The sequence below is a fragment of the Perna viridis genome, chromosome 1 (genome assembly GCF_037379345.1).
Source record: "Perna viridis isolate PV_CMFRI_1.1 ecotype Kerala chromosome 1, ASM3737934v1, whole genome shotgun sequence".
Taxonomy (NCBI): Eukaryota; Metazoa; Mollusca; class Bivalvia; order Mytilida; family Mytilidae; genus Perna; species Perna viridis.
Genome location: NC_142445.1, coordinates 66,108,346 through 66,252,524, shown reverse-complemented (window position 1 = coordinate 66,252,524; position 144,179 = coordinate 66,108,346). Strand labels below are relative to the sequence as shown.

General features: G+C 32.6%; 7 protein-coding genes and 1 pseudogene across 10 annotated transcripts in view; 5 read left to right on the top strand and 3 right to left on the bottom strand.

Moving 5' to 3' along the window:
* LOC148629921 (high-affinity choline transporter 1-like) overlaps positions 1–11,255 on the top strand; it is a 23,990-nt gene extending 12,735 nt beyond the window's left edge. The window contains exons 5-9 of the mRNA XM_088559775.1: positions 1,503–1,651; positions 6,825–6,971; positions 7,957–8,086; positions 9,997–10,217; positions 10,630–11,255. Of these exons, the coding sequence (XP_088415901.1) occupies positions 1,503–1,651; positions 6,825–6,971; positions 7,957–8,086; positions 9,997–10,217; positions 10,630–11,127 (1,145 nt within the window). The 3' untranslated portion in view covers positions 11,128–11,255. The remainder of the gene's footprint in view (positions 1–1,502; positions 1,652–6,824; positions 6,972–7,956; positions 8,087–9,996; positions 10,218–10,629) is intronic.
* A 2,594-nt stretch (positions 11,256–13,849) lies between these two features.
* LOC148629920 (uncharacterized) lies at positions 13,850–45,109 on the bottom strand. Its single transcript, XM_088578468.1, has 21 exons — positions 44,998–45,109; positions 40,361–40,543; positions 39,570–39,645; positions 38,723–38,883; positions 36,309–36,497; positions 35,743–35,861; positions 34,489–34,660; positions 32,818–32,954; positions 31,507–31,678; positions 30,805–30,938; positions 30,305–30,473; positions 29,848–29,984; positions 29,057–29,225; positions 28,447–28,605; positions 27,499–27,636; positions 27,164–27,286; positions 24,146–24,328; positions 23,673–23,860; positions 21,959–22,325; positions 21,277–21,693; positions 13,850–14,271 (listed from the first exon to the last, which is right to left on the bottom strand). Exons 1-21 carry the CDS (start codon positions 45,107–45,109, stop codon positions 13,850–13,852), a joined length of 3,927 nt encoding a protein of 1,308 aa, XP_088434594.1.
* A 12,648-nt stretch (positions 45,110–57,757) lies between these two features.
* On the top strand, positions 57,758–66,392 carry LOC148629919 (uncharacterized). The gene is made up of 5 exons (XM_088559764.1): positions 57,758–57,983; positions 58,703–59,041; positions 60,526–60,578; positions 60,949–61,901; positions 63,148–66,392. The coding sequence occupies exons 1-5, from the start codon at positions 57,941–57,943 to the stop codon at positions 63,164–63,166; spliced, it is 1,407 nt and encodes a 468-aa protein (XP_088415890.1). The 5' UTR covers positions 57,758–57,940; the 3' UTR covers positions 63,167–66,392.
* A 4,810-nt stretch (positions 66,393–71,202) lies between these two features.
* Positions 71,203–73,819, top strand: LOC148629918 (uncharacterized; annotated as a pseudogene).
* Positions 73,820–81,946: 8,127 nt separating this feature from the next.
* LOC148629917 (solute carrier family 35 member E3-like) lies at positions 81,947–103,301 on the top strand. Its single transcript, XM_088578205.1, has 3 exons — positions 81,947–82,616; positions 89,696–89,809; positions 103,137–103,301. Exons 1-3 carry the CDS (start codon positions 82,218–82,220, stop codon positions 103,284–103,286), a joined length of 663 nt encoding a protein of 220 aa, XP_088434331.1. The 5' UTR covers positions 81,947–82,217; the 3' UTR covers positions 103,287–103,301.
* A 44-nt stretch (positions 103,302–103,345) lies between these two features.
* Positions 103,346–122,276, top strand: LOC148629916 (solute carrier family 35 member E3-like). Of its 3 annotated transcripts, XM_088559719.1 has the most exons (7): positions 103,346–104,019; positions 104,285–104,446; positions 109,930–110,040; positions 110,593–110,754; positions 112,189–112,271; positions 117,134–117,246; positions 120,527–122,276. In XM_088559719.1, the coding sequence occupies exons 1-7, from the start codon at positions 103,630–103,632 to the stop codon at positions 120,607–120,609; spliced, it is 1,104 nt and encodes a 367-aa protein (XP_088415845.1). In that variant the 5' UTR covers positions 103,346–103,629; the 3' UTR covers positions 120,610–122,276. The 3 variants fall into 3 exon arrangements, with proteins under 3 accessions (XP_088415845.1, XP_088415853.1, XP_088415861.1); XM_088559727.1 differs by lacking the exon at positions 104,285–104,446 and having other exon boundaries at positions 103,348–104,019; XM_088559735.1 differs by lacking the exons at positions 103,346–104,019; positions 104,285–104,446 and adding an exon at positions 106,835–107,162.
* Positions 122,277–126,534: 4,258 nt separating this feature from the next.
* On the bottom strand, positions 126,535–134,436 carry LOC148629915 (uncharacterized). The gene is made up of 2 exons (XM_088559749.1): positions 134,122–134,436; positions 126,535–128,974 (listed from the first exon to the last, which is right to left on the bottom strand). Exons 1-2 carry the CDS (start codon positions 134,302–134,304, stop codon positions 128,585–128,587), a joined length of 573 nt encoding a protein of 190 aa, XP_088415875.1. The 5' UTR covers positions 134,305–134,436; the 3' UTR covers positions 126,535–128,584.
* Positions 134,437–140,398: 5,962 nt separating this feature from the next.
* LOC148629914 (S-methylmethionine--homocysteine S-methyltransferase BHMT2-like) overlaps positions 140,399–144,179 on the bottom strand; it is a 12,717-nt gene continuing 8,936 nt past the window's right edge. For both annotated transcript variants that reach the window (XM_088559709.1, XM_088559710.1), the window contains 4 exons: positions 143,729–143,840; positions 141,792–141,967; positions 141,486–141,567; positions 140,399–140,762 (listed from right to left, as the gene is read on the bottom strand). In XM_088559709.1, the coding sequence (XP_088415835.1) occupies positions 140,488–140,762; positions 141,486–141,567; positions 141,792–141,967; positions 143,729–143,840 (645 nt within the window). In that variant the 3' untranslated portion in view covers positions 140,399–140,487. The remainder of the gene's footprint in view (positions 140,763–141,485; positions 141,568–141,791; positions 141,968–143,728; positions 143,841–144,179) is intronic.

Sequence of the window (144,179 nt, the reverse complement as noted above, 5' to 3'; positions counted from 1 at the left end):
AAGAGAAAATAAATCATGGTTGTAGATGAAAACTTTAGATGGTTTACACTATGTATCACATTCATCAGGAAATATATCATATTTTTCCAAATTTAAAAATATTGAGAACTTCTTGTATTCAATCAATATTTTGATTATGATCTCCCTACATATCTGATTTTAATGCTGGGGATGAGCGGTTACGCCTTTGAACACATGTACAGCATATCGAAATTTACAATATATGAAACTGGTATTTTTGTATTTAGACATACAGTGACAATATTTTTATTTAAAAAAGAAAAAAAAGAAAAAAAGAAAGAAAAACCTACCTACCTACCCTTTTTCAGACTTGAAACAGGAAACACACATATTTTATTTGCCTAAGGTACTCCATGAACACCACCACAGATTTCATATGCCTGTTCACAGTTATTAAGTTGTCCGTGTCGATATATAGCTTTTAATTTGACTTTAAAGAACTGCCACCGTTCTGTTACCGTGTAATTTAATACTTCTTTTTCCTGGGCCTTTCAGGGATCACTTTAAGGTGTGTTTACAGTTGTTGAAGACCTTTTGGTTATCTCTTAAATTATTTACTATTTTTGGTTCAGGTTATACGATGGTACTATCTTTGCGTGAAACCATATCTATTTTATGTAGTCATGTTTCCACAAGGACTTTGCAAACATTATACTTGTTCTTAACAAGCTGTGGTTTTACACCCCAAATCATTGTCACATATCTAGACGGTTTTGTTTTTAAAACATTATGACTTTAGAACTGACAAGTTGTGTTTGGTCTTCAATGGATTCTAAAGTTTGACAAAAGGTTAATTTTACATTGTAGTTAAATAAACCTGCCCGTCTGGCGATCAGTTGACCGCATGTTTATATAACACATTTTGTTTGAATTATGCGTATGCAACATTCAGGGTTTATTATCGACACATAAATCCATAGTACACTCTTACAACTTAACATGAAACAACTCTTCTGACTAATGAATGGATGCTCCACACCGACATTTCACAATTACACATACATTAAAGGACATATATTCTCTGCTGCTAGCTTCTTATTTGCTTTTTCCCCCTATATAATCCTTTCAAACACCACAAAAACTACTTTTTACCACGAAAAAAATTAAAATGTCTACTTCTATACCTCCTCTTGTTAAGTAAGTCAAATAAAATTTCAAACTTTTTTTTTGTATCATATTTATTTAAGTTTTCATGGTTCTTTCAAACATGTACTTAAACTGTAGCACATAATTAGACTTATCTCAACATATATAGTTCTTGTACTATCCTTTGCATTTTATTTCTACCTTTTTTGCTTAGTTCTGAGTTATAATAATAATCAAATTAATTAGATATTATATTTGACTTTTTATTCTCAGAAGTAAGAGGTACTGTATAAAGTCTCAGTTTGAGAATTACATTGTATAGTATGTGTGTATTTAAATAAAATACTTATATTTATAACCGATGGTATACTTGAATGAAATCCCTTTTATTTCAGGTAGCACTTTGTCCATCATCCTAGGTTTGGATATGTCTATATCGATTATAGTGTCTGCATGTATAGCAGTTAGTTACACATTTTTTGGTGGATTATATTCTGTGGCTTATACTGATATAGTCCAGCTCTCATTTATTGTCTTCGGTTTAGTAAGTACTCAGTGCAAGGAAATTTGCAAGTATTCTTTTGAAGTTATTTTGTTTTCCCATTTCATTTTTTATTGTGTCTTTGATGATTTTCTAGAGTTTCTATTCATAACAGTTGCCACAGGAGGTTGTTTGCTATCAAAATCCTTCATAAAAATCGAAGCACGCTTGCTGGTATATTATTATCATATGACTTTAAATAACCATATTTTTGATTGGTTTAATCGGTGCTTTAAGGTCCTTTGCAAATTGGTATATCACTGCAAAAATATCACGCGAGGTATTCGTCACTAGCGAAAGCTTCAGCGTGAACCAAAATATAGCGTCATGTAAAATCCCGTAATTATTTTAGTCGTTATTTATGAATGGTTGATATGTTAAGACATATTTTTTTCGGCCAATCGCCGCTCTATTTATAATCTTTTACGTCCATACAGCAATGAGAGGTGAGTCAGCCTGTCTGAGTGACAGCGAGAGGTAAAAATCTTTTACGTCCATACAGCAATGAGAGGTGAGTCAGCCTGTCTGAGTGACAGCGAGAGGTAAAAATCTTTTACGTCCATACAGCAATGAGAGGTGAGTCAGCCTGTCTGAGTGACAGCGAGAGGTAAACAAAAAAAAAAGGTTTCCACCTTAAACGATGATGATATTAAAAATATCTTGTCTAAAAAGTACCAGATAGGATACTGATTCCCTGTGCAGACTTTAATCGACGATTTAAGTAATCTTCATTTTCTTAATGGACGGAAAGACTGGAGGGAAAATACCTCAACACTCATGATGAAAGGAAAGACTGGAGGGAAAATACCTCAACACTCATGACGAAAACAAATTACACGATTTATGTCACAAATACATTTTGACCTCCGAACTGAATTTCACCTTTGTGCATGTTAGTTTCATTTACAAAGCTTGGGTGGAATTTATTTTAATTGACGTGTTGGACCATATTATTGAAATGATAAAACAATTGATGATTTTGCTTTGTATTATTTGTATTATTTTATGTTCTTTGTTGTGTGTGTCTGTGTTCCCTGTTTGATCTTTGTGCCTTGATTTCCGCTAGAGTCTGGGTTCCCTTGATTATTCAATAGCATGATTTATCAACCGTTGAGATCTTTTATTTGATCTGGCGACAAAAATAACCTGTTGGCGATTTTCTTGGCGCTTAGGTTTTGTATATTAAAACTGAAAGAAAGTTTGGCACAACGGATATTCTCTCCAATTAAACAATTGTGTTGACACGTGGTCAGAGTTGAATGCCCATAACCAATTTACGACTGAAGCCTATCAAATGTAATTAGACTAGGTGCTGCTCGTGACTCACAATATCATCATGGGAGATGTCAATCAGATGAAAATATATTTTGAGCCAATAAAAACTCTCATCTGGTCAACGGTTAACACAATTATGGCCATGTGCACGTTGCCACAAACAGGCTTCACAGCCCTTTTAAACCATATGATATATTCAGAAGCAGATTTATCTTATAACAGAATAAATTAAATCCAATTGGCATTGATTATCCCATCAGGAAGTTCTAAAACACTTCGAAATGCAAGAATTGATAAAAGAAAATTGATGACATTTATTTTCGCTTTTTTGGCGGGAAATTTTGTAAACAAATATAATAGGAAATTCCAAAATCTAATTAAGGAATTACTGACCGCAGTAAGTAATAATGATTCAGAAATCAAGTAGGAGTGCAAGAGATCATTTAAAAGGGATATAATTAATGGTCCATGGTAGTTTGCTAGCCATTTTATCACTTGAAAAAAGAATCCAGTTTGTTGAAAATTTATAGATAAAAAATTATAATTTAAGATAAATTTAATTAGACCACAAAGGATAAGGGTCAACATGTCTATATGTGCATAGTAATACAAAGTCCTTGAAAGAAATAAACCGCCTTTTTCTGGAGTAGTACTTTATTATTTTGCATATAAAAAGTGACTAATGGTTTTAGATCCTGACTAAGGTAGAGCTAAAAACCTGCTTTATACATGCATCAAGAGTGAATCTTGGGTACATGCATATCATGAATGAAGGGGTTATTTTGTTGAATTGACAAAGATAACTCATCAGTGGACTACTGTCATATCTTACAAAAATACAATAAATATTTGTGGTACCTATTTTGGCTCAAATTTTTGAAAATTGACATAAATTGGTAGCTGGCGAATTTTCTGGCGATAGAATTTTGGAGGCCAGAGCAGCCCCTATGATATCGCCCAACATGACGGGGTACATGTTGCAGGCCGCATCCAATCTACAAGTTACAAGTCTACTGGCATTAAAATTCTTTAAATGTAATCACATGGATAAGAGAAAATAAATCATGGTTGTAGATGAAAACTTTAGATGGTTTACACTATGTATCACATTCATCAGGAAATATATCATATTTTTCCAAATTTAAAAATATTGAGAACTTCTTGTATTCAATCAATATTTTGATTATGATCTCCCTACATATCTGATTTTAATGCTGGGGATGAGCGGTTACGCCTTTGAACACATGTACAGCATATCGAAATTTACAATATATGAAACTGGTATTTTTGTATTTAGACATACAGTGACAATATTTTTATTTAAAAAAGAAAAAAAAGAAAAAAAGAAAGAAAAACCTACCTACCTACCCTTTTTCAGACTTGAAACAGGAAACACACATATTTTATTTGCCTAAGGTACTCCATGAACACCACCACAGATTTCATATGCCTGTTCACAGTTATTAAGTTGTCCGTGTCGATATATAGCTTTTAATTTGACTTTAAAGAACTGCCACCGTTCTGTTACCGTGTAATTTAATACTTCTTTTTCCTGGGCCTTTCAGGGATCACTTTAAGGTGTGTTTACAGTTGTTGAAGACCTTTTGGTTATCTCTTAAATTATTTACTATTTTTGGTTCAGGTTATACGATGGTACTATCTTTGCGTGAAACCATATCTATTTTATGTAGTCATGTTTCCACAAGGACTTTGCAAACATTATACTTGTTCTTAACAAGCTGTGGTTTTACACCCCAAATCATTGTCACATATCTAGACGGTTTTGTTTTTAAAACATTATGACTTTAGAACTGACAAGTTGTGTTTGGTCTTCAATGGATTCTAAAGTTTGACAAAAGGTTAATTTTACATTGTAGTTAAATAAACCTGCCCGTCTGGCGATCAGTTGACCGCATGTTTATATAACACATTTTGTTTGAATTATGCGTATGCAACATTCAGGGTTTATTATCGACACATAAATCCATAGTACACTCTTACAACTTAACATGAAACAACTCTTCTGACTAATGAATGGATGCTCCACACCGACATTTCACAATTACACATACATTAAAGGACATATATTCTCTGCTGCTAGCTTCTTATTTGCTTTTTCCCCCTATATAATCCTTTCAAACACCACAAAAACTACTTTTTACCACGAAAAAAATTAAAATGTCTACTTCTATACCTCCTCTTGTTAAGTAAGTCAAATAAAATTTCAAACTTTTTTTTGTATCATATTTATTTAAGTTTTCATGGTTCTTTCAAACATGTACTTAAACTGTAGCACATAATTAGACTTATCTCAACATATATAGTTCTTGTACTATCCTTTGCATTTTATTTCTACCTTTTTTGCTTAGTTCTGAGTTATAATAATAATCAAATTAATTAGATATTATATTTGACTTTTTATTCTCAGAAGTAAGAGGTACTGTATAAAGTCTCAGTTTGAGAATTACATTGTATAGTATGTGTGTATTTAAATAAAATACTTATATTTATAACCGATGGTATACTTGAATGAAATCCCTTTTATTTCAGGTAGCACTTTGTCCATCATCCTAGGTTTGGATATGTCTATATCGATTATAGTGTCTGCATGTATAGCAGTTAGTTACACATTTTTTGGTGGATTATATTCTGTGGCTTATACTGATATAGTCCAGCTCTCATTTATTGTCTTCGGTTTAGTAAGTACTCAGTGCAAGGAAATTTGCAAGTATTCTTTTGAAGTTATTTTGTTTTCCCATTTCATTTTTTATTGTGTCTTTGATGATTTTCTAGAGTTTCTATTCATAACAGTTGCCACAGGAGGTTGTTTGCTATCAAAATCCTTCATAAAAATCGAAGCACGCTTGCTGGTATATTATTATCATATGACTTTAAATAACCATATTTTTGATTGGTTTAATCGGTGCTTTAAGGTCCTTTGCAAATTGGTATATCACTGCAAAAATATCACGCGAGGTATTCGTCACTAGCGAAAGCTTCAGCGTGAACCAAAATATAGCGTCATGTAAAATCCCGTAATTATTTTAGTCGTTATTTATGAATGGTTGATATGTTAAGACATATTTTTTTCGGCCAATCGCCGCTCTATTTATAATCTTTTACGTCCATACAGCAATGAGAGGTGAGTCAGCCTGTCTGAGTGACAGCGAGAGGTAAAAATCTTTTACGTCCATACAGCAATGAGAGGTGAGTCAGCCTGTCTGAGTGACAGCGAGAGGTAAAAATCTTTTACGTCCATACAGCAATGAGAGGTGAGTCAGCCTGTCTGAGTGACAGCGAGAGGTAAACAAAAAAAAAAGGTTTCCACCTTAAACGATGATGATATTAAAAATATCTTGTCTAAAAAGTACCAGATAGGATACTGATTCCCTGTGCAGACTTTAATCGACGATTTAAGTAATCTTCATTTTCTTAATGGACGGAAAGACTGGAGGGAAAATACCTCAACACTCATGATGAAAGGAAAGACTGGAGGGAAAATACCTCAACACTCATGACGAAAACAAATTACACGATTTATGTCACAAATACATTTTGACCTCCGAACTGAATTTCACCTTTGTGCATGTTAGTTTCATTTACAAAGCTTGGGTGGAATTTATTTTAATTGACGTGTTGGACCATATTATTGAAATGATAAAACAATTGATGATTTTGCTTTGTATTATTTGTATTATTTTATGTTCTTTGTTGTGTGTGTCTGTGTTCCCTGTTTGATCTTTGTGCCTTGATTTCCGCTAGAGTCTGGGTTCCCTTGATTATTCAATAGCATGATTTATCAACCGTTGAGATCTTTTATTTGATCTCTCTTGCTGATAAATCTTGATATTAACCTCATCCAAAGTTATTATTTGTATTATATCAGAATATTTTGTTATAGATAATTGTAATACCATTTGCATGGTCGAGTCCTGCTGTTGATATTAGCACCATACAAGATACATGGAAAGGAGAGTTGGATAGCAGAAAAACTGGGTTATACATAGACACTTGGCTACTCACACTATGTGGAACTCTCACGTGGCAGGTTTGTTTTCTCTTTCGATTGAAATTGCTAAAACTTGAAATGCTTGTCAGTTATTGAAAATTATCGAAGTAAAGAAGGAAAATGCGATGAATGTAATATAAGTCATAATCACATCTAACATAGGGTAGAGACTTAACTCAATTGTTCACCAAAATATTTCACCGAGTAATACAAGCATGAAATTTGGCACAATTACTCCCTAGGTAGTACTGAATCGAAGACAGTTATTGGCCATCCTGATTTCCGCCTTTTTTTTTTTAATGCCGCCATATTTTTAACAAGTGCACATTTGGCAAGCTGCAGTTTTTAAAAATGGTCATTTAAATTTCATGTAAACCAATATCAGCCCTTACATTTTACACTTGAATGGTAAGTACTTAGTAGTTGGTTAGTAATGTATCTATATGATTCTTCTTTTATTTTAATCACTTTTTAATCCAAAACACTCGGATTTTTTACCTCTGGGATCCTTTTTGATCATTGTAGGAATTTTCTATGATTTTCCTTGTAATTTTTCTGTTCTGTCGTCTGTATTGTTTTGTCTTTTGCCCTATGGAAATTAATAGTCAAGATGTGTAATTTTCTATAGATTATCATGTTTTATTTCTATGAATGCATTTGGGTTGATCTAAATTTAGTAAAGAGTCTTTCCTTGCAGCTTCCAATGTGGCTGAAACAAATAAGGCCCACCAAATAACTGCCTGCGGTGTGTTTAACTTGCACAGAAACAAATATAAACTCTGTGAAGCCCATCAATTCACTTTATGTAGAAGTATGTGAGATGTTTAGTTGGTGTGCAAAGCAAGAAAAAAGATTCCACCGTTCAAATGTTGGACTTTTATTTTTAACCTAGAACTCCTTGTTCTCTCTTTTGTTCGAATGTATCGAAATTCAGATTTCAGGCTTTAAAAAAAACTTTAAGAAAAACAAAATCACTTCAAGCAATACTCTTTAATGAGATATAATATATATGAGTTTGTTTCAGGCTTTCTATCAAAGAATACTAGCTTGCAAGTCAGTAGATTTAGCCCGAAATGCAGCAATTTTCGGAGGAATAATATCGCTTTTACTGGCAATCCCACCTGCTATGATAGGAATCATCGGTTCAGCTACCGGTAAAGTATTTGTATGAGTTGTGCTTAAAAGAAACAATTACGTAATATTGCTGACGCAAAATTTAGACAAACGCAAAAGTCAGTCTTATTATAGTATTATTTGACAAAAAATTATTTCTTTCTACTTTAATGTTGCCAAATAACTGTTATTGGGCGGTTTGTCTGTTCAAGAAGGATGTATTTTGTCTAGTATGGGAAATGTCTATTTACAACCGTGTTGACCTTTGAATAATCCGTGTGTAATCGGTTCGAGGATAAAAACCCAATGACATAGTTGTCATAATTCAAATTATGATCAAAAATGGTTTAAGTATCCACATGTTTATTAAATTATCATTTGGCTCGACACAATTGGTAACATTTCTGACTTTGCTTTAAAGTTGATTATGTAGGACAAACGGAAAGGTAATTAAAGTATGAATGTTCTACATCATTTATGTTAGCTGTTAGATTAAGTGCATTTTGTAATTTAAATGCGGGTACAATAACAAATGCAACGATTTAATTAGGGGAATCCATATATAAAATCATCTGATTTTCTTATAATTCAAATAGGTTTGTTAACAATCTAACTATGGACATCAGAACTAGCCATTGTATATTAAATGGACTGATTTCACAGTCCCTTTAAAGAGTACCTGTTTAAGAAATAATTCGTGGAGGGGGTAGATTTTTACTCATTTTAACATGGGTATAGCATTTATATTCGACAATTTATTGTCGCTCGGTGTTAAATGAGAATTTAAATACCCCCGGAAGGAATTTTTTTTCTAATATGACAAATACGGTAACATTTTTTTTGTGACAAAAATTATTAACGGCTGTTCCGTTTAATCTCCTCCGTATAGAAGTTGGATTAAATTTGTATATTTATGTCATCGTTTGTGTTAAATGTGTGTATTTATATAATTGATTTCAATGAGATTTAGATAACCTCTCAGCCGTTAAATCATCGGGTAAACGTTTTTAAATGAGTGTTTTGTCTCGAAGCGACAGCGAAAGAAAAGAGACAGCGCGCAGGTGCTAAATGTGGGGTTGTACCGACATATACTGTTTGACAATATGAAGACGTCATATTACAATAATACATAAATGAAGGAAATTCTTTTAACAACGTTAAACCATGTTACTTAGTTAAAATGAATAATTTCGCCCTAGTGTGAATAGTGTCTGACCCGTGTCTGCGGATCTGCATTATTACAGCCGGAGTATACTCGATTGCAGTATGGCGCGTGCCGCTTGCAGAGCAGGACAAGCTAGCACTTCTAGGGCATCTGATGGCACTCTCCTTTTTTTATTATATAAGTTGTGCGCATGGTATGAGAGGGAAAAATTCCTCAATCAAAAATATAATAAGTACAATTATCAAAAGTGAAAGCTGAAAATCTTCATTTTGTCGTGTTAAAAAAAAACAAAATAAAGTGATATATATTCATGCGTAACTATATTTTCTTTTAAATTCAATCGAAGAAACATATAGTTCTTCTTATATTTGTTAAATAAAATGATACTGGTTAAACGTTGAAAAATTAAAGGTAAAATTTCTAAAAGAATAACAAAAACATTTTTGTAATCTCTGGTTTCTTTGTGGTGTTTATATTGCTGGCACTTTAGTTTTGAGTGGCGCCTTGTTTCCTCATTCTTTAGGTTTTTCGTGTCATCTGTTATATTTGGTTCGCTACATTGTATATGATGATCATGTCTGTTTCATGTGTTCATGTTGAGGCCATGTTATTTTTTTACATATTTTTACGTATTTTTACCATCCACCTGCTGACGCTTCGGTATTTGTATTTCCGTGATTCCATAAACTACGGCTCGGTATTCAGTGTCATCAAGTCTTAAACATTAAATCAAACTTAATATTATGGAGCAAACTGGTGATGTGGTAATGACTTGTTATATTTTAGACTGGAATCAGACAACTTACCTCAGGAATTCGAATCTAACATATGAAGATTGGGGTTATATATCACCAATGGTTATGGAATATCTTTGTCCTAAAGCAATATCTGTTCTTGGTCTTGGAGCAATAAGTGCAGCTGTTATGTCATCAGCAGATTCAATCGTTTTGGCAGCTGGGTCTGTGGTTACTATCAACATTTATAAGAATTGCTTCAGACAAAAGAAGGTACTACTAGTTCAATGATAGAATTTCATGTTTATTACTGCGGTTGTTAAAAAAATAGTTTTAATAGTTACGCCATTTGCTTTCTATTAAACCAATCTGGTGTAAAACATTAAATTATGTTTTTTTTAGATTTGAAAAAAAGGTTCTTCTACACGTCATTGTTTTTTTTTAATTCCTGTGTAAATCTAATATCGAAATTATATTACGTAACTACCTCAGGTTCTGGTGTAATTTCAGTTTGTTTGTCAAGTTTGTATTGATCATTGATCACGGATTCATTGAGTACCGTCTTTTCAAGGATAAATATTACACTAACAGCAAAATAAGGCGTGTATTTTAAACTTTGGAAATAAAAGTAATGTTTTAACACTAATAAAGCGTTATATTTAAAAAAAAAAGAATTTCTTTTTAGGCTTCCGATACAGAATTAAAATGGGTCCTACGGGTTAGCATCCTTGGTACAGGTGCACTTGGAACTATAATTGCAATTGCGGCTAACAGCGTGTATGGATTATATATTTTATGTGCGGACGCAATGTACGTTGTACAAGTTCCTGCTTTGACGTGTGCTTTATGGGTACCGTTTGCTAACGCCTATGGCGCTGTGTCTGGGTTTATTATAGGTTCGATGCTGCGAATACTTGGTGGGGAACCAGTCTTATCATTTAAACCAGTAATTGAATATCCAGGATACCACAACGAGCTTGGACAACTGTTTCCTTTTAAAACGTTTGCAATGCTTAGTTGTACATTTTCAATTATTGTAGTTTCTTATATAACAAATATTATGTTTTCGAAAAAAATCATACCGATAAAATACGACTTGTTAAAGTGTTTCGTTAAGGAAGAATGTGAACTAGAACTTAAGTCAAAGAGTTCTGTTTTACATGAAGAGAAAAACAAAACATAAAGATTTCTTAGAAAAAAATAATAGTTCTAAAGTAAATCAAAGTCTTTTCATTGAAGAAAAATATGTTTTAATTTATTGAATAGATACTTTGATAAATATTAAGAATAATTATAAAAACGCGAGAGTTAAGAATCTTCTTTTGTCATAAAAGTACAAAAAAAATTATATATATGCTTAAGTTTTTTTTATTCTCAAAATTTAATTTAGAAAAAAAAATATATAGTTCTTATTCATATTTGGCATGGATTTAACCAAAGATGATATCGGATAAACGTTGAAGAGTATTCAAGGGAACCAAGGTTATAGTGTTAATCCATCAGCACCATGAAAACTGATTTATTCAACGGGTCATAGTTTTCCTTTCCTCGTTTGTCTACCCAGGACTTGACTTTTTATGAGCAACTCGGCGGGTGTTTCTAGAAAAGCAGAGGACGCTTACCCTACCCGGTGCACCAGGTCCATGCTCCCAGTTTTTAGTGGAGCGCGAGTTGCTCATTTACTTTTGTTACTTTGTATGTATGGTTTTAGTTACTTTATGTTCTTTGTTGTGTATGTCTATTTTCCATGTCTGGTCTCTGTCCCTGGATTACATTCTTTTGATTACCGCTATAACCTTGGTTCCCTTGATTACTCTATCAAAAGAATGTAATCCAGGGACAAAGATCAGACATGGAAAACAGACACACATAACAAAGAACATAGAGTAATTAAAATCTTACATACAAAGTAACAAAAGCAAATGAGCAACTCGGACACCACTAAAAACCTGGAGCATGGACCAGGTGCACCGGGTAAGAGTCATTAGTTTTTTAGAAACACCACTAAGTATAACATTTTTTAATTTTGTTTTTATCTTTGTTTTTTAGTGGGAATGATTAATGCTAGTGTTTTGTGTGATGAGTTGTCCTTACCCTTAGTTTTTTTATATGTAATTGTATTTTGTCCTGTACGCGATTTCTTGTTTTCACGTTAAGTACATATACTTGGTTTGATGTATTTTAATGGTACTATTATTGTTGCATTTTTTTAATCATTTAAAGATGCGTTTATTGTCTGAAATTATGTGAGGCAATGGTGAAATTTGAGACAGTTTCTGTTAGATCATCAATTGTTATAGTTTGAACTGTACACTGACTCGCATCAGGCTGTCCTTAAGCAGATGTCGTCACTTTTGTCCTACATGTGTCAGTTTATTAGTTACATGATACCTTATATTGGATACCATGTACATTGATGGTGTGAAGTATTCATTCGTAAAATGTGTAAGTCGGTCATAGATTTATTTTTACATTTGTAATTATGTAAGATAAACGTAACCTCGTCTGTTGATTAAATCTATTGTTATGACTTTGTACTGGTACACAAGTCAGTAAGTTTCCCCTTGTATTGCCCAGTTTTCCTTACTATAGTTTCATTCTTTTTTAATTTTTCATATGTGTTTTTATTTTGTAACATTCAAATTCAATGTCCTTGAAATTTTTTGGCAGGAACAATCACCGTTTTTCTATCAATTTTATTTAATAGCTTTAAACTATAAACATATTTATGATGTTTTATATGTATCTATATCTAAAAAATATATATCCATTAGACAGTAAAACTTAACAGAAGTTACTTGGCATGGGCTTTATGACATGGAACGATTATACACGTAATTTTTAGCGAAGGCCATGCGAGCGATTGCCATCACTTGGCATCAGTCGTCGTCGTCCGTCGTTAACAATTTTTTAAAACTCTTCTCCTCTGACACTTCTTGACCGATTGGAACCAAACTTGGTGGGAATGTTCCTTGGGTATCCTGCATAGAACTGACGAGGGAATCTATGATCTGTGGAAAAACATATCCACCGATTTCAATATTAGAACATAGGGGTCAGACAGTAGTTTTTCGCATATTACATCTCCAAAACTGCTAAGTTTATCAAAATTCTATCAATTGCTGAAATGATCCTTATCATAAGGCCTATATAAGTCTCCATGATTAAAAGTTGTAAGACGACTCCTTCTAAGAGTTATTGTCCTTGAATTGTGAAAAGTGGTTTTTTTTTACAGTTTTCAGCCAGTATTATATTAACTATTAGAAGTAGAAAGAAACTTACATTGCTGAAATGATCCTTATGATAAGTCCTATGAAAGTCTTCTTGAATCAAAACTGATGGAAAACATCTTGTTAAATTTATTGCCTTTGAAAAACAGGCTTCTGGAAGCCTTTTGTTTACTGACGGATTTCTGAAAGCATTTTTTTAGTAATCAAGAAGACTTTGATAGGACTTATCATAATATTTATTCAACGGGTCATAGTTTGCCTTCCCTCGTTTGTCTACCCCGGACTTGTCTTTTTATGAGCAACTCGGCGGATATTTCTAGAAAAGCAGAGGACCTTACCCTACCGGTGCACCTGGTTCATGCTCCCAGTTTTTAGTTGAGTCCGAGTTGCTCATTTACTTTTGTTACTTTATGTATGATTTTAGTTACTTATGTTCTTTGTTGTGTATGTCTGTTTTCCATGTCTTGTCTTTGTCCCTGGATTACATTCTTTTGATTACCGCTATAACCTTGGTTCCCTTGATTACTCTTCCTATGAAGATTTTGAAATTGAACATTTTTTTCTTTGTAAAAATTTCATCCTTGTGTACAATTACTAAAGAGTTATGATACATTTTGTATACAATCATAACATTGTAGAAAAAACTAGAAACTCGACTATTGCACACGTTGGTAATCAACATTGATTTTTCCTTGGCTCAAATATTTTACGTCGACCTGCCTTACTCTTTGGCATGGCTTTTTCGAACTTGAGTTTCACACAAAGACGTCTTGGTGGCATCAGGTCGAGTAAAACAATAAAAGTTAGAACCGACACTAAAATCACTACTCCAAATGAACCTATCACAGTGGATGAGGCTCGGGGATCAGACGCACTGATTTTTTTTCTCATTTCGGAGGAAAGTTCCTCTGGTGACACTTTAAGATCCTCTATAAAATCCAAATCAACACTTGTTGGATTAACAACCGAAGATGTGTTAACAAATTTGCATATGCAATTGCACATAACATCAGAGGCTGTATCCTGTGTAAAGTCACGTGTTGTTTCGAAATTTGATGGTAGCGTCGTCGCTAGTTCTGCTAATGACAAATGGAATCCTAAAATGAAAAGATATAAAACAAATGATTAAAACATGAAATCAACTGCAAGAAATACTTTTTTTAAATGAATCAAAATCTAGCAACCTAACCAACGAAAGAGAGCACGTTTTCCAATCAAAACATTATTCTAACAGAGTCAAGAAAAAAAACCCATTTATTTAGAAAAAAGGACAACACCTCTCAAGAAAATAATTATGGATAGTAAAGATAAGAAACACTTAGAAAATCCAAAAAGTGGGGTCGACAAAGTGTAAATACTGAAGTGTCTGATCAGACAAGTATCACAGTTTCATTTAATTGCATAGATGACCAATATTTATAAAAAGAAATTTTCAATAAAGGAATAGAAAACGGCGGCCTACCTTGACAGAGAAAGAAGAGTAAAGAAAATAACCACAACATATCAGTAAACCACAGACCAACCAATCTGCTCGGTATCCGCAGAATATATGCATTTCACCGAAAAGTATAAAACAAGCCTTTCACGTAAAAAGACAGCATTTTGCATGATCCTAACCATTAAAATGTTTAATGAGTTCTTTGAGGCTCATATAAAATATGCATCTTCGCTTAATGGTCGTCAACTGTCTTGTGTAATTACAATGCTTCTTCCTTATGATCAAACCTACAGAATGTGGTTAATATGACATAAAAGGTGAATAGTTTTATATTAGAAGTATACACGCTCATCTTAGTAAGAAATACATTTCCATTAGTTCAGATATCCATCAAATTAAAGACATGTACTTAAGGTACTGAAGAACTTAAACCAAGGAAAGAAACAAAAATCAATTTTCAAATGTACATTTATTCATGACGTAGATATATAAATGATCGAAAGGGTTGAAACAAATTTCGGCGAAGTTTTACTTTAACTATGGTTCATACGCGGGTATAAATAACGAATGTAGGATAGAAATGCACAGTACAAGAAATCACGAACAAATAGTCACAATCAACCAAATATTTATTAAATGCAGAAATAAAAGAAAATGCTATGCCTAGAAAAATGTTTATCTAAATTTAAGAAATTACATCGTTTAATGAATCGATAATTATAAACAATAGATCTTCCTTTGATCATGTTTATCTTTTTATGAACTAAATTTTTCAAAGAAAAGTTTACTTTAAAATTGTTATTTCAACTGGTTCTTAAAATGTTATTACAATAGAAATAAGGAAAAACTTCATCGATAACTTGAGGTTATTGTATTTTTTGTGTTTTCCAGGTCCGGTTATTGTACTTGGAGTATTATATATTGTTTTGATTTACGTTCGAACCCTGGTTCCCTTAATTCCCTTGTACACTATACGTAGATCTGCAAAAAAGGATATTATTTTTTGTCTAAGGATTCCGATAAAAAAGATAATATAACCTCAAGACCATTAAGTTTCGACAAATTTTGGCAGGGAAAAAAGTGTTAAGAAAGATAATATTTATCCAAGACAAATATTATTACAATTTCGTTGAACTACAGGTAGTGTTCGATAATTTCTGTCCGGGATAAAAGTGTTTAACATGATGTAATCTAACCAAAGATGCATTTGTGTGAACATGTTGGTATACATGTTTTGCTCTCTTTATGTTTTTTTTCTATTTAGGTGTTTTAACTTTATGATCAACTACTCCAAAACCACAAGTGCCAATAATTTGAAACTTGATAATGACTTCAATGACCTCTACAAACATTCTTTTCTGCGTGGCTCGATGGGTAACAAGGATTATATAATTATAGAGATTTTTTTAAATCATAAACGGTTCAAATGGATCATACTATACGACTACATAATATTAAATAATCTGGATGAGTGATCCAGGCTCTTTAGAGCCGCCTCTATATCTTTTCACTTCAAAAATTGAGACCAACGAAAGTATATAAAACCACAGTGAAACGTCAATGTTGCCATTCCAAATCTTGTCGTTGATAAAGCGGTTTACATATGAAAAAACAAGTACATTTGATAACACTAATGTAAGAATTTAAGAAAACAGACACACACATAACAATTATCTTAGTAATTTAATCGGTTCTATCTACGAGTAAGAATCTCTCGGTTCTCCTGTAACGATGTCATTATTGCTGATCACTTCTCTGATCATTTACAAGATGATTAAATGGTTGAATGAAATCAAAATGTTGCAGATACAATTACATGAATTATAGTTTTTTGTTGTTTTCTCTACATTTTCCAAGTTTAGATCCAACCAATTCGGTACTCACTCAGTTGTATCAGAAAAAATGGTAGCAATGCTCATCAAATTAATACTACAACGCACATACATGTACATAATAACATATAAACTTTATCCAATGGACTTGAAAATATATTGTTATCAAGTTCTTGACTACTTATATATATCAAACCTGATCAAAACCTTTTAAAGGGTTGTTTCTAGAGTATCCAAAAAGCATATACCATATAGCTGTTTAACAATATCAATTTCTCACTACAAGAGTAATCAAGGGAAATTGATGATACCTATATTTATGAATGCTGAAAAATAAAACATAAAACACCCAGGACAAAATCTAAAATAGAAAGCGCACATCTTTATTATTTGATAACTATTGAATGGAATTAATTCCATTTGATGTCTCTATCGTGGTGGATGAATTGTAGTTATACAAAAGCACCCTTTATCCATCATAAGTAAAGTCCAGTTGTTACTAATGATTCCTCTCCCAAAAACAAAATCGGACTAGAAAACTGTAAAAAAAAAAGGGGGGGTGCACATCTACAAAATCAGTTAATCTGTGAATATTACATTAAATTCCATTCAATGGCATGGGGGTAGTTTTGGATTAAAGATGGGTACCAGTCATTCATCATTAAAGGCAAAGTCGATGTTGTGCTGTGCACCCCCACCCTAATAAAAAACGCATAGCTCAAAATCTGAAATAAAAGGCGCATATCTTCAATATTCTATAATTTATGAAATGTTCATAACATTCCAATCAGTGGTGTAGGAGGAGTAGCAGATAAGAGAAGTGAAAGGTACTACTTTGTGTAACGTAAGTGCGAAAAGTCAATGTTATGGTATGGACAAAGCTCAACTCGCCCCCAAAAACAATCAAATCAAAATATGAAATTGGAGATGCAAATCTGTCTAATCGTCTGTTAAAGTTCCATTGATTTCCATTTAGTGGTATATGAAAGTAGTGAAAGCGCGGACGGAAGGACGGACACCATTATCACTATATAATAGATGTAATAAATAATTTATCATCATATAATTTATCATCATATCAAAATATTGCCTAGAAAGGTAAGCGTAATCTTAAATGGTGAGGGTACATAAGGCACTGTTGCGACTACTAGGAGAAAAGAAATTATCCCCCTTTAATAAACTCAAAATTGTTCCATTTGTTTTAATTAAAACTATTTATTTCATTTCGTTTTTAACAAAATCAAAATAGAAAATGTATTTTGTATATAAAAGAAATAAATAAAGTTGTATGCATAAAAAGAATTAAACAAAGTTGTATGCATATTCAATTAGCGTATGTTGAATAAAGTAAAAAAACAATTAAACCTTAGTGCTATGTCTTACGCAATCTGTTAGGAATTAATAGTAACCAGATGTAGAAGAAAACCTGGTTATAGAGGCATACGAATACTTCTCTTCCAGTTTTGCTTTGTTGTATGTGTTTTTATCAATTAAATACAATATGTTTTTTTTTTATTTGACTGCGCTAGAATTTATCTTTGAAGCTTCAAATTAAGAAGGCATATTATTAATTTATCTTCAGTGCCCGATGTAACAATTCGTTGGGTAGTTTCGAATTGGTGCAGTCGCACACTTAGCCCTGTAATTTCTACGTTTTATAAAGCTTTAGGCTATTAATCATTTCTGTCTCCCTTTCCGTAAAATATCGTTGTACTTGAATCAAACTTGTATAAAATAAATAAAAAAAAATAAAATCATCGAGTCTCAGAGTATGTTCCGCTGACAATGGAATCAACAGAGATGGGGCAAATATACAAATCATGTATTATCGTTTCTTCCTCAACTACATGATAACACTGCATGAGTGGCTATATATAGCTTCATAACCAGTTATAAGTCATTAAAATTTATGATTACGAAAAATAGTAAATTAATATGGGAAAGATTGAAATAAATGCATCTATATAGGTATTAAACCTCCCGCTGTCGGCCGTTTTGGCTGGAGCCTCCCAATATTTCATCATACATTCCGTAATCTTCAACGATATCAGTCTCCCGGTGGGAGCTTAAATCCTGCCGCTTTCGAAATTTTCGCTATGCATCATTCAAAATACTGGGGATGAAACTGGGAAGTTAAGAAGCCAATGAGTGACACACTTCAATTTGGATAAGAATAACAGGGGGTCTTCCTATTGTAGGGTTTCCGAAGATTAACATCAATGCAAACCGTATCTCCGCTAAAATGCATGAAATCTGGGTATATCTTGAATTAAGGTTCAAAAACTAATTTCAATAAATGTCACGTAGATATTCATACCACTAAATCTAAGATGGTTCACGGTCAGACCATGCTTATTTAACCTGACAACCTACATGTATAAGACATTGTCGCACCCCTCAAATCCACCACCCGTGAAGCGCCTGTTCTTGATTTTTTTCCTAATATTTGTAAGAGGCGGATAACAACATTTTGGAGACATGGATTAAATACAAACATAACACAGGGTGCAGCTGATTAAAATAAAAGACAACTTCTTTCACATAAAAGATAGAAGCTACAATTTGCATTTAATATTCGAAAAACCGCCAAAAAACTGAACTGCAGACAACAATTAGCACGACAGGACTGCTTAGCACACATATTATATAAGACCTGATATAACAAATACTAAAACTACATGTAGGCTATTAAGCACAGATATTTACACATGGAAGTGAAGAATTTACATGTACATCCATGCTCTAGTGAGCAGAGCATCAAAGTACTTCCTTAGGTAACAGCTTTGATATAAAAAGGGGTATTATTAAGTGTCTACATGTTTTTTGGCGTATGTGTCTGTGTACACTAAATACGAAAGAAATGTTGGAATATTTACTTTATATACAAGAAACTTAAGCAACATAATTTTATACACACAAAGTTGCGTAAAATTGACCAGCATTTTGCGTATATTAAATTTGCAATATCGAATACATATAAGGACATGTTTAATATGTGCACATTTTAAATGTAAATGTATTGAAGATTTTCCCCGAATAAAGAAAGCAGTGTTGAAAGAACTTTGTTATATAGAACTGTGCTGAATCATTGCAATAGATAAATACCCAGAGCTGGATTTTAAATTTTCTACTTTCAAAATAAAAACAGATGCGAGTAAAAAACTTGATTCGCGCTTGATATTATAATAGTTTCCAACTTTGCCCGGTCGCATATGGAAATAAATTGCGTTGCAGCAGACAGCATGCGATTCAAAGTATATAAGTGCATTCACGTACATGCATGAATGTTTATAGCAGTGGGTGTATCAAAATCGACGTCTGATCAAAGATTACTTCAGACTTTTTTTCATTCTTTGGCATAAAGGTGTGATAAAAGCTCTTTAATTAATATATCTACACCACTTCCTACATTGTAATTAGGATTTCAGTGTATATTACACGGGTGGCCAGGTGCTTAATCATGTGACATTTAGCTAGGTCACATGATACATGTACAGGTAAAGTACGACAGTCATTTTTGAAGGGATTTTAAGCGTGATTTTTGAATGTTTTTTGTTAAATGCACAGAGATTCAGCGTTAACCAAAAATCTTTTTTCCTGTAGAAAGATTTTATAAATGCACACTTTCAGTTTCAATCTTTTTTTTTTTTGGTTAACGCCGGATCTCACTATAAAATAAGTGGCAGAAGAGTGAAAAAGTGCTATTTTATTACCAAAATAGCCTTCCAGGCGGTTTTGTGCATCTGTTTCTGTATTGTTACTCTTTAAATCACAAACTGAATGCATAAAATTGAAAATTTACAATATGTATTACATTATTATTTAGTTTTTTTTTCCGAATTGATGATAATTTTTTACTAATTATTTCTGTAGGTAGAACAAGGCCTTATGGACTCTCATCCTTTCACGGCAGATTTTTACAGCATTCTGATGCAGCTTAAGTTTATGTTTATTAAGACATTAATCACCATTTACACATAAAATATTCACAAAAGCATGCTTTTTACGAATAATATCATTCATAGTCTTAAAATATAATTTAAATAACAAATTGCATTTCTTGTAAACAGGAAAAAAATGAGTAACAGTTAAAAAAGAACGCATTCGGTGAGATACTGTATCTAATATCTCCGTCTCACTCTCCTTGGTCGTGTTGGTAATCTAATAAAAGAAAAAAAACTGTATGTAAAGTATTGTACATATTGTTTATTTGAAGTTAAAAGCACAAGTTTATTATGTGGTATGAAAGTCGTTGGAAGACTGGTTTCAAATTGAGAATGTAATGACATCAAACTTCAAAGCAATAAAAATGCACTGTACAGAAACTGCATAAATATCACGCAGCAAATAATCGTTTAAGACACAATTAGCGGTTTAATTTATATGGACCAAGTGCTTCTTTTCATTGTTTGGACTCATGACGAGCTCCCTTGACTGTATTATATACTTGACGGAATAAACATGTTCTGTTCTCAATGTTGGTTTTGACACGCAATATCAGGCAAAGCGTTAAAAAATGGATCCATTTGGCCACATGTTTAGTAACAGTAGCGTTGCACATGGTCCGTGATCCTGACATTAAGTGGAGTCCGGTTTGTTTTTGTTTCTATGTAAGTGTTATCTTGACATTTTTACAATCTTTGTAGTATGTGTATTTTTTTTATTACTTTATTTTATTGTTTTTGGTCACCCTTTGAATCGTGGTTCTGTTGATTTTCCTTGGTTTTGTTTAAAATAGCCCATTCAGCAATGATGCATGTACTGTAATTTTACATTCAGTCAGCAAGAACATTTAGACTTATTTAACCCTATATGTACATATATTACGGTACCAATCCTACATACAAATATGTTGAAATCAATCAAAATGCTATTGTATATTTTTATAAAATACCTTTTCGTGTTGCATTTACAATATCCTTTATAAATGGTATGGATCAAAACTCCAAATGTTCCCACTATAACAAACATTAAAGGAACAAACCATGCCATGTTCCTTGCATACGAAAAGAATGTGAAATATTGAATATTATCAGGTTCCATTTTAGGAACTGTCTTCGCAAGGATTACAAAGTAGACCAGGGTAGAGTCTTGAAGTCCGCCGACGTCAACAGCATACACTGTTAAGTTAACGACTGACCCTTCGCCAAAATCAGAAAGAGATTTCAACAACGTTATTGACCCGTTGTTTCCAATACTAAATAATCCATCGTTGAAATCTTCTTGAACAAGATGATAAAGTACCTCACCTGACAAAATAATACAAAAGTAAAACAAAAGTATATAATGACTTATTACGTCGTGTTGAAACAATTTTTAAATTATTTATTTCCATTCAAAAATGTTCAAAATTGCAGGGAAGGACAGTTTAGCATTTCGTTTCTTCACCGTTTTGTGTTAAAGTTTGTTTTATTTCAAAATATTCAAAACATTATTTGATGAATATAGATGAATAATACCGTATTAAAAGACACTCCAATGAAATTGTTTAAATGACAGCTGATTTTTAATTACCATATGTTCCAATGTCATTGTCAATAGCGACAATTTGTCCAAGATTGGTTCCAATGCCTGTCTCTAAGTCAACGAAAAACGTATACCTGTCATGTTCAAATTTAGGAGTGTAACCATTATTATTAGAAATTGAGATGTTTATATATGCTACGTCAGTGTACTGTCCGTCGCTGATTGTAACCTGACAATTTAGTTGATCAGGCAGACCACTATTGTCTAAAACATAGTCAATGCTGTAAGCCAACAATCCAGTTGAAGAGTCAATGTTCAATAGACCAGTGTTTGTGTCACAGTCTAATGTAAATAGAATGGTATCTCCATCCTGATCTTCGTATTGGTAAAAGGGGTCCTGTAATTGTGTTCCCGCCTAAAATATACGTACAACAGTCAATTAAAACGTGAATAGTTGTATATTTTATAGTCTTTTATCCAAGAATATTCATATATTATACGATTAAGGGAACCATGATTCGAGCTGAAATCGAAATTAGTAATCCAAGGAAAAAGAAAAGGAAAACAGACACACACAACAATGAACCTGAAAACGGAAATGAGCTACTCGGACTCCATCAAGAATTGGGAGCATATACAAGGTGTACCAGAATTGTAAGCGTCTTCTGCTTTTCAAGGAATATCCGCCGCTATACTCATAAAGTGTCAAGTCAGGCGTAGGCGCAAGAGGAAATGAAAGGAAAACTATGATACACTGAACAAATCGATTTTCATGGAGCATAAAGCTATACCATGACAACCTACGAGTTCACGTTGACGACCATAAAACTTCTGTTGTGATGACTTCAACCATGAAGCAACATGATCCCGTTCAAGAAGCTTAATTGTAAGAAGACGAGCACGATAAAAAAAAAAAAACACTCCGCGTAGTGACGGTAAGCTATTGTATGAATTGTGAAATGAAAATTCGATCCGCAGGAGCAGAATGAAACGAAAGTTGACATTATGGCATGAAGAATCGTCTGTTGTATACTGAGAAGGTACTTTCATTCGTGGGTAGCAATTTCGTGGTTTTGGATTCTTGAATTCGTGGATTTGACAATTCTATCATCAAACAAACGAATGGAAAGTTCACTTTCCGTTTGGAACCAAATTTCGTGCTTAAATTTAGTGTCTGTAGTCTTCATCTCAAGTTCTTTGGGGTTTAAAATCCTCGAAACAAGGGTTGTTGAAAGAAAATACGGCATATATATATGTGACAAAACAAAACATTCCAGCATTTTCGATTATCTTTGGAAGATAATTTAGAATCGTCTATTTTACAATGCATTGTACATGATTGGTATTTTGTATTAGAAAACAAAGTAAAAGGAATCTCTTCCATGTACTAAGTATCTGTATCTAGCTGTACCGTTTTTTCTTGAGTAACAACGATGTATAATGTTCAGAGGCGGAATTTTAACTGAATAAGTGGAGGGTAGTATACAGGATTGAAAAATCATTGGTCTTGATCCTATTTTATTCCGATAATAATCTAGCATTGAGGGTTGCGAAGATCATTTAAAAATCTACGTTAAAATAGGTCTTTTATTTTTGTTTCTTTATTAATAATTAACTAACTCCCAAATTGTTCTAACAGATAACTACTAGTAACATGAATTCACGAACAAGCTTGTCTTTGCAATACACTGCGAACTAAATTGTTTTCTTTCATTTATGAATAATATTTTATGATCTAAAAAAGATCTGCAGCATACCTTACCACATTCTCAGAACCGGAAAGGGAGTAGTACTTTTTCGTAAATACCGGAGGTTCATTCATATCAATGATATTTATTGTCAAATTTTCTGTTCCGTCCATGGAACCATCAGAGACCGTTATGGTCAGCAAAAAGGTTGTATCGGATATTGTCTCAAAGTTGATGATCGTCTTTGAAGTAACTTCTCCAGCTGCAGTGAAAATCGTACTCATATCACACACAATATGTATTTGTTATAAGAAATATTAAAACTAGATTTAGTTGATTGATTGATTTTTAATAGACGGTATTTTAAATGCAATTTTTTTTATTTAGCATCGTATAATAAACAAATGTAATTATGATGAACGTTTGTTCTAATAATGAAGAGTTTTTGGGAACCGGAATAGGACCTTATGTTTATCTCTCCTTTATTTCACGGCTAAGGTTCGTGTTTACCGAATGCTACGAATAAATATTTACATATTTAACATACTCGTTCCGTTTATTTTGAAGTAGATAGCTCCATCAGGGGGAGAGAACACTGCAAAGTATGAGTGTATATCCATGGTATCTTGATCCAATACTGTCGGCATGAATATTGAAGAACCAACTTCTGTCCCTTCAAACACAGAAGCTGTTAGCGGAAGTCTTGTAAACGAAGGCGGAGAGTTTATATCTAAAACATTATGAAGATTGTTTTGTGAAAGTAGTTGACGAATTCTTGTAGTTTGGTTTTGTTGATTGAGAACTTTAATCATTTAAAGAGTAATCAAGGGAACCAAGTTTATAGCGGTAATCAAAAGAATGTAATCCAGGGACAAAGACCAGACAGGGAAAACAGACATACACAACAAAGGACATTAAGTAACTTAAATCATACCTACAAAGTAACAAAAGCAAACGAGCAATTCGTCCTCTGCTTTCTAGAAACACCCGCCGAGTAGACAAACGAGGAAAGGAAAACTAAGACCCGTTGAATAAATCAATTTTCATGGTGCAGATGGATACACCATAACTATCCACGAGTTCATGATGACGACCATAAAACTTCTCTAGTGATGACTTCAATCTTGTAGCAACATAACCCTGTTCCAGAAGCCTATTTGTTAGAGTTCATAGATTTTAAGTTATGTCTTGTTACTTTAATATAAAAATACCTTTTCTGACCAGAAAATATATTATTATCAAGAGGGGACGTGACACAAAAAATGTCATTTTATAAACATTTATATTTATAAAAGAATAGCATGTTTTGATATGAGTGTAACAAACGTTTTGCCACCAGGTTATTGCTAAATAAAGTTAGATTTATTTGTGTTTTCACGACGACCTAATTAATCTGCATACATGAAAACCGTAAGTAACGCTCAATTACCAATTGTTGTGTATTGGTGAAATAATGGTGTTCAGAAAGTAAAACTAAAGTTCTTCTCGTTTTCTGTCACCTATTATTTTCGTTAGGCATACGTCCCGGCGTGATAAATACACAACCACTTTGAGCACTATTTTAGGACTTGAACAGGAGTGTACAACTAAAATAGCTACGTTCTTTCTTTGCCGCAGGGATATATTAATAAACTAGCCCGGTAGACTTACTCATGAAGGAAAGATTGGGTTTTGCGTCTTCTTTTATCTTTACATGGTAAGGCGACCCGTGACACAGGTGTCGACGCTCGTGTATGACTTCGATAATAATTGAAATACAACTGAGTTTCATTTGTCTTACGGATTTTGAAATAAAACAATTTACATGGAGATTTTACACAGTACACAATATACAAATGAGCAACTCGGACTCCACTAAATGATGGCGACCATAAAACTTCTGTAGTGATGACTTCAATCTTGTAGCAACATTGCCCTGTCCCAGAAGCCTTACTGTAAGAAGTCTAGCGCGATACAAAGAGTAAGCTCTGGCATAACATATGAGTTGTGGTATAAAACTCCATACGCAGGTGCTGAAGGGATGTTGCCACAGATGAAAGGAAAGTCGACAATTCTAAATGATAAGTCATCACGTTTGTCGTAACGTTTGTTCAATAATTTTCCTTTACCATCGATCTCCAAATGTAGGTCAAGATATGAGGCCGACTTCAAAGTGTCTGTAGCATACTTTATCTCGAGTTCTTTGGGGTAGATGCGATGTATCAAGTCCCTGAAACTAGGATTGTTTAACGATAGTGCGTCATTTATATTGTGGAAACTGAGATTAAAGAATCTAGCTAAACGATCCTCTTTCTTTCGGATCAGATCAGCTATAAAGTCAGCCTCATAAGAGTGTATGAAGCTGCAGCACGAAAGCCTTATTGGTTGTCAAATAAAATTATCAAAAACCAATGTTCGTATTATCCTCTGTACTTTCAGGGACTTTATACTACACTCCTTTGTACTGGTACAGTTGTCAGGAGTAACGTTCCGTAAAAAGAGAGTAAATCATTATTGTTCATTGATGATCAAGCTTTGAAATCTTAGAATATGAATTTCATTTTACTTTATTTAAGAAGTTCAATCTTACATGACAAAACATAATGAAATATGTTTATGTAATCTTCAAACGGGAGTGGTGTCGTCTCACTGTGAATAGTTTAGTCTTCATGCATGTAATATTTATGACATTGTTTTATTATTTTCTCCTCGAAGTGGATTAAATTGATACTACTGTCAGTATATCTTCACCGGCATACCAAAACTTTCAATATTTTCACTCTCAGTTGTAGAAATCATGCGACAATGCAGAAGACCCATGCTTTGCAGCCACTCGATGCTTTGCAGACTTTTTGTATCGCGCTAGAAATCTAACAAATAGGTTCTCGGAACAGGGTTATGTTGCTACAAGATTCAAGTCATCACTACAGAAGTTTTGTGGTCGTCATCATGAACTTGTGGATCGTTATAATGTATCCACCTGCGTCATGAAAACTGATTTATTAAACGGGTCATAGTTTTCCTTTCCTCGTTTGTCTAACCCGGGCTTGACTTTTTATGAGCAACTCGGCGGGTGTTTCCAAAAAAGCAGAGGGCGCTCGCACTGCAGGTGCACCTGGTCCATGCTCCCAGTTTTTTACTTTGTGTGTATGATTTTAGTTATTTTATTTTCTTTGTTGTGTATGTCTGTTTTCCATGTCTGGGCTCTGTCTCTTGATTGCATTCTTTTGGTTACCGCTATAACCTTGATTACTCTTTGCAAGCACTCGATCTATAAATTGAGAACCAATGAGGTAAAACGGTTACGTGACCACATGGCTAATTAAAATTCGTATGGTTAGGGTCATCGTCGATTTTGAATCAATTTATCTTCAATTAAACGACGTAAGTGACTACAAGGGGCGTTTCGATTATACATGTATATATATTGTTTTGTTTCTCGTCACCCTTAAATGAGTCAATGGCTGAATACTCATTTAGTGTTAAATCGTCAAAGATAAACTGATAAATTTTGCAACATTAAATTCATCGATTTAGTAGAAAAATTCTCTCTACAGAAATATCACTCCATAAAGCTATGACTTACCTGATATCAAAACTGTTAACGTCTCTGGACCCACTGTATTTCGACCATCTGTAACATTAACAAACAGATCGTATCCAGTCACAGCTTCGTTTGTTATAGACCGAGTTACCTGAACATCACCAGCTGAAGGAAAACCAAATAATATCAAACATAGTAAAACTTTCATTCCAAAGTTCTAATGAAAAGTGAATAACACGATTAATAATATTTAGTGCTTTCCTTTGACACATATGTTTGACTTCGTCACTTTTTATTTGTTAAAAAATATTTATTTGTACTAAAACAAAATCATTTTGTAAAGTTTGTCAAAAGTATAAGACTAAGTTGATGCTTACTATTTTGGTCAACCATAAAAGGAACATTAAGATCACTTGAAGACATCGAAAACTGCAGCTGATCATTTTCTGGATCACCTCCTGTTATTGTGAACACAATCTGACCAAAAGGACTTTGCGATGAAACGGTTGTCATGCCTACAAAAGATAATAGAACAACTTCATCAAAACGCAGTTATGTAACTAACACAAGCAAAGACTAATAAAACACAGTTTCTTTCATACCAACACATCATGACAATACTGTTAGCAAATGACATGCATTTAAGTACCAAGAAATTAGTCGGATTATAGCACAATATGACAAAACAGATATATATATAGTTTCTAAATGTACTTTAGAAGTTTAAATTATATGGTTATGGTCATTACTTAGCAAGTGCCATGACATTACCATCAACATTTGTACTTGTTTTAGTGCCATGACATTACCATCAACATTTGTACTTGTTTTAGTGCCATGACATTACCATCAACTTTTGTACTTGTTTTAGTGCCATGGCATTACCATCAACATTTGTACTTGTTTTAGTGCCATGACATTATAATCAACATTTGTACTTGGTTTAGTGCCATGACATTACCATCAACATTTGTACTTGTTTTAGTGCCATGACATTACCATCAACATTTGTACTTGTTTTAGTGCCATGACATTACCATCAACATTTGTACTTGTTTTAGGATAGACATCAAAGAAGTGGCATTATGTTTTAAATGAAAATAATTACACCCGATCCCTCAATAATAAATAGCTTTCAAAATAGAAAGAAACAAATATGTTTTTCTTTCTCTTTTCTGTTCTCAATTGTTTTATTATAAAAAAGAAACTTTTTAAATGTAACAATGAGTGATTGATATATTGAGTAAGCAACTTCATTTCTGAGAAGAAAAAAATTAATAAATTTCTTTTTAACATCATGCTTCGTCACGTTTCTGGGCACTCACCTTGGATGTTGATAAAGAAAGGTTCCTTATTCCTCAGGAGGTAGATATAAAAGATATCAGTAACACTCCTACGAGCATCCTCACATTTTATATCTAAAGTATACTGCCTTTGGATATCATAGTCAAAGTTCTGGCCACTGCGAACATAGATCTTATATTCTGCAAATATAATCAATTCAGTAGAGATTACCTCACATCAAACGTTCAACAAACAAAACATTCCAATTGAAATTATCACGAATTAACACGTGTTTTATAAGGCAAAGAGAATAAATATGAAAATTATAATCATCCATCCATTGTCTGAGTACGTTAAAATAATACAAAGAGACATCCGTTTTATATTATCAAGTTTTGTTTCAATTCAGTGCCAACAACATTGAAATTCATTCTCATGAAATATATGCCAAAGTTAACGTTATCATGCACTGTGCATACGAAGTAATTATTTTTATTGTCCTTTGTATTCAAAGCTGTTGTTTCTGACATTTCGTAAATATATGATGGGTTAGAGATCTAAGCTATTATATTATTATCATTGTGAATTTCAGAAATGTCTACACAACTTTGTGGGATGTATCGTCTTTTCTAGTCATATTTCCTGTATTACCATATTGATTTGATCCAACTTGCAGGTAGAAAATCGTCGTTACTGTAGTTATACTGCATATTACGGTGTCATTTGTTGGGTCTGATACAGTTACTGTATAAAGTACTGTTTCTATTTTGGTAGTCTCAGGAATTTCACAGCTCATTGGCAGATTTGTTATGGAAGGTGGCTACAAAACAAGCACTTCAATTTACTTTTTAGAATAATGCTAGTTTGAATATTTTAATAGTTAATTCACTATTACTTTATCTTGCTCTTTTGTTGGTAATAAATATACCACCGATCTACACAGCCGTGCTTGTAACGTTTTAAATCTTTTAAAAGGTGTAGCTCATTGTAAATTGAGATTTGGCAATACTATCATTGCCTTGATTAATTTCTGACTGAGAACGCAAAAAAACTTAGTATGATTGTAATGCGTTATCTTTTACCTTTACTAAGCAACTTTTAAAATGGCAAAATCGTACGAGTTTACAAATCATTCTATCTAAAATCACATGTATTAGTATTGCCAATACAATTATGTTTTTAGATTAAGCGTGTTGAAACTGTCAAGAATGACAAGTTGCTTTGGTTGCAAAACCCATGTCAATAATCACAAAAGGACACCTTTCAAGCTTTGTTTGTTCTGTAAAACAGAAATATTATCTTCGTTAGTTAATTATGAGACCCACCTGATGGTATTTGCATTAATTCAAATGTAAGTTGTATACAAACGAATCATTTTTTTTTAAAACAGCCAAAGTCTTCAGATCTGCTGTGCTAATAATGTAACAACAGACAATGCGTACCTCATTTTTGATGATATTTACGGTCAAAGTGGCCTGGTCGTATCTCCTCTGGTCAGAGCATCTTACTTTCACAGAAAATGTATTTCTGTTATCGTAATTAAAAGTGACTGAGTTTTTAGTAAATATTCCATAATCCACTACAACACAAAAGCATACATTATTTCTTTCATGTTTTCTATAAATATTGTAGGAAAAACAAGCATGCTTGTTGGAACTGTTTGTGTGTTTTACAATACATTAATTATTTTGATATGGAATCATATTTACAATTGTAACAATATTTTAAGAGTTTCATAAATATAAAAAAACAAAGAAATGTATAATGATAATACTTAATTGATTTGAAAAAGAAAACAAAAACAAAAAGATAAAAAAGTTGTTTTCTTTTTTTCAATTTTTAATATTTAATGGTAATTGTGTGACAGACTTGTAACTAGCACAATATGCGCAGGCCAACCTAAAGCTGGAGCAATTTTCTCAATTAAGAATCTGCTGTTGAAATTTACAAGGGTGCATGTGACGTCATCATTCTCATTATCGGTGTATGTCAGTGTATGAAGTAATGTTTTTGTTGTCAGGTCCTCAGAAATAGATGCACTGTTAGGCAAACTCGTTATGACAGGAGGCTATGTTAGAAAGAAAATAAATACATATAACTGTCAAGGAACTTCTGATTATGGGTTACAATTTTCGTGTTTTCACATAATTTCGTAAGTTCATTGGGTCTAAAATCGTACATTTTTAAACAACCATTAATTTACATCAACTGATGAGCATTTTATTACTACAAAAGAAGGTCTGTATGACTTCGAGCATGCAGAAACTAAATTTTTCGATACTAAAGACATACATTATCTTATAATATTAATATACTTATACTTATGTAAATTTTTCACTAAACCGTATAATAAAATAAGGAATACAGAACAATATAGTGTAAAAACAGTTTGCCTATACCTCATTTCGTATCAAGTTAATTGTGAATGTTCCAGTATTCCCACGTCTATGGTCATTGCACTCAACAGTAACAGTGTAAGTAGATGTTGTATCATAGTCCAGTGCTGTACCACCAGTTAGATACACTCCATAACCTAACGTAAGCATGATAATATGAATTGAGGTAAACTCTGGGGTGTTTACTCAATTCCTTTGTATACGCTTTTGTTTTTGTTTATGTTTGTGTTTTGTTTACCCTTTATCATATTTGATTTGTATTTTGGGTTTCAGGTTCATTAACAACAAAGCAGATGGACTGTCTAATATCCTTTCTATTAAGTAACAGTGAATGAAACAAATAGTTGCAATGTAGTCATGGTAAAATTATAGAATGACTCGGTTTTTTTAACCTAATACATTGTATTATCAATTTCAATTTCAAAATAATGTAACTTCGCGTAAAATGACTAACTGATGCATCTGTCTAAATTCTATATAAAATATCGAGACTGTCATTCGGTGTAGTTTTTAAACTGGATTTCTCTTACTTTTTAGGAAAAGAAAACATCATAATATATTCAATAAATGAATCGCCAAACCCACAAAATGATTCGAAGATAAGCTTACATTTGTACGCATTGTCCCCACTGACGCGTAGGCATTAACACACTTCGAGGGCCACGGATTTAAACAATTAAATAGTTATTTTCATGTATTAGTTACCAGTGTTGGTCGGTGGAATCAGTGACACATCAAATATTGTACTGGTAGGGTTTAAAACACAAGTTACAGTATCCCCTTCGGCGTCTGTTACAGTAAGTGTATGAAGCAGTGTGTTGGTATTTGCATCCTCAGATATGCTGGTAGAGTTTGGTAGACTGACAATAACTGGTGCCTATGAAATAATATAAATTTACTAACACAGTCAATTAAAATCAATTAAAATAACATACATATCACTGATTTCAAGAGTTATGTCCCTTACCCCAGGTCTCCCTCCTTAAAATAACATACCTCTGATGGAAATATTATGATTATGATGATTTAATGTAATATATGTCGTCGTGATATTATTGGAGATCTTGGAGGTATATACAGTCAGGTTAAAAGGGTAATATGAACCGTTCAGAGCACTATACGATGTAAAAGAAGTTTTAAAATAATAGTTCTATTTCGGATTTGTAATTAGAAAGGTAGGCAAGAAAACTGACAATATATTCAATAAATTACGATAACAAAAATAAAACAAACAAACAAAAATAACAGCATATGCATATGTATAAAGATTACGCTTAAAATCGCAGGATTTATAATAAAAATCTTCATTTTCTCAACAAAATGAAACACCAATATTAATTAATGTCATCGTAGCCGTTTTAAGTGACAAAACATGAAAAAAAAAGATCAATAACCTCGTTATCTATAAAATATAAAAGAAAATCGAACATGCACGGAAGTGGCACGGAGTTTATCTGCAATATAAAAAACCTAAGGTCTGGAATAATCGTTTATTTCGACCTGGAGAAAAGCTTACGGGTTACAATCCATTTAATTTAAGCTACAAACAAAGCATTGAAGTCATTGCAAAAGGTTGTCATGGTTTATGCGACGAAAATTGATGAATCCCTAATCAAACAAAAATATATTAGGTAAACAAAACTGTACAAATAGTATTTATTGTGCATAAGTTGTATGCTTACTTAAGGTCCGTTTATGGAAAACAGACATACACAACAAAGAACATAAAGTAACTAAAACAATACATGCACAGTAACCAAAGTAAATGAGCAACTCGGACTCCTGGAAAAACTTGAAGCTACGGTCCCCAAGAATTGTGTGACAAAAAAATAGGTCGTACACATGCACGTTCGTAGTATGGGCAATACTAAACTAAAACTGAATGCCAACTAATCAGGGGCATAAAAACTTCTCATTCTACCATGCAGCTAAATCCGATATGACTTATCCTGTTTTTGTTTTATTTTAATTGTATTATGATTCTGGTACTACATCTACAACCACAAACCAACTGACCTGATTGGGAACCACTGTTATTGACAGCTGTCCTGTGACCTTGTCATCTCCATCGTCACATTCTGCGGTTACAGTGTAGGATGATTTGGTGTCATGGTCAAACGTTATCCCGGGATTATTAGTGTATATCCCATAAGCTGTATATTAATAAGACACGTTTAAAACGAACTAGGAATACGAATCGTCACGGAATTTGAAGAAACAAATGTTTTGTACGAGTAATCAAGGGAACCAAAGTTATAACGGTATTCAAAAGAATGTAATCCAGGGACAAAGACCAGACATGGAAAACAGACATACACAACAGAACATAAAGTAACTAAAATCATACATACAAAGGAACAAAAGCAAATGAGAAACTCGGACGCCACTAAAAACTGGCGGCATAGACCAGGTGCACTGGTAGGGTAAGGTTCCTCTGTTTTTCTAGACGAAAAACTATGCCCCGTTGAATAAATCAGTTTTCAGGGTGCAGATGGATACACCATAACGATCCAAGAGTTCATGATGACAACCATAAGACTTCTGTAGTGATGACTTCAATCTTGTAGCAACATAACCCTGTTCCAGAAGCCTATTTGTTCGAGTTCTAGCGCGATACAAAAAGCCTGCGTAGTTTCGGCAAGCTCTGGCATAACGTTGTGATATGAACACTCCATACGCAGGTGCTGAAGGGATGTTGTCACAGATGAAACACAGATGAAAGGAAAGTTGACAATTCTGAATGAAAAGTCATCACGTTTGTCGTAAAGTTTGGTCAATATTTTTCCTTTACCATCGATTTCTTAGTGTAGGTCAATATATGAGGCTGACTTCGCAGTGTCTGCATTATCCTTTATCTCACGTTCTTTGGGGTAGATGCGATGTATCAAATCCCCGAAATTAGGATTGTTTAAAGATAATACGTCATCTAAATAGCGGAAACTGAGATTGAAGGATCTAGCCATACGATATTCTTTCTTTCGGATCACATGAGATATAAAATCAGCCCCATAAGAGTGAAAGGAATAAGTCAGCAAGGAAAGGAGCACAATTTGTCCCCATTGGAATACCGACCGTTTATTGAAAAATACGTCCACCACACTGTACAAATATGTTGTCGATTAGAAATTCCAGCATTTTGTAAATATCTTCCTCTGTATATTTGGAAGATGATTTGGAATTATTTCTTACAAAGTATGAGGAATCTCTATCAAGATCTATATATTTTCATCTAGGTGTACCTTCATTTTTGGAAAAACAACGATGTATAATGTTTTTAAGTCGGGATGTTAACTGAGTATGGGGAATAGAAGTCTACAGTGTTGAAAAATCATAGGTTTTAATGCTATTATATTCAGATAATAGTCTTGAACTGATTGTCTCCAAAATTGGAAATAACAGATATATACTGACTTTAGTTATGACAAAAAGGAAAGATTTGTAGCATACTTTAATTTCAAGAAAATACCATAAAACTCATAAATGAGACTCACAACCAAACTAAAAATCTCGAACGTAAAACGACCCCTTTGGCATCTTCCACAATCTAATAACATTTACTCCCATTACGATTTACTTAAATTGTTCCAAGCTCAATACGGATATAGCAGAGCAGAATATAACTCCCCTTTTTAGACTTACAAAAGCACCAACAACATTTTAAGACTGTAATAAATTACAATTACTTACTGCTTGTAGCAGGGATACTTTCGACTTTAAACGCATTTGTGTCTCCAGTTTTCATTGCGCAAGTAACGGGATCGGTAACGCTGTCAGTTGAACTAAATATATGTATTAAAGTATTAGCAGCTATGTCTTCATTGATATTAGCAGAATCTGGTAGGTCATGCATAACAGGAACCTGAAAATTAAATTAGAGGTTAACTTATGAAGCCTTATTTTCATATGATTATATCTTCAAAGGACAATACCAATACAAAAACTGTAAAAATAATATAAAATTGAAACACCATACGAAACTACGAAAAAGATGTGTATTTAACTTTTCATGAACATCCGGCTTTGATATACTTCTGATTATTAAACATGATATATATGATAAACATATTATTTTACTTCGTTAATGAAGTTTCTGGTTTATTTCATGATTAAGATTAATACAAACTGCAAGACAGTATTTGAAAACAAATTCAAGAGTTCATGTTTCTTATTGTGAAAGTACTATTGTTCGTGGGGTACCACTTTTCGTAGTTTTCGTGGGTAGATCAAACCACGAAATATGGTTCCCAACGAAATGATGATTTTCATTGATGTGTATAGTGAAAACATCAAAATCACGAACTGAAGAATCCCCGAACTTGCGGTTCTTCCTTAATCCACGAAAATTAGTATTCACGAATTGAAGTACTTTCACAGTATGTCTATTTTTTTATTTATTTTTTACTTTTCTTTCTTCTTTACTTTAGACCCTGTCACTGAAATAATAAATGTAGTCTTATGTCCGCATATCAATATATATTTCTTCATATGCCCTGCATATATCATTATTTTATCTCGGTTTCTTGGACAACTCATCGTTATCGAGCAATTATTGTTGGATACCGTTGTTCCTTTTTATCAAGCTGATGCTCAATAATCAGCATGAAGTAACTTCGGTATTCAGAAACTGATGATTTTGATAAGTTTGCTTGCATTTTGAGTTATAATTTTAACAAAATGCGAAAAGATATAATAGATTTGTTACAAAATTATGTGGATAAAGATCAATTAATTAACACAAACAATTCAACATTTTTAAAGTACATCAGCAAAAATATCAAATAAATTAATTTGGACTCAAACAATTTAATTAAAATCTTTCTTGTTGGGGTAGCCCTGCCATCGTCATATTTTTAAACCGTTGATAATGATAATTGCAATAACCAAGTCAAAAAGTATCAATGCTGTTATGGAACATTTAATAGGAAAGAAAACACAACATACTCTGTTAAGTATAATCACTTTCAATGTATCAGTTGCAGATTTTGTACAAGGATCTTCTACCTTGAGTTGGAGGTCATAGGTATTGACTGGTATTGGCACTGATTTAGCAGCAATATTACCTATCAAGGAAAATGAAAAAAAATAAATGCTGGTTTTCTCATCATATATTTCTGACATTATAATTTGAGTGGGATTTTTAATTTTTGATAATAGTGACTATTTACACTGAATTTAGATCTTTATTGTGACAGAAATAAAGCTAGGATAGTCATCCATTTATAGTGTCAAGAATTCAACATGCCATTATAAGTATTTACAAAATGACTCTTCTTTTTCTGGTCAACGTAACTAGGTCACAATATACTATTTTTAAGTAAAATAAAAAAAAGTCCTTGTATCTTTTTCAGTTATTTAAGGAATATGTGAAACATATCGCCACAACTTCCTTGTTAGTGAATACGCAGTCAACATACATGGTTATATAACTTTCGAATTGACAAGTTTCATTTCTTGTAATCTTTTATATACTTATTAAAAATGCATCAACAAAGCTTTATTTTACTTACTTGTACCAGTTGGAATTTCAAAATATATCAACCCACTATTAGTGGAAGATATCAGTGTCAGTGTGAGACTGCCAACATCCTCAGGATCATTGTCACTTGTAGTTATTGTTGACAAGACGTCATTGACGGATACCTCGTCATTGTATTTAGTTATATCAGCCTGAGTACTAGTGAAATGTGGTGATAGACCTAAAATAACATTTATAAATGTAACAATGCATAGTGATATATTTAACTATCGTTGAAGTATCATAATTTGTGGGATGCCAATTTTCGTTGTTTTCGTGGGTTTAGCAAACCACGAAACTTGGTTCACAACGAAAATGAATTTTCCTTTCGTTTGATTGATAGAGTTTCAAATTCATTAATTCAAGAATCAAGAATTCACCGACTGATATTTTTTTCCTAAACAACAAAAATTGGTACCCAAGAATAAAAGTACCTTTAAAGTATATCTGACATTTTAAAAACCATATAATCCAATGTTCCTACAATGCATATTTAAACTAGTCGAATTTGTTCCCATATTAAAGTATATTAAATGATGTCTTTTCCTTTTTTACAAAGAGTAATCAAGGGAACCAAGGTTATAGCGGTAATCAAAGGAATGTAATCCAGGGACAAAGACCAGACATGGAAAACAGACATACACAACAAAGAACATAAAGTAACTAAAATCATACATACAAAGTAACAAAAGCAAATGAGCAACTCGGACTCCACTAAAAACTGGCAGCATTGACCAGGTGCACCGGTAGGGTAAGCGTCCTCTGCTTTTCTCAACCCGTCGAGTTGCTCATAAAAAGTCAAGTCCGGGTTAGACAAACGAGGAAAGGAAAACTATGACCCGTTGAATAAATCAGTTTTCATGGTGCTGATGGATACACAATAACGATCCACGAGTTCATGATGACGACCATAAAACTACTGTAGTGATGACTTCAATCTTGTAGCAACATAACCCTGTTCCAGACGCCTATTTGTTAGAGTTCTAGCGCGATACAAAAAGCCTGCGTAGTTTCGGCAAGCTCTGGCATAACGTATGAGTTGTGATATGAACACTCCATACGCAGGTGCTGAAGGGATGTTGCCACACATGAAAGGAAAATTGACAATTCTGAATGAAAAGTCATCACGTTTGTCATAAAGTTTGGTCAATATTTTTCCTTTACAATCGATTTCTAAGTATATGTCAAGATATGAGGCTGATTTCACAGTGTCTGTATTATTCTTTATATCACGTTCTTTGGGGTAGATGCGATGTATCAAATCCCCGAAATTAGGATTGTTTAAAGATAATACGACATCTATATAGCGGAAACTGAGATTGAAGGATCTAGCTAAACGATATTCTTTCTTTCTGATCAGATCAACTATAAAGTCAGCCTCATAAGAGTGAAGGAATAGGTCAGCAAGTAAAGGAGCACAATTTGCTCCCATTGGAATGCCGACCGTTTTTTGGAAAACACGTCCACCACACTGGACAAATATGTTGTCGATTAAAAATTCCAGCATTTTGTAAACATCTTCCTCTGTATATTTTGGAAGATGATTTGGAATTATTTCTTACAAAGTATGAGGAATCTCTACCAAGAACTATATATTTGTATCTAGGTGTACCATCTTTTTTGGAAAAACAACGATGTATAATGTTTTTAAGTCGGGATTATAACTGAGAATGGGGAATAGAAGTATACAGTGTTGAAAAATCATAGGTTTTAATGCTATTATATTCAGATAATAGTCTTGAACTGATTGTCTCCAAAAGATCTTTCGTATTTTTCAGGATCCACATTGAATTAATACCACTACGGGAGTAACAAGTGTTGTGGTAGGACCGCAGACCCTCTTTGACAGTTGTGAGTATAGAAGTTAAAAGTTTTAAAAGAGGTTATACGGTATGCAATTCAAAACTTCAAGCTGAAGTTTATTAGATTTTAGTTTTAAATGAAAACTTACAACGTTAATTCGGTATTCGTGATGCAAAGCATATGGTTTTTAGGCGTAATGGTTTGATTAAGTGTAAAATAATGTTACAAATATGTGAATGTGCAAAAAGAAGTAACAACTTGCTTAAAATGTGTGTTGATCATATCTATTTTGCACCTTTCAATTGATTAAAGAATAAAGCGCTCTTCGTAAACAGAGGAGCTGTATCATCAGATGGTCTAAAAGCATAGTACGGCATACTTACATAAATCTGCCGTACTACCGCATAATTCATTTTAATGGTACAACTGTTACTTTATAACAAACATGATGTCTTTGATTCTCCCATTTATTATCCCAAGTAAAATACCAGCTTCTCCACCGTATGCAATTTTGTCTCTAAACACACACCCTGTCGCTAGTAATTGGAAAACGAATATTTGAAATTCTTTTACCAGCAATTGCAATTGTAATATTATATTTACCTCCTGTCACGTAAGCTCCGATTGCGTAGGTTCGATCATTTACCCCAGCAGTTGACCAATCAATGGACGTCCCATCAGCAACAGTTGATGTTCGGCCTGTCAATCTTTTCTGGTTACTACCATTATCCTTATAACCAACAACAAATGCCCCAGTATTATGACTGTAAAATAATAATGTTCTGAAGAGTGTGCCCATGGAAAACCATAGAATAATAGAATATGTGACACATGCCAAATGTTTAATAGAAATCATTAATTAGAGATCTGAAACTCATGTTATGTAAAATATGAATGATACTTTGTAATTTACTGAAATGGAAAGGAAGAAGATATTACATAGTTATTACTAGACACTTTTTGGATATAACTCTTTATCTTTTAATAATGTTGTTGATTTGATGGTGCACTAATATTTATCTCAGTCATCCACTTTCAATCTAAAAATAATCCTGCTCTTTCTGACATATAATGAGTTACAAATGACATTTGGTTGGATAAAATTTACTCTGTGCCACCCAACTCACTGGTGTCTACATGGGCAGTCTAGCATTTAATAGTTGGTCTAAGAAACAGTAGACCTAAGCAATAAATAAATGTTTAAAAGAACGGTCGAGAGGTATATTGGAGCATGGATTCAATTTTGAATGTAAAATACTTAAGTGTTTCCATTACGAAAATCAACTTGTGACTTTCGAAACACGATTTTAGTCTTGGAAGCCTAAATGCATATTGTACTTGAGCACATATAGCATTATTGTTGGTATAGGCCACTGAGATTAATACGAATTAGACCACTATGCAATTGACACTTTTATTAGCCAACGAGGTATGAAGATATTGTACTTACATGCCCATAACGTCATTGTTGTTCACTCGGATTCTATTCCCAGCGGTTATGGGTGCGTTTTCTTCTTTATCAGCATCTTTCAATAGAATCACCATCACAGGTATAATATAGATAATTGTTATTTATAATTTTTATCTTGAAATGAATAAATATATTTGATGTTGAGCAATTAATTTCCTTAACGACTCAGTATCTGATTATTGATTAAGCAGGTCTCGTTATTATATAAGCGAATGCCCTTGTTTTCGTTCAACCCAATGCAGTCCATATTTTAACAACATAAAAGAAGTAATGTCTCATTTTCCGTTTTTACTCATGATATGGTGCGTGATTAAATTAAAGCTTAATTTAAGACATTTCTAATCGATTGTATTTCCATCAAAACTTACGATCAACTATTAGGTTGATCTGTTTGATTTATAAGTAATGTCTACTTGGTTATGATTTTTTCATAGTCATTTATTATACGGCACCAACTGTTTCAAAACATGTTAACATTTTTTAAGCATATCTATTTTCACTTGTTCGTGTCATATCTTATGTTTGTCAAAGTTATGTAAACGTTTTAAATGATATAAAATCATTGCCATCATGTTAACAGCAAGACTGATATTGAATGATGAGTATTTTTTTTAAAAAGTAAGTAATTAGAAAACAAAATACTACAGTATAGATAATTATATTTTAAGAGAGTAATCTTAGTTCTCAAAAGTACCAGAAAACAGTAAAAAAAGACAATACAACACTATGACTATAATTGAATTTCAATAATTTAATATTTCAAAACATACTTGAAGCTGTCAATGTATTTGATCCTACCAAAGTCCATGAATTGGCAGAGTCAGGCCTCCAGACCTGCGCATCAAAAGAAACTGTGCTTGACTTATGGTCTTTATGTGCAGCGAAAAACCATTCACGGAGAAAGCCACAGCAGTCAAATTCGTAGTCACTATGGTCTAACAATATCATTAATCCTTAAATGAAACCACAGAGTGATTATTTTGATTAATTTGATATTGCACAAATCATTACTAAATTAATTGAACATCCAGTAAACTTCAGAGATGATTATATTTCATTATCAACTGCTATGTAATAATTTGGGTTGTTTAATTTTACCAATTTAATTAATGAGATTACGGTAGTGTTGTATCGGTATTATATTTTAACGAAAAAAAAACACATATATTTTTCTTTTAAATCAACGCAATACTGACTTATCATCGTACGTAACAATTGAGATATAATGATCACCCCAAACTGAATTTTCAGGCGATTGAACTCGAACTTTACGCTCAATATATGTACTCAGTATACGAGATTAGAGGATTGAGATAGACGAATATTTGAACGACCAAAGTTTTTTTTATCATGTAATGTAATTTTTTTAAAGGTTAAAAACATAAAATTATTTGTAGCAAACCCGAGTTTTTACCAAATTTAAAATTGGTATATATAGTAGTGGAAACACAACTCCACTAAATATCTGTAGTTTAATTGATGTAAATATTTTTGTTTTTTTTTTATATTTTGCATTGGCGATCGTATATGGTACTATATCCTTTAAATGACAGATTTATTTTTTTTTCTGAAGAAAGTTAGACTTTTAAAAAATATTGTAACACGAGCGGGGTTTGCCGGCCGACAGTAGCGGTCCCGTTCGGTTGACACTTCTTTTATTTACTCTCTCGTTTATCGGGATCATTATGATAAGCAAAATATTCAATAACAAGGAAAACAACTTTATTCTGGTCCACAAGTTTCCATAGCACAATATGTGGGAACATATGTAGTCATTTATAATAAGTACATTAAACAACTCATAGCATTCTCAGTGTGGTGGGGGAAAACTATCGGGATTTATAACGTCTAACCCATATTTCTTATTATAACTTAAATTATTTTATCTATATAACCGATATTGACCTTTCAAGATGTGCTTTTTTGGTACATTCAACTTCCAACACTGCCTATCTAACTCTATGAATATTTTGGCAAGTGTATTGGTTTTGCAGTTTCTGCGAGTTATCCGCCAATACACTGAGATTCTCTGTATTTATATACTCTGAAATTTCCTGACAACCAATAGTAAACATGAGTTGGATTCAAAAACTCCTGATAGCCGATAACAATTTACAATAAATGACAGGAAAAATCCTTAAATCTCAGGAATTCTGACAAAAATCCCGATGTCCCTTATTATATAGTTAGAGACAATAAATTTGCCTGAAAAATAAATTTAGTTAAAGTAATGGATTATAAAAAACTTATTATTACTTTAATTCTATGAAAGATAACTTAATAAATTAATAGTTTGACGTTAATTTGGGACTATAGCGTCAAAATGAAGACGAAGCGCGTACTAATTCGAAGAAAACTAATTCCTTTAAGTTTGGTTATAATTATCTCAAAAATACTTTAATAGCAATTCAAAGCAACTTGTGTAATGTAAAAATGAAAAATTTAACATGTCTTATGATTTTCTTATCATAATGGGATACGTTCACAACTAGTACCAATGCGAAAAATTATTTTTCATATGTGTTCACATGACACAAACAGCATGGCTAACAGCGAAATAAAAGTAGAAAAGTTGCAACATTTCGCAACAGTAAGAGTGTATGACACACAAATTACATAATCTAGGTAAAATATCAAGTTATTGGCTTTCCTTTTCACGAACTATGAAATGTTATATTAGTAAAAAAAATGCCAAATATCGTAGATGTGAGTACTCATCCCTAACAAATCAATTGATAATTTTGCACTTAATATTCAATTTCTTTTTGAACAGGTTTTTTTTACAATAAAGTTTATAAAATTAGTCGTTTTTGTTTTTTTCTGTTGTCAGTTCACCGGTTTATTACACTATGCATATGTATATTTCGAATAATAACATAAGGAATGCTTCATCTGCGTAACACACTCCTGAATCAGGGGTATGAGGAAATGCGTTTAAAAGGTCTGTTACAAAATTCTTTTTTTGGATATCAATCATTAGTTGAAAAATACTCAGTTTCTTCTAAAACAATGAGTAATGATTGTTTTTTTTTTTTTTTGTAAAATGTACTTTGTGCTGATGTGACCCCTGATTTACCGATTATGACAATAGCATGCAAATATTTTCTAATCACCACTGGTATGGTCACGCCGCAATGGAAGATTGAGGTTTAGCGCGCTGTAAAACCTAGATTTAACCCACCATTTCATCTGACGTGCCTGTACCAAGTCAGGACCATTGCGGTACCAACTGCTCCGGTGGTGTAATATCAGCTTTGCCAGATTTATTTTGGACTTGTCTTGATTATTAATTGGTTTAGTATTCGAAAATTTTGTTGTTACCCTTATCATAACAAGGAAACATTTATTATACTATAATTTCGGAAAATTAACTCTGAAAGAAATTCTGATTCATAAAATATTATCGAAATCCAAAAAATGTTTTGATTATAACAATACCTTTGTGTGTTTTTTTTATTATTATTCCCAATATACAGTTTCGACCATATTTTCAAATGCTTTTGTTTCAATAGTAATAAAAACTTGTTTTAATTGAATTTTGTTTTGATATGAAGTGTTTCATTAAACAACGATAGAGAGGTAATCAAAAAATTCTTTGTTTCATTTCATTTCATTTTCAAGCTAAAATATAAATTTCGCTTTTATAAAAAGAGATTCATTTTTGATGATGAGTATCTTTAATCATTGCATATTTGAGTTTTGAAATCATAGCAGGGAGAATAAGATAATTAAATTTATTTTCAAGGATATTTTACAACTTGATTTGAGGTGAAGGAATTGTCCAAGATAAAATTGTTCAAAAATAAGGGTTGAACAAACTTTACAGAGATGTAAAATTCTCATCAACAGCAATACTAACATTTTGAAACTACTTTGAACAACTACAAAAGTGTTCGGAGTTACAATATCTTATTCAAAAGACAGGTAGTGCCATGATTTCTTTCACATTTCCCGACTGATGCAAGACATTTCTCATTTGTACCTTGACATCTCTCAGTTCCAAGTTACCCCGTGCAGGTCCGGGTGTTAAAAGAATAGGCCTGCAGCAGCGCTAAGCTTGTCGTAAAAGGCGACTAAATAGTGCTCAGAAACCTAGCCGGGGGCTAGGCGCTCTGCCCACAGAGCAACTGGGATGTGTGCCCCAGGTGGTGGAATGGGGTACCCCTGGCGTGTTACATGCTGGGGTTGTCAGGCTATAATACGGAAAACCTGACCGCAAACCATAGTGGTGCACCGTGTTGGGAAAAATGCCACGTTCCTCGCACGTTAAAGAACCCTGCTGTGGTATTCGATAGGAGTAGGAACCTTTGCGCTCCGCCACAGGAGGCTAAATTGCCCGACCTTACCCATCCCCCTTTTTCCAGTGGCAATCAAAATTTGTCGACCCTATTATCCTTGTGACCCATCCTCTTTTTTCATTTCATGTTCATTTTATCATCCATTTCATGTTCATTGTCTGAATATAGCTGAAATATTGCTGCTCGGACGTTAAACCCCAACAAACAAACAGTTCCAAGTTGACATTTCTCTCTGTGTGAGAAATGTCAAAATAATTTCCCGGTTTTACAGTGGCATATTCGACATGTTGTGAATTCATTTTTATTGTTTCTATCTTTCGTGTTGTTCGTTAATTTGTGCATTTTCTTTTTAATTTCCTTGTGCTGTGCGACTTGTTCTTTGTCTGTAATTATTTTGGTGTTCCACCAATTTTATGCCTATTGATCCCCCTCTCCTGTTCCTTTGGTATTACTATAACGTCTTGAAAATAGTCATAAAATGTACATTTTAGTTCATAATAGGTTGTCGATTAACCTTTATTTTATCAATGTTCCAGATTCCATATATATTGCATTATCTTATATTTTTGGTTATTCCCTTGAGTTATATTACTTCACAATATAATTTCTTTTTACTTTTTCTTGGTAGATATCATATGATTGTAAGTACCGGCAGCAAGTTTATTCACAAGTTTGAACTGACCAACACCATATGCAAATTGGTAAAGGTAATAGTATGGAGAACAGTGTCGAATGTGCAAGTATTCCCCAAAACCTTGGATTGAAAGTCACTTTTAAGATAGCGAGGAATATACCGTTGTGGATTTTTTTCTAAAATATGCTTGCATCCTTGAATGCCCAAAAGGACTAGTCTTTCGACATGTATTTATTTATCCATGGTTACTTCGTATTCTTTGTTCTGTTATTTAAATAACGGCTCGAATCTAGGTTTTTTCACTATTCTTTTATTTGATTGTGAATTTATTAAGAGCTGCCCTTGGAACATAAGGAATTAAGAACCAAATACCGATAACTTCTAACAGTGAATGTGTAAAATCTGGATCTTATTGCGCTTTGGATGATTTTGATTTTGCTGAATTTCCGGACAATAATTGATATCTTATACGTACCAGTGTCGGAGTCTAAGTCTTTACTGTGTTTTTCTATGTCCCATTCGCCTACATATGTAAAGCCGTTGCTATCGCCACTGCATACACCAGATTCTGTTCCTAGATGACACATTAATGACAATATATAAGTATCGTCGCAGTCTCTTGCATAACAACATATTTGCGGATTTTCATTTTGTGTGTGTGTGTGTTCAAAAGAAAAAAAAGATAGTATTATTGCAAAATATTTATATTTAGCGGTGTTTTGCTCACATTCACATATTAAACCTATGTAAATTGAATTGCAAAAAAATAAGGCTACGTTTATAGTATAAAAATGATAATTTGATTTTTAAAATATATTTATTACGAAGTGTAATTCTCACAAAGAGAAAAATCGATGGAAAAACAAAAATAAGAAAAAAAAGCGTATGAAATTTTTGAACCATCAAAAGATGACGTACATCTTAAACGATATCTGAGAAAATGTATAGGAAATTATAGAGTAACAGAATAATAAATTGGAAAGAGTGAATAACCAAATGTGATCTAAATCTTCACGTGTTCTTGTCAGAAGTAATTATATTTTGAACTATTTTTTTAATTCAGAAATTAATACTAATTCTTTTTATTTATAATGCAATTTTGAACGGTGCATGTTGCAAATGTCAGAGCTATTGTAAGTGTTATTACTTACATTATGAAAATTGAAGTGATAGATATTCCAATTAAATGTTTATATTTTATGTACTTTTTCCAAATTATATCCTACCTTGTAAATTCAAGAAAACCATAAAAGCAACACTTATCCAAGGAACCATGTTCAAAATTTAACCATAACTTTATTTAAATAATTATTCAAAACTTATTCTAATATCAGATTTGATGATCGAAAAGGACCACCGCTTATTGTAAATTTTAAAGAGTCGCTGAAGAATGGAATTGGTTATCTGAATGGCCAATGACGTTGGCAAAAAAAAATATTTGTTGTATACTAATAGATTTGTGTAATTCTATAGATATGAAAACAATTTTTAACTAATTTTATATAAACAGTCTTTTGCATGGACAGAAATTGTCTCGTTTTCTTCTGGTTAACCATAACACGGAAAACGGTTCGAACTGCTGATGTGAATAATATCTACGTTAGTCTAATAATTGGTCAATTCTTGTGATAATAGCCTACAGTAAGGTCTAGGGACATGCATGTAATACAACTGACCAAGTACACTACGAGATCGGTATACAATAAATCATGATACACCATGTGTATTTATTAGCGAGGTCATATTTCAACTGATGATGATGTTATAGATGAATATAATAATAATCTTTCATATTGAACTAAATCTATCAAATCTCCATATTCCAACTTGTTCCATTGTCAAAACACTGCCAATTTTTTACACTCAGCTATTAATTCTAAATTAACTGTTAATCGACTTTTTTATCCAGTCTTTCTTACATTCATCTGGTAGTTTTAAAAATAGGTGAAAAGCATATAATATGATCGGCATCTGCCCTTTGCTCCTTTGCTTTCATTAGTTTGTATGTATGATTTTAGTTACTCTCTGTTCTTTGTTGTGTATGTATGTTTTCCATGTCTGGACTTTGTCCCTGGATTACATTCTATTGATTACCACTATAACCTTGGTTCCCTTGATTACTCTCTCTTATACAAATAATGCAATACAATTTCAGATCAGAACCGAAGTGTTCCGAAAATGTATTTTGCCACTGGAAATTATCATGCATATTTTATACTATATAATAAAAGATAAATATAATTTCTTTGCGCACCCAAAGATATAGAGGAACACATATCTTATTGAAACAATTCCATCCGCCCTTTTTGCAAAAAATTACACAAATTATTCAGGATCAGTTTTAAATTCTCGTTATAAAACAATCACCTCAGGATTTTGGACATCACATCAAAGAACTAAATCCGTTAATACCTGTTCCTGACCATGTTAATTACTGAAAACGTTTGCTTACCAACTGAACAGACCTATTGTGATAAGAAAAAACAACGAGGCAAAAGAAAAAAAAAGATGTGCGAGCTGCTACAAATTCACATCGCAATAAAACATTGTTTCCATACAATGTTCTTATATTTCTTACAGAAATAAGAGGTTTGCAAGTTGTGTTTCGATTCGGACACATAGGCCACATACTTCAACAAATTAAATAGTTTTGTCTTTTATACAATAAGTTCTTATGACTTGTATTTTAATGTAATGAAATAAAGTTTTTAGCACAATTTAACAAAATTTACACACCTCTCCGCACTCCACCTGCAAAAAGACGGTTTAGTTGCAGAGTAAGTACATATTTTATAAAATAGTCAGACTTGTTTATTTTCAGAGCCAAATTTCATATAAACATACCATTGTTTCGTTATTTCGATCAGTGGATTTGTTTTACTTCGCCTTACCTCATTCCATTAAGGTGTATCGATCAATGGATTTGTTTTATTTCGCCTTACCTCATTCCATTAAGGTGTATCGATCAGTGGATTTGTTTTACTTCGCCTTACCTCATCCCATTAAGGTGTATCGATCAGTGGATTTGTTTTACTTCGCCTTTCCTCATCCCATTAAGGTGTATCGATCAGTGGATTTGTTGTACTTCGCCTTACCTCATTTCATTAAGGTGTATCGATCAGTGGATTTGTTTACTTCGCCTTACCTCATTCCATTAAGGTGTATCGATCAATGGATTTGTTTTACTTTGCCTAACCTCATTCCATTAAGGTGTATCGATATATCGATGTTTTACCCTTTGTCATTTTCTCCAAACATTACCTTACAATATGTATTTGTTTAAAATTGACAATCCAAGAAATTACATTCGATGAGTTGAATTGCTTTAAATGTCTTCGATTTACCTATCACTGATCGAATATAGCTACAACAATCAAGATGTGGTCTTAGAGAATAATTTGATAGTGACAAGAATATTTATTTTTACTTTCACATGAAACTTTCACATTTTAATATTTTCAAGTCCTATCCTTTGTTGATAAATATACATCGTTTAAATTTTTCTTTCGCTTTCGTAAGGATTCTTCAGATTTTTATTTCAGTTTTTGTCTTTTTTTTGGGGGGAGGGTGTAATGTCATTTTCGCACATTCCACTATGTTGAATTGGCTGTTAGACCTTGTGTATATGGTTATTTATTCGTTTGTTGAATTTCAGAGCAAATTCTTGACCTTCGCGCGAAGTATTGGAAATTATTCAATAAATTTCCTTGTTTTTTTTTCGCTTTATTCACGTTTATGATAACTTAGGTGTAATCTGCAAATAATTTTCCTATAATGTTATAAATAACATTAATTTGCTTTTAAAGTTGATCAAAATTCAAATGAGGTCTTAGCAAATCAACTGAGCCTGAAAAATAGAAGTCTAACATTTAAATTTTCAATTTTCTAAAATACCTCTATCTAACTTTAAGAAAGCTTGATGTTTGATATCTAATTGCAAATGATAGTTTACATAACTATTTCTATGGAATATTATTATGTGTCGTTATAACGAAAGCTTTGTTTTCCATTCAATCTTTATTATTTATATCGTTCTGAAATATATTTCAGTTCGAATTTTCAGTGCAAATTTGCTATGTAGAATGTTTGTAAATAAACCGATGACTTTAAATACAGGTCACGTGAATTAATATTTGTATATCTTAACGTAGATGACTTTGAATTAGTCACAAAAGAAACATTTATTCACGTTTGTTGATAAAGCCAATCAATGACGACCTGTGTACTTGACAAGCTGAGAAAAGTAACCACAGAAAAACATTATTTACCATGGACGATGTAAGCATCTTTCAATAAAATCCTTTTCGTTTTGTTTTGTTTTGTTTGTTTTTTGTTTTTGTTTTTTGTTGTTTTTTTTTTGTTGTTGTTTTGTTTTTGGGTGTTTTTTCTTCGTATAACTATAATCTAATTTGAAAAATTTTTGATTATTTGTAAATTGTAAAGCTAAAAGCATACAACCCAACACATATACTACTATGTTAACTGCAAGCGATCGCGTACTGTAGAATTGTTATTGTTTATTAATCTTGAAGTATCACAAGATATTCATAAGCAATAATGAAAAACCTGTTGATTAATTTTAACAATACCCTCCAAAAGCAAAATTGTCTACATTTTCCGTATGATTTATTTGTGTCTATTCGTATTTCGTAAGGATTCTTCAAAATTTTGTTTTAGTTTTGTCTTTCTTTGGGGGAGGGTGTAATGTCATTTTCGCACATTCCACTATGTTGAATTGGCTGTTAGACCTTGTGTATATGGTTATCTATTCGTTTGTTGAATTTCAGAGCAAATTCTTGACCTTCGCGCGAAGTATTGGAAATTATTCAATAAATTTCCTTGTTTTTTTTCGCTTTATTCACGTTTATGATAACTTAGGTGTAATCTGCAAATAATTTTCCTATAATGTTATAAATAACATTAATTCGCTTTTAAAGTTGATCAAAATTCAAATGAGGTCTTAGCAAATCAACTGAACCTGACAAATAGAAGTCTAACATTTAAATTTTCAATTTTCTAAAATACCTCTATCAAACTTTAAGAAAGCTTGATGTTTGATATCTAATTGCAAATGATAGTTTACATAACTATTTCTATGGAATATTATTATGTGTCGTTATAACGAAAGCTTTGTTTTCCATTCAATCTTTATTATTTATATCATTCTGAAATATATTTCAGTTCGAATTTTCAGTGCAAATTTGCTATGTAGAATGTTTGTAAATAAACCGATGACTTTAAATACAGGTCACGTGAATTAATATTTGTATATCTTAATGTAGATGACTTTGAATTAGTCACAAAAGAAACATTTATTCACGTTTGTTGATAAAGCCAATCAATGACGACCTGTGTACTTGACAAGCTGAGAAAAGTAACCACAGAAAAACATCTTTCAATAAAATCCTTTTCGTTTTGTTTTGGTTTGTTTGTTTGTTTGTTTGTTTTTGTTTTTGTTTTTGTTGTTTTGTTTTTGGGTGTTTTTTCTTCGTATATCTATAATCTAATTTGAAATATTTTTGATTATTTGTAAATTGTAAAGCATAAAACCCAACACATATCCTATTATGCTAACTGCAAGAGATCGTGTACTATATAATTGTTATTGTTTATTAATCTTGAAGTATCACATGATATTCATTAGCAATAATGAAAAACCTATTGATTAATTTTAACAATACTCTCAAAAAGCAAAATTGTCTACACTTTCCGTATGATTTATATGTGTCTATCCGTATTATTTTTTTCAGTTAGTTGGTTCAGTTTTTTATTGTGTTACAGGATAAAACAACAAGTACTTCTTAGTAGTTTGTGAGTATGTGCACGTTGACGTCAATAGATTTTTAGATTTTCCTAACATCAATGTAGCATAACAATTATTATAACAAATATTATGGACCAAGTAGCGATTAGAATCTCCGTTTGTTCGATATTAGAGTACAGATTCTCAATATTGACATACGTAATTGAAAATATTGTAAAGACGACAACGAAAAGCCTTGAACGTTTGTATAGGTAATAATTTATATGATTTAAGTAGATTTTGGGCAATATGTTAACAAATTTCAATAGATATATCAAAAGTACTTCGTGATGTGTATTCTAATTTCATTGTAACTTAGTGAAGTTTACTGTTTTAATTCATATTGTTTTCGTTTCTCTTTTAATAAAAGAAATAATGGGAACCAAGATTTGAATGGAAATCACAAGAATTTGTTCCTAGAAAATAGCTTGACAGGGAAATAGACACACACTACAAAGAAACTGAAATAATCAAAGTAACAAGTACAAAGAAATTAAAAGTAAATGAACATCCCGTACTACACTAAAAACTAGGAACATGGAAAAGGTGTACTGGTAAAGTAAGCGTTCTCTACTGTTCTAGAAATACCCACCAAGTTGCTCATAAAATGGCACGTTCGTGGCAGATAGAAAGGAAAAAAAGAAAACTACGAAATGGAGAACACATCGGATCACCACAGATGAAAGGTGTGTTGATAATACGGAATGATAAGTCATCGCATTTGTCGTATAATTTGGAATGGAGTTTTCCTTTTCCATCGATCTCTAAGATTAGTGCATTTTGCATATCCGGCTATGAAGCGTTGTTTATATAGATTCTTGTAGAGTTATTGGGCCCAATTTATGGACAAAAAAAAAACCAATCATGGTGATTTGCAGAGACCTAGAGGAGACAAAATCGGATTTATGGTTTTCAATCATTTCTTCTTTTGGTGGGTAAGGTATCAGTATAAGTCTTATTCCTGCTATTTATTCCTACAACTACCTCCGATAATAAACGGATGTAATGTGTCGTCCCGACAAAAACTATGATGTTGTGGGATTTTTAAACACGTTTTAGAGAGATTCGTTTACTACAATGTCTAAATCTTTCGAAGTGACATGATCGGAAATATAAATATAAAATGATCGGAATGGATTTATCTTTGAAATACGATGGAAATACGACAGAATTTTGTTCATGATGGTTTTTAAGGAGTCATACGCCTTATCCGTCTGGGATTGTTGTCGAATAAATTCATCACATGTAGGGTGGTACAATGTATTTTTTTTTCAAGGATACGAATTTCAAAGACTGGATTGAATTATCTTGTTGGTTGAAATGCCATTAAACTATCGGGAATGTGTTGGGGTTCATTTCCAAACATTCGTTTGCTAAATCTTTCTTGTGTTTCACTGGCATACATAAGTTTGAATAAATTACATGCTTATCTGAAGAATACATACATCGATTTGCAACTTGCGCATTATGACTTTTCGTGAGAATAGTTTTGTTTGTAAGGGCAATAGTAAGAAAAAAATTAAGAAAGGTTCGGAAAAACAGAATGCTGCATGTTTTGCAATTTTTAATTCTACATTTGGTGATGTAGTATTGAATAGCGTAGTGGTCATCTTTGTAGTCAAATGTATCATTCAAAGTAATAAAACATGGTTTTTTTGTTTTGAATATCCGAAAACTTTATTTGGAATATGTGGTCAGCAGATTGAAAGAGTAATCAAGGGAACCAAGGTTATAGCGGTAATCAAAAGAATGTAATCCAGGGACAAAGACCAGACATGGAAAACAGACATACACAACAAAGAACACAAAGCAACTAAAATCATACATACAAGGCAACAAGAGCAAATGAGCAACTCGGACTCCAATAAAAACTGGGAGCATGGAGTAAGTGCACCGGCAGTGCAAGTCCGGGGCAGACAAACGAGGGAAGGAAAACAATGACCCGTTGAATAAATCAGTTTTCATTGTGCAGACGGATACATCATAACGATTCACGAGTTCATGATGACGACCATAAAACTTCTGTAGTGATGACTTCAATCTTGTAGCAACATAACCCTGTTCCAGAAGCCTATTTGTTAGAGTTCTAGCGCGATACAGAAAGTCTGCGTAGTTTCGGCAAGCTCTGGCATAACGTATGAGTTGTGATATGAACACTCCATACGCAGGTGCTGAAGGGATGTTGCCACAGATGAAAGGAAAGTTGGCAATTTTGAATGAAAAGTCATCACGTTTATAGTAAAGTTTGGTCAATAGTTTTCCTTTACCATCGATTTCTAAGTGCAGGTCAAGATCAAATCAGTACATTTGTATTATAGACGCTACAAGTCAATGTGTTTATCATACAATGTAAATCGTATTTATTAGTTTTTTTTTTTTAATATATCAATCTGCTAGATAAATATTAGAATGTCAAATTCAATCATTCCGTATTTGTACCTTTAAATATTTTACCTCTTTTGAACTTTGAACAATTTTCCTTTTTAGAAGTTACAATTAAATCATAATCAAAATAATATTGTATATAAACACCATGGTTTGTATTGACGTTACAAGTATCGGCATGTTTTATATTCATTTCTAACATATAATGTTTTTACATTACGTATATATCTTCATTCCATCATTTATGTTTGTTTAAAAACAAACAATTTGAGGTGTTTTTAAATAGTCATTTTTGATATAGCGTAGTGTTTGGCTCTTGTCATAACATGCTTATGCTTATAATGACAATTCTATGTATCTATGATTATCTTGACTCAAACATCATCATTTATCAAATGTTTAATCTAACTGACCAGTAGGCGTGTCCCAATGTAATATACCTAAAAGTTTGCATGTCAAACATCTTATTTCCGGACTTTTTACATACACCTGAACTTCATGTATATATGTATTCTTAAACATACTATAAATTCGTTGTTGTTATATTTAGTTGAATCGAATTGGTAACTGTTTAGTTAGTAAAACAAAATTGTAAATAAATATATTCTAATAGTCTTATCATCGTAACTTTTACATTAAAATTATTGAGCGGTTGAAAACCTTTATTATACTCCCAAAATTTGGAGGTTTATAAGAATCGTAATGTTTGTTCGTCCGTTTGATTGTCCATATTTTTGTAAACGTCTCCTCTCCTCCTAAGCCGCTCGATGGAGTTCATAAGAATTTTATAAATCTGCATAAAGGAATGTAAGTTTTGACAGGGAACTGAACATAGAGATATTTAATATAAAGGATTTTTTAAAATGTTTAAATCTCTTAAACGTAGTTCAATGGGTTTAGATCGTTTTGTTAAAGGCTTGCATCACATGTAGATGTGCATATAGGAATATATATTTACCGTCGAAAGACATTAAATGGAGAAAATCAAAATCAAGGGTTTTACATGTAACATTATAAATTTAGCGGGTTATTTTTAGTTTGTTCGCCGTTTTTTTTTTATCGTTTTTAGTCAATTCACATAAGTGATGCGAAGGGCTTTGATACATTCCTTAACACGTGATTTAAGATGGTGTTTAAAACCTTTAGAAATGAGTTATGAATCAAATTTTAGTAACATACTAATTCAATTAATTTCATTTGTGCTCTTTGTATACAGAATTATAATGTATAAACTTACAATACAGTATAAAGTCTTGGTATGCCCTTACTTAAAATGTATAGATTATGTGTTGCTCTAAATACTTTGTCATGTACTAAATTATTGATTTAACCAGGGTGGTTTTTTTTTGTACTTTGTACATCGCTTAGAAAGAAAGGTGGGGGAAGGGGGTTTGCAGAGTCACAACAAAGACTTTAAAAATTGGTGGTCACTTCTTCTATACCAATACTGTATGTGGCATATAGAAGGTAGAGTGGCATTGGGATTGCTACAGTCATTTATTCATTCATAATGAATAGTTGAATACCTAAAAAGTACATTATATAGGGGGCCATATCTGTAGTTGGTGACCAATTGAGTGACTTAATGTATATACACCCCTGTACATATTAAGTATTTTTACCATACAACTAACACACCAGAAAATAAAATGTTTCAATATTGAAAGAAGAACAGTATATTCTTTATATTCTTGACACGAGTTATCCAGTGTACATTTAATTTATATTTACAAAATGAGAAAATTTTAGTAGAACAAAATAAAAGGAGGTCTTTAACACTAACAGTGACAATTGAAATATTATTTTATACAATATGTAAAGAAGATAGCATCACGCCGTATTTTCCTTTTGACAAGTTGTCTGGACGGGATTACTTACCATGCTCTGCAAATTATTGTAAATGTTGATACAACAGTTATTCTAGAACTTTTGGATTAATCATCGACTTGCTCCGCTTTTCAACAAGCCACATACAATGCCATGAGAACCATTATTATAATGTTATCAAACAAGAACATAATTCAGGGACAACAATTAGACAAGGATAATTAATACACACAACAAAGAGTATGAAATAAAAAATACACACACAGAAATAAAGATTAACGGGCAACTAAAAACTGGAAGCATGGACAAGGTAAACGGGCAAGGTAAGCATCTTCTGCTTTTCTACCCGCCCAGTTGCTCATAAAATGTCAAGTCCGGGGTAGAGAAAAGAAGAAAGTAAAACTAAAACCATGGCACGGTTCTCATGGTGCAGATGGATACACCATAACGATCCACGAGGTGACGCCAATAAACCTTTGTAAGGATGACTTTATTACAATAAGAAGCCTTTTATCATGGTACAAAAAGTCTGCGTAGTTACGGAAGCTATGGCATAACGTATGAGTTGTGATATGAAAACTCCATACGCGGGGGCTGAAAGGATGCTGCGATAGACGCAAGGGAAGTTGTCGATTTGAAAATAAAGGTCATTGTCGTGTACCAAAGCATTTTAATCATTAGGTCAAGTTATGAGTCTAATGATAGTGTCTGTAGTGTCCTTCATCGCAAGCTCTTCGGGGTAGTTGCGCAGTATAATCTCTTAATCTAGAATTGTTTAAAGACAACACTGAATCTAAATGGTGAAATCTGATATCAAAGGATCTTGCTAAACAATATTCCTTCTTTTAATTTAAGATCAGTTGTATGGTAAACCTGTATAGAGTGAGGTAGTGGGTGTGCAACTAGAGGAGCACATTTTGTTCTCTTCAAAATACTGCCCATTTGTTGGAAAACACGCCCACCACACTGGACTAATATGCTGTCGATCAGCATTTTGACAATGTTTTTACTGGATATCGATAAGATGGTTTGGAATCGTATTAACAAGGTATGAAGAATATCTGCTAAGCACTACTTACTCTTAAAAATTGAAAGATCTTCTGGAAACCCTCAACTCAAGATTATTATCAGAATACAATTAAATCCTATGATTTTTCAACTCTTTTTATACTTCTATTCCATACTGCGTTAAAATCTCGACTCAAAAAATATTACACATCGTTGTTACTCCAAAAAAAGACTGTACACCCTGTTTCGGGGATTTGATACATCGCATCTACCCCCAAAGAACTTGCGATAAAGAATGCTACAGACACTGTGAAGTTAGTCTCATATCTTGACCTACATTTTGAGATCATGGGCTTGCCTTTTTATGAGCAATTAGGCGGATGTCTCTAGAAAAGCAAAGGACGCTTACCCTACTAGTTTTTAGTGAAGTCCGAGTTCATCATTTAATTACTTTTGTTATTTTGTAAGTATGATTTTGGTTATTTTATGTTCTTTGTTGTATATGTCTGTTTTCCATATCTGGTCTTTGTCTTTGCATTACATTCTTTTGATTTCTGCTAGAATGTTGGTTCCCTTGATTCCTCCTATTCCTTCTATCGTAGAATGTAACAATGTATAATGATCGGGATATCAACTGAACATGGAGGATAGTAGTATATAGTGTTGAAAATCATGGGTCTCAATGATGTTCTGATAAAAAGCTAGCATTGAAATTTAACAGAAGATCCTTAAATTTATCCAGGATCAAAATTGAATTACGAGATTAACAAGTGTCATGGTAAGACTTGGGGACCGTCTTTGATAGCTATAAGTATAGAAATTAATACTTTGAAAGATGTTTGGTGGTACTTTTTCGATGGTAAAGGAAAACTATGGACCAAACTTTACGACAAACGAAATGTTTAAAATTTTGTGGTCTATTTTTGTGCCAAGTTTGATTTCATTCTATTTAGCCGTGTGATGGAGGTGAGAAGAAAGAAGAATTTTAAGGCAGAAGTAAAAAGAATATGTTCTCCAACTTCGTTGGGGGGACATAAAAACAATAATTTTTCCAACTTTATTGGAGGAACGTAATCCAGTTGTTTAATTTGCAAATTAAATCGTCATGACTTCTTATTGTTAAGTTTTGCTGGTAAGGTTACCAGGCAAATACTGTTGATGATCCTTTTTTATTGCATTTGTTTTTGCCATATTAATTCCTCCTCTAGAATCGAGGTTTCCTTGATTACTCTTTAATATTGTACAGTGTTGTTCGCCATCGTTGAAGTCGATAATTTCATTCAAAGCTTGAACACAAACTATCTCGATTCAATGAACTAGTTCTTGTTGGTAGATATACGTAGAAAAGAATAAAGAGCAATGTTTGTTTGCAAATTTAGGGGCACCAATCGTGTATTTGACCGTTGCAAAATATATAAACAGTCATTGAACGACGAAACAGTTATCTCCTAATCAAATAAAAAAAAATTCTTGTCAAGATCGCCCCTCACGAGAACATCAATTTATGAGGTACGATGAATAGTTACTTAATTCAAATTGAAGTAATTAATTTTTCGCCAAAAATGCTTATTCTTCATATTTGATATAAACAAAAACAGATAATCCCTTTCATTAAAACTTGAAATAACTTAATTTTATTCCACAATAAATGTTTCTTTTCTATCAAAACATTAACGTTCTCTATTATCATACACACATACTTTTGCTATGTAGCCACATCGACGAATTGCATTTATTATTATTTGTTATTTATTGATTTACTCGTTTTATTTCGATACTTGATTTACAAGGAATGAAATCATTTCTTCATAGGCCGAAAGAGTATAAAACTCTTTAAATGATCTATTGATGATGTGATGCAAACACGATTTATTTACTATAATCATCGTTTGCATTTTTGGGATTTTTTCCCCATAAAAACAAACGGACATTTAGTGTATACGTATTGTAACTTGCCACATGATAGGTCGTCGTTTTGTGTAGAAATGTAGATAGGTTGTTCTAATCATCGATTTTACCTAATATTGCCTTACTTTACTATTTAAAAAAAACAATATGACTGTCTTTGATAAGTATGTTATGTTCGACGCTTTATTTAATTATGTTCATTTCATTAAACATGACAATGTGCCAATGGTATTTTCGTATCACAAGAGTAAACTTTTACAATTACTTTAGAATGACACTTAAAAGCAATGCCTTAGCCTTCAAATATTGTAATGAGGTATTTAAGTTCATTTACCACAATAGAGGCAAACACTGAGACAGATATATTTAGTATGACCAAAATATATCGATAGTCATTCCTATGCATAATTGAAAGTAGAACTAGATGCGACGTTTTTGGTCTACCTCTATGTGATATGGTTTGTTAAGGAGTCTCCAGTACTCATACATGGCAAAGAAGTTAACACAATCCACTGCTATTGAAGTATATCGTGAGTAATGATAGAAGTAACAGTGATTCCTTTATTGCTTTTTTTCTTCAGATGCTCGATGTACATAAACAATCATAATTGGATAATATATTGTTTCAATCAAACCTCATTTTGGTTGGTAAAGAATCATTTTTTTCAAAGTTTAACAATAAAATATATTATTACTTCATATGCGTACCTTTATAGACTACATAATCACTTGTTTGCTATTGTCCTGATTTCATCACTACAGAAGTTTTATGGTCGTGGATCGTTACGATGTACCCATCTGTACCATGAAAACTGATACTGTGAACGTACTATTGTTCGTTGGGTACCAATACGAAATTTGGTCCCCACAGAAAAGGCGATTTCCATTGATGTGTATACTGAAAACTTCAAAACCAAGAATTCAAGAATCCATGAACATGTGTTTCTTCCCATATCCACGAATTAAAGTACCCGCACTGTATGTTCATACATTTAGCAAGTGATTCTTACTTTTGTATATATTACAAAATGAGGAAAACGCAAAAGGCATTTACTAGATATAAAAATAATTTTTAGCCACAGCGATGCGATGACTATCCATGATTTTCCATTATCTAACATTATGTAACTATTTCTAGTGCATACATGTTTTTTTTTTAGTTTTAGTAGGTCGTCTTTGTTACTGCTATAATACAGAAATATTGTGGCTTCCTCATAAGCAAGTAGCTACTATTATTTTTTCTATTTAGCTTACCCAGAACCAAACGACATGCGAAAATCAAACATTCGTACCAAAGAGCAGGAACTTTTGACAAAACACTGGGGGTTAGTCAAGCAAGCTGTTGTCCTCCATCATATTGTAGACCCTCTTATTGAAAGGAATGTTCTTACAGTAGACCAATGGATGGACCTAAAGAATAGGCGAATTTCAGAACCAGAACGAATGGAAGAACTTCTTTACATCATTTTGAAATCAAGACATGATTCTGTTGACCTTTTTCTTAAAGCGTTGAAGCAAAAGGGTTACAAACATATAGCTGACGAACTAGAGGGAAAACTGACACCACATACAGCTACAACTTATATAGGTAATACAGGGGTTATTGCAATACAAAATTTAATTCTAAATGAAAACCGATTTATTTCAGTAACCTGTTCATTTCCCGAATAGCTAATAGGAGCAATCCCTTGTGTAGTCGAATGTTTCCTTGAAATAAAACATACAAAGCATATCACATAGTTTTAGCGCTTAAAGTTTTATATTAAAGCACTCTGGATGAAAGTAACCAATTTGATTTTAAGCATCTTAACCCTTGAAATGTTTTTTATATTCTATATTCTATAAACGTTCGTGCACTTTCACGTAAAAGTTGGTTGTACTAAAATGTTTCCCTGTTGGTGTCCAATTCTTTAACAATACACTAGCTGCAAAAGTTCTAGTTTATCTTGATATCAGAACATGTTTAAATCGTCACATTCGTTTTTTAACTGAAGATTTTATCTAGTTCCAACCTATGTCCAATATTTAGATTCAGTCAGAAAAAAATAAATATAAATATGTAATTTGAAACAATCTTAGCAAAGATATGAAGCGTACAATTATTAAGTCTTTAATTGTCGTTAGAAAATAAGAAGTTAAGACCTTTTAAGTTAACGAGACAATGTTTTTATAATTTTCTTTTAAAATATCAAATTCTTAAAGTCAGTGTCTCCATATAGCAAATAAGCTTCAGAAAATATAAGAAAAGAACACAAATTTCATTCCATATTTTCGAATTGTTTAATCATAATGCACAGTGTTTGACGTTTTGACAGGTGTAAATTGAGACAAAATTGGCAAGCGCGCTTAAATGCACAATGGCGTGAAATGATATACAACCACAAATTTAGTACTAGAACACTGTAGTATTAAAACAGAAACAGTCTTTTTTTCTATTGAATATTCTGATAGGCTTGATTAGTCCTAACTTTTTTATGTTTTAAATGACATATTTTCTTATATATTTGAAGAATAAAAATATGAATTGTAGTTGGTCACTGGTACCATTGAGTTCTTTACACATAGTTTTGCTGTATATCTAAAATATTTATCTGATATCTTTGATTTAATGACCGTTAACAGTAGTCAAAATGGGTGGTTTTATTATTTTGTCGTTGCTCATCCAAGACGGTTCTTGCTTTGTATATTAAAACACGATTTCTGAATTTTAAATTACACTGAAAACAAAATCTCGTTAACTGTTTTATTATTAGATTCAACTTGGTTGTTATCTTTAATTACAGAATGAACAGATGACAAGTCGTTTTGTATTCTTAAGGTTTATACATTGCTCTGAATGACCACAGTTTCTCTAGGAGTAATTTGTTTTTTGTTTTTTGTTTTCTTCTTTTTTTTTCTTTTTTCTTTTTTTTTTCTTTTTTTTTATTTAAGAACCAATCTTGTCTTAGATCTTTATAAAACTTTCTTTCTACCCGATTGCGTGCTACATTTCTCCTAATTAACAATGTATGAATGTTTTTTTACAACATTGAACTTTATAAATACTTCTACTTTCTTATGTGTCCTCTGCAGGTATTGCTGACAAGCGTGGAACAATTACAAGGTTCAAGCAAGTACCAGTCGTTGTTAGTTTTGTTACATCCTTTTGTTTCATGCATATACCTTAACTAATAGTGAATTAATTATGACATGCAAATGGTTTTATTAAAGATCCAGATATTTATATATATATATATATCATTGGATTTAGTCAGATTAAAGTCCGAATTGACTCTCTAGATAAGTTAAAAATGGACCTGAAATAGGCAAATACGCAAATACAAATGACTAAAAAACATTTTTTGAAAGAATACACCACATCGTGTGACATATTATTTGTTTAACTTCTGTAACTGAAATTAGTAAACCATATTTGTTTTCATCGCGTTTACATTAAAAAAGGATATTGGCATATTGGAAAATAAAACCAAAAATTGACGTCTTGATTTTTTACAGAAAGATGATACAGTCGAGTCTTTTAACAATCCATCCATGTCCACCTCAGCTTCCTCAGATCAAAGAAACGCAACCGATGCAGTCAAACAAACAGACCTTGAAAGAATGAAGGATGAGATAAAAGATGAGCTCAGAGCTTTGAGGGCAAATTTACAATCTGAGAGAAAAGAGGATAGGGCAGAGTTAAAGACAATTAAACGACAACATACCGAATTACTGACCAATTTCGAAAAGATGAAATATGAGAAAACTGAACTGAAAAGAAGGATCGACGAGTTGTCGAACAGTGTTGAACAAATGAAAGAAAAACTTAATTTGAAAGAAAAAGAATATTCTGATTTGAAACGGAAAAATAATTTTCTCTTGGAAGAACTAAACAATAAATCTAATGCTGTTAACAAAGCTGTACAAGAAAAAGAAAAGGAAAAAGTTGAAATCGAAAAGAAGTTGGAGGCTAAGAACTGTGAATATAAGGAACTGCAGGGTCTACTGGAATCCCTTAAAGAGGATCACGAGGAAAGGCTACAGAGGTTAAAATCTGTCAACAAGGAGAAAATACGACTCGAACAAAACTTGAAAACTTCGGAGAAAACCAAGAGAGATCTGGAGCATCAAATAAAATCACTTGAAGAACAGATAGCAAAAGTGAAAAAAGACTACGAAAAACAGGTTGAAAACCTCAATCGCCAGTTTGAAGAGCAGAACCAAGAAATCAAAACGTTGGAAGAAGACAAACAAATGATGGAAAGAAAACTCATGGAAATCGACGAAGACAAAGAAGATCTTCGTGAAAGGAACAACACACTTCAGGAAATGTTAAAGAACAGTGAAGAAGAGAATGCAATAATGAGGGCTAGATTACAGGCTGCTGATGTGAAGAAGTATGCTGTGCCACCATATACTACTGTCGTTAGAGGAAAGAACTACAGAACACAGAGATCGTCGTCATGGGGGTATGAATGTTGACAGTTAAATGTAATATAGAGAAACTCTGTCAAGATCGATATGAAAACTCGACCAACATCGGACAAAACTTAAAACAGTATTTGAAATAGCGAACAATATAATGCAACTGATAGGAAAAAACAAACATGCGAAACCAAATACAAAATATGTATGTTAGAAAAAATACCAACGCCTTCAGTGATAGAAACAATGAAAGAGTAATCAAGGGAACCAAGGTTACAGCGGTAATCAAAAGAATGTAATCCAGGGACAAAGACCAGACATGGAAAACAGACATACACAACAAAGAACACAAAGCAACTAAAATCATACATACAAAGTAACAAAAGCAAATGAGCAACTCGGACTCCACTAAAAACTGGGAGCATGTACCAGGTGCACCGGTAGGGTAAGCGTCCTCTGATTTTCTAGAAACACCTGCCGAGCTGCTCATGAAAAGTCAAGTCCGGGGTAGACAAACGAGGAAATGAAAACTATGACCCGTTGAATAAATTAGTTTTCATGGTGCAGATTAATACACCATAACGATCCACGAGTTCATGATGATGACCATAAAACTTCTGTAGTGATGACTTCAATCTTGTAGCAACATAACACTGTTCCAGAAGCCTATTTGTTAGAGTTCTAGCTTGATACAAAAAGTCTGCGTAGTTTCGGCAAGCTCTGGCATAACGTATGAGTTGTGATATGAACACTCCATACGCAGGTGCTGAAGGGATGTTGCCACAGATGAAAGGAAAGTTGACAATTCTGAATGAAATGTCATCACGTTTGTCGTAAAGTTTGGTCAATAGTTTTCCTTTAAAGCATGGTTCAAACAATGTCTTAGGCTCTTGTTTTACCAAAAATTAACTGCCTGACAATACAATAAAAACAAACTGCATGACCTACCCGTTTTACATTCCATATTCATCAGCAGATAAAGCAATCTTATAATTGCAAGTAGTTTTTAACGTTTGTTAGTTTTATAATGGTTAAATCAAAAACAAATAATTCATCTAAAATACCGATATTGCTGTGTTTTTTCAGTACTCATTGGAAAGTCTTCGTTCTAGATTCATTTTCATAGTTCAAAGACAAATACACATATAAGTAACTGCATTATGGAGAACTTTATTTATAAAATAGTCATGTAATTTCGCCTTAAATAACAGCATTCTCCACAAAATCAGATTATGATATGTACTTAATGTGTCTGTTACCTCAGTTTAGTAATGTTTATTGTCGTTGCAGATTGTTTGATAAGAAGTAAATTTGAAGATAACAGTTTAATGATCAGAATATCATGACTGTTCTTTAATATATTAATGTTGGTTAACTGTTGTACAATATTAAAATGTCAAATACATTATCTGCTTGGAAGGAAAGTAGAATATTTTCATCTCATTGTTAATAAATATTATTTATCATTATTATAATCATCTGTTGCGACATTTCCGCAGTTTTTACTGTCGACGTTTTGGTATTGCTTTCTTTTTATCTTTATCTTAACGTGCACAAATAATAATTTAAATTCTACTTCCAAAATTAATCGTGTGCTCGTGAACAGTCGTTACAAGTTGAGCGGTTGTACGTGACTGTGTCCGTTAACAGTCGTTCCAAGTTGAGCGACTGTAAATAATTGTTGATTCTGGAATCTTTCAATTTTGGAAATAGTGTAGAATTGGAAGATACTTTCTGGCGTTATGAATGTTATGATTCTTGGCATTGTGCTTAAGAACGAATGGTATTGATGTATCCGTTGGTTTGGCGTCTCTAGTACGCTGCAATTCTGTTGTAGGAGTTGTGGTTGCACTGAATGCATATTGCCGAAATTATTATGATTTCTGGAAAGTCGAAGTCTTGAATTAGAATAAGTCATTTAATTCGTTCAAGCGTAGGATATTTCACCATATTCTTCTAGCAGGACTAAATGGAATATTCTCTTTTGTCGGGTGGCAGAACTAAATTTCAAATGTTGACGAGTATTGATGACCGGGACATGAAGTGACGAAGTATAACTGAATAATTTCACCATACATGCCAACAATCAACATCCTTCAATCAGATCCACTGATGGAACATCTGCCATCACATCCCTCGATGAAACATCGACCATCACATTCCTCGACACTTCAAGCACTTAGACCAACATGTATACTCCAAACCAACAGACATCCATCAATGCCTCATGCCAAAGAGCTGTCATCCATTTCACCCGACTAAGAGTATACCACTAAGACAAGCTCTAAGGCTAAGGTGCGTTTATTCCAACGATCGAAGAATCGTCTAGGTCAACTAGGGGATATAAATACAACACCATCAAAGGAGGGCTCCAAAATATTTATAATATGACAAGGAGTAGTCTGTTACAGTAGAAGGCAAAAAACGGTGTAAACAACGCCTTGTGTCCTTACATCTCCACCTTGGTTGCATAAAAACATTCACAGGGCCATTCGGGAGCACTAGACCTCTGCCGAGAAAAAATCCACACTATCCATAATCTATCCCATACCACCTATGATTGCTTTCAGACAGCCATTTTTCGTAATCTGTAAGAACGGGCAGAATTATGTAAGACCAACTTGAGTCACTCCTGTGGTGACAAACAGTGTTATTATTGCAAACAGATGCACCAGTCGTCAATATTTACCAGTACGGTCACGGGAAAACGTCACAAAATATTTTGAAGCGTGCACTGCAAGAGTGCAAATGTGATAAACGTGTGATTACTACGCTGTCACATCTGTAACCTCCAAGATGTTGGTGAATACGAACAACCTTTCCACAAACGTTTGAACGGATACAGGAGAAAAGCCTTTACTTCCTATAATTGCCAAACCACTGTCTCCGGGATTTCAACCGAATGCAAATCCTATTTGTGAAACAGAACACAATCTGGAGTGGTCCGCAAAGATTAAAGCGGGAAGGATTTTTGATATAGGACCTCTGTGTCTTTCAAAAAATATTTAAATTTCATTAAATTATGTGCCATAATTAGCACGTTATGTCCAACATGTGCGACCGACCAACGCTTTTACATGCCGATGAAACATCAAAAATGAAACATTCAATTTTTTATAATTACATTGCATATGTCGCTTTTATCTAATTCTGTTTTATTTGAAATATACATAGACATTGAGGGATAAAAGTAGTCAGTTTAACTGTGAGTATGGCCTTCATGAAACATCTCATGTAAAGCCAATTATCCAATGAGATAAGCGTACTTATATGCACAGTAAAATGTAATTATTTGATTATGTGGTGAGTTATGTTACTATCCTACACACTCAGATTATGTTTAAGGCCTGGATAAGGTCATTTGTTGACTGAAAATTTTGCTTATTTATATTTTTATAATCTAGACTATATAATTGTTTCGTCATGACTCGAATCCGATACCGGTTAAGTTTTCTGGTTGGTAGGTTCCTTTAGATTTTATACATTTTAACTGTCTGTATTGTGTCTTTACATGATGCCAGTAGACGAACAATTTCCATCTCTATCCATTATGAACTGTGACAAATATTTTTTTAATTCAGAGTAATTTTAAAGACAGAAACAATTGGGAACTAGTCACCATATACATTGTATTATTTTTTATACAATATCTTCAAGAAGGAGGGTCTTGCCACATACACCTGGCAAGGCTTCTGACACCATATTTCGTAGGTTTGACAATTCAAACATTGTTCGGATTTTTCCAGACCCTTACATGCTTTCATTATCTTCCCTGTATCAGAGCAGTGTAGCGAAAAGAGTCGTCCCATTCTGAGATGTGTATTGTACATTTCTTCGTCTGGATAATATTGATGTGGGTGAAAACTGCAGCAATGCGACGAACACATCGACGACAATAAGAAAATAAAGAGAAAATGAACACCCAGCGAGGAAAACCTGTTTCTTCCAAAAGGTGCTTATTGCAAATACGGATGATAAACAAGTTCACGAAAATGGACACGGGGAGTAGAGAAATGAATCATTTGGACAAGTGGTGACTGTTTTTCAGACAATCATTATGCCATTCCCCCTGTTAAACGTTTTCCAATTAGCAAATTATTCGAATATTGAAAATCATCTAGATTAAGAAAATTTCTAGTTCAAGGTATTTAGTTTCTATTTATTTCATCTGAACTTTTCACAAATATTGTTACTTTTATTGTAAATGGGCAAGTTTAAACAAAAACAATCACTTTCATTTGTATTTTCTTTGTAAAAAAAAACTCATAGAATCATAATCTGTACAAGTTTGAAATCATTTGGAGATAAATAGCGATTTCTATGAATCACCTAAGCCAAGAATGTGTAGCCTTTAATAGTCTAAATCGGTTAAGTGTACATCTTTCAATTTTAGTTTTAGATGAATTATATGTGCATAGACAAGTATTGTTTTCACGTCGTTAAGGTTTTGAACCTAATGTCCATACATTAGTTTCCAGTTCGGCAGTCGTTCATACCTTGTCATAACATGGTCAAATAAAATGCTTGTGATCAGATGCCTGTAACTAATATTTTTTTATCGTTTGTGTTTAGATGTATTAGAATGGTTTTATGTTAGTGGTAATAATACACGAGATTTCAAAATACAGAAACCCTTAAGTTCTGGCAAATTGGCATAACAAAATTTTGTGCAAGCCAATGAAATAGCAAATAATACAAATTTCTGTATTGCACCCCTCCATCTTTATAGAATCTGTCAATGTCGTACATTTCATCCACACGGTGAAAACCTACAAACCAATGATATGTACATGTAGCTCTGAATCTTAGAATTATAATTGAATAGGTTTGTTAAAAAAAATTCATTTACAAGTAATAAACAAAACTAGAGTTTGGATTAAAAGACAGCAGTTATACATGCGAAAGAATTTATTTTTTATAGACATGTATGCATCGTCATGTGGGTCAATTTAATATCTTGTAAATTGGGAGAGAGAAAAAACATCCAAGTAACAGATGCTGGGTATTCGCGTAATTTGAAGTAATTTTGGTTTACATTTGGTTCGTTGAATAATATGAAATTAAATTGTTTCTCAGATTTAAAAATGTATAATATTTATCAAGACGATAACATCAACCGCATTATGCCAGCACAAAATTTTAATTTAATTAGTGTAAAAACAACTCCACTTCATTAGAAAAAGTATGATTGCCTTTTAGAAAGTAGTTATTATTTATAAATTACTGATAGATTGTCCCAATGAAAAGTGCGCCAGAAAAGATTTATCTAGAATAATATTTAAAATTGAATTTGAAAAGACCAAGATTAGTGCAGTGTCATGGAAAAATGCATCACGCACGATCCTTATTAACTAACCGCAGATATCAAACTATTATTATATATATATGTATATATGAATTCACCTTAATCTATTCGTTCATTTACCATATTTGCGATAAGCCCAGACTGGAAGAAACAGGTTTACACAGGGATGAAAGAAATGGCGTTCAACATTAAGAAGATGTCCATTGAAGACCCAAACGGTGGGTGCAAATTGCACATTTAATCCATTAAAGATATCAAACTTGTGTTTTCTAAAAAATGAATGTTGCTTTGTAATTTATTGAAATATGGAAAGAATGAACAAAAAATAACACACAACAAGTATAAAACAAAACCCACAAAATTCTCATCTATTCAAAATCAAATACACGTCCCTTTTGTTGCTCTGATAGAGAATTTTGATTCGATATTCTAAGTCACATCCACTGAAGTAGCACTCCAGACTAGAATCATACAAAATGTGATTCATGGTTGGAAAACCTACACATTTTTATTTTTGACAAGTTGACAATTTTGAATGAAAAGTCATCACGTTTGTCGTAAAGTTTGGTGAATAGTTTTCCTCTACCATCGATTTCTAAGTGTAGGTCAAGATATGAGGCTGACTTTAAAGTGTCTGTAGTATCCTTTATCTCAAGTTCTTTGGGGGTATATGCGATGTATCAAATCCCCAAAATTAGGATTGTTTAAAGATAATACGTCATCTATATAACGGAAACTGAGATGAAAGGATCTAGCTATACGATATTCTTTCTTTCGGATCAGATCAGCTACAAAGTCAACCTCATACGAGTGAAGGAATAGGTCAGCAAGTAGAGGAGCACAATTTGTTTACATTGGAATGCCGACCATTTGTTGAAAAACGCGTCCACCACACTGGACAAATATGTTGTCGATTAAAAATTCCAGCATTTTGTAAACATCTTCTTCTGTATATTTGGAAGATGATTTGGAATTATTTCATACAAAGTATGAGGAATCTCTACCAAGAACTATATATTTGTATCTAGGTGTACCATCTTGTTTGGAAAAACAACGATGTATAATGTTTTTTTTAAGTCGGGATATGAAGACTATGATATATTGTGTTCATAATTGTTGAGTTATCGTTTCTATTGGCAAGGGCGGAAAATCCTGTATTTTGCAGGGCCGTTTTTTTGTCGCGGGAGTCGAAATTCCCATGTTTTTGGAATTAAAAAAATATATTCTGACTACGAAAATCGCCACAAGTCATCAACAGAGTCCCAGATGTATCAATTGTGATGATATTGAACGTAAATAACAAATAAGCTATTTTTATTATAGAATAAACACTCTAGGGTGACTGGATTGACTACCCAAGTGTATTTCGTGCAGCATTTTCCGAATCGACGTTGTGATTCTTACGGACTCATTTGAAGTTTACACCGGATGGAAAAGTTCCGGGGTCACACGTCATCATGAAATTTTTGTCCACATCACGTAAAGAAGAAATCACTGCACGTAAAGAAAAGAAAATGCACATAAAGTATTTAGAGATCGACATAACGTAAAGATGAAACGACCTCACGTTATAAGAAAACCACTGCACGTAAAGATAAATCCACATAACGGAAATATATGTTGATATAACGTAATCATAAAACGACAGAACGTAACGACAAAATTACAGAACGTAATGACGAAATGACAGAACGTATAGACAAAACGACATAATGTAAAGATGTTCCTACATAACGTGAATACAAAATGACCACATGTAATTATAAATCCATAGCAAGTAATATAAAGTTGACAACACGTAAACAAATGTGTATCTTATCGGACAGTTTAGGCGTTCCATACTGTTTCATTTTTTTTTTATTTTTGTCTTATTTAGGGAAACAGAATACCTTGTAAATTGGGCAGACTACTCAGCGTACAGTTGTGGTCTCACTAACCACTTCTGGGTCAAATGGCCACCCCCGCTATGTAGTACCAAAAACACACTGTCAGTGTCACTGAACCTAGACATATGCATTGTAATTGCATTATTTGTGTGTATTATAATTAAAAGTGGTCAAACTAAAGCTGAGAATGTGTACTTTAAAATCATATATGTAATTAACTACAAAAGTGTATGAGTATTGTTTACATGTGTGAGTAATTTGCCTCCATGCTGTCAGTTAGCAGAACAGGTAAAAATGTGGATTTTCAGTATTATTTATTCAAGTAAATTTTGTGAAAAATTTCTAAAATCATCGTACCATTAGCATAATGATTTTGGAAGCCTTACTTTCCAAGCTTCACAACGGTATGCAACTTTAAGATATCATTTGTCCTGGGAATTCACTGTGAGACTTTGAAAATTACTTTTTTAACATGTAAAGTAATGGAAACGTTAGAAGTGGTTAGTGAGACCTGTACATGGGAGCCGGGGAAAAATTTGCCTTTTCATATATTGAAGGAATTTGAGTCCCCACTCCTTTCCACCATCTGGTTTATCAGAGGTTAGGGGCGAGTTTGTGACGGCTTGCCACTCAAGATTATGACAAAGAACGGAAAATCACTTTTATCTACAGTTCAAACACAACATTTTCAGATATTTGTTTTATGGTAAGGCTGAAATAAGTAAAAGTGGAATTACTTTGCATTATAAATCTGCCTTTGAATCCTTTCAACTACCAACAGATTGTGATAAACTGATTTATATGGCAAGCCAAAGTGGACAAAAATACCTATTTATAAATATTTATAAATAATTATAAATATTTATAATTAAAGTAATCTTTACAAATATTTATAAATGAATTATAAATATTTATAATTATTTATAAATATTTATAAATAGGCATTTTTGTACACTTTGGCTTGCCATAGATTTATACAGAAAAAGGAGAAGGTCGCCAAATAGTGTTTCCAATAGTGCTGCGACCGGTCTTGAGATGGTCTAAGAAACATTTCATATACAACAGTAATGGAAATCTAATAGAAGGGCCCAGAAACCAATAGAATTATTGAAAGTTGACTTTACCACTGACAGATTTTAAATTGTTAGTAATATATGTGCCACATTTTTACTTTTGTATTGTAGATATTTCATTTTAATATGGGGTAGGCATTGCCTAAATCAGCGAGCACCGTGAACTTTACCATACTTGTACCATAAGTGCGAGACTCGTAAAAATAATAAAGAACATTACATAGAGCGGGGGTCAACCCGGATGAAAATTTTTGCTTCGCAAGTGCAATATTTTTATTTATATATAGCAGCAAACAAAATCAATATTTCTATTTGAAAATCTGTCTTGTTTATTAATGGGGGAGTTTTTTTTAATAAATGAATAACTTGAACATTTTTTCCCCAAAAATTCCAACCCCATACCCCCTTTCCGCTTTCAAAATGGTCAAGAACTTTATAGCACTTCGCAATAGTGTACATATTTTATCCCTTAAGTGCATTTCTAGCAATATCCATTTCAGTTTTGGCCTGCCAGATCAATCTGTGCAGATACCGGAAATATTACAGTTCTCCACGGATGGTGGGAATGTTTTACACATACCATGTGATGTAAACAAAATGCAGACGATAGCTGCAAATTCCAAACAAGAAAATGATTGCCTTTCCTATCTTAGAAAAGCTATGCTTCGATTTTGATGATACAATCGGAGTTATATTTTTTCCAAGGCGGGTTAGGTTCTTGACAACAACAACAGTGGAACAGCGGAGATACACATACGTACACATCCAAGTGTTACCCGAAGTTTTTATAAACATAACATTCACTTCTTTAAATAAGTAAAAAAAAATAGAAAAAGACTTGAAAACTATCAGAAAAGATTAATTTATTTTTACTGAAACGTAATCTTAACCTGTATTTTTTTATTTGTTTGAAGGAAATGATGAATTTTCTCCGTAAGGACAGTCACTTCTTGTTACTTCCGGGACATGACTTTTTTTTCGTTAGTATATTGGTTAACTTGAAGGGAAATTTAGAAAGTAAATGACATAACCGTAGAGCTCACACCGCTTCGCGGCGCTCGCTATTAGAATATTTCAGAAGATGAGTGATTTATTATCAAAAGTTGACAAAGCTAAATTACAGTTTAGATTAGAACATGTTATTGAAGGGTTGGATAGCCAATGTAAATCCCACGAATCGGGTTCTAAAGTAAGTTTTAAAATTCACTTGAACAGGGGAATTTTGAAGTTCATGTCAGAAATATGAAACAGAATCACCTATCGAAACATATGTGAAACTGTTAGAAAATTTACAAAGCTAAAAGGTAGAAAGAAGTATAATTTCTCACCGAAAAAGTTTTTTTGGTTGTTTTTAAGAACGAAGTATATTCTCTCAGTGAAATGCAAGAACAAGAAAAAACAGAGGCAAAACATAAGAGTCATGTTTAATGAAATACAAAAGCTTCAACCAGAGGTAAACTCTCTCACTAAAGAAAGTCTAGAGAAAACAAATCGTCTCGAGGAATTTGCCAACAAAAATTAAATACTCAACACATACATCGAAAATATCCGTACACAGTATCTTAATATGGGTAAAGCTATACCAGATCTAAAAAGTACCCACGCAGCTAAAAAGGTAAAAGTTTTAAGGGACCGTGTTAAAAAGGCACTCTGGTTCGCAAAATCATTCGGCATTGAATTCACAAATATAACAGGAGTGGATAAAAATGGCAAAATGTACGATCTGTTAAATGAGTCAAAAGCCGATACTAACTATGCACACCTGGTTGATGATGAAAAATAGAAAGTTAAAAATATACTGTTTAGTCTTGACTCGTTTTGCATTTCAGATGGAGCTGATCATGAAGTAACAATCCAAAACAAAAACATAGTTAGATCATACTTGATTAAGCAATGTAGAGAAAACATTAACAAAACATTTTCAATACTACAAACCCCGGGCCCTCATCCGGGCGCACAGTTACACCTTTTTGAAACATTAGACTGTTGGACACGACAAAAAACAAAGGAGGTCCAACTGAGCCACAAGTAGTTAAGATGAAGTTCGCCGCCGATGGTGCAAAAGTTTCTAGAATTTCAAGTTTTTTGGTTTTGTCGTTAGCCGTCTTAAATGATGGTGAAGAAGTTATGTCAAGTGCCGGTCAGCATACTTTAGCAATCGTCAGCTCTGATGAGAAATATTTTACCATCAAAGAATGTTTTGGTGAAATTTTTAGTCATATCAACCAGTTACTTTCACAGGAAAATGGGAAAATAGTGTATGAAACAGTCAAAAAGAAAGTTTCATTTAGAGATATTTTTGGGGGGAGACATGAAGTTTCTACTTACAGTTTTGGGATCGAACTACGCATGTTTGTATTGCAAAATAGAGAAAAAATATCGATGAGATATGTCAAAGCCTGAAAATTTTCTTCACCCCCCCCCTTGCTTAACATATAATTGACTCATGTGATGGTAGATGAATTGCATTTATTAATGAGAATATGTGATGTTTTGCTTAGGAATTTGATTGAAGACTCGGTTAACCTTGACCGTAAAAACAACATAGGCAAAAAGGGAAAGACAAATGATTCCGTTAACGAGTTTGTTAGTCGCATTAGAAATTGTGGCGTCTCCTTTTCGATATGGGAAAACAAGGTTAAGGATTGTCGAGGGGACTTTTTGAAAAACCTTGAATTGACAAGTTTAACCGGGTCAGATTTCTAAAACATTTTGCATAGGCTGATTGAACAGTTGATATCTGCTAATTGTTTAAAATCTGTTTCAAAAGCTCGAGTTATAAATTTATGGAAAGACTTTGAATGTATTTACAGTATGTTGAGTTCATGGTCTCCATTACAGTCAGAGCTAGATACTTTTTTGAACTGGCACTGAAATGGGTTACAGATTTCCGAAGTTTGAGCGAACACCTAGAAGGTTTTGATAGTAAGAGTATAACACCTTACATGCACGTGTTTGTGTACCATATGCCAAAAATGTTAAAAACGTACTGTAGCATTAAGCAACTCACAGGACAAGGAGTTGAAAAATGTAATGATGATAAAAAAATTATCTATCATAGAAAGACAAACAAACATTCTACTACTACAAAAGCTTTAAGAGTTCGTCAAAGAAAGTACATGCTAAAGCAGTACTCGAGTATAAAACGTAAGTATAGGAAATTAAATACAGCTTTTTTTAGATGTGGTGGAAAACCAATGGTTGTTGCCCAATCCAAACTTTCTTCATATCACGGGTCATTCACTGATCACTGGTTGAACTAAGTTGACACTTAGTAAGGCAGCAACCATTTGATTTTCGGGAAAAAAATGTTCAAAAAGTTTGTCTCGTGGAAAAAAACCCATAGACACCCCTTCCCCCAGGTTATCAAATGGTTGTTTTCTAAATGATAGTGAGGAAACTGTTTTTGTTTTTTTTTCTCCTAAAATAATAAGTGAACACGAGTTTCTCCTTCCAAATCACATACATAAATCGAAAAAAAGGGACTGAGAATGGGAATTAAATATTGACCTGCCTGGGAGAAATTTCGTTCGCAGTGGTTTAATATTAGCAAACAAAATATTGAATGAATTAGAAGACAATTTATAATAAATATTAGTTTTGAAAATATCATTGTTTCCGTTTGTTTGTTTCATGTTAAATATAGAGTTCATATGATTTATCTAAATATATGCTCATATATTGCAGTTCTATATATATTTATGAATTATTATTACTATTAAATTGTATGATCCATGAATGTATTATAAATAAATAAAATAACCCTTATGGAGCCTTATAGTGTTTCTATAAACAACGGAATGCGGTATTTATACGAACATCGTCACGTTTAGCAGAAGGTCTCAGTATCGTATTAATTTTCCCATAGACTTCTATAGTGAAGTGCATATTTTTAGGATTTTTTAAAAAATATGTAAATTGATTCAATAAAACTTTCACTTATGTAGCATTTCTAAAGACACGTGAATAAATAACCTCCCGCAAAGAAAATAGGGTGAGTCCACGAAGATCGGACAGAAAAGTAGTCTTGAACTATAAATAGCCATTTTCCCTACTTTCACTTTCGTTTTGCACTCACCAAACCAACCTTTTCAGTGGAACATTTTTATGATATTATGTTAGATTTTCTCTTAAAAAAGTTCTTCATCTTCCAGTGTGATGTTTTTGCTCTATTTTATAAGTCATTGTTCATATCTTTTGAAAAAACATTAGTTTGTAGAGAGGCAGAAAGAAAATGCACTATATTTTTATAGCATCCATGTTTTGACGTACACCCGCTCAGGAATATGCAATACGATACTGGTACCAGAACCGTAATATTAAAGTCAACCCTTTCAAGAGCCCCTTTTATAGAAATACGTGAAGATAAAGATTATCAATTTAATTCATTTGTAGGAACCTACATTTGTAATATTGTATAATGAAGTCTTAAAAAACAATTTGATATTTGAACTTCCAAAATTAATCTTCGCAAATTTTGTCCGCTTTACTAAAAAGCCTGAAAAGGCTCTTAAAAACCAACAAATAATCGTTTTGCAATTTTCTGTGGTGCAATAACAAGGCCTAGTCGCCTCAAAATTGTTTTTTATCGGTAGGAACCTGGATTGTTCAACGTATAGTCAAATTTTTGACATAAGTGTTGTACTGGTGTACAGTTTAAAAAAACAACCCCCGCAAAGTATCCAGATAGCCTAAGTCGATTATTTCTTTATGAAGCCTATATCGATTCGTGAAATTTTAATGAACCGCCATTTTGTGTATGTAAATGAGCAATCTGTGTCTCATTTCTGGGTATGAGAATGAATTTTCAGAAAATGTTAAAATATTACCCCTACCCCTAGGAAAATGGTCTGGGAACCTTTCTTTCGCCGAAATGGCATAGCATACGTCATAGTATGCATTGCCTTGGCTCATTAGGCACGAACCAGTTTCTTATGGTGGCGGGGGGGGGGGCCGGGATTTCCTAATTTTATTTTATTTTTTTTTTTTTTCAGATCAAGATAAAATTGGAATTTTTTTTTTTACACTTTCAGCAAATATTTTTTTTTCAGAAACTAATCTATTTTTTTTGGGGGGAGGGGGGGTTTTGTTTTGTTTTTTTGGGGGAATTTCCTGAAATGTATGATATTTTGATCTCTGCAAGAGCAATATCCCAGCGTATGCTTATAGGAAAAATGCATATTATAAAGCACATAGTTCAAGTTGATATTTTATTACGGTAATATAAAACAATTTTGTCTATAGCCTTGTCTTGGTTTTGGTGAGCATAGTTTCTGTAGGCCAGTTCCTGCACTATAATACTCCCTTAGACCATCATAGAGATACCAAGATCCTTGAATGTTCATGTTGCAATTAAAATGTCCTCCATTTCCGTATGTTATCGCAAGCAAGGAATACCTGAAAAAATCATACGTAAATACATACTCAAACATCTTTTTGCATTATTTTTGTTTTGTTTCAGAGAATATCAGGTTTGAACAGTGACAACAAATGATCCCTAGAGATATTTAGCGTCAATAGTAATAGTTCTATAATGTAAATTGCACCATAATATATGTATACATGAATGAGTATAAAATGATATTAATAAAACATAGGTAAAAGCTACGTGAGAATCATCTTAGCTAAACTTAACTATTTAATATAATAAAGCTGAACATATAATTATGAAGAGAAAATCACTGAAAGGTCTGGTGTTTCAGTTAGAGAAAAGGGGATTGTAAGAAAAACACAAAAAAAAACAAGAAAAAAGTGGAGAAGAGGAAAGCTCGAGCAGTTTTAAAATGTGGTAGACCAGAAAAACAAAACGAAGTTCAAACAGACAATATTTCCCGCTTCCTAGTAAAAAAACCAACAGATAAAGAAAACGTTCAAAAAATGTTTATGTTCCGCCATTGTCTTGCATTACTTAGAAGACTATGTCTTAGACATTTACAATATTTTCCTTCATTTCTAGTCAAAATCACATGTTGTGATCTACTTTTTTTTCTTTTGAAATATAAAAGTGTTATGGTTGTCTTTCAGTTTTGTGTTCGGTATTTATTGGTTTTGTGTTCAGTTCATGTCCAATCATTAAATCTATGGTACAATCATTTAGTATATTACAAAGGCTAGGTGCAAAAAAAAAATAATCAAGAGATTACAAATCCAAGGTATAAAAAGAATGGAAATCGGGAATATGTCAAGGAGACAACCACTCAAAAAGGAATGGAAAATCGACAGCCTAAGGCGACCTATATATCTTCAATGAACGGTAGCCTGCAAATCGTGTATTCATAACAACTATAAGTTGCCAGAAACCAGCTGAGATTGGTAGTTTGGAACCGACGACTTCATGGCATCATTCAGTTATATGTTTTATGGGCGGTAGAAGGAATAAAATGAGGCGCCAGGACAGTTCGGTGAGTGCGTCATACATCATGTCGAGCACGCCCACAAATAACATGACTTATAATGCGCTTCGTAATGCTAACGAAACATTGTATGGACCAGTGACATTTATTCCAAATGTATCTCCGCCGAATATGAATATACAACCGCAATTAGGACCGCAAATGCAGACATCGACCCCGATACACACCAATTATTCACACCTGAATGCACCGCAGGTATTTCTCAGTGACCAGGGTCAAGGACAATTTAATACACAAACAACAGTCTGGGACTAGCATAGAATCGATACTAAGTGACATTCAAGTACGTTTAAACAAGTTAAATATGTTGGATAGTATAAATGACAGGTTGCGAAACATAGAAGATAGATTTGATTCAGTTGAAAAAGAAATCGACCAATTGAAAAAATCAGTTACAGAACATGACAAGTACATGGAGTCGAAGGACTTCGAATTTAGAGATTTTCACGATAGAATACAAGACCTAGAATTTGCTAGAGATGAATTGGAAAACGCAACCAGGGACATACATGAAACCATTCTAGATCAGCAAACCCGTGCTATGAAGTATAACCTGATATTTGAAAACATACCAGTTAATGCGCCGAATCCCGAAGTTAAAGAGGAAACCGAAAATGTCTTGAAGCAATTCCTGACAAAGGAGCTTGAAGTAAACGACATTCAATTTCACAATGTCCATCGTCTGAAACCGAGGAGAGACGGAAAACCTCCATCCATAGTGGCAAAATTTGTTTACAATAAGGACAAGGACACGGTGATCAACGCAGCACGTACGAAACTAGTGGACAAACAGTACAAGGTTTACCAACAATATCCCCAAGAAATCAGTGACCGTCGTCGCGAATTGGTGCCGAGAATGAAGGAACTGCGGGACCAAAATCAAAGAGCGTATATTGTAAAAGACAAACTTTTCGTAAACGGACGACCGTACGTTCACGACGCACGAGGACAAGGGGGAGCAAGAAACCCAGGCGACCGTAGAAACGATCCTCGAAACCAGGTTCAATTCAGTTAGGACAGGCGGCATAGTGATGTTAATAAAGAACATACAATAAATGAAAAACATTCAAAACTTAATGTTTGTTGTTTAAATGTGTGTGGATTATTGTCCAAATTAAGAGATCCTGACTTTTTAAATATTTTCAATGATTATGATATTCTATTTTTTCAAGAAACCAAAATTGATGAGTTTGATCATTTAGCTTTACCTAGTGAATTCAGTTATGTTGGAAAATATAGAAAGACGTATACAAGAAAATCTGGTGGTTTAATTACAATTTTTAGAAATAATTTGAAGTATTTACTGGAATTTCCAGATACTCAATCAAATTTTGTACAATGGGTTAAAGTTGACCGTAGTGTTTTAAAAACAGATCGAAACATGTTATTAGGTTGTATTTACATCCCTCCAGAGAATACTAAATATACATCTCTGGACGCCTTCAATGAAATTGAATCAGAAATGTTCCAATTATGCGAACAAGGTGATCCTATTGGACTTTTGGGCGATTTTAATGCCAAAACTGGAACTTTACAAGATTATGTTGAAACTGATAAATCTTTACTAGATATTTTTGACATGTTAGACGATGTTGATCTTATTAATTTTATGTATGATTATGAGAATATTGTAAAAGCTGGTGTTTCGTTAATCAGAAAAAGTACTTGTACTGCTAGAACAAATACTTATGGTCATATGCTTCTCGATATGTGTAGAAAAAATAATATCTATATTGTAAATGGAAGATTGGGTAAAGATAAGCATGCCGGTGAATGTACATGTCAAGACGTTTCTGTACTTGATTATTTCTTAGCGTCTTCTAAATTATTTTTCCATATTTTAGATTTTGAAGTTAAAGATTTTTCACCTCAATTCTCAGATGTACATAAAAAGCTTCATATTTCGTTTAAAAACTATCGTACGGGTAGTAAGCAGATCGATATCGAAAATGATAAACCGAAATCCAGTCAAGCGAAGAACTGGAAGTGCGAAAAATCAGAGGAATACGTAAACAATTTTCTCTCTGATGATAGATTGCAAAATATTATCAGCGAAGTAGATGAATTATTCGCCAGACATGAAATCGGTGACGTACCGAGTCAAGTAGATATCAACAACATTATAGACACCATAGGTATGGTGTTTGATGACAACGCGAAGAACGTTTTTGGTATTAAATCTGCGCATTCGGATAAGACACGTGAAACGGACGGTTCACCTGCCAAAACGCCCTGGTTTGATAATGATTGTAAAAAAAGGCGTAAGGCTTTTCATGCGGCTAGAAAAACTTACAGCCTGAATAAGACCGTAGATAATCGAAATAGTATGAACTTAGCAAGTCGTGAATACAAGAATGTGCTTAACAAAGCATATTCAAGCTTTCGTTCGAAGTTATCCGCAGATATAAGAGAAGCCTCGAAGAATAATCCGAAGAAATTTTGGGAAATACTTAAGCGATGCACTAATGCTAGTAAATCGGATGTAAAAGTTCCACTAGATGAACTATACGATTATTTTAAAAATATCAACTCGTCAGAAGACGAAGTTGATAATGATCTAGTTCCAGATAACGATGAATTCCGCGAACGCGATCTTGCTGACCGCATACTTTACTGTCCTATTGATGCGTCGGAGATAGAAAAGGTCATTAAGAATTTGCCTAATAACAAGGCTATGGGAATCGATTGTATCAGGAATGAGTACTTAAATAAAAAGTACCCTTCATATATTGCTTCCCACATGCGTAACAATCTTTAACGTTATTTTTGATACCGGTATAGTTCCAGAAAGTTGGACCTTAGGCATGATACAACCTATTTATAAGAATAAGGGTGATGTACAAGATCCGTCGAACTATAGACCGATAAGTTTATTAAGCTGTTTAAGTAAAGTTTTTACGAGCATTTTGAATAATAGACTTACCTCATTTGCAGATGAAATTAACCTGATTTCACCAGTACAAGCCGGTTTTCGGAGGAACCATTCGACTTTAGATAATATTTTCATTTTAAACTCATTTATAGAACTTTATTTTTTACATAAAAAGAAGCTGTTTTGTACATTTGTCGATTTTAGCAAAGCTTTTGATAAAGTCAGCAGAAGTGGATTGTGGACAAAAATGTTAAGGTCTGGTATAAATGGAAAGTGTTTCTCTGTTATAAAAAATATGTACCAAAACGTAAAATCATGTGTTAGAAAAGATGGCGAATGCTCTGATTTCTTCAATTGTTCTATAGGCGTTCGCCAAGGAGAAAATTTGTCTCCCTTTCTTTTTTCAATTTTCCTGAATGATTTGGAAAGCTTTTTTGATAATCATGATGTTTCATCTTTACAAACTATAGATGATCTTTTGGCCCAGCATATAGATGAGTTTATGAAGATGTTTCTTTTGTTATATGCTGACGATACATTACTGTTTTCAGAAACGTATGATGGCATGCAAAAAGTTTTAAATGTGTTCAATGAGTATTGTAAACTATGGAAACTCGAAGTTAACCAAAGTAAAACAAAAGTTGTTATTTTTTCTAAGAGAAAGTTTCGTCCTGCAGCACCATTATTGTTTGACGGTCATGATCTAGAATATACAGACTGCTACTCCTACTTGGGAATTTTATTTCAATATAATTGTAATTTCGTTCACACCAAAAAGAAGTTAGTAGAGCAAGCTCAAAAGGCTTTATATGCAGTCTATTATAAGATCAGAAATCTTAATTTGCCAACTGGTTTACAGCTAAAAATTTTTGACTCTTTAGTAGCCCCTATTTTACTTTACGGAAGTGAAATTTGGGGGACTGGGAAGAACGATATTATAGAAAAAGTACATTTACAATTTTTGAAAAGAATTTTGGGTGTGAGAATATCTACTCCAAATTTTTTGGTTTATGGAGAGACGGGTAGATACCCCCTGGACATCAATATAAAATGTAGAGCATTATGTTTTTGGAGCAGATTGATGTCCACAGAAAAGTTGTCATCCAAGATTTATAGATTATTATATAACTTGTATATTAGAGGTCAAAGTCAGATTATGTTTGTTAAGAATATTGAATCTATTTTTGACAATGCAGGACTAAGCTTTATATTTGGATACCAGATGCAAGTTGAGGTTAAAATGATAAAGTTTCATATAAAACAGATTTTGATAGATCAATTTGTACAACATTGGCGTTCACAGATAAGTGTATCATCAAGAGGATATTTTTACTCTTTATTTAAACAAGAATTTTGCATAGAACCATACTTATTAAGACTTGAACAAAAACATAGAATTTACATTACGAAGTTTCGACTTAGTAATTTTCGTATACCTGTTGAAACTGGACGTTGGTATCACATAGATAGAGAAAATAGAAAATGTACAAAATGTTCGTTAGATGTTGTTGGTGACGAATACCACTACCTCTTTGTTTGTAACAACCAAGAAATAATAACATTACGAAATAGATATATCCCAAATTATTATGTGCAAAACTGTAGTATTGTCAAAATGGCGGGTATGTTCTCTTTGTGTCACACTAATCTTTTGAAAAATGTATCTTTATTTTTGAAAGGACTCGGAAAACTATTTGCCTAGAAGTGATTTACTCCTGTCCGCTATGTTTCTTTTCTTCCATATATATATGTCACTTTGTCTTTGTCTTTGTATGTTTGATATGTTGTATGTTGTAACGTTTGTTTGCTCGTGTTGCACACTGTGCCTGAGCTTTTCTAAATAAAATCTTGAATCTTGAATCTTGAATCATAGGTAATAAAATAATTAAGTTAATTGATATGTAAATGGACGTCAGGTGTACCTAGGACGAGTCACAATTCACACGTGTATATAAATTGCTAAATAAACATGCAAATTAACAAAAAATGTTAACCGGCTCTACAATGAAAATTTGCATTATAATTAAGTACTGTTACAAAACAGTGCTGTTACAGAATCATTAGAGAATAGGGAAAATAGAGATATATTTTATATTTTTATTTGATTTTAAATAATATTCAATATCTTTTCCATTTTTATTAAGATGTTAGATATATGTATTTGTTTGTTTTCAGAATGCCAACAAGAACTCAACGTTGTGGACCTGCAGCGTACGTTCAAAGAAGATCAGGTGCCATGCCATTAATCGGTTGTGCAGTTTTACATTTGACTTAGTTTCTTTACACACAAATCGCATAGGCTTACATGCTTTTTCACAAGAGACATAGAATAGTTATAGTAAATAAATTCAATGGAAAAAAATCAAGAATATTTTTTGATATGGACACTGATATGCATTTTTTTATCAATAAAGCATCTGAGATCGCTAAATCCTTAAATTCACTATTTTCTTTTGATATACAAAAATCATGGCGAAACCACCTAGGGCGAACAAGATTTAGGGCGAAACCACCCAGGGCGAACCGATAGTAGTGCAAAACCACTCAGGTGCGTACCGGAATGAGGGCGAAACAACCCGGATCATCCCCTGCCCGGATTCATTAAAATCCGCTACACTTTTTCTAATTGTTAATATCGACAAGTGCAATTTACCGGCGTTGTAAAGAATTTTCACGACTTGGCTAGAATCATTTATACGTTTTTAACTACGGGTGATTATTAGCTTGTAAAAAGAAATGTTAGAGAAAGGTAAACAAGAACGATAACTACATTGGTAGTTCCCGAGTTTTGCCTCGAAAAATCTAAGGAATATGAAATCGTGGACAGAAAGACCGTCAGAACAGACAGTAGCTTTATACATTGTATCAAATATAGTGGCATCGATCTCAATTATTTTGATAAACAAATGGATCTACACGGAATATGGATTTCCAAACATAACACTTACAAGTATTCACTTTTTCATGACTTCGATAGGATTGTTTTTTTGTGAATATTTTAACATATTTCAGCCAAAGAGATTGCAAATAATTAAAATGCTCCCTTTAGCATTGACATTTTGTGGGTTTGTTGCGTTCACAAACCTGTCTTTAGAGACCAATACTGTTGGAACCTATCAGATTATAAAAACAATCACTACTCCTACTATCATGGTCATCCAAGGAGTTTTCTACAACAAATCTTATTCAACACCAGTGAAACTTACCATGGTAAGCATTTCTTTGCTCTTGTATTTATTGCTAATATGTCGTAGGCATCACCTACACTACCAAAATTTTATTTTCTCCACACTTCACAGTAGAGTCACTGATGTCCTCCGTTGTGATTCCACCAAAGTAAAAGCTGGGATAAAATTGCTCCATTTCATTGTATTCAATATTTTTTTCTGCCCTTAACTGAAATGTTATCAAAATGCTTTACCCATTAATATTGAACATACCTTGGTATAAAGACAGGAGAAGTTAATTACAGACAAGTTTTGAAATGGAGACTCCACTGTGGAGAGTGGAGGCACTGTGACTCCACTCAAAATAACTCCACTGTGGAGGGTGGAGAAATTAAAATTTGTGTTGACAGTAGTTTACACGTATATCAGGGAGCAACATGTGGTTCAATGTTCTTTAATTTTCATTTTTCCTCTTATGACGTTATGAGCAGCTTTAGCTACAAATGTACATTGTACATTTATGTCCTTTTTAGTTTTACAGGGTCAGTTTCATAACTTGTACAAAGACCAGAAATATACCAGTTTTCTATTGACGGCGGGAATGTATACTACTGTTAACACTAATTTATGTAATATACAGAAAAAGAAGAAAAGTTCAGTGGAACTTCACTCGTTCGAACTCGGAATGCTCGAACACCGGAGATATCTCAAATATAATATATATATATATATAATCAATATAAATAACCATGGATTTCTTGAACACTCAAATTGACTAGTCGGTCTGTTCGGTAATAAATCTTAGAGAATAACCCTCACAAACTCAAACTCGTCAGCCATTTTGTCAGCTTGGGTAATAAAAGGTGTGAAAAACTGAAACCCTATCATTAATCAGTGTCATTTTAATTAATTACAGGTAATATTGCATGAAAACAAATTATTGGCCGAGAAACTTGAACTCTGAGCATTTTTAAAAGCAAACACAGCATTTTTAATGTTAACAAATCAACATAATCTTCTGAAAGTGAATGAAAAAGATAAACAAACTAACACAACTTAGTAGGAAGTAAGCAATTTTTAACAATTAAGTCAAACTCGGACCGGCAACGAAAAAAATTCCGGAAATATACAAACTTCAATTTCTCAAACTCCGGATAACTCGAACACATTTCAATACCAGGTCCCTTGGAGTTCAAGCTACTGAGGTTTGATTGTATTTGAATGAATCAATTTTCTGTATTGGAATGAATCAATTTTATCTCAGTTTTTAATTTAGTGGAGACACAGTGGAGGAAATCGGTGACTCGACTTTGAAGTGTGGAGAAATTAAAATTTAGGTTGATGGTAGTTATTGTACTGCCTGCATAAATTCTCATAATGATTGTCTTTTCTGTCCTAGAAATGCTATGCTTTTTTATAGTACATGTACATGTGCATTGGAGCAATATTTTTCAAGGTTAGTAAAATGGAACAGCAAAAGGAGATGGGCAAGTACAATATTTGTACATGTACATTAGACTATTCAAGAACAACATTGCTGTTCCATGAATTGTTTAATGGAGCAGAAAAAAAATAAAGAAATGCCTAGAAGAATTACAGGCAACAGTAGTTGATTTCATAATTGATTATCAGTTTATTACCCTAGTTTATGATTTAAAATCCAGTACAACTGATTACTTTTCAATTACATTCAATAACACTTGAAGGTGAAGAAGGCAACAAAAAATAATACATGTACGTAGCTAAGCATATTCATTGAAGATTATATGTTCAGAAAACAAAATGTACATGTGTAAATACCACATATTAATCAGTTTCCTTTTTTTCTGCAAAGATGAGGATTTAAATGGTTGGATTTAAAATTCTTGAAATAGATACATGTAACTGTAAGTTCATAAAGAAAAAGTGTGCTTTACACAACATTAATAGGTCCCATGTCGAAATGTGCTACTTTGTACTTGTAATGTGCAATGTATTATTTAAAAATTGATTTATGTACATCGCTGTGTATGCTCATATTAATTATTCGTATATGCATAAACAGTAATGTACATCTAGACAAAACATAGACTGGTTCCCGATCACAATATTCAGTATGTTACACATATACAAATATAACGACTGTTACAGACTTGACGTTGTTTACAACACTTTTCAAAATCAGAGGTATTTCTATACCGAACGTCAGTTGGCGGATTTATACAAAAAGACACTCCTTCACCCGATATTTCACAAAGCCCATTGTTAAAAAAATAAAGTCATTAAACTTAAACTCAAACTTATTTTTTTTTCTAAAGCCTCCGACAGGACATAACAATTAGAAGGTACGAATAAGTGATTAAGCTATGCAAATCTTGATATGGTATACTTTTATGGCAAGCCGTTGTGGAATTTATTACCTATTTATTAAATAATATCAATAAATGAATGAAATAAGATTTAATATTACGTGAACTAATATTTATTAACATGTTAGTAATTCATTCATGATATCAATAAATGATTTATCAGCATGTTACTAAATCATCTATTAATTGATATCAATAAATCATTTATGCACATGTTGATAAATATTAATAATCATGTTATGGAATATTTATTAACACGTTGATAAATATATATTAACATGTTTTTAAATATTTATTAATATCAATAACTGGAGAATAAATTCCACAACAGCTTGCCATATATTTTAGCATTTCTGCCATCTGCCATGATCTGGATAAGTGCATATGAATCAGAGTTAGAATTTTATTGGTATAAATATCAAAACAACTTGATTGTCACCTGAAAACATGTATGCAATACAAATACAAATTACAATATTTAAAGTGCATGTGAACATAAATTTATTAACTTCATTTAAGTTTACTGCAAGTCCAAGGAAATCTTGGTTTTGGAAGGTTGAGTCGGGTACCGTTATTATAATAAATAACAAATGCAAGGACACAAGGTTCTCCATTTCACTACCCTTTTTTTTTTGTCTTCTTTTATAAAATGGGAGCTGAGCTGTAATATTACAACAGTATCTAATAAAAAAATTTCTAATATTTGTCTCTCAATTTTGGAAAGACTAGCATGTAGTCTAAACTTTACTGTCGTTACTGTTCATTACACGTTTTGTCATTAATAAGCTAGGGCAACTCCAAGAATCAGACTTTCATATAACGAACAAACGATTATTTCACGGAATTCTATGATCAAGTGTGTGTTACATTGTGTTCCTGGTGGTAAAAGCGCTTCATAAAAGGTCGAACATATCAATAGTTCACGGTGGGGTCGGGTCGGGGTCCTTGTGAACATTATAAAATGTTTAATTTACATTCATTTCCCTGTGATTTGTTTCAATAACAATTTATCTAACTTTCATTGAGCCTAACGATCTATTTAAAAAAAAAACAAAATGAAATTGGATTTTAAAGCTGTCACAAGTCACAAAAATCCAGATATTGCGTGTGCCGACTGGGGATCTAATTCTCAGTGCAGATAGGGGGAGAAGGATTATACCTTAAATATGTCCTTTTATAAGAAATTCAATACTAAATCGGCATTTCTGATCAGTTGGTGGGGTGTGCATACACTTTAGAGGGGTCTCTTATTTACTAGAAATATTTTGTCATGTATTCATTTCCATGAACTGTCTGAACTTTTCATGGTTGATTCCATATCCTTGCTTTTGTAATTCAGAAAGCACCCGTACAGTGTCCTAGCTTGAGGGCTTATTTCATGTCTTAATTTTGTATCTCAGTGCACATATTTTTGTCATTGATCGTTGTTGGTAGTTGCTTCAACATTTCAAAATAACGTTGAAAAAAATCATACTCCAGCGGAATTAAACGAATCATCAGACGTGCTAGTAACTTTTGTAATTAACAGTAAAATTGTACCGAGTACTGCTTAATGTAATTATTGAGTACTTAATACAAAATATTTGGAGTACTGAGTACCAGTTTTTTGAGATTCAGGGTATGGTACTCAATGTCCGGAGTACTGAGTAGCCCTTAAAAACAGGCAAAGTACGGAGTATTAAAAGGGGGCTACACTCAAATGCATGTACGTATGTTTTATTATAGGATACATAAACAATAAAACAAGACCAACCAAAAGCTTTTGCTAATGTTGCAAATTGCAAAAATTCCATGAAAATAGGAAACTCCAGCCAGTGGCTCAAGACAAAAAAAAATTTTATGCAACAATGGGTCAGGATAGGTTGAAAGGTCTGGCACTAATGCATGTACTTTACGATATGCATTTAGATATGGACAGAATAATGGCACTTTTGCCAGTTGCATCCGAGAAACGTGAATCGCTTGTTGTATTAGCACAGGGACTTTATATATGTCAGGTGCGGATCCAAGGACTGGCATACCGGGCGTAGGCCCCCTAAATTGGTAAGAAAAAAAATTTCACCACAAGTTTCACCCCATAATATTTTTTGCCTTGCTTTGCCTTGCATTTAATTCAATTTATGCCCCTCCTAAACTCAAATCCTGGATCCACCCTTGTATGTAGTATATATGTCACCAAGAGCCAGTTGAGCATGAGGTTAGGGGAATTAACTCTGTATGCTTGGCTCCAGTGACTCGGGATATGTGTGTAGGTTAGACTCTTTTACTGATATGTGACAAAGTAACTACAAATAAAGTTTCAACAATTTAATAATAACAGTAGCCAGAAGTAACCAAAATATATAATCATTATTAACATTTGCACATTTTCTGGTTCTGCAACATCAGCTTTCAAATTTAAGAATGTCAAAATTCACTAAATCTATATTTGAATGAATTTTGATAAAGTCCAGAAGGTTAAGTTCTGATCCTGCGAGTACTGGAATCTGTTCCTTGAAAGTCAGATGAAAGAGAAATGTTTGCATATAGCTGGTTTTGGATGATTCGGAGTGACTGGAACTAGACAACTTGGTAGGTTTTACTGTATTCCTTCTGAACTGTTTTTCTAAAGTTAACTTAAGTCTCTCTTACTCACTGTTACTGTTTTTACTCTATTCTATATTTTACCCTAACATCCTCTCGTTTAATTTCTTCAGTCTATTTATGGTCCAAAACTGACAATTACTCAAGACTGGCATGTATTTGAGCTATACTAACATTTGTTTGAAGTATGCCGAAAGCTAATTATGAGATACGTAATAATTAAATGGAAGATGAAAATCACTTGTCACTCTAATTAAGCGATTAAACAATAATAATTAAAAGAGAGTAACTTTAATCCATCTGTGACATTTGACATATTAATCTCGGGTCTAATTCCTTAATGGCTTACAAAAATAATATAGACTAGAGGAATGAAAATTAATTCATAAAATTTCTACAAAATGTTAAAAATTTGTGCAATGAGTTTTGCACCTATGACATATTATCCCCCCTCTCAAAAATGTTTGTCCACAAACATGAATAACAATAATATGTATATCACAATCAATATAACAACTAAAACTGTACAATGAAACAATGTAAATATAATTATGTACAAAGAATTGGAAAATGAATTCCTGATAATTGTAAATATAACCATATACAGAAAAGTAATGTCACTAGACAAAAAGATCAAAATTTTAATGTTCTTAATTGAGTTCCTGAAGTTTTTTTTGTGTACCCACAAGGCTATTAAATGATAAATACATAAAAATAAAAATTCTGACAATGACCATCACCTTGATTATGTGGTGTGCACACCTGATATATACATGTACCTTCAGTACTGAGAAGTTTTGAGCTCCAGACAACATGGGAAGACATAGTCTTCATACAATAATGAGGAGTGATATTTCTTCAAACTAGGAGGTCTATGCCTCTGACAAATAAGCATGGAAAAAAAAAACAGAAACATGCATGTGTTCTGATACATGAACATATATAGATCTATGCTCCAGAAAAAATTAATGAGATCCAATCTCTGAACAATATAAATTTGGGGAGCCTAGCTCCTAGCTAATACTTCTGGGGAGACCAAAGCTCCTACCTAACATACGGAAAGTGTAATTTAATTAAAAAAATATCTTCATGAGAAGGCCTTAGCTTGAAAAATAAATCTAGGAGACCTGAGCTCCAAACTACATAATTTTGAGGAGATTTGAACTCCGGACAAACACCTAGGGAGAACTTGTGGTCCTAGCATTTACAATAATACAATAAAATGGTTTACATTGAAAAATAATGTGACTATATTATGATATACATTTACAGTATAAAATGATTTGAGACTTATACTTGAAACAATTAATACATTGGAGGACCTGTATTTATGAACTGTATAACCTATGTACTAAATATACTACCATGGTGGTTCAATTTCTGTTTCATATTGTTTTAACAATTCATTGATCAAAGAATTCATTGCTCCATTAGGCACTGAATTGAATGATACCCATTCTGTTGGTATGGCCAAGTTTTGAAATGTCTGAAGGTATTCTTCCTTTCCATTGGCAAATCTGACCTCAAATACCTTACCGCAGGTTGCACCAAGTTCTATGAATGGCTTCTCATTGCCATGTTTCTTCTTGAATTTATTTAACTCATTATTCTGTTCCTTAGTCAAATTTTAAAAGCTTCTTGAGTGTTTATGATGTATGTGCGGGGCATGATCATGGGCTGATGTCATTGGTTGCCATTTATATATTCCATGATGTTGTATAAGAAAGTATGCTTTCCCTATGATGAATCTGATTGACATGAGTTTCTCAGTTGAGTTATCAATATTGTCCTTGATCTGAGTCTGAATACTAACTTTTTCTACCCAAGTTTGTGAAGAACTAGATGTTTTGTTTCCTTTTTCTATTGTGCTAACTGTGTTAAAAAAACTTGTGCTTTTGAAGTTTGCGCTTTCTTCTTCTTCCACTCGCTGTGTATTTTGAATGATACTCTCAGTAGATTACTTTTGGGATCTTACACTGAAAATGCCATGATGTTTCTTGATTTTGGTCTTTAAATTTGATCTTGTACAAAATTTGTCCATGATATTTAGCAGATTTAATTACTTTCTCTATTTCATTGACTTCATAAGGTTTACGGTTGCCTTCTTCACAGTCCTTGCATTTTTGCCTATTTTCTTGCACTGTAATGTTTTGATTTGGTACCTGGTTGTTTTGTTCTTGTTCTGTATCAGGTTGTTGATGTTCATCTTGTTGCAGTTGTGGATCATTATCTTGCTGTTGTTGTTGATCAGCATTTTGTTGTCATTGTTGATTATCACCTCGCTGTCATTGGTTGGCTACCTCTGGTTTGCTGTTGTCTATATTTTCTCCTATTTTCTCTGGATCATCTTCATTCTGGTCATTTTCATATCTTTCTGGAATGTTTGTTGGTCTGTTACTTGGATCAAAATATGGTTTGAGTCGCATTGCATTTACTAGAGATTTTACTTCTTTATTTGTAGCACAGTTGCGTACCTTGTATATATGATGTGGTCCATACTGAACTATTCTATATGGTCCAATCCACTTTCAGTGTAATTTTGGTGCTTTTCCTACTGAAACTTTAGTACAATATAGCCAAACTTTTTTAAATAGTTTGTAATCAGGAACTTCTGCTTTCCTGTCATTCTTCTCTTTATACTGTTGTTCTGCATGTTCAATGTTCTTTGCTGCAATTGAACGAGTTGACTCTAAATTTTGAAGAATTCTGGCCAAATTTACATTCCTGTGATAAATGATCCTTTGGCACCAGTGCAGTGCCAATCATCAATGTCATCTCACGGCCGAACATGAGGAAAAATGGGGAAGTGATCTGTTGATTGAGTTGCTGGATTTGCCCGATATGCCATCAATATTCCTGGTAAATAGTGTATCCAGTCTTCCTGTTTGTCTTTTGTGTAGGCATGGAATCCTTGAAGAAGAACTGAGTTCATGTGCTCCACTGAACCATTTGTTTGAGGATAATAGGAACTTGTCAAATAGCACTTTATGTTGAATAATTCGGATATTGCCTTCATTAGATTTGACACAAAAGTTTTGCCACGATCGGATATTAAAAAATGAGGTGCCCCATAGCGTGTAATGATTTCTCTGTAGAGTATATCTGCCACTTCTGTGGATTCCTGTGTTCGAAGTGGAAATGCCTTGCACCATTTAGTATAACTGTCTACTACTAGCAATAAATGTTTGTACTTATCTTTTGTTGTTGGTAAGCCACTGAGGATGTCTAGGTGCCATCTCTGAAAAATGTCATGTCTTGGTTGAGGTCATAAGGGTGGTAGGTACTCTTGCATTTACTGGTTGTTTGGTTTGCTGACAGACTTCACATGTCTTAACATATGTATGAATGTCTCGATACATGGTTGGCCGAAAATACTTGTTTCTAAGAGCTGAATAGGTCCTATCGAATCCTTGATGACCACCACCAGCAAAACAGTCATGATTTGGACTCATGCAAAAATATTTTGACAAACTGTCCAATTCTAGGACCTTCCCCATCAAAAAGTTTTAATAATGCATTAGATGTAGCTCTGAAACTTTGCGACATGTATCTTTATTTATATTTAACATACAAGCACATCTAAAATTTGGCAAAAATGTTTTATAATATCTGAATAATCCATAATTCATAACCAGTTAAATACACTACTGTCAAAACAAAATTTGATTAGTGGAAATGCAAATGTATTGTCAGTGCATGCGCAGTCACAGTGTCTCAACCTAACACATTGGAGTCACCATTTAAAAAATTGTCCATACATAGTTACTTCTCCCATTTTTATACCAAGATATATTCAAAGGTTCTGCCAGTTTAATAACATTTCAGTAATGGATAAAAAAAAATATTGATAAGTGTTGAAGTGGATCAATTTTATCTCAGTTTTCACTTTGGTGGAGTCACAGTAGATGACATACCTGGCAAGTGAATCCACTGTGAAGAGTGGAGGAATTAAAATTTTGGTTGACAGCCATCAAAAACAGTGCAAGCTAGCATTAATTTTCTTTATACCATGATCCAGCTAAATACCAACACCAATAAACATGAATATTAAAGTTTTCATTCAAATCTAGCAATTTGTCACAAATTATTGCTAGCTTGCACTGCATTATTTATTTAGGACAGAACTATATGAATTTCAGACATCAAATCTTGTTTTTAACAGCTGTAGATTTATTCAAAAATATCTTGTTTACATTTTTGTTGCTAATGTTATATAGAAGTTATAAAACATATGTTCCTAAGTTTGACTTGTGCATATGTGTCATATGCATATAAAGATGCATTTAGCAATGTAATGAAATGTTTTCATTTAATGTAGTATTAAAGCTATAAATGAAAACATTTCATTAAGGAATGTCCTAGATATTGTCTTTAGCTGAACCTTAAAGGTTCATAAATTATTATTTTTCATTGAATGTTTGTGAAAAATATTGCATTTATTAATATGAAATTCATATCAAATGAAAGAGAACATCAGCTGAATGGCAATGACTATTTTTGATAAGTGTGCCTTGTAACAATAAAATAATGCATATGTATTAATTGGTTACATAAATGTATTACATATAAATGAATAGATGTCAGTTTTTCATTGTTAGAATATAAGAATAGAGTGGGTAAAAAATTTCTGGGCTGCACACCCGTACCCTTTTACCTGGTAAGTATACCCCCCTTCCCCATGAGTAGTTGTCAAAATCTTCAAGTGTTATTTTATTAAAGGGAACATGCTTACATGTATGTGTAGAATACTGTATGAAGAAGCATTTAGGCTTTTAACATAGTTTCAGGGACATGCATGTAATATTTGCATTATTGAAATTAGATAATAAAATGTATCATGACTAAAAAGTATCTTGACTTGACAGGTAATGTTCTATATTATTACTTTAGCTTTTGATAACAAAAAACTGAAAAATAGGGTTCTTTCTTCGAAAATACAAGAAATATTCCCACCTTTAGTAATTACAACTGGCTCATTCTCAACCAGGTCGTTAGGGGTACAAGATTCAAGGCCGTGCACATTTATCATATGTAGCTAAAAATATTCAGTTATCACTCAAATCAGAGTAAACACTTGAAAGCAAAAGTGTGCAAATTCATTGAGTTATTATCTGACACATGTCTCAAGAATTTAAAACATTTGTTAACCTGAAGCGGCTTCCCATCCACCTACTTTCGGTCCATTTTGAACATTGAAAATGTGGCAGGAAGTAACATTGCGTTGTAGTTGGTAGTGAGATTTAAATAGCCAGTTAATTGACTTGGCTAAAGGATTAATTCTTTAGCCGAATCGGTTTGTCACTGGCTTGCCATCGAGCGGTCTAGGGTTCAATCCTTGGTGGCGGAGTATAATTTTGTGAGTCAAATCATGCTCTCCCGTTACATTTTGCGCCCAACTAAAAAACCCATGGGGTTTGGATAGCTAATGAGCTAGTGTTAGAGTCGTTCGTGGTACGAAGACTCTTAAGGTGGGGGAAATGTGGCAGGACGGCCTACCTGCGTTGTAGTAGGTAGTGAGATTTAAATAGCCAGTTAATTGACTTGGCTAAAGGATTTATTCTTGAGCCAAATCGGTTTGTCGCTGGCTTGTCACAGAGGGGTCTAGGGTTCGATCCTCGGTGGCGGAGTATAATTTTGTGAGTCAAATCATGCTCTCCCGTTACAAAAATAACCCCATACCAGGATGTCGTGAGAGTGTATTGCTAGTAGCTAATACCTGGAATGTAGTCCTGGGTACCAGGATAGACAAAACTTGGGTTGGATATCAGTGAGTGCAAACTATCTTTTTTCACAGAAATAAATTCATAATCCTTGAATTGTTCATAGAAGATTTCAAATATGAATTTTGAAATATGATGTACATGTACTTATCAGATAAAATAACAAAACAAAGCAGTATGTTCAGTATTTATCAAAATCAGCCCCAAAAACTAGAGTGTTTCAATACTAAATTGGCATTACTGATCAGTTAGTGGGGTGAAATTTGAAAATTGTATAATTCACCAATGGAATATGTGCCTTCGTTAAAAACAAAGTTTCATTGCTGTTCATGCATGTGTAAAGCAAAATTTAGCTGAATTGTTAAAAATAAAAATGTAGCTTATTTCATTAGACATTTTTATGTAGAAAATATAGAGCACATTTGTCAAACTCTTTGTTATTTACACAAAAAAACCTTTCTGTACCATCACAACTGACAAAAGATTTTGTTGTTCATACATGTAGCTATATTTTTGGATTAAAAAACTACCCCTTAGGCCTTACCTCTTATTATTGTGAAAATTCTATGAAAACTGTGTAGAAGCAGTTTTGTGCATTCCTTGTGACTAAATTATGACACAACAGCTTGTATTTTCTGTATAGTAATATTTTAGTATTTTAGCTTTAAAATAGGCAAATAGAAAATTTCAAGTAGTAAATTGATACTTAAGGAGAATAGTAGGCCTTGAAACTAGTGTTAGTGAAATTACTCCTTGACCAATGCTCCTTTTTCATGCGTGTACAATACTTTTTAGAACTGACAGAGTGCCTTTTAGTAGCCCTTTCAATGGAATAAAATACAATATAACTAAGAATAAGAATAAATAAGTACTTGAATTGCTCCATATATTCTATAATTCATTCTTTTCAGGGTGCTACAAAAATTCTGTGGTCAGTGTTTTACATGTGAGAAATAGATTAAACCTTTGACAAAGAACTGACTTTTTTATTAAAAGATATTCCTTCAGGCCTTGAACATACGCCTGACCGATGTTGTCCTGGTTTACAGGCATAAATAAACATAGGGTGTAATGTTGTTATAACAATTAAAGTTTATTTATAAAATCTATTTTCCCTGTAAATTCTTGTAAAGAATTCTATAATTTACTATCAAAATACAAGTAAGGGAAATAAAAAAAATGAATGTATATTTTAACAATAAATCTTTCACAAACTCCATGCTTATTTTTAAAATACAAAACAGGGATTTCTATGATTGTTAAGGTGACGAGACCCGCTGACGTTTCTGACCATCGCATTCATCCAGTGTTCTGTTTGCAGGTAGGAATTTGTCTGAATAATCCTTCATACATGTGATATTCGTCACAGTATACATACATGTACATGTATGTGCATGACCATCCAACTAGAGAAATATCATGTAAGAGCCTAGCATGACAGCCTTGTGGAAGTTTTCTTTCATTGCTGGATAGGATATATACTTCTCTGGGTTGGCTGTATTACTCCTATCAAGTGTCAGTTTTGTATTTTCTTCCCTGTAAAGGCTTTTTCTGCTGAGCACTGTACCACATCTAGTTTGGCTAATCACTACATGTATCACTAGGAACCAAATCAAGAATGTTATTTTCACACACACTCATACACACACATGTAGGAGAAAAAGTCACAGGAAAAAAATCTTGTAAAAAAAGTCACAGATAAAAAGTCACAATATAAAATGCAAGAAAATGATCCGTGAAACATATACATATAGGAAACAGTCTTTATATATTTTGTTGGAAATTCTGTTCCTATATTTTTTCTCTTTGTATTTGTTTCTATTTCATATTTGTTACTTTTTTCATATTTCTTTTTCATTTTTAATTTGCTGTGTTTTCACCATTTACGATAGAGGTTTAATTTTAACTTAAAATATTGTTATAAGTATGTTTGAGAAAATGTTTATAATTTATTTTTTTGTTCAGTGTTATATCACTTCAACTGAAATTAAATAATCATTTATAATAAGGAATCCTTTAATTTCCTAATTTACTTGCATTTTCAACTATTATCACATTTTAATGTTCATGTTATGAGTTAAAGAAGAAGCCACACCATTGCTGACCAAGGGTGAGAATACCCAGACATGATCTGTAGTGAAATTTGTTTGTTTTACATGTAATGGACTGTTTCTTACAAAATATGTATTGTGACTTTTTTCCTGTGACTTATTTTCTTGTGACTTTATTTCCTGTGACTTTTTTTCTGAGACTTTTTTTCCTGTGACCTTTTTTTCCATTTACCGTTTGATCTTATCAAATCTTAGTCTGACATTACATCATTGTGACCTCTTGAAATTTGGAGTAAATTCATATGCCACAAACCCCTTTTCAGCCATCATATAGTATTTTTATCCATATTACATGACACATGTCTGTACATTTTGTACATGAACAATTTATATCAGATCTACCATTTTAACTCACTTGGCACAAAATGATATGTGAACTATTGCCATCATTTGGCAGCAGTTGTTGTTAAACAATTTTTCAAATCTCTTCTCCTCTGACACTGCAGGATCAATTGTAACCAAACTTGGTATGGATGTTCCTTAGTGTATTTTGCCTAGAATGAACTTACTTAAAATCATAAAGCCAAATTCTTATTAGTAGAGTAGGTAAAAGTGTTAAGCATGATGGGATCTATCAGGGTTAAAATTTTCCTGTTAGTCTGTTAAGCCATATTGGAGTAATAGGCAATTTATGGTGAGGTTTTTTTTGTTGCTATTTTTGTCCCCGGGGACGCGTTGCGAGGGACATGGAAATACTGGGCGTCAGTGTATCCATTCGGGTTTTCCACACAATTTTTTGTAATACTCATACCAAATAAGTTACGTAGCCTTATTATGAAGAGTTACAGATTAAGATCGAATTTGGTTATGGTTGAATGATTTTTACTGAAGTTACAGCCCTTGGACTTAGAAAGTTTCAGTGAATTTTAAGTTTTCCACTTTTTTGTAATGCTTTTACCAATTTATTTTATCTCTTGTATGTAGTCTTACTATCAGAAGTTACAGATTAAGTTTGACTTTGGTTAGGGTTGAATGATTCTTACAGAAGTTACGGCCCTTGGACTTAGAAAATTTCAGTGAATTTAAAATGAATCTATGTATGGTCAAATAATTCTGTAAGTCTGATACACCATGTTGGAATTATTGGCCTTTTGATGGTTTTTTTTGCCATTGTTTATGTTACATTCAAAATAATTTTTTCTTCCTCTTAACATTATTGGATTAATAAGAACAATCTTTGTATTATGTTTCTAAGGGCAGACTCCAAATAAAGGGAGTAATTGAGTAATTACTCAATTCAAATTGGCAAAACCCTATTGTTATGTCATTGAAAGAGTCTTAAAGTCTACCAGCAAAAAATAAAACCTAATATAGAAAAAGTTGAACTGTGAAATATATTGTCCAAAGAAGCAATTTCTGATATGAAAAAATGAGAATTTTTGTATGAGCTGTTCTCAGCCTGTTCTTTTCCTAAAGCTGTTTATTTTACAGCATTTCAATGTGTTTTATAATTCTTAACACAAAAAACTTAGTCATATGAACTGCATTCTGATGAATTACGCAATTCATATCATAATTTGAGGATTGATAATATGAATTGCTCAAGAAAATTACATAATATATTTTCATCCAATATACATGTAAGTGAGAAATTAAGGATGATTTCACTCATTTGACCAGTTCTTATCTGGAGCTCTGTTAGGGTATTCTGTCTTGAACTGATGTGGGATTATTTTATCTGTCGAAAAATTTGGCCACCAAAACTAAAAATAGAATTCAGGGGTTAGACAGAAGTGCATTTGTTTCCTTAACTGTAAGGTTTAGCCAATTTTTAGTTTGAGTAAAAATGTACAGCATGATTAGATCTATTTGTAGATAAATTTTCCTGTAAATCTGTTTGGGTCGCACTAACCACTTCTGGGTCAAATGGCCACCCCCTTATGTAGTACCAAAAACACACTGAACCTAGACATATGCATTGTAAGTGCATTATTTGTGTGTATTATGATTAAAAGTAGTCAAAATAAAGCTGAGAATGTGTACTTTAAAATCATATATGTAATTAACTACAAAAGTGTATGAATATTGTTTACATGTGTGAGTAATTTGCCTCCATGCTGTCAGTTAGCAGAACATGTAAAAATGTGGATTTTCAGTATTATTTATTCAAGTAAATTTTGTGAAGAATTTCTACTATCATCGTACCATTAGCATAATGATTTTGGAAGCCTTATTTTCCAAGCTTCGCAACGGTATGCAGCTTTAAGATGTCATTTGTCCTGGGAATTCACAGTTAGACTTTGAAAATTACTTTTTTAACATGTAAAGTAATGGAAACATTAGAAGTGGTTAGTGAGACCATAAATTAAATTATGGCATATTTCAGAGAAATGCATTAATTTGAGGAAAATTGCCTTTCCTGGTCATTATTTCCATTTTCCCATAAAATCAGTATAGTGATATTGGTAATCTGGCTATCTTTTAAGAGGTGCATTGTGCAAGGTATTTTAAAAAACAACATAGCAACAAGATTTTTATCAGTAACAGTGACTCATAACTTGACGTCATCCATGAAATACACAACGTCACTGCTTGGGATATTCAAAGTACTCAAATAGTCACACAGCACAGACTTAGAATCACACAGTAATGAAATAGGTATGATATAAATTGTTGAAATCTGTTCTTTTTTCATAATGATAAATGCTATTTACTATTACAACTTCTTGAATTATCATAGGTATCAATTTGGTGTGAAAAGTTAGTTAAAATTGTAATTTTTTAGTAATTTAGGGAAAATATCACTGAGGGGCATGATATAAAAATGACAATTTCTTTGTAGTCCTATGTCTGATTTTGATAGTTTTGGTCTTATTAGACTCACAATACCACAAGCTTTCATAAAATGTAAAAAAAAGAAAAACATAAAAACTCATAAAATGTTTTTAAGGTCTCACTAACCACTTCCAGGTCAAATGGCCACCCCCTTATGTAGTACCAAAAACACACTAAACCTAGACATATGCATTGTAAGTGCATTATTTGTGTGTATTATGATTAAAAGTAGTCAAAATAAAGCTGAGAATGTGTACTTTAAAATCATATATGTAATTAACTACAAAAGTGTATGAATATTGTTTACATGTGTGAGTAATTTGCCTCCATGCTGTCAGTTAGCAGAACAGGTAAAAATGTGGATTTTCAGTATTATTTATTCAAGTAAATTTTGTGATGAATTTCTACTATCATCGTACCATTAGCATAATGATTTTGGAAGCCTTATTTTCCAAGCTTCGCAACGGTATGCAGCTTTAAGATGTCATTTGTCCTGGGAATTCACAGTTAGACTTTGAAAATTACTTTTTTAACATGTAAAATAATGGAAACGTTAGAAGTGGTTATTGAGACCTTGGCCATATTGGAGTTATTGCCCCTTTTTGAAGTTTTTTCGTAATTTTTATAATTTTTAATTTTTAAAAACTTTTCTCCTCAGTAACTCCTGGACAGAATTAAATGAAAGTTGATATGATTGTTCATTAGGTACATGTATGAGGGTTAAAAATTTTATCCTGGGGGCAGAAAACATACAGAAAAAAAATGCCGTTATTACATATGCAAAATTGATGTTATTTCAAATGAATATTTGATAATAAACCTTGTACAACATGTACATAGCACAAGCATCTTAAAATATCATGATATAAACTTCCATGGTTTTGAAGTCTGATATAAAAAAAAAAGAAAAAAAGGTTTGGACAAATTTTGGCCTTGCCAAAGCCATTCAGTTTGATCATTATGCTGTTTAAGTATATGTACATTAATGAAATTGATAGTTGTAACATTGCAGGGAAATTTTCACACCCACATATTCATTGTATACATTTACATGTATAAATGTCTATATATTTTCAACATCACCAAATGTTGGTAAGAATCACAATGAATAGTTCTGATAACCTACATTGTACATGTATCTCCATCTTCAAGCTATTAAATGGCTCAGGCAGATCCTATGATATACATTTTGTACTATGTCCAATGTAGGTGACACAGGGAAAGTTTTATTCCACTGCTTTTTTTTCCAATGTAATGTAAATATCTTTAAAGTTTGTTTTTTATTGTAATTCGACTATGGATGGCTCAGAAATTGACTTTAAACAATGCAACATATTTTGGTCAAATTAAAGAGTTAATCCCCTTTTTCAATGAATTTCAATGATTTCCATGTACTGGTAATTTAATTCTATTTAATTGTTGAAATTTAATCAAAAACCAACTTTCAACTTTGAGAAAGGATATGAAATGGGTGAAAACTTTTTGAAAACAAAATTTGTCGTGAGCCACCCACTGCCTGGTTTTGCATGGACTCTCTCTTAATTCTTAAATAACAAATGTGATCTGTAGTGTCCAATTCATACTGCCAATCTTATAAAAAATGTATTACTACTACAAAATGATTCACTTTACTTTGCCCTGTAATTACATTTTCCTTTTTATGCGACTGTAAAAATTGCAGTCATACTGTGTTATGAGCTGTCTTTCATCATCAGCTTCTTTGTTAATTATTTTGTTTCCTTGCAATAGCTGTAGTGAACCAATTGTCATGAAATTTTGATATATTGTTACTTGCTGCTTGAGGAAGCTTGATATATAAAATCCTTGATCCACAAAAATTGGTATCCATGAATTTAAGTACTTTCAGAGTAGGTGTTAATTTATTAAGACTTATTTCTTATTCAACTTTGGCAATTCTTTTTTTAAATTTATTTCTTGTAAAATTTTGTGTTAAGAATATTTAATAGCATCTAGCATCATTTAGTCTGTTGGTGGCCAAAGATAGGCCACACCCTAAAAAAATCGACTTTTTAGCTCACCTTGCCAAAGGCCATCACTTGGCATCCATTGTCGTCGTCGTTAAAAAATTTTCAAAACTCTTTTTTTCCTCTGACACCACTTGACCAATTGGAATCAAACTTGGTAAGAATGATCCTTTGGGTATCATGGATAGAACTGATGTGGGGATTTTTGATCAGTCGAAAAAAAATGGCCACTGCTACTAAAAATAGAACATAGGGGTCAGACAGTAGTTTTTCCCATTTTTCTCCAAAACCATTACATTAAACCAAATCCTTTTGGGGTAAAAGTGTTTAGCATGATGAGATCTATCTGTGGTCAAATTTTCATTTTAATATGTTATGGTCTCACTAACCACTTATAACGTTTCCATTACTTTACATGTTAAAAAAGTAATTTTCAAAGTCTCACTGTGAATTCCCAGGACAAATGACATCTTAAAGTTGCATACCGGTGCAAAGCTTGGAAAATAAGGCTTCCAAAATCATTATGCTAATGGTACGATGATAGTAGAAATTCTTCACAAAATTTACTTGAATAAATAATACTGAAAATCCACATTTTTACCTGTTCTGCTAACTGACAGCATGGAGGCAATTACTCACACATGTAAACAATATTCATACACTTTTGAAGTTAATTACATATATGATTTTAAAGTACACATTCTCAGCTTTATTTTGACTACTTTTAATCATAATACACACAAATAATGCACTTACAATGCATATGTCTAGGTTCAGTATGTTTTTGGTACTACATAGTGGGGTGGCCATTTGACCCAGAAGTGGTTAGTGAGACCTAAGCCATGTTGGAGTTATTGCCCTTTTTCGACGTTTTTTGGCTATTTTTTTAATTTTATTTCTTTCAAAAATCTTCTCCCATGACACCACTTGACCAATTGAAACCAAACATGGCATGAATGTTTTTTGGGATATCTTGCATAGAACTGACATGGGGAATTCTGATTTGTCGAAAAACATGGCGGCCGTTACTAAAAATAGAACATAGAAGTCAGACAGCAGATTTTTGCATATATCTCCAAAATCGTTAGTTTAAGCTAAATTCTGACTGGGTGAAAGTGTTTAGCATGATCAGATCTATCTGTGGTTAAATTGTGGTTTTAATCCGTTAAGCCATGTTGGAGTTATTGCCCTTTTTCAATGATTTTTGCTATTTTGAATGTTATTTCTTTCAAAAATCCTGTCTTTTGACACTACTTGACCAATTGAAACCAACCTTGGTATGAATGTTCCTTGGAATATCCTGCATGGAACTCTTGTGGGGATTTTTGATCCATCAAAAAACATGGCCACCATTACTAAAAATAGAACATGATAGAGGTCAGATGGTAGTTTTTCGCATATATCTCAAACTGTTAGGTTTAGCCAAACTCTTTCAATTGCTGAAATGATCCTTATTATAAGGCCTTCAAAAGTATTCAGGGATCAATTTGTCAGGAGATTCCTTGTAAGAGTTATTGCCCTTGAAAGATGATTTTTTTTTTTCAGTTTTCAGCCAATATCTTGAAACATGTAATAGGTAGAAAGAAACTTTTTATTGCTGAAATGATCCTTATGATATGTCCTACAAAATTCTTCTTGAGTCAAAATTGTTGGACATTTCCTTGTTAAATTCATTACCCTTGAAAGACAAACTTTAACCTGGGAGCCTCTTGTTTAATATTAGAAATTCAATTGTATTTTTAATATCAAAAAACGATTTTTTTATTATTAAAAAAGGATTTTGTAATATTAGAAATCAAATTTGTTATATTAAAAAAAGAATTTGTATTATTAAAAAATCATTTTTTTAATATTAGAAAACACTTATTTTTGTCCACTTTGGCTTGCCATAATGAACTGTAAGTCCAAATGTTTAAGTGTGTTGAAAACTAATATTGTGTCCACACTTGCCCCAAGTGAACAGAGTTCTACTGGCTGCTGTTGCATTATACAGCACTTTGCAAAGTTTATTTTATTTAATTTTAAGGATTTTTAATTATGTAAGGCTTAAAGTTTCAAACAATCAATAAAAATTGATTCAGTACATGGGTACTTTGATTAATATTTTGACTGGATACAGAACTTTATACATGTGTGCCATATTATGGGATTTGGTTGTAGAATCTATCTTTATCATCTTCCTATTTGATGATTTACATTGTAGTTTATATTTGAACCATATGATTCTTGGTGTATAGAGGTTTTATGTTGTAAGCTTAACTCCATTTTTTCTAGGCATGAATATCTGGCTTCACATGTTTGTTTACATAATTTACAAATAATCTAGAAAAATATGAATGAAGCCCTTGTATCAGCAGTTTTTTATATTGTATGGCATTGTCATCCTCCTTAGATACATGATGTTTGTGCTTTAAACTTGAATATTAGTTGTTGGATCTTGATAACTTTTACAAGGTCCTTAACCATGAAAAACAAGATAATGAAGAACCAATCAGTTATAGAATTAGAGACAGGAATGGAATTAAAAACATTTCATAGAATTGGTCTACATAATATGGTTCTCTGTGATACTGTCAGAAACATTCTATTTATTCCATAATGGTTCTGTTGGGATTGCTTTTTAGTGGTTATTTCTTACACTGTTTAGAAATTAGGTGCTGACAAGGGCCAAAAACAATAATTTGTGTATAATTATGAAGAAATTTATCAGTTTTGTATGTTCATTCATGGTCATCTTTGGGAAGGTTTAGGGGAATATATAGATAAAAAATATAAAGTTTTCCTTAAAGTTCTGTGACTTCTTTCAAGCTTCACAATATAGAGCTATATCAAATTTTGTCTATACTTGTCCCAACTCATCAGGACCTCTGCAATCAAATCAGTAGTGTCCAGTGGAGCATTTTATTAACAGTTATGCTTGTAAATTTATGAAGGTAAATGTCTATTTTCTATATTGAAACTGTTGGTTTTTTGTCTTACATAGCAGATTAATTAGTAATAATCTAAAAAGTTTATACAAAAGTACAATGTTAAAATGATAGACAGTTGGCATACCCTTGACTGTATTATTCAGATATAACATGGTAGGACATATGAAGTTTTGTTTAACAGTAATTATGGGATACATCATTTTCCGAGATCCTATTTCCTATCTACAATTAATAGGAATTATATTGACTTTGTCAGGTTAGTGTTAATATTGTAGATGTTTTGAATTGAGGTTGTCTCCCTTCAGGCACTTTATTTATAGAATTTTTACATGGATGAGCTGTTTGACTTCCTGTTTGTGTCAGTAACAACATGTTTTTTGAGTAAAGTTGTGTAACCATACAGTATTCCAATTTTATTTAGTGTTTGTGTTTGTTGGGAAGAACATGGTTTTTACTACCATCACTGTTCATTTGTATTAAATTGACATAGGGGGAGTTGTGAATGATATTCAAGCTGATCCAAGCACATTGGAGGTGATCTGTAACAGATTGTTTCATGTGCAACCATTAAAAATAATTTCAACCAACTCTAAAGCTTTTTGAGATGGAAAGCAAGGCATCCAATCTGAAGATAGCTTTTGGCTTGATTATGAATGTGGCTAGCTCCATAACAATCATTTTAATCAACAAGTGGATCTATGTTCATTTCAAGTTTCCAAATATAACATTGACATGCATACATTTCTTGATGACATCTCTCGGGCTGCTGGTTTGTAGAATCTTTAAACTCTTTAAACCTGCCAGTTTGACATTAATGCAGATGCTTCCATTGTCTATAACTTTCTGTGGATTTGTGGTGTTTACAAATTTGTCACTTGGAACGAACACTGTCGGCACCTACCAGATCATCAAAACTATGACAATGCCTTGTATTATGATAATTCAGACACAGTTTTACCAGAAGAGTTTTACTTCCTCCATCAAAATGACAATGGTAAAGATTTTTTTACATGCATTCAGGCTGGTAAAGAATTTTACGTATACTGTATCTTTTATATGCATTCAGACTGGTAAAGAATTTCAGATGTACTGCATCTTTTACATGCATTCAGTCTGGTAATGATTTTTACATGTACATTGTACTGTATCTATACATGCGTGATTCAGGCTGGTAAACAATTTTAAGTGTTCAGTATCTTTTACATGCATTCAGACTGGTAAACAATTATACATGTACTGTATTTTTTACATGCATTCAGGCTGGGAAACAATTTTACATGTACAGTGTAGGAAACCACCGATCACCAGCTCACCAAATACGAGTAGATGTGAATTTTGGCAAGTTCTCATATGCTTACACTCGTCAGTTTGGCGACCGTCATTTGATTGGCAAGTTCCAAGGAAAGTTAACCAGCCAACAGGTTATTTAATAAAACATCCCTCAACATCATACATTAAAAATATGCTCCCTACATTTTAAGAAGTTTAGCTTGGATATATCAAGTGAATTTTGGCATAATATGCACAATTTTATTGACTTGTGAAGGTACGAGCTCACAATTAATTCCCCTTGACTTTTCGTTGTATACGAATATAGTTCTCTTTTTTTTATTGTATTTCTTCCTGATTTTTTTTCTTTGCTGCCATAAACTTTATTGCTTAGTATTTACTGCAGAAATGTAGGGCAAGGATCAAATTTACAAGGGATTTTTTTTCATTCTGTAATTTTATGTGGAAGTTGTGATTTGGTCCTATGAAAGAAGGTCAAAATTTAAGACATTTGGCAGTGGTCACTTCATGTCTACGGGGTCTCCGGAGCTAAGTTGCTAAAAATAAAAAATGATGGTGAATTTTTCTGGCACTCTTATAGAAATCTGCTTTTATACATGTTTCCATATTCGTGAAGTTTTATTGAGTTTGAGGCGATGGATTTTTTTTTATATACCAAGATGGGTCTGTTGAAATGCACTACGAAATTAATTGTGTTCTTGTACATATAAGAGAGGTCACATTTTTGTAAATCATGCTATTTTCATGTGTTTTGGGGGGTTATTTCTCAGAATTTATGGAATGAACATGAAATGTGGCAAAAAACCCTATTTCTTTTTTCATTTTTTTTCATTTTAGCCAAAAAATGGGTTTCTATGGGATTTTCAATGTAAAACTCATAATTGCTTATGGCATCAAGGTAAAATTAGGCAAATGAGCTAAATATTGTCTCATTTTGAGTTTATTGCACACACAGTGTCACAATAACAGCAAATAAACACTTCATAAGCAGTGGACAGGGTAAAGGTAAAAATTTTTAAATTTAGAATCTGCTTTTAACCTGCGGCAAAGGTCATTTGGCAAAATTACAGTGTTAGTCAATTGTCTCAACCTCTTGGAATACTCCCTTGCACTGCATTGGTATGAAATTCTGGATTATGAGAGAGAAATGTCTTAAAAATGTAAAAACAACCATGATTTCTCATTCTTTCACATATATTTTGAATACATGTGCCACTTAAACCCCTACTGAGTTTACCAAAAACACTTATTTTGGAGCCGGTCATACACTAAAAAGCCTCAAAGCAGAAAAAATCTGACTTGATATGAAAAAGAAACATCCAGTTGAGTTCATATGTACCACATAAGCATCAAAACATGCATTTTAAAATATCTTCACTATTTTGTAGCTGTAGGGGTGACAATCTTAGTGAAAATGGCATATTTACCAAAATCCGCAGTTTTACAACCCTGGTCCTAGCTTGATCTTAATTACCCCATCTGATAGTTTACTCTAAAACACTGACTCCGGTTGTTTTTAAAGTACATTTAATGTGTCTAGAGCACTTTGGAAGTAAGTTAGGGTTGATTCATTCTAAAAATAAGTTTTCATGTAAGTACCCCTGCACTAGGTGAAAATGCTCTAATACTGCAGTGTCATGTCATAAAACACATATTTCTGTCTTAAATCAGATGGAAACCAGACTAGCTGGTGTTTTCTACTTCAGGGACATGCAATGTAATGGAAATAAAGAAAATAAATGGGAAAATCTGTCAAATATTTGAATAGAGGCTATTTAGAGGACACTTCTTCACCCAATCTGCAAAAAGTTGAAGTCGCGACATATACCATTGATATAAAATTTGCCATAAATCATTTATTTTTCAACGAATTTCTGTAAAACTTTGCAGTTAGACTCAGAAATGAATAAGCTTTCCACAGAAGAAGCCTTTATTTGTTTCAAAATAAGCTGATCTAATAAGTACGAGCTCACAATTAATTCCCCTTGACTTTTCGTTGTATACGAATATAGTTCTTTTTTTTTTAGTGTGTTTCTTCCTGATTTTTTTTCTTTGCTGCCATAAACTTTATTGCTTAGTATTTACTGCAGAAATGTAGGGCAAGGATCAAATTTACAAGGGATTTTTTTTCATTCTGTAATTTTATATGGAAGTTGTGCTTTGGTCCTATGAAAGAAGGTCAAAATTTAGGACATTTGGCAGTAGTCACTTTTCATGTCTACGGGGTCTCAGAGCAAAGTTGCTAAAAATAAAAAAATGATGGTGAATTTTTCTGGCACTCTTATAGAAATCTGCTTTTATACATGTTTCCATATTCGTGAAGTTTTATTGAGTTTGAGGCGAAGGATTTTTTTTTTATATACCAAGATGGGTCTGTTGAAATGCACTACGAAATTAATTGTGTCCTTGTACCTGAAGCATTGTTTACGATCTGCCATTTTAATTTCCGGTAAACGGGATATGCCAAAACCTAAGCGACCGTTCTGATCTCGTTTTAGTATTCAAACAAATTATCTTGGTAATTTAAGATTTGCTACCTTGCAAATTAGTTGTTTATTGTCAAAATAAAAACGAACAAGAAGCAAATGCTTTTCTAGTTTCATAAAGATGATTCTGTTGAAATATAATTTTATTTTTAAAATATGAGTTCAGAAATGGAGTATTTATTTTGTTACTGTAAAGTACATGAAAAACTTAAATGGGAGGGAATATTCGAAAAATGGAAAAGTTCTTGATAAATTTAAAACCAAATGAAAAGATAGTTGAAGAAAGAAAAAGGAAAAGCAGAAGATAGTCAAATCCAAGAGAAAACAGATGATAGTACAGAAAAAATACCCAAAAAATCTGGTTAGTTGAATTTATATTTGGCTAGCAAGATCAATATTCCACTAGCCAGAATGGCAAGTTGGGGAAAAAATGGTTTCTCACACTGCATGTAATGTGTCTTTTACATGTATTTAGGCTGTTTGAAAATTTTGAATGTATCTTTTACATGATATTGAATTCAGACTGAAATGTATTAGTAGCGTTTCAATATTTTGAGTTCTTTTTTTTCTAAGCAAAAATTTGACTTCAATAGAATTTTAGAAATTCTAACAGATATTCTAAAAGCTTCTTATACACATTCATGTATATGAATATCCAAAAATGCAAATAATTGGTATTATTTCATTTACATTTGTACTGTGATGCCAGGAAAAAATACTGAAGCATCAGTAGCGATATAATTCAAATATGCCAAAGTCTAAAAACAATGGCTGAAGAGGTAAATGTACAGCAATTACCACAATACAGGCATCAATATATGTATTTTTATATGAAAAAAATGGAGATTACTGTGAAAGTACTTTAATTCATGGATACCAATTTTCGTGGATTAGGATAGAAACACAAGTTCATGGATCCTTGAATTCATGGTTTTGAGGGTCACTGGGATTCTCCTTTTCGTAGAGAACCAAACTTTAGTTTTCATGGATAGGCCAAACTGGTACCAACGAAAAATAGTACTTTCACAGTAATCAGATATTTTGATTTAATGAAAATTTAAGATTAGAGCATTCTTTTTTCCCTATTGTATCAATACACATGTATTATATGAAAATTTAATGTTTTATTTTTGCAATTAGTACTTGTTCATTTATGAAAAATGTAAATGATAATAATAAACTAACAAGTTAAACCAGAAGAGATTTTATATCTCAGTCTTTATATAAACATTTTATATTGATTCTGTGGGGAATTTTCACTACATGTATTTCACTAACTATAAAAAAAACTGGTGTAAAGAATTTCACATGATTTTTTTATTAAGAACATTTAACTGACATTCTTTTGTATTTCAAAAAGATAATTGGGGGTCACTGAACTATTATTTCTTGCTAAATTATGAAAAACTAAAATTCTCATTGCATTTTTCTCCATCAATAATTTCCCGTTTGAGAGAATTTTTCTGCTAATTATCTCCACTGGAAAGAGGCTTTGTTCAATAGGTGTTAATAGTTTAAACATGTAAACTTTAATGGCAAAAACTCATTTAAAATAATTACAATATATTTGTTTTTACAATATTTAAACACTATTATTTATTTGAAAATAAATTATGTCTGCATGTCTTTTTCAAGATGACTGAAAAGAGTGCTTCATTTAATATGTAATACCTACCTTAAGCTGACAATGCTATGTTGTAACATGCAGGCATGCACTATCTTCTGTAATATCACAAATATTATAAAAACTCTTGGGCTCTGACCTTAAAAGGAATACTCCTGAGCCAGGAAAATAAAAAAAAATAAATAATAAGCAGGTTTCATCTGTGTGTTTCATACTTTACTTCATGTACACACTTAATGGTTTAACATATTCATTATCAGATTAACTATATATTTGCCAGAAAAAATAAACTTTGCATTGACAGGTTTATAGTAGATACTGGACAGGATACTTTAAGTCAATGTCAGATCTGTGAACAATACTAGTATTTTTTGCCAGAATAATAAAGTATGGAAAAATTTCAAGTGTTACATGTAAATACATGTACTTTCCTCGTGCAAAATGACTACATGTTTGAATTTTTGTACAATGCAGTTGAAAATGTAACCACAATAACTGAAATTACCATAGAATGTACATACATGTACATGTACGGTCAATAATTCCTGAATTTATACTTTCTTCATATAGTGATTTTTAGAAATTTAAGGATACATCTGTTGTCTATCATATAAAATTGAAACTACAAATTAATATTAATATTTTTCATTTTGCATGTTGTTACTGAAAATGTGGTAAAATTCTGAAACCCGAGGGTAAATACTTTGAAAAATTGTTTTGTTCTTGTCTTTCTATTCAGGGTTTGTCAGCCAAGTAGTTGGGCATACTGGTAGGAGGACCCAAGGGGCTACTCCCTCCTTAGGTTGAAAAATTAAGTTGATTATATAGGAAATCACTGAGCCATATCAGAGCCAGCCTCCTCTTAGTCAGGGGTCCTCTCTTTTGAGAATCCCTGGATCCACCTCTGGACACAATATTGGACAAGTTGACAATATTTTGTCAGATTTATATAAAGTTGATTTACCATTATCAGTAAGCATTTGTCAGATGTACATTCTTAGTAAACTTTGTCAGTGAACTAATTTATTCATTCATATTTTCCAGTGTTGGATTTTCAGTGAAACATACGCTTTATACATGTATCATACAAACATAGAACTAATCAAGTAGAATTGATAGAATTTTGATATTACTTCACCATGGACAAAGGTACAAAGATAATGTTCAGAACAAAGTTTATAAAAACTCCATTCAGACCATGCTCTCTCTAATATCATCCCCCACTTCCAACAATACCCTGATATCTAATACATGTACACTTATTTTACTTTACATGTGTTGTACTGATTGTAATGCATGTACATGTATGTAGTAGAAACATTTATTTGTACTTTTCATGGTGTAAAAAGTGAATGACTTCTACTATCCAAATTGTAGAATATTAGATCACTTATTGTCACATACCCAATCTGTGAGGGATATTTCCTAAAAAAAAATATGCATGCACATGTACATTGTTTAACTTTAATTACAGGTATTTTATCATGTATTTATATATTTTCAGATCCCTATAGCAGTTGGTGTATTTTTGAATTCTTATTATGATGTGAAGTTTAACATGTTCGGCATTGTATATGCGACTATTGGTGTATTTGTCACATCTCTCTATCAAGTGGTAAGTTCTTGAAGTTTCTATATATTCTTCAAGCATGTACATGTTCATATATCATAATGAACAGAAGAAAAAGGCTTTGATGAAATATCCATTTTTTAATCATTGATGTACATTATATATATAGTGTGTTTTCGTAATTAAACACCCACTTTAAACAAGTGGGTGGTACATTGTATATTGGAAGCACCTTGTTCCACCTTCTTAGTGTCTTTCAAATTTTGTTACAACTATCTCAATTTCTAATGTATGTGAACATTTGTATGGCACACTGTTCACATCAAAAGTATGGTAATGAAATGTGATGTAAAATAACACTCAAAATGTCTATTCTGCACTCAAATTTCAAATTATACACTCAAAATATTTATTCCCTACTAGAATTTCAAACCTGCACTAGAAATTGCTTAATTGTACTGAAAAATGAAAGGACATACTCGAAAAGAAAATAAAGCACTAAAAACTGTGTGCAATTTTAAATTTATGTGCTGAAATCATAAGAAGTTTGTCAATTTTTTTGTGTTATAATGAAAATTTTTTTTCCCTTTTTTCCAGTGGGTTGGTGAGAAGCAACATGAATTCCAAGTGAACTCCATGCAGTTATTATATTACCAGGCACCATTGTCATCAGCTCTGTTGTTTTTAGTAATACCATTTGTAGAAACAGATATATATAGTTATCATGGAGCTGTTGGAGAATGGCCTTTGTCTGTTATAGTAAGTCACTGTCCTTTGGGCGGTAAATTCACCTACTTCTTAGGTACTGCATAATATAAATTTTTATAACAGATTTCTCAGCTTCTATAGCAGGAAATGCTTAGATATATGGTATATTGTTTCTGCATGATGACTTGTAATGTGTCTCCAGCTGTGACTGGGAAAGGCTGAGGATATTCTTAGCATGACCTAGCATGCAACATCTTGTTCTTTTTGATATGCCAGTAAACATTTTAAAAATTGTGTCAGAAGGTAACAGTTAGATATGATGATAGTCGACACTCTATAATATTGGTGATAAACACTCTTTAAAAAAGTATATAGAAATTTGAAAGATATAATTTAAAGTTCTGCAAACAGTTTTCTCTTGTCAACAATTTTATAACTCCTATAAAGCTATTAAAAAAGACTATTAACAGGAGTCTGATGCAACAGATCTAGAACTTAATTTGTGAGACACCATTTATACCAAGAAGGGAAGTTTGCATAAACATACTTATTTTCAAGGATAAATTGATCCATATCATGTAAAAATGATCAGAACTTTTGGGTATTTGTGCTTTTCTAAAGTGGATGAAATTTTATTGAATTAGTCTTTTGAAATTAACCACAAGTCTGGCCATTAAAACTTGTTTTAGGCCTGTGAATTTTCTCCAAATTGTGGAGTTTAAAGAAAAATGTGATAAATATAAAGCTTTGGGGTTTTATTTCGAGAAGTTTACTTTGAAAACTGTTGAATTGCGTAATTGATCTGCAAATAAGATATCAGTTCATATTATCATGGAATTTCTGTCTTGTCTTACAACTTCTATAGGACTCTATGGACCAGTTTTGTAATACATTGTATTGCGAGGTAATTCTTTTTTTTTCATTTTACAAGATGTACTTTGTTGTTCTTTGGAATAGTAAGAAATAAAACTTAACCATTTCATCTTACACAGTGGGTCATCTCATAATTAATTAAAAATAATAATTATATAAATATTGCAAGTACTGTCATGTTGTACAAGTGTTTCTTGGTGTACCAGTACTTTTGTTTCGCTATTCTTTGGATTGACAAAAAAAAAATAAAACTGAATAATTTCATCTTTTAATGTTTTATCTCATAATTTATTAAAATGTGACAATAAGTTACATGTACAGAAATATAAGTCTTATAAATATTACAAATACCACAATGCTGTAGAGCTGTGTTTTAAGGAGAAAGCTTAGCAAGAACAAACAGGATAAGTAAGAGATGGCAGCTCATTCTCCGCTTAAAACATTGAATACATTTCCATGGAAATAAAATCCTTATCTTTTCTTGTCTATAAAAATGATTTGGGAATGGGACATGGGAAAAGTACATCCAGAAAATATGATAATTGATTAATTTAACTGTGTATAAATGTGGCATATGTTTATTAACCTTTGAGTTTTCTTTATATTTTGCAGGGATTGGTTTTATTGTCAGGACTAGTGGCTTTCCTAGTTAATTTATCTATATTTTGGGTTATAGGCAATACATCTCCAGTTACGTATCCTTTTGTATGAACATATCTGAGCTACACATGTACAAAATACCAAATCCTATTTATCATGTGTTTAGTAATATTAATTTTATTTCAAAACCCTTAACAGGATAGATCCGAGTAAAACCAATTTTGAATCCTATTTTTTTAAAGCTTTTTTTAAATGATTGTTATACTACAGTTTGCCCGTCTGTCTGTCGACTTGTATAATCAATGTTAAATTTCACAAAGAATTTTAACTTTTTGGAAGGATTTGTCATTCACCTGTTTTTTTAGCTCCCCTGGCCTAAAAGACCATCTGTGCTTTTCTCGCCACTTGACATCTGTCATCATTAACGTTTCTTTAAAAATTTTCTTCTCTCAAACCAGTGAACTTAGTCTGTCATGGCCCCTTGCCTAAAACATGATGGCTGTTACTAAAAAGAGAACATAGGGGTATTATAGGATTAAACAGCTATTTTCGGTCCTTCATGCATGTATGAACTGACCTCGGAGCTCCCAATCTCAATGAACGGCCAAAGGCCGTTCATGTAATGTTTGGGAGTTGAGAGATCCGTTCATACATGCATGAACGATCAAAAATTTCATTGAAATGTGTTGAACAGTATATGAATTTATAAAATCTAGTTCGGGAACAATTTAATTTTGGGGCAAATTTACTTGTAGTTAGATTTTAAGAATTTATAAGTAACTGTTTCTTTCCCCGAGCTGAAAATTACTCTCTGTAAACAAACTTGACCGGTAAAATCAATGGTGATGTAATAAACTATTCTTATGGCTATATTATGCAGTTTAGTTCATTGCCACTCTCTTTCGAACTACATGGCCACCATATTGGTTTCAGGTTGACTGGTGTTCGTGCATGTATGAACACTCTGGTGAAGTTCATGCAAGTATGAACTTTCTGGCAAAGATGTCCTCGACCAATCAAAAACGGCTATAAGCATGAAGAATCTCATGATTAGAATTATTACCTTATATTTTTGTTTATATCTCAAAAACCATAACAGATAGATGAAACCTGAGGCATCTTAGGGTCTTTGACTCAAAGAGATTTATCTGGCATGAAAATTTCTAGATTATTGATTTACAAAAAAAATGTACTAATTTTTCAGTTATTGCCCTTTTTGCTAATTTTACATTTTTATGGCTCTTTAAGGTGTCATTTTTAAGTTTTTATCAGTTTTTGCCTATTATTTAGAAAACTATTGCAGATAGATAATTACTGTTAATTGATCGAATGTTCAGTATTTCAAAATCTATTATTGGTGATAATTGAAGAAAAATCTGCTAACTCTTCTAGTAGTTATAGCCCTTGAAAGTGTCATTTTGACCATTTCCCTGTTTTTGCCTGTTGTTAACAAAACTATAGCAGCTTGATAATTAATGTAAATCTAAAATATATATATGTAGAAGTATGTTAAGATTTATGATTGGTGCAAATTTAGGAAAAATATGTTGATTGCATTTTTTAATGACTTTTGCACTTTTAACATGTTATTCAGTTAACATAAGTAGAATCATGATTAAAGTTTATATGTTCAGTATCATGACAAATATCATCTGTGCAAAATTGGTCGAACATATTGACCATATTTAGGTTTTTCAAGTATTCAACTATTTAAAGCTGTTAAACCAGGTGAGCAATTCATGCTCTTGAGAGCTTTTTGTTATACATGTATATCCTTGTCTATCTGACTATCCTTCAGTCTTTCCATCTTGTTCACACAGTAACTTTTCTACCAAATTACATAAAACTTCGATGGATGTTTTTTTTTTTTTCACTGACTGAACCATCCCTTCTGATTCTTATAATTTTCCTATTTACAATTTGAGCTATAAGACTTTATTGAAAACAGAAGGATTTTATAATTTTTGGTGAAAAAATCATTTGTTGTTATTTTCCTGAATTTTGGGTTAATTGTTTATTTCTGTAGGAGAGATCATTATGATGTTATCACTTACCTGTGATTTGGTTTGGTTGGCAAAAAATCCATTGAGTGGCATGGGGCTTCAACATTAAATCATTATAACTTTTTTTATTTTTAAGATAATTGAAAAATTCTTTTGGTTCCCTAATCTGTGAATAAATCTCTTTTTATCCATGGAGTTTTTAAATAAATATTAAGTAATTAGACTATATGAGTATAAAATTATAATGAAAATTTTGTATGAAAATAAAGGTTAACATATAAATAGCATTACAGATTTATTTTTTAGGTAAAAGAGTTATAAAATCACTTACGAAATATGAATTGTTTTATCTAAAGAAACATTTTACAGAACCAAAATTGGATATAAAATAACAAAGTTATAAAGTTTAGAAAATTGGGATTCTGATCATGAAATTGTCAATTGTTTATTTAGTTGCTTATTTGCCAACCAATTTGACACTTAATGATATGCAAATTAGTGGATATGACATCACTAATGAGATTGGTGAACCATTCTATATAAGTTCCCTTTGGATTTTTATCAATTTCTGTTTTTTTCAATAATTTAGGTTGAATATGGAATTTTATTTCTATCAAAATTGGGTGGTTTCCTATTTACTGAATAAGTCAAAAATGTTTTCAGGAATTTTGATGATACTTAGGCTAAATGTCTTTTTTTTTTTCTTTTTTTTTCTTTTTTTTTTTTCTTTTTATATGCCACCAGTTTTGAAAGGACATATGGTATAAGGCGGTCCATATGTCCATCCATTATCAACACTTTGTACAATAACTCCAAAATGCTTTAAGCCATTTACTTTGGTCAATTGTACATATATATATGTAGAAGAGAGCTCCCTTTTACCTTCCAGATGTGATTAAGTGAGATTTTCATAATCAATTATCATTGTATATTATAGTTAAGTCATTGATCATCTTTATATCAACCTTTTCACACACAAAAAATTCTTTCTTTAATAATCCCATCATGTATACAAACTTAGAACATAGTTTGGACTATTTTCATAATTTTCACTCAGATGACATTACTTCAACACACTACATCAGATATATCACCCACTGTATTGTGTATTTTTATTATGGTTACCCCCTCGTGACATCGGAAGCCCGGAGATGACAAATAAAAATGAAACTTTGCTCATAGATGATGGAATAGGGATTTAAATGATGCATTTCACATGAATGGGGACAGTCTGTGGTCTGGTGATATTGCTTTTTGTAATACTAGTGATCACTCTATTTGGCTATTTGGCCATGTGTTTTTATAATAGAGCCGTAGGTGCTTCAGGGCCTTGTGTATGGCTAGTGTTTTCTGCACCAGACATCGTTGTTGAAATTATATTCTAAGACTTTCGCATTTATGTTCATGTTCATGTGTCAGGAACTAGGCGCCCAGGAACTAAGCGCTTAAAATGGCACATAGGTGTCTATGTGATAATTGTAGCACTTGAGCTATATAACTTATCAACTGAAGAATGTAGCTGGTTTAGAGGGACATGTGTCTATGTGATTCTTGCTTAAGTTTGAAGAATTTAACAGACAATTTCGACCTTGAGGACAATAAATTGAATTTCAACTTGAAAATTTAGAAACTGAGAGAGGCCAATTAGTAGTTTGTAGTTTAATTATGCAGTATGTTGGACAGTTTTGTTTTCAACTAAGTGTTCCATATAAACTGACATCGAATCTGAATATTATGCAAATTGGCAGACTGCTATGATGCATCTTGCATTTGGTTTCTGGTTTTTGTAATATCCTTTGAAATCAGGATGGTGAATTTAAAATAAATCAAAAGAGTTCAATATTTACTATTACCAACAATAAGCTTGTTTTAGATACATTTGGATTTGATCTCTATACTTTCCCTTTATCCCTTTTTTTTGCAATTGGACTATTATTTAAGGCTTAAAGTTTCAAACAATCAATAAAAATTGATTCTGTACATGAGTACTTTGATTTATATTATACTTTATACATGTGTGCCATATGGGATTTGGTTGTAGAATCTATCTTTATCATCTTCCTATTTGATGATTTACATTGTAGTTTATATTTGAACCATATGATTCTTGGTGTATAGAGGTTTTATGTTGTAAGCTTAACTCCATATTTTCTAGGCATGAATATCTGGCTTCACATGTTTGTTTACATAATTTACAAATAATCTAGAAAAATATGAATGAAGCCCTTGTATCAGCAGTTTTTATATGGTATGGCATTGTCATCCTCCTTAGATACATGATGTTAATGCTTTAAACTTGAATATTAGTTGTTGGATCTTGATAACTTTTACAAGGTCCTTAACCATGAAAAACAAGATAATGAAGAACCAATCAGTTATAGAATTAGGGACAGGAATGGAATTAAAAACATTTCATAGAATTGGTCTACATAATATGGTTCTCTGTGATACTGTCAGAAAACATTCTATTTATTCCATAATGGTTCTGTTGGGATTGCTTTTTAGTGGTTATTTCTTACACTGTTTAGAAATTAGGTGCTGGCAAGGGCCAAAAACAATAATTTGTGTATAATTATTACGAAATTTAACAGTTTTGTATGTTCATTCATGGTCATATTTGGGAAGGTTTAGGGGAATATATAGATAAAAAATACAAAGTATTCCTTAAAGTTCTGTGCCTTCTTTCAAGCTTCACAATTTAGAGCTATATCATATTTTGTTTATACTTGTCCCAACTCATCAGGACCTCTGCAATCAAATCAGTAGTGTCCAGTGGAGCATTTTATTAACTGTTACGCTTGTAAATTTATGAAGGTATATGTCTATTTTCTATATTGAAACTGTTGGTTTTTTGTCTTACATAGCAGATTAATTAGTAATAATCTAAAAAGTTTATACAAAAGTACAATGTTAAAATGATAGACAGTTGGCATACCCTTGACTGTATTATTCAGATATAACATGGTAGGACATATGAAGTTTTGTTTAACAGTAATTATGGGATACATCATTTTCCGAGATCCTATTTCCTATCTACAATTAATAGGAATTATATTGACTTTATCAGGTAAGTGCTCTATTAATTCGTATGTGGAAAGAAAATATGTAAGCAACCACTTTTGAGATCTAAGGGTAGCATGCTTTACTCGAGTACAAAAGGTCATGGGTTCAGTCCTTTGAGTCACTTCAAAGACTTCAACATTTGTAGTTACTGCTTCTCTGCCAAGTGCATGGTATTTAAATACATAGGGTGATGATTAGGAGTTAGAATAATGTGTCCGATTGAAGTGAGAGATTGTTGCTTCTGTTAGCTAGCACAATAAAATTCTAGCTCAGTGCATTGGACTTGTACAAAGCAGGGTCTGTTTGATTGGTCCATTGTTATCGTCCTGAATTATTATAAATAACTATCATAATCAATTAATCTATCTAATCTAAGCTAATTTGAAATTATTGTGTCCATTTATCATTGTAAATTTTTTTTTAATTTGTGTCGAAAATGCAATTTTAATTTTTGCAAGTTTGAGAAAAATTCTACATCTGTAATTTTAGAAGTTCCATCATGTGAGACTTTATTATTTAGATTTTAAGTTACATTGTACATGTAGTTACATTTTTTTGCAATGATAAAAATCATTGCAATACTAACCTTGAGTTTCCTAATCATATATTTTGTTTTTATCCAAGTTGTTTAAATCATATTCATCAACTAATATAAGGTGCATTTCTCATTTATGTTACTTTTCAAATGTGTATTTAAGCTAAGCTGATAAAAAATACAGGAATGACTGTACTACAGGAGGAAATCCTGAAGTTCTATCCTCATTTCCACTGTACCTAGGTCCTACAATACTGTCCTTTTGAAATTTGATAACTATGGCACCACGAAGTCTGCTTACATTTAACTGACTTTCAATGTAACTGAGTACTGGTCTTTATAGAAATCCAACTGGAGGTGATTAATGCATGTCAACAACCCCTGGAAATCACTATATAACCATTTAGTTGTTGCACTGTTGAGATTGGCATTTTACAAGAGTTATTGTTCTTGATTTGGTTGGATTTCAGTGGGAGATGAATCTAAAGTTTTCCAAAAAAAAAGCACAGAAAGCACAATTGCTACAAAAACTATAGGTTATTGAGACCGAAAAACATCATTTGTTCTGTTGGTTTTTATACCACCGCAAAAAATTTGTGGTCATATAATTTTATTGTGCAGTTGTCATCTGGAGACACTTCCTTTCCATGCAATAATTTTAGTTTGGTTGACCAATTGTTCTGAGATTTTGATATTTTTTTACTTACCACTAAAAGAAGGTTTTAAATGAAGGCACCAAAAGGGTTAAAATAGGTGTGTCTGTTTGTTTTTTCAATTTTATTTATTCTTTTCTTTTGAATTAGACTAGTTTATTTTTGGCTTGAATATGAAAAAAATTAATTTTATTGGATTCCGCATATAAATCGCAGCCTGTATTTTATAATCTGATTTTAGATATCTCTAATGGTTTTCAAGTTATAAGGGGTCAAAGGGCCACACCCGAAAAAATTGACTACCTATTTTGTCTATAGTCCAATTAAAAAAAAATCTTATTGGATTTCTCATAAACATCCCTGCCTGCTTTTTTCAATCAGAATTCACAAGTTATAAAGGGTCAAAGGGGCCACATCTGAAAAAAAATATCTTTTTTATTTTTGGTCTGATTGTGAAATTTTTTATTTAATTTAAAATTATATGCAATTATAGTGTCCAAACCATTTAATGTGTTAGTAATTAATTGTAAGTCCTTATGCTTAAGTGTGTCAAAAACTAATATTGTGTCCACACTTTCCCCAACTATTCAGGGTTCAACCACTACGGTAGTATCATGCTGCTCTCTGAGTAGCTTTATATTCAACACAATGAATCACTTCTACCATAGGCTGTGTCTGAAGCACTGGTACTTAATAAGCCAGTTAAAAGATGGATCAGTGCTGTAATGAAATTTCGAACTGCAATATATGTAAAGACAATTTAAAGTTTGGTGGAAAACTTTTTGAATCATCAAAAGACTATTTATAATATTCAAGTGTTTGAAAGGCTTAGAAGCAAGTTGTCGAAGTAAAATTTGTTTCTGACCCTAAGGCAGCAAAAAATGTTCTATTTTTTATCTTGCCTGTGATGAAAGTCGCTCAAGGCGAGACAGGTTTTGCTTTTTTGGGACAGCAGTGATGATGGCATCCACAAAACAAAGTTTTTTGACAAGTTCATTTAAATATGAACCCCTTATGCTAAGTCAATGTTATTTTGTGTACTGATGCATTACCATCATTTCATCACAAATTCATGACAATTTTACACATATACCCTTGCAGTCATGGTCTGTTGACTTAGAAAATTTAAAGTTCAATGTTAAGTTTTCTGAAAAGTTCATTTCATCATGAACCCCTCATGCTAAGTCAATGATATTTGGTGTGCAGATGCATTACCATCATTGCATCACATAGACATGCCCATTTTATGCATATATTCTTGCAGTCCTGGTTTGTTGAAAATTTAATGTTAAAAGTTTATCATTAAGGTTTCTTATAATTCATGTAGACAATTTTATTTGAATTTTATCTTTAGTTAAATTCCTACTATCTCTATGTGATACAATAAAAAAACAATACATCCCCAGCTACTCACATATTCACTATTCATAATCACATGTTATTTTAAAAAGAATTTTCCATTTGAAGTATTTCACATCTTTTAATTGGTAAGATATTCCAATTTTTCAGTCCTTTCCTATTTCATAATATTTTATACATTTAGTCATCAAACATGTTTTAATTATGTGACCACTTTTTATACCGTGCCACATGAAGTGGTGAGGTTTTTCTCCTGTCACCAGTAACTACTTTTTTACTATCACCAGTAAGCTATTTCTCTCCTATCACCAGTATGCTAACTCTCTCCTGTCACCAATAAGGTACTTTTCTCCTATCACCAGTAAGCTACTTTTCTTTAGTCACCAGTAAGCTACTTTTTTCCTATCACCAGTATGCCAACTCTTTCCTGTCACCACTAAGCTACTTCTCTCCTATCACTGGTAAGCTAACTCTCTCCTTTCACCGGTACATTACCTTTTCTCCTTCATCAGTAATCTAACAGTATTTATTGGATTAATCATATGTGCTTTTCTTTTAGACATGTTATCTAATTGTCTTGTCCATTTGTACTCAAGGCTGTTGCCTTCAGGTCATTATCAGATTGTTTTTTTGTTGTTAGTAATTAGTATAATTAGTATGTCATATCTTTTTTTTTTAAATTTGGGTAAACATTTATTGTTATTCTAACCTACTTAATCCTATCTTTTTCATTGCAGGTGTGATAATCTACACTCATTTAAAACTTCAAGAACAGAAAAAAGCTGCTTTGCCTGTTGCTTCAAGCAATGGCAAATCCTAGATTAATATTAATTTTATTTTGGGGTATGGAACAAAAATGAACAGATAGTGGTTAATACATAATAGCTTTGATATTGGACATATTATGGTGGACAACATGTTAAATAATAGATATCATATATTAGTCAGGTACATGTATGTGCAATTGAAGATTTTGAAATGAAATCCTAATACGTGTACAATATTTCTCTATTTTACTGATATTACTTTTCACTGAATCTTTTAAAGCAGTTAATTTAAGCATATTTTTGTATAAAGTCCCTTTTTGTACAAATGTGATATTTGGCCATTTTTTATTGGTTTGTTGGAATTTAAAATTTGTTAGTTGAATTTTTTTTTTTTATTTGGTTATGGTTCAACTATTTATGGTTTGATGGAAGACCATGAAAACCATGAACTGTCATCCAGCAGTAAACATTTCTTTCATGTTATTTGCTCAACAATATTTTTCTAAGTAAGTTTAGTAAATATGAGTTTGATGAAAGTAATACTTAATTTATACTACATTTATCATTAAAATCATTAAGTTGTAGTCCTTGTAAAAATCAGACATCTGGTGATTCACCCTTATCAAAAATCCACCAAATTCAGTTTTATTTTTATGTTTAGAAACGGTTATAGATCACACAACCAGTCTCAGTTTTTCATTTGGTTGTTGCTGTTTGAGCTAAAAAGAAAATAGACTGTACATGAAATTTGCATGTTGCAAGAGTTATCATTCTTGTTGTGGTTTGATTTGGTTGATTTTAGTGTGAGATAAATGTATGATTTTCTTTAAAGTGTAGATCTTAATGCAGAAATGATTACGATTATTCGCATGTATAGTATATGTAGACTGAAAAATCATCATTTGTTTGGTGGGTTTTTCTACACAATGAATCACTTTGCCATTGATAGTGTCTGAATTTTTTTTTGTGGACTGGTACTTACAATATGCAGGGTTTTTTTAATTACCATAATTGTTTATGCTTTTGCAAAAATTTAAAAAGAAATTATTGGTCAAAGGGGGGTAACGCAAGATAATTATGTTATTCCTTCAATGTTTTGCTATTAAAGTCATTATACAAAAAATAGAGAAGACATGAATACTTAATATGCATGTACATGTTATTAAACTAATAATGGACCTGTGGGTTGAAATTGTGGTTTTATTTGGGATTTATTTTATTGGTGCATAAACGAAATTGACACAATAACTTACGCCTGAGTGTGATGGTAGACTTTTTTTCTGTTTTAAGGAGGACAGTTCATGTTTCAACTGAATTTTTTTTTCATAATTTGTTTAGGTATTTAAGGATAACATACAGTTTGCTATTAAATTGGCAGTTCAAAATAAATCCATGATGCAAAAACTTAGATTTGTTTCAGTTGTAAATCAGAGCTTTATACATATGACATTTGTATTAATTATCAAATTTCAATTCCTTCTAGTCAATGCTACCATTTTTGACCATGCTTTGAATTTACCAAGAAAAATTAAAAATAATTCCTGCTTATTGTTCATAGTTATCATATTTGTACAACAAATAACTTGCAAGTCATATTAATAAATGTATGGTTACTATCTCTTTAGTATAGTCAAGTTTGAGTGTACCTCTGAAATTATGACCAATTCAGTGTACATGTATCTGTATAATATATATTGTTCAGTAAAGAATCACAGAACTGTGGGATTGTGTTACTTTCAATGATAAAAGTATATACTGTTTATGTAAAATATGTTGAAATGAAACACTTGCTTTATCTATGTTTTGATAAATATACTGCACTTCCCCTAGTACTTTACCTGGTGGTATAACTATTGCAATTTTTGAGGCTGTAGAAAGAATGAAAAAATACTACCACCAATTATCGTCCAAAGTAATACATACTACCAACCATATTGTAGTTGCTGTAGTTGTGTTGTAAATTTTCCATGTACAAATGTGTCACTCAATCTTTTGTGTGTTTTGATAAGGTTAAGATATTTACAGAATGATTAGATATATACAAAAAAGACAGAAAATATCACTGTGAGTCCTATAGGGCAAGATGAAATGTTTTCTTAAGATATTAAAAAGGATGGTATTCTGTTTATGTGCAAGGTTACAGTCCATTTAACAACATTCAATGAACAATCACTTAGAATGAATGTAATGTATGTACCGTGAAAGATTGCAAGTTATTTCCAGATGAAAACGAGCAAGTTACGAATTATTTCGAGTGCAATTACGAATTGTTACGATTTGATCCCAGCTTTTACGGGGAAGATGAGAGTCAGCAGCAATCTAATGTTTTTGTCCAAGAATATCAATAAAAATACATGCATAATTTCCCTTTTTACCCTCTGCATTGACCTTTAACCTTAATCTTTACCATGAACTTAATATGAACCAAATAAGGTCAAGTTGATTTGATAGTATTCGCTGACGGGTAGATGAACGGGCAGTTGCTTTACTTTATGCTTCCGTAAATTTGTTTGAAAGGAGATACTTCCCTAAGATTTCCAACCAGACAGAAGACATTTGTTAGGATCAAATTATATGACAAAAGAGATGATTTCTTGATCAGTATCGTCATATCTTCCCTTTCATATGTGGAAATATCCCTTCACCACCTGCGTATGGAGTTTTCATATCACAACCCATACGTTATACCAGAGCTTGCCATAGCTACGCCGACTTTTTGTACCGTGCTCGACTTCTTACAATTAGACTTCTGGTACAGGGTTATGTTGCTATAAGTTGAAAGTATCAATACAAAATCTTTATGGTCGTCGTAAACTCGAGGTTCGTTATGGTACATCCATTAGGTTGTTTCATGAGCGTTATACTTAATTACCGTTTGAATCCTGGTTCCCTTTAGATATAATAGTCCATGAAATTCATAGAGCTATTAACGCTGACAGAAAATAGGGGGTCTTCTAGGCTTTCCCTAGTATTTTTTGTCAAAATTTTCTAATATAAAAGCGGTGGAGTTTATCCCATGGACCCCTCCTCAAACTGAATCCATCACTGAGCTTATTCTAATTGAAACTGTTTGAAATATATTGATATTAGCATAGCATAAATCATTTACTATTGACAGTTAGGTGAAGGATTCTCTTGTGGAATCGTTACCCTGTGGGACAGTTAGGTGAAGAATTATCTTGTGGAATCGTTGTCCTGTGTGACTGTGAGGTGAAGGATTCTCTCGTGGAATCGTTACCTTACGTGACTGTTAGGTGAAGGATTCTCTTGTGCGACTTTTAGGTGAAGGATTCTCCTATGGAATCGTTGCCCTGTGTGACTGTTAGGTAAAGGATTCTCTTGTGGAATCGTTACCCTGTGTACAGTTATGTAAGAATTCTCTTATGGCGTCGTTGCCCTGTGATTCTCTTATGGAATCGTTGCCCTGTGTGACAGTTAGGTGAAGGATTCTCTTATGGAATCGTTGCCCTGTGTGACAGCTAGGTGAAGGATTCTCTTGTGGAATCGTTGCCCTGTGTACAGTTAGGTAAGAATTCTCTTATGGCATCGTTGCCCTGTGTGACAGTTAGGTGGAGGATTCTATTGTGGAATCGTTGCCCTGGCTGTTCATTTTTCAACATAAAAATAAAACAAGTGTACAAAGACAAAAACAAGTATTTTTTTTAAACTTAAATTTATCAGTAACATTTCAACAAAGACAATTAGATAGTTTCCTTGTTCTGATGAAATTCATAATGTACTTATTTATATAAAAAAAGTTATTTCCCTCATTTTTTCCATCGAAACATGCACTCACTTTCATTGGATTAACGGGAAAACCCACATTTATATTGATGTAAAATGTGCCTAATATCGAAATTGAATATGTTAAGAAATTAAGATACAGAAAGTTGCTCTTGACAAAATTTTCGCATTTACACTTTCAGTTAATTAATGATCCTCTCAATTTTTGACATGTCACAATTGTTTACACGACTGTCTATGATTCTTGATTATTTTATTCGTATAGAGCTCGCAAACCACTCCTAACATTTCATAAGTCGTCCTAGCTTAACCGAGCGAAACAATTCGTAAAGCATTCTTTAAAAAAATCGTAAACATTTTGTTATTTTATTGATTATACGATTTGTTTTATGATCTATTAACGAATGATAACCGTTCTGCAGTGGATTAACGGATCAACGCTCCTCCATCTTGTACAAAAACATTAGATTGCTGCTGACTCTCATCTTCCCCGTATAAGCTGGGATCAAATCGTAACAATTCGTAATTGCACTTTTTATTGATATGACGTCAGGAGACAAAAAAAAACTAAATTTGAAGGAGACCATAATTGATATGCGTTTTTAAAACTCATCACTGATTAAAAAACTAAGGTATGTCAGAAATGTAGTAAGACGGACAGTAACATAATAGTTGCTGTATTTTTGGCGACGATGACTGGCATTTTTCGTGTAATGTAGACCAAGGTTAGCGTTTATACTCCATTGAAAAAATTGATAAATTCCAAATTAATAACTGTACTTAGGTTTATTATTTTTTTTCGATCCTTCAAACCTAATTTGATTTTGAAAAAACAATCATTCTGTCCATATTATCGAGACAGACCTGCTACTGGTATAGTTTCTGTATTATTTTTGGTACCTCATTTGTATAGCTAGAGATCAACAATGACAGGTCTTTAAAAAAAATGAATGAATTTACACGTAATAGTTTCATATGTAAAAAATTACAATCTTGAATAAAGCATTCAGTATAGGACAAATGTCTTCTTCATTGAATAAAATATTAAGTGAAAAAAAAACTAAGTCTGACACAAAAATATACGATATAGCATTAAAATATGTTTAAAGTAACAAGGTTAAAAGCTTTGGCTATACTATGGTAAAACTTCACGTACAAAGAGAACATAGGTTTAATTCTCGATCAATTCACATCAATAAAATGTATTCTTTGTGAAACTTTCATATCGGATGTCTTATACTGCATTGTTATTCTTTATTTTGCCTTTAGATTTAAAAAAAAATGATCAATAGGCTTTTCGAGTATGAGTATCCTCACCGATGAGTTGTTTTATTTCTGTTCAATAATTACATACTTGGACAAAAAGCAAATAAATACCCCGGAAACCTCCTTTTTTTGTTAGTGCCCCTTTATTATATATCTTGACCCGCGTTTACTAGCAACACATATTTCTTACAGAAGCACAATTAAAACTGGCTACGTTTCTAACTCCATTATTTTTTCTCCAGGAAAATAGGAAGATTGCATGAATCATGCTCAAATTGAATTCTATAAAAGTTGAGGTTACTTTGGACTTGTCAATGGCTCCTTAACAATTTGCAAGTTATTGCGTTGAAGAGTCATGCTTCCTCTTTTCAAGTGGCACGAGTGCTTGTAAATTTTAATACATGTGTATTTCCTGTGTAGTTTCTTGTATTCCAAAGATCACTTCATTAATGTAAGGACGTGATGTTTACCATATATTACACCCACCAGTAGATACAAGATGTTTTGATGGTTGTATTACGGGGTTAATCTCGTGCAGGGGATTGTGCAATAGAAATGTTTGAAGATACAATCAATAGTAGCTACAGAGTACGTGTAATCAGATCTATGATGTCTAAATTTAGACTGTGTTCGCATAGTTTAAGGAACTAGAAAGGCTATCAAGTTCCTGTTATTGTTTGTGTATATTGTTGTTTTTTTTTTCATATTTAAAGGCATACACTGTAGTAGTTTATTTAAAGATTGGCATTCCTACAAAACGAGAAACAACAACAAAAAACAACAAAGAACAAGGAGAAAAAGGGGGGCTATAGTACTGTTTGTAAAAATGTCAAAATGTCCCCTTGAAATTCCCAAAATCACCGTGATTTTTGATCGCTTTGGTCTACTGTGTAAGATCTCTGGTTCTACACAAGTTTGTTCTATGCTATTGTATTTGCGAGGTAGGGCCAATGAAGACAATAACGGTGTTAAGTTTAGAGATTTATTAAAGATGTTCTTTGAAGCAGTTCTTTGATCCTTTGATCTTAATTCATAATAATTACAAACAATGACAATTTAATTAAGATGTACCTAAATTGTCTGGCCCAACAATATGTTGTACATTCTCCCGTCAGGACAAATTTTCGGAATCCTGATTTGTCATGCAAAAAAAAAATGACGACGGCTCAAATATCGTCTCTAACTAAGAGGTACATGTATTTAAATTAGTTACGAAACCTGTATTTTTTCTTCAATCTATGATCTTATGACTGAGCAGTAATTCAAGCTAAAACCAACTCCGAAGAAATTTTTTGTGCTTCAAAAATCAGGTTTTTATTGCAAAAATATCTTTAAAATACAGACAAAAATTATAACAGTAATTGTAATGGATTATATTTCGATAGTTATATTTTACCCTTTTAAACTCGATTATGATCTTTTAAACTAGGATGAAATTTGAGTAATAGACCTATAAAGGGAGGTGTCAATTAATAATTTTCAATTGAAAGCAATATGTCATTGTTTATTTTTTCTGGTGTCATAAGCAACCATAGGAAAGTAATGAAAAAAGATACTACACGAGGACCAATGTTGGTAAAAAAAAATCAATACCAGAAAATATGTTAAATATTGTTTCTACATTACCCTAACCGTAAATAAATAGTGGGTTTGTATAGCCCTATGGTAGTTCCGCAGAGAGATTACAAACCTCTCATGCAGTGTTTACACGAGAGTTTTAAATATAATTTCAATAGATCATGTATTTGTAAACCTCGGACCTGTTTAAATTTGTTTATACATTTTACATAAAAGCATGTTTTCGATAATTTTTAAACAAATATTCAAACTTTTAAATTTTCCCACCGCATAAAAGTAAATTATTAAATTGTAAAGAGTAATTGGAAAAACGAACCTGTTCTAACAGCTGTTACGAACATTGCCCGCATATACATTTTTATGATTTAAGGTTTTACAACTTTTTTTTCATACAAAACATGTCCATGTAAGGCGTGAACTTGTCTAGTCATAGTTAGAATAACAATTGCTTGGGCAAATAAAATCACAACATTCCTTAACAGTGTTTCATTTGAAACCGTGATATCGAAGCCCAGTTATTCAAAAGTCAAGAACTTCATTTAATTTCAAATACTAATGTATTTGCGTATAAGGAGATAAAATTGAAATACAGTTTCAAGAGTTTAAGATGTTATTATACCGACTTTGTTTTCTATATACGTTGTATGATAACATGTAAAGAGTTAGACCAAAAATGTTTGACTACGACTATCATCAAACAACTGGGCTCCGACGACTACACAATACACAATACCTTTGGGCAAATGGCATTTTTGCCGCCTTTGAAGTCATACGAGTCATAGAAAACAAACTCAAAGTTTGAATTTTTCGAAATAAAAACTCGAAAAGCAAAATTCAGACATTGAGTCTTCACCACACAAATAAAACTTAAAAAATCACATAAAAACTTTATGTCTCTGTAACACATTTTTTTTTCGTGTGTCGCAACCTTGGGATTCTTGTCACCGGATATTAGCATATGTTGGTTCCTAAATTCAATGTCAACGATGAATCTGTAGAGTATTATATAAGTAAATCGTGATAAAACACCACTCGTCATGTTTAGAACAACCCTAAAAAAGGGTTTGTCATTCTACAGGTTCACCGACGACGACGACGAGACAGCTGACAGCGTGGAACCAACAGGCAAAATACCTATTCACTGAAAGGTAGTTTTGATTTTGTTCAGCATTTTTTTTATCGATCAATTAATGACAATATAATGAAGATACAATTACATTATTTTTCATTACAAATAAGTCAATATTTTGTTTTATTCTTTAAACGAATTACAATTTTCGTCGGTCGAAATTTGCATATTTTATCTCTCCTGCTTACTTGTTGATGTATTTGCTCGATGTAAAAGTTTCAAGATGTAAAATGTACTATATTGTATAAGCTGTCAGCTGTCTCGACCTGAACTATCTCTAATTACAACAATAGTTACAACGTTATTTTATGCTAATCGTCGTTTATCCCAGAGTCACACGAACCCTTGAAATCTAACAACTTCTCGCTGACTTTCTCTAGGAACGCAGAGTCATTTATGTTGTTATTTAGTTTTTTGAAATTGTCCACTATTTTACATTTTCTCAATTCACAGTTTTTGTCCATTAAGGTAGACTTGTCGTTGGTATTTACGTCGATTGATTTGTCGGTATTTTTATCTTCGTCGTCGGAATGGAAAACCATTTCTGTGTCGGATACGGATAAGTCTGAGCCACACAGGTCGCATGAACTTGTTGAGAAAGATCGACTGTTGTTTCTGCTTTGCCATTTTAGGTCTTCTATGGCCTCATTTAGTGTTAGGAGCTGTTTCATCAGTGATAGATCTTGGTCCATTAAGGAAGTCTGAATAAAATTGAGAAATATGACGTACAGTTTATGCTTTAAACAGAATAAAGAATGACAGCAAAGTCATAAAAAATCAGCCTCGACGATTATAAAAAGATAGCCGACGCCAGTCATAATGCAAAACAGAACATACATAGTACATGTAACTAAGCAATAAAAAAACAAAGAGACCAGTACAGAAGACGTATGGAGAAGGTAACTCGTTTTCGACGTGAAAAATTAAATTTCTGCAACAGAACTCACGACAATCATTTTTAAGTCGTTAATATTGTTAGAGACTTCTTTCACTCGTAATTTCAGTACTTAATATTCGCATATAATTTGCATAATTATACAGTTATACGCCACGCAATGCTGCAGATCTTCGCCGAGTTTACCGCCATAGCTTCATAGTTCTAGCTTCTTATGGGATAAATTATCAGGACCCCGATATATTTATATATATATATAGCCATTGCCAGTTGTTCAATCTTGTTCCGGGTGATTGAAAATATTCGAGTCATCACGGTTACGAAAGATTACGCAATCATATCAAGGGAACTAAGGTTTTAGCCGAAGTCACCCGATTTTAGAGCATATCGCATTCGTGCCATTTCGGATGTTGAAAGTAAGCCAAAATCAGTGACAAAGAATATTTGACGATAAGCGACTTTGAAGACTTCAGTCTTTGATTTTATTACTGAAACTTGTACCATATATGTGATGGGGGGTTATACTCACAGAAATCTGTGTTTCTTTTTCAGAAAAAATTCTCTTTGATTGGGAATACCTATGGTTCTTGGTTACAATACAAACAAAACTTTTTCTGTTATTGTTCGCATGTGCATGAATCACCGATACCATTGCCATTAAAAGGCTTCCAGTCTTTGTAACGTTATGTATTTGTACTAACTTACTAGGCGCAAAAGATATGCACTTAAAATTATGCAACTAAGTGTCGACCAGATAAGTAATACGATGAATTGCAATATAAAGTCCTTGGTAAAATTGATTTCTTAAAGAAAGGCGTCATGTGGCTTCGTAGACTATGATGTTTAATTAAATTCATTTCGTGTCACTCACAAACAGAGTGCCGCATGTCATCGTGATTTTTTAAATATTTATTTGATATTGTATTCAATTTTGTAGAAAAAAAAATCTATTTTTGTACGAAGTGTCGTTGTCCTAGCTGCAGACGACTTCTAGTACTAAAGCGCGTGGTGTGAACGTGTACCTCTCACTGTAAACAAGTGACACTTATAATCTGGTGTAGGTACCAACGAGGAAAAGTTACATTTCTAATTGGAAATATGATATTTTATCAACAGGTTCTTCCTTTCGAGGGAAAATAAACATTTAGTACCTCAAGAACAGAGGAAGTCGTTGTGGTTGAGAGTCACACTTAATGTAAGAAGTTTTTTGTGTTGAAAATAGTCCTGGTTTCCATTATCCTAATGTGGTTTTAACAAACTCTGGCCAGATTTTAAAAAAAAGTCAGTTTGAATTAATTGCTTAGTAACAACCATAAGTCACCGTTATCGTTATGATGACCCCTTTTCTAAATTTTCGAGGATCATATTTTCTTTACTATCAATACGTGGGATTCGAACAAACATATCTTATTCAGAAGCTTATCTCACAAATTATGTGACATGTATGAACACCGACTTTAAGTGCCTGTCTTAAGGGTTTTACAAAGAAAACCCATCAATAGATTATTCATCACGTACTTGGTTTCAATAATTCAAATCTGATCTTGTGGTTTTTATTCAATATTATTATAGAAACCCCGTTATAGAAAAGTCTGATTTCAGATCATTTCACGAAGAACTAAGAAACAAAGTATAACGGAGTTTATAAATCTTAAGTAAATTTTAATTTTCAATTTATCGGTTCAATATCAGATTAAACTATGTAACTTAGCCCTAGTGACATCATTGATACGCGAGTTGTGGACCTCCTGTAGATTCTCATTTGTAATCAATAGTTAACATAAATAAAAATCAAGTTTCTTTTGTTGGTTACATTGATTAAGCGATGATAGATTTGTTTACAAAACCCCTACGATAAACCCAAGTCGGGGGGATAACCCCTAATTATCACCACTGCAACCACCTTTTGGTATGCCCGTCTTAATACAATGTATTTTTTTCTTTTGATTTCACCATTTTTATGATATAATTTGTTTAAGTTTTTAAACTTCAAACACTTAAAAGGGGGCATGTGTATTATGTACAATTATGTGCATATTATGTGCTCAGTCTTTATATTTCATATATATACATAATTTTGTATATAGTCACGTACTTTCATTAATTCTCATTTAGATAATGACCAAATTTAACGAAGAGCTTAAATTTTGAGTTTTTTAATGTCGAATGACCTCAGTTTTGTCTTTTGTTTTGTAGTACGCACGTATAATTCATTACTTGGGAAATGACTCTTAAGAGAAGATGAGTTGTTAAAGGAAAAGGAAAGATTATTTTTATAACAAGTATGTTTTTCGTGGGAGGTTTCTTATTTCTCATAATTACCGAACTTGAGAAATCTTAGTTGGCATTTTAATTGGAAAGGTATACTGCATACGACATTTCAATATCTTCTACAGAAATGTAAATAGAATTTTAATGATTTGATCGATGTATTATCAATAGATCAGAGAGAGAAAAATATGATAATACCGTAAATTAGCTGTTGTAATGTTTAATCTTAGACCGAAAATAGAAACCTTTTCTAATTCTGACAATGGATAAAATACGCCTATTCCATTTAAAAAAGTCTATTCACAATGGCAATACCGATGACCGACCGATATGGTAAAAATCCAACTGAAATCCACAGGAACAGTTCGGAGTGTCGACAGAGTTTTCATATAAATTGTAAAGGAGCAGACCAGTGAAAGAAGACACACTTGAAGAAAGAGAACTGTAATTGTATAGATTCATATATTAAAAAAGTAGTTTACTATTATCATTTATTAAAAAAAGGAACAGATCTGTGAAACAAAACATATGTACCACCGTATAACCTTTACAACAAATAGGAAATACTTCCAGTGATCCCCAAAACGTCTTCTATAAATTTGGCGGGGGGGGGTTAGGTTTGTCAATTTTTGTTGGAGTAGGTAATGAAATAGTTGTATTGAGGCAGTAGGTTTATATTGTAACACAAGTAGAATGTTTTTATTCTCTTATAGTGTTTTTTTTTCCTTTTTTTAAATCTCCTTAACCTAACTACCGTTGATGTCAGTAAATTTGACCCCATTTTAGATATTATAGTGTTGTCTATTAAAGAATAGAAAGATTTTTGTTTTAAGGGTATTATTGCATGTTTGAATTCCGGTTTCATTTCGGTTGGCTTATTTGGGAGAGAAAACCAACTTTGTTTTTTTCCATAGCTTCCGAACATGAGTCACCTAGGTCACTCTATAAATAGGATGTTTCTTCTGATAATTTACCTAAAATTATTGTCGCATTGAAATTTACTAGAACAAGCACACAGGCTGTATAATGATGTATAAATTTGGATATAAGGGTTCATAATGAATAAATTTGTCTCCAAAATTGTAACATTAACCTGAAACACAATTACTACAATTTGTTATATTAGATTCGTCTCTAGCTTTAACTAGAATTGTTGTACTTCGTTTCTATAAAACAAAAACAAACAAAATAGACACATATTATACAAAGGAATGTAAAACACTCGATAGGCGCTTGAAGCCAACATTCCTATACGAATTTTCCTTTCACTTTATAATTATTATATTATCAATTGCCGTTATATCAATAGAAACCACATACAGCGTTTGTAAATTGTACAATATACATCTTTAATTATCTCTGATAATGTTAAATAAAGTTCCAAGATGTAACGGTTTCTGTATTGGTTTTGTAAAAGGGATTGCCAAAAATTATTTGCAGATGGGTGAAAAAAATATCGGTGTATCCTCATAGTAGGTGCAGTTTTATAAATAAACACATGAGAATGTTGCGCCTCATATAAGTAATTATCTTGATACCCTTACTGCAATACAGTTTATCAGCGTCATGAGTTAAATCATAAGCAGCAACAAAAAGCGAAATTTTACAGCTTTTACAGATCTGGTTTCGAAAGGAATAAACTCTTCAGTAAATGAAGATCGGTAGTATGATAAATATACTACTGAAAATATCTATTCCTTTAGCCTGTGGGTAATATATTGACAATTTTATGGAAATATTTATTTTCAACTGAAACGGAATAAATCACATGCTTCTTTGAAAATGAAAATTCACAAGTATCACTTTTCAACTACAGAAGTCATATAATATACTATAGGGAATCATCTTGTGGACTGATGTTACAACTACAGTTGTATAAGTTATTCATGATTGTTTGTTTGTTGGGGTTTAACGTCCGAGCAGCAATATTTCAGCTACATTCAGACGATGAACATGAAATTGATGATAAAATGAACATAAAATGATGACGAAATGAACAAGGGATGGGACATAAGGACAATAGGGTCGACAAATTTTGATAGCCACTGGAAATAGGGAGAGGTGGGTAGGGTCGGGCAATTTAACCTCCTGTGGCGGAGCCCTATGGTTCCTACTCCGGGAGAATACCACAGTAGGATTCTTTAACGTGCGAGGAACGTGGCATCTTTCCCAACACGGTGCACCACTATGGTTTGCAGTCAGGTTTTCTGTATTATAGCCTGACAACCCCAGCATGTAACACGCCAGGAGTACCCCATTCCACCACCTGTGGCACACATCCCAGTTGCTCTGTGGGCAGAGCGGCCTAGCCCCCGGCTAGGGTTCTGAGCACCATTTAGTCGCCTTTTACGACAGGCTTAGCGCTGCTGCAGGCCTATTCTTTTAACACCCGGACCTGCACGGGGAAGTTATACATGAAGTACGGTTAAGTGGATACAAGTTGATATAACTTAGTATCCCCCATTACACTCAAAGATCATAGTGCCCACACATCAATTAAAATATATAAATTAAAAGTTCTCTTGTTTATTTTATAGAACTCTCCTATATTATGGTATCTGCTGTAAAAATGAATCAAAATTGGAAAATGTTGTGATAGAAAAATACAAAAAGACCGGTCAATCACATCAAACAATCTCGGCAAAAAATAGTTGCACCCTAAACAGAAGTAAATAAACTTACCATTTCGCTGCTAAGTTTTTCCATGGCATTGTCTAGTGAAGATTTTCTCCTTTCTTTCTGAGGAAGTGGCGAAAGTCTCTGTTTCATTGTTTCTGCAGTTTCCATTCTTTTGTGATAAAATTCCCGACATTTGTTGGACAATTCAATTCCAGCTGTATATTTATCCATAACTTCAATTTCCATTTTTCACTTATAGTTTTCTTTTGAAGCTAAAAGCCTCTCGTTGATAAATACTACCTAGTAAAAATTAACCGAATCGGTCTCGTAATTGTCAAGTTCCGTAGAACTTTCGTCTTCCGTTGTCGCTTGTATACTGAGTGATAAACTTTATGACGTAGATATAAATATTGAGATTTGGTGCACTGATATTAAAAATAGGAACCATTTAATACCATATCGATTTACCTCCATACAATACCGATGAATCACCTGTTTGATGAATAGATCAGAAATCAGTCGCGCCTATTGAAAAAAATGTTAATTAATTATCTCCCGTTTAATATTTTTATAATAGGTATATTAAATAGATTAATACAATCATATTAGCTTTTTGACAGGCGTTAGAGCGCTCCATTGACATTTTTGTTCAACGAGACTTCATGCAATTTAGAGCATATTGTTGATTTTAAGGGTATTTTTTCCGAGTGAACAAATCTTCTTAAGATATGTATGCCGAGGTTTTGATATCATTATCATCTATTATTAAAATATTTATCCACTCTATCAGGTTTATATCAACTTGGTAATTATATTGTTGTTCAGATTTATGGTATGTTCATAGGATTACAGTGCACAGATCAAATGCAATAATTACTATAGGTATGGTCAGTACTGGACCGTAGAACTTACAACGGTAAAACGACAACATATTCAACATATAAACATATTTTATAAAAGCAAATAAACAGGGTATTATAGGATCTGATTAATTGATAATTGCAAAATGTAACTTTTGGGAAGAATCACTTTTTGACTATGATCACATGTTCAGTTTAGAAAATGGAAATTACTAGGACTGGGTGTAAACTGTAGAATATTAAAAAAAAATCCTGTAGTTGCTTGATTCCCATTTTAGGGCGTGGAAATTTCGATAAGTCCAGGAATTCCGTAATTAGATGCCACACTCTGAGCCGGTTTATAAAATGATTAACTCAGGGATGCACTATCCCGGTTGACTTACCAAAGCTGTAAACATGTCAAATTCTGCAGGCTACACGTGATACTTAGAGAGTTCTACTTCTGCTTCCCATTGTTATGTACTGTCAGAAACTGAACGTGAAATTAGCTGCATGGATTTACAAGAAAGGAAATATAACAGCAGCTTTTGGGATTCTGGTATAAATGTGGAAAGGACATTGGAAAAGACTCTGTCAAAGTGGATAAAAAACACCCTAGTATTTTGAAAATTAATGAAATTTGTGAAAACAAGAATGTTGATGATTTTTTTTAAACCTGTAGATAGTACTATTGTAGAAATGCAAGTATGTGGAGTAGGTATTAATAAAGTCACCGGTTTTGATCAAGTGTCACTAAAGGTTTTGAAATTGGCCGATCAAGTTGTTGTCCTACCAATAACAAATATGACAAATAAGAGTTTATATACTTCCGTTTTTCCAGATAAGTTAAACGTTGCACAAGTTGTACCAGTGCACAAAAAGAAGAGTGTTCTTAGTTTAGTTTATAACAGTTGTATTTGCTCAACTAGAACAAATGGGATGGGACACAAGTTAGTCAAACTTATGAAGTCTTCTCCCACGAATTACATTTCTTACAATATTACACAGAGTATACTACAAGGATATACAGAAATGACATGCAAAAGAAAACAATTAATATCAATTGGGTAAATAAAATAACAAAACAAAAGAATAACAAATACATAAAGTTTGTGTGTGGACTCGACGCCTCCAAGTATTTTAAACAACGAGGAAACGTTTCGACTTCTTGATATATGAACTTCTTCAACAATTGCTATATTCATTTCGTTTGTAAGATCTTGATGCCCACTTAAGAGAATACTTCTTTCTATTTCCACGGGTAGCCAATTCAGTTTATGAATAAGGTCGTTTCGAATATCACTGTAGAAAGGACAGACAAAGAAGAAATTATTCACATCCTCAGTTTCAGCACCAAAATTACACGCTGGACTAGACACTATGTTAGTTTTAGCAAGATCTCCATTAAGAAACGAAGCCGAACAATGGAGTTGCGAGAGTATTATGTTAAGATTTTCGTGGGCCATAAGAATAATATGAAGGTGTACTTATCTTTTAGGATTCATCTTTTAGTGCTGCCTTGAATTTTGAAAAAGAGCCTAGATTGCGAACAGATGGATCGAGTTTGTTCCATGCTTCAATAACAGAAGGAATGAAAGATTCAGATGTTAATGACAGCCTACAGAATGGCTGTATTAAATCCTTGCCGTTTCTCAAGGGATACGATGTTAAACTTTGAACATCAGGGGTTACAAGGTTATTGAGATAGTTGGGTGCTTTATGATTGACAATGTTGTAAAATAAATGCAGTTTTCTACGGTTTCTTCTTTCCGAGAATGGCTCCCAGCCTGTTTCAGGGTACAAAAATTCTGTTTTTGTAAATATCGGTAACCCTGTAGATTCTAGCAGCATCAAGTTGTAGTTTTTCAAGTTTATACGCATTTACTACTCCACAATTATCCAAAACTTTACAACCATATTAAAAAACGGCCGGGTGTATACTGTATAGAGTCTGGAAAGAGCATCCCTATTAAGCTTATATTTTAACTTTCTTAAATTTTTTAAATGCCTATTAACTCTTTTAATGATAGAATCTATTCGGTTATTCCATTTACCGTCGACTGCGTGTTATCAGTATAATATTATCATTTAGGGAAAAAGATAGGTTATTTGGTGTTTTAACGTTTGAGAAAATGATTATTTCGGTTTTATCTGGGAAAGTTCGTTAACAACTTATTTGACCAGTCTGCAAGTCCAGTGTACTTACAAAAGGTAATTAAAGACCTGCCAGTGTTTTACCATCAATCTCAGTTTTTTTAGAAAGAATTTACGTGTATGTACAAATTAATGATTTCTTTGAAAATCTTAGAGAAGGATATAGTTGCCAGGACACTTTAATAAAAATATTAGAAGATTGGAGAACAGAGCTGGATAACAATAGATGTGTTGCTGCTATTTTAATGGACTTATCGAAGGCTTTCCATTGTTTACCATGGCTACATACTCATAATTTATGGTGTTTCTGGTAGTGCCCGATCTCTCTTTGATAGTTTTTTTTAAGTAATGGGAAACAATGTGTTAGAGTAATCATGGGAACCAAGATTCTAGCAGAAATCATAAGAATGTAATCCAGGGACAAAGATTAGACAGACAAAATAGACACAAACACCGAAGAACATAAAATAACCAAAATAATACGTACAAAGTAACAACAGTAAATGAACAGCTGTAGTTGCTCATTTACCTTTGTTACTTTGTATTGTTTTGGTTGTTTTATGTTCTTTGTTGTGTGTGTCTGTTTTCCATGTCTGGTCTTACATTGTCCCTGGATTACATTCTTTTGATTTCCGCTAGAATCTTGGTTTCCTTGATTGCTCTTAACTAAGTGTAATCTCCCACAACTGAAAATCAGACGATTACGTTTTCTTGCAATACAAACTTTTAAGATTTACTTACTTAAAAGACATCATTTAACCTAAGACATATTCTTAATCTTTCAGGTATTCTAATTCAGCAGAACTACTAAGGGTAAGAAACGCCACATATGGCTTACAATCTTAAAGGTATGCTGCCCCGAATTTATGGAACAATTTACCACAGGTATTCAGGGAAGGGATGTCTTTGGAGCATTTTAAAGGACTCGTTAAAAAGTAGGAAATGATGTATGTAAATACAGTTTACTTAACATGCCTTGTGATTGAGCATAACTGTTTTTACGCGTTCAAAATGACAACTATACATTTTTTCCATAATTAAGTATCATTATTTTGTCTTTCGGCAAACATCAGTAAAAAGTTACATGTGTTATAACAAGGAGACTTCGAAAGCTAGCAATCGACATTAACTCAGTCTGTCCGAATTTTCTTTTTAATGTTAAAATGTATTTGCACATTGTACGCGTACATCTCGACATTCCAGTGCATTATAAATATATCACATCATGACAGAGGAATTAAATTCTCCTTTATTTGAATTAAATAGTGCTTTTCGGTGCTTGTGATTTATGTATTTCGTGGTTCTCTGTGTAGAATATCACTTGTTTATCATGTGCTGTCGTTTTGTGACTGACTTCTGTGTGTGTGTGTGTGTGTGTGTTAATCGATAACCCCACGTTTGACACTTCATTAAGTTTTCTTTCAGGCATCGGACCATGAATTCAAGTATCTCCTTAACCATTTCTACAGTTTTGTTTTATAGAGCTGTAGCTGCTGTTAGAGGTATAATTACTATGTATAAAGCCATGCAATTCGCAATATAATTACTATGTATAAAGCCATGCAATTCGCAATATAATTACTATGTATAAAGCCATGCAATTCGGAATATAATTACTATGTATAAAGCCATGCAATTCGGAATATAATTACTATGTATAAAGCCATGCAATTCGGAATATAATTACTATGTATAAAGCCATGCAATTCGGAATATAATTACTATGTATAAAGCCATGCAATTCGGAATATAATTACTATGTATAAAGCCATGCAATTCGGAATATAATTACTATGTATAAAGCCATGCAATTCGGAATATAATTACTATGTATAAAGCCATGCAATTCGCAATATAATTACTATGTATAAAGCCATGCAATTCGGAATATAATTACTATGTATAAAGCCATGCAATTCGGAATATAATTACTATGTATAAAGCCATGCAATTCGCAATATAATTACTATGTATAAAGCCATGCAATTCGCAATATAATTACTATGTATAAAGCCATGCAATTCGGAATATAATTACTATGTATAAAGCCATGCAATTCGGAATATAATTACTATGTATAAAGCCATGCAATTCGGAATATAATTACTATGTATAAAGCCATGCAATTCGGAATATAATTACTATGTATAAAGCCATGCAATTCGCAATATAATTACTATGTATAAAGCCATGCAATTCGGAATATAATTACTATGTATAAAGCCATGCAATTCGGAATATAATTACTATGTATAAAGCCATGCAATTCGGAATATAATTACTATGTATAAAGCCATGCAATTCGGAATATAATTACTATGTATAAAGCCATGCAATTCGGAATATAATTACTATGTATAAAGCCATGCAATTCGGAATATAATTACTATGTATAAAGCCATGCAATTCGGAATATAATTACTATGTATAAAGCCATGCAATTCGGAATATAATTACTATGTATAAAGCCATGCAATTCGGAATATAATTACTATGTATAAAGCCATGCAATTCGGAATATAATTACTATGTATAAAGCCATGCAATTCGGAATATAATTACTATGTATAAAGCCATGCAATTCGGAATATAATTACTATGTATAAAGCCATGCAATTCGGAATATAATTACTATGTATAAAGCCATGCAATTCGGAATATAATTACTATGTATAAAGCCATGCAATTCGGAATATAATTACTATGTATAAAGCCATGCAATTCGGAATATAATTACTATGTATAAAGCCATGCAATTCGGAATATAATTACTATGTATAAAGCCATGCAATTCGGAATATAATTACTATGTATAAAGCCATGCAATTCGGAATATAATTACTATGTATAAAGCCATGCAATTCGGAATATAATTACTATGTATAAAGCCATGCAATTCGGAATATAATTACTATGTATAAAGCCATGCAATTCGGAATATAATTACTATGTATAAAGCCATGCAATTCGGAATATAATTACTATGTATAAAGCCATGCAATTCGGAATATAATTACTATGTATAAAGCCATGCAATTCGGAATATAATTACTATGTATAAAGCCATGCAATTCGCAATTGAAGTTTTTTTTAATCCCTTATTCTAGACTTACTCTATCGAATGCCTGTTTACGTTATGGATAATTCAGGGAAATATATTTATCTTTTAGTTGCATAGACCAAATATTTGGAATATCATATTATTTGTTAAGTGATGCGGCATCAGCAAATATTTCAAAATATAAAGCGTTTTTGAAGGATTTACCCTTTTCTTTGTACGAGAAACATAATAACATCAGCTAAACATGTTATCAAGTCGTCAACTGTCATAGTAATTACAATTCGAATCAAATTTTTATCCATTTTCTTTTTCTTTTATTCATTTTAGAATGTGCTACATCGCCAATTACTATGCATTGTATTGATGTACAGCAAACTACTTTGCACTCAATGTCTTTTTATATTGATCATGGTAAATATCAAAGCGTTCTTTATCTCCCCAAATGAAATGCTCTTTCATATTTGGAGAGTATTTGCTCGCAGGAGGGTTTCTCCCATAGACCTCGGCAACGATTCTAGTATAGTACGAAGAGTTCCCGCAACAAACTCCTACAAACTGGACACCAAGTTCTTTTGCCTCCTCTGCAAACTTCCTGATCTGTGTGCGACTACAAAAATAAGCCGTCAAGTCATCTGGAAACGCTTGATTACCTGCAAAAGGAAGTTTTAAAACATTTGAATTCCAGTGGAAATGTTGGTTTTTGAGCATTTCTCTAGTATACATACAAAAGCACCTAAAAGGTGCGTCATAAAGTTTATAAATCGTAACTGCAAATGTCAGTTTTGATTGTTACGCACGCAGAACAGCCAAACAACGCATAAGTTTTAACCGGACATTTAGTCACAAAGCTGAAAATATGAATACAGAGAAACCTGGATAAACCAGTCAACTGTGTAAACCAGACATCTTCTGAATTGCCTTTAAATTCAGTTTCAAAACTTTTTAAGCTGTGTTAATTTGCCTTAACCGAATAAAGTTCTAAGTCCAAAAGGACCAGGGTTCGACAGGTTTCAAAGTAGTTCCACTTACACCCCTGGCAATACCAGATAACAAATGGTTAATAAAGATATTATGCAACAAACCGTTTGACTTTTTAGAATGCCTAATAGACAGAATCTAAAACAAATTAATAAAAATTCCATCATGAACTCAAGCGAAAATGTCTACATTTCGAGTTTTGTTACTCCAGTTTTTGTGTAATATTAGTGACTTTAATTTATATATAGTTAGATGAGTATTTCTTGTATACAATTTAATTTTGGATACAGATCTCTTTATGGTTCTAAGCTGCTTCCTTCTTGAAACACGTGAACATCATACCGAAATGCACAGTATAATCAATACAGCAACCATCAATAGACTTTATATTTCACCTGTTTCCTCGTTAGTTATTGCCATCATTGTAGGTTCATCTGGCGTTGTTCTATAGGGAACTGGCAGTGCTGCTAATGGTCCCTAGTATGAATGGAATAATTTATTATCTCTACATCATTACATTAAGAATTGCACATCATTTTCTGGGGGTAAAGTGTAAACCATACACAATTATTTAAAGCCTCACTCGACATTCTTAAATTGTTGATGTAAAATTGTACTTCTTCAAGTTAACATTAAATTAATTGGTATAACATCAGAGATATTTCTTAATTTTCAGTTACCCTATATACGTGTTATTCTACCTTGAACGTTTGCCTAATTTCTCTCACAAGTGGTATCATGGTGGATGGGCCACGTCCACAGTTGAATCCCACAACATCAGCCCCTGCTTGATACAATTTGCTAATTGCATCAGAAAACTTGAGACCGTCCATAGTCTCTTCTACACCATGTGGAATAAGGGACACAACTGCAGGAACTGCAAATACAGAACAATATGATTTCCCTATTTCGGTTAAGTTTTTCAGCAATTTTCAGCAATTCAGAGGTTGGTCATTAAAAACGTTCTTTCAAACAAAATTCGATAGGTTTATCAACTGTCCGTGATAGATTTATTGGTAAAGGATACGATTTTCAAATTATTGTCTTTCCTTTGAATCTTGTTTTCACAAATAGAGATATTCGACCACTAATTGCATCGTCGGCATTCGTATACAACTCTTAACAATAGAAGACGTTGGCAGGCATTCGTATCGATTCACCAACGGAAATGAAATATTTTTGACATGTCAATTTTTTTACACAAATGTCCAAGACGAAGAGGGTTAGTTTGTCGTGCGAGAGGGCGAAGAAGTTGGAAGCGGCATTTTTCGGTACAATATTGACTTATTTCCATTTAAAGCCTGAAGAATGCATGAAGCTGTGTGGTTTGAATTTTTATGACAAAATCCAACCCCATTGAAAAATCATTACTGTTCGTAAAACACTCGTAATTAAACCGTAAGTATTCGTTATGTTAATGTAAACCTTTCGTTAAATATTCGTAAAAGCTTGGACTAAATAGTAACAATTCGCATTGCACTCACAATTATTCTTAACAATATCGAATGCATTCGTAAATTAATCGTATTTTTAATCGCACTGAATCGTAAACGCATTCATTCTTAGTGAATCGTGAAGTGATTGTTCATACTCGTAATCAGTCGCAAATCACTCGTTAAAGTGGCTTCATTCGTGAGGATTCGTATTAGTTTTACGAATCTTGTAAATTTTAGAGTTTCGCAAGGGTTCGTAAGAAAAGGTTCGTGTGTGTGAAGGGGGTATTACCGGGTTACGCTTCAAAAACGCACAAAAAATCCTTTCTTTAATTCAGTAATGAAATTTTACAGAAACTCTCTAAAATAATTATACTTTTACTATCATATAAGATTTTACTATTTGTCTCTAAGCGGTTGCAATGCTACACAAAACAAAATCTGGTCAGTTTTGGTAGAATATCTCTGCTAAGAATTCATGACATTCTTTTAAAAAAAGAGACCGTATTTTATTTTAAAAGTTTGTTCCACTTCGCTAATATGTGACAAAAGAAGCACCTCAAAAGAATTCAAACAATTATGTTTTATCCGAAATGCACTTTTTTATGCATATTCTTATTTTGGTTTACCCAGCATTGTGTGTTTCCTAACAGACTGGCTTGAAACATACCATGGGAAATAGCTAGACACATGTTGCATCTTTTTTTTTGACAAAACGGCTTCATTTTTTTTTATTTTTGGGTGAACATGTCAACTTCTGTGAAATCAAAAACTGAAAACTGGGAAAAAAATTCCTTTTCATAAAATTTAAAGCCACAGATTTCACATTTGACATGCAAAATGTCAAAGATTCAGTTCATTTCAGATATTATTATAAAACATATAGATGTATGGTAACTATAACCCAACAATTCTAGTGGAATTTAAGGTTAGTTGATTACTAAACTATGAAAATGCTTCAAAATCTTACTTTATATATTAGAACCAATATTGTATACAAACAATTATGCATTTTGATATTTCTATATACTTTAACATTGGCACGTACAAATTGCTGTTTATTGGATAGTTTTTAACCTTTTTTCTTTGTTTCTTCTGTTTGATGTTTGTCCCTGGCCTTTGTTTAAGTATCAGTATTTTATAACGTGTTTATGGTCTACATGTACACTATTTATAAATGCCCTATGCGTACACCAAACTTTTACCTTTCCCGTATTCCTTGATACACTCCAGGGCCAACGCAGCCTCTGCATATTCACTGAAGGTTTCTGCCACTATAAAATCTACACCAATTGATACAGCCCATTCTATTTGCTCCTGTAATCATTGTTTAAAATACAATTCCAGCAAAATTCTAACTTAGAAAAAAGACTTATTTGAACAGCTTTAGAACTCATTTTATAAATTCAATTCAGAGCTACATGTTGCACAATTTTTCTTCTATGTAGCACCGAGTTCTCTTTACTTTTCTTAAAGGAGACATGACACAAAAATTAGTTTTTTTTCAATTTTTGGTTTGATTTATTACACCTAATATGTATCATAAAAACGCCCCTTGTAGTCACTTACGTTTAATTGAAGATAAATTTATTCTAAATTTTGGAAAGCCAGAGTGGACCTCCGAAGTTACTTTTTTTCCATAGGTTTCAATGGGAA

Bases quoted from the DNA above. Each gene is read 5' to 3' on its own strand.
- LOC148629920 (XM_088578468.1), bottom strand. From the start codon at position 45,109: ATGTGTCATCTAGGAACAGAATCTGGTGTATGCAGTGGCGATAGCAAC. The intron at 36,498-38,722 runs GTAAATATAATA...ATGTTATTTTAG, and splicing joins CGGAGCTTACGTGACAGGAG to GTCTATCACCACATTTCACT. The intron at 32,955-34,488 runs GTAAGTAATTGT...ATTAATATACAG, and splicing joins AAGTATCCCTGCTACAAGCA to CTTATGGGATATACACTAAT.
- LOC148629919 (XM_088559764.1), top strand. From the start codon at position 57,941: ATGGCAAAGAAGTTAACACAATCCACTGCTATTGAAGTATATC. The intron at 57,984-58,702 runs GTGAGTAATGAT...TTTTCTATTTAG, and splicing joins CACTGCTATTGAAGTATATC to CTTACCCAGAACCAAACGAC. The intron at 59,042-60,525 runs GTAATACAGGGG...TGTCCTCTGCAG, and splicing joins TACAGCTACAACTTATATAG to GTATTGCTGACAAGCGTGGA.
- LOC148629917 (XM_088578205.1), top strand. From the start codon at position 82,218: ATGAAATCGTGGACAGAAAGACCGTCAGAACAGACAGTAGCTTTATAC. The intron at 82,617-89,695 runs GTAAGCATTTCT...GTTCTGTATCAG, and splicing joins CACCAGTGAAACTTACCATG to GTTGTTGATGTTCATCTTGT. The intron at 89,810-103,136 runs GTTTGCTGTTGT...TTAAAATGATAG, and splicing joins TCATTGGTTGGCTACCTCTG to ACAGTTGGCATACCCTTGAC.
- LOC148629916 (XM_088559719.1), top strand. From the start codon at position 103,630: ATGGAAAGCAAGGCATCCAATCTGAAGATAGCTTTTGGCTTGATTATG. The intron at 110,041-110,592 runs GTAAGTTCTTGA...CCTTTTTTCCAG, and splicing joins TCACATCTCTCTATCAAGTG to TGGGTTGGTGAGAAGCAACA. The intron at 110,755-112,188 runs GTAAGTCACTGT...TATATTTTGCAG, and splicing joins AATGGCCTTTGTCTGTTATA to GGATTGGTTTTATTGTCAGG.
- LOC148629915 (XM_088559749.1), bottom strand. From the start codon at position 134,304: ATGGAAATTGAAGTTATGGATAAATATACAGCTGGAATTGAATTGTCC. The intron at 128,975-134,121 runs GTAAGTTTATTT...AATTTTATTCAG, and splicing joins AAAAACTTAGCAGCGAAATG to ACTTCCTTAATGGACCAAGA.